The sequence below is a fragment of the Drosophila navojoa genome, chromosome X (genome assembly GCF_054131105.1).
Source record: "Drosophila navojoa isolate 15081-1374.11 chromosome X, UAZ_NAV_1.0, whole genome shotgun sequence".
NCBI classification, from domain to species: Eukaryota; Metazoa; Arthropoda; class Insecta; order Diptera; family Drosophilidae; genus Drosophila; species Drosophila navojoa.
The window spans coordinates 20,087,344-20,211,226 of record NC_142895.1 but is presented as its reverse complement, the minus strand read 5'-3'; the positions used below and the strand labels follow the sequence as shown (position 1 = coordinate 20,211,226).

General features: G+C 39.4%; 12 protein-coding genes across 20 annotated transcripts in view; 5 read left to right on the top strand and 7 right to left on the bottom strand.

Moving 5' to 3' along the window:
• Positions 1 to 6,526: 6,526 nt before the first annotated feature.
• Positions 6,527 to 7,538, bottom strand: LOC115564347 (uncharacterized). The gene is made up of 3 exons (XM_030388558.2): positions 7,097 to 7,538; positions 6,874 to 7,021; positions 6,527 to 6,822 (listed from the first exon to the last, which is right to left on the bottom strand). The coding sequence occupies exons 1-3, from the start codon at positions 7,485 to 7,487 to the stop codon at positions 6,705 to 6,707; spliced, it is 657 nt and encodes a 218-aa protein (XP_030244418.1). The 5' UTR covers positions 7,488 to 7,538; the 3' UTR covers positions 6,527 to 6,704.
• Positions 7,539 to 17,981: 10,443 nt separating this feature from the next.
• On the bottom strand, positions 17,982 to 91,837 carry RhoU (ras homolog family member U). The gene is made up of 8 exons (XM_089262953.1): positions 91,037 to 91,837; positions 76,269 to 76,319; positions 51,337 to 52,704; positions 30,224 to 30,362; positions 29,683 to 29,820; positions 20,526 to 20,785; positions 20,174 to 20,266; positions 17,982 to 18,779 (listed from the first exon to the last, which is right to left on the bottom strand). The coding sequence occupies exons 3-8, from the start codon at positions 52,522 to 52,524 to the stop codon at positions 18,675 to 18,677; spliced, it is 1,923 nt and encodes a 640-aa protein (XP_089119079.1). The 5' UTR covers positions 52,525 to 52,704; positions 76,269 to 76,319; positions 91,037 to 91,837; the 3' UTR covers positions 17,982 to 18,674.
• Positions 91,838 to 92,778: 941 nt separating this feature from the next.
• On the bottom strand, positions 92,779 to 94,260 carry LOC108656092 (uncharacterized). Its single transcript, XM_018108009.3, has 2 exons — positions 93,931 to 94,260; positions 92,779 to 93,846 (listed from the first exon to the last, which is right to left on the bottom strand). Exons 1-2 carry the CDS (start codon positions 93,973 to 93,975, stop codon positions 93,505 to 93,507), a joined length of 387 nt encoding a protein of 128 aa, XP_017963498.1. The 5' UTR covers positions 93,976 to 94,260; the 3' UTR covers positions 92,779 to 93,504.
• A 1,124-nt stretch (positions 94,261 to 95,384) lies between these two features.
• On the top strand, positions 95,385 to 96,418 carry LOC108656078 (uncharacterized). Its single transcript, XM_018107991.3, has one exon. It carries the CDS (start codon positions 95,501 to 95,503, stop codon positions 96,317 to 96,319), a length of 819 nt encoding a protein of 272 aa, XP_017963480.1. The 5' UTR covers positions 95,385 to 95,500; the 3' UTR covers positions 96,320 to 96,418.
• Positions 96,419 to 96,484: 66 nt separating this feature from the next.
• LOC108656059 (uncharacterized) lies at positions 96,485 to 99,339 on the top strand. The gene is made up of 4 exons (XM_018107965.3): positions 96,485 to 96,758; positions 96,851 to 98,061; positions 98,128 to 98,485; positions 98,567 to 99,339. Exons 1-4 carry the CDS (start codon positions 96,609 to 96,611, stop codon positions 98,792 to 98,794), a joined length of 1,947 nt encoding a protein of 648 aa, XP_017963454.1. The 5' UTR covers positions 96,485 to 96,608; the 3' UTR covers positions 98,795 to 99,339.
• Positions 99,340 to 99,361: 22 nt separating this feature from the next.
• On the bottom strand, positions 99,362 to 103,422 carry LOC108656055 (PHD finger protein 12). Its single transcript, XM_018107960.3, has 5 exons — positions 103,260 to 103,422; positions 102,918 to 103,108; positions 102,177 to 102,852; positions 100,555 to 102,113; positions 99,362 to 100,201 (listed from the first exon to the last, which is right to left on the bottom strand). Exons 1-5 carry the CDS (start codon positions 103,380 to 103,382, stop codon positions 100,015 to 100,017), a joined length of 2,736 nt encoding a protein of 911 aa, XP_017963449.3. The 5' UTR covers positions 103,383 to 103,422; the 3' UTR covers positions 99,362 to 100,014.
• A 543-nt stretch (positions 103,423 to 103,965) lies between these two features.
• On the top strand, positions 103,966 to 104,684 carry LOC108656089 (uncharacterized). Its single transcript, XM_018108003.3, has one exon. The coding sequence runs from the start codon at positions 104,081 to 104,083 to the stop codon at positions 104,519 to 104,521; it is 441 nt and encodes a 146-aa protein (XP_017963492.1). The 5' UTR covers positions 103,966 to 104,080; the 3' UTR covers positions 104,522 to 104,684.
• A 249-nt stretch (positions 104,685 to 104,933) lies between these two features.
• Positions 104,934 to 106,238, top strand: LOC108656077 (uncharacterized). Its single transcript, XM_018107990.3, has 2 exons — positions 104,934 to 105,386; positions 105,461 to 106,238. The coding sequence occupies exons 1-2, from the start codon at positions 105,058 to 105,060 to the stop codon at positions 106,026 to 106,028; spliced, it is 897 nt and encodes a 298-aa protein (XP_017963479.1). The 5' UTR covers positions 104,934 to 105,057; the 3' UTR covers positions 106,029 to 106,238.
• mldr (mitochondrial ribonuclease P catalytic subunit) lies at positions 106,139 to 108,023 on the bottom strand. The gene is made up of 2 exons (XM_018107976.3): positions 106,663 to 108,023; positions 106,139 to 106,598 (listed from the first exon to the last, which is right to left on the bottom strand). Exons 1-2 carry the CDS (start codon positions 107,943 to 107,945, stop codon positions 106,268 to 106,270), a joined length of 1,614 nt encoding a protein of 537 aa, XP_017963465.1. The 5' UTR covers positions 107,946 to 108,023; the 3' UTR covers positions 106,139 to 106,267.
• A 223-nt stretch (positions 108,024 to 108,246) lies between these two features.
• Positions 108,247 to 112,364, top strand: PPP4R2r (Protein phosphatase 4 regulatory subunit 2-related protein). 4 transcript variants are annotated; one of them, XM_018107973.2, is made up of 5 exons: positions 108,247 to 108,397; positions 109,560 to 109,817; positions 109,889 to 110,077; positions 110,146 to 111,569; positions 112,186 to 112,364. In XM_018107973.2, the coding sequence occupies exons 2-5, from the start codon at positions 109,601 to 109,603 to the stop codon at positions 112,291 to 112,293; spliced, it is 1,938 nt and encodes a 645-aa protein (XP_017963462.2). In that variant the 5' UTR covers positions 108,247 to 108,397; positions 109,560 to 109,600; the 3' UTR covers positions 112,294 to 112,364. The 4 variants fall into 4 exon arrangements, with proteins under 4 accessions (XP_017963462.2, XP_089119443.1, XP_017963461.1 ...); XM_089263317.1 differs by having other exon boundaries at positions 108,272 to 108,397; positions 109,504 to 109,817; XM_089263318.1 differs by lacking the exon at positions 108,247 to 108,397 and adding an exon at positions 109,369 to 109,490.
• On the bottom strand, positions 112,214 to 116,559 carry LOC108656071 (leucine-rich repeat-containing protein 58). Its single transcript, XM_018107983.3, has 3 exons — positions 115,715 to 116,559; positions 113,199 to 113,415; positions 112,214 to 113,107 (listed from the first exon to the last, which is right to left on the bottom strand). The coding sequence occupies exons 1-3, from the start codon at positions 116,230 to 116,232 to the stop codon at positions 112,730 to 112,732; spliced, it is 1,113 nt and encodes a 370-aa protein (XP_017963472.1). The 5' UTR covers positions 116,233 to 116,559; the 3' UTR covers positions 112,214 to 112,729.
• A 4,691-nt stretch (positions 116,560 to 121,250) lies between these two features.
• spri (Src homology 2 domain-containing protein sprint) overlaps positions 121,251 to 123,883 on the bottom strand; it is a 141,716-nt gene continuing 139,083 nt past the window's right edge. For all 6 annotated transcript variants that reach the window (XM_089263395.1, XM_089263397.1, XM_089263398.1 and 3 more), the window contains 2 exons: positions 122,095 to 122,921; positions 121,251 to 122,022 (listed from right to left, as the gene is read on the bottom strand). In XM_089263395.1, the coding sequence (XP_089119521.1) occupies positions 121,690 to 122,022; positions 122,095 to 122,921 (1,160 nt within the window). In that variant the 3' untranslated portion in view covers positions 121,251 to 121,689. The remainder of the gene's footprint in view (positions 122,023 to 122,094; positions 122,922 to 123,883) is intronic.

Sequence of the window (123,883 nt, the reverse complement as noted above, 5' to 3'; positions counted from 1 at the left end):
CTGCGACTCCAACTGCACAGCTCTCATCGGCTATGGGCCGTTAGCGTTTTAGCCAATTATCGGCCAACAGCCTCGGCTGGCAATTAAAACATTTGCAATTGCTTTGCGCTGCTAATTTGATTAGTCATTCCTGGCTTCCCAAGTTACTCCGTGGGTGTGCAGCTATGTGCGCGTTTACGCTCCAATTGGATGTCTCCTGGCAGCGAGAGCGCGCGCTCGCGCTTTCTCTGTTCACGCATCGTCGCACATAATCAACAAATCAACACGCCGCAAATATCCGTAAATATGTTGAGCAAACATTTGCCGCCAAAAATTGACAATTTTCGAGCAAAAGAGACGCCCACACACACACACACACAGCGGCGCCCAATGTCAATATAGTCAGCCACACACACACACACATCCATAAGTACATATATATATATATTTATATGTATATATGCCTATTTACTGCAGCTGACGCTGACGCTGAGTAGTTCAATACATGGAGAGCCGCGCGTACGTGAAGATGGCTCAGTTAGATGGCATAGATACAAAAGTATCTATCTATCTATATAAGAGCACGAAACAGCTTATGATGCGGCGGCCATTGGAGCCAGCAGCACTCGGACTCCAAACCAGGCCAATTCAATAAGTGATGAGCTGCAAAATTGAAATCAGCGAAAATCAACATCTGTTTGTGTTTAATAGAGCCCGAGCGAATGCTCAGCTAATCATTTAACTGCCTCGAGAAACTCGGTGCGAAAACTCGCTGCGAAAATGCAATTAGCGATTAGCCAAACTTACTGTTTAGTTAGTTGCAGCAAGTGACGGCGTCTGACTAAGTTGGAGAGCTTAAAAAACTTGAAGGAAATCATTTTAATAAGTAATCATATATATATGTATGGTGGCTCACAGCTTATTTGACCCAACGTAAAATAAAAATTTCATTTGCTCATTACTTTATTATATATAAATATATTTATTTTATATTATTGTTTATTATATATATTTATTTAATTTTTAATATCTGTTATTTTTTATTTTATTTATTTTTTATATATTTATATTTTTTTACTTATTTTTTATTTATATATTTATTTATTTATTTTTATTTATTTATAATATTTATAAAATTAAAATATAATTTATTTATTGGCGGATAGGATTCATTTATAATTACGACTAATTTCTGAATTAATTATTATTTATTAGTAATCCTGGTAAGGGGATCTGGCATTAACAATGAGAATTCACCTAACATTGTGACTGACTTCATAATTGATAATTATTTATTTAAACTTTAATTTAAAATGAAGATAAACTTAAGAATTAAGCACTGGCAACAGAAGCCTAGGGCTTCATAATAATGTATATTTTATGCTCTTCAAAGTAATACCCATTGGCTAATGGAAATTCCAATCCGCCTTCAGCTACAGCTTCAAGAAAGTTTTGCCAATCCTCAATCCACGTTAAAGAAAACAAAAGAAAAAAAAAAAACTTCCTTATGATCTTCATGCCGACTTTACCTGCTCAATCAAAGTGTAGCTCTATGCTTCCATGGACCTCTTCAGTTTCAGGCACAAGATATTGTATAAGGATAATTATCTTCACTTTGTATTTTTATTTATTCTTTCTTTATTTTTATTTTTTTAATGGAAGCCCAGACCGAACAAGTCTAAGCCAAAAGGCCCTGACATATTGACATTCAAAATAGTCCATCCTGACTCACCATTAATCTGAAATACATAATCAAAATATCTAACTTACGTGATGCTCAATGTTAAATAAACAGCCCTCGCTACTGCTTGAACAGACCTCGCAAATGTGACTATACATCTATGCAAGAATTCGACTTATCATAGACATATGATATGTCTATATATCATATCACATCATAACAGATTCCTGTGATGAGTGGAACCCTTCTATATATCCCAATTCAAATAGCTCAAACAAATCATAAATATTTGCATTATATTGCTGCTGTCTGATGAAGTCTACCAATTTGCATGTCTAATTTCATTTCAGCCATTAGACATTCTTCTTCTCTTATAGGGTATTCTTGGTTGTTAAAGAAAAGATTGGGGTTGCTCTATGAGGGAAATTTAAATAAATGTACTATTATAGAATACTCCATCTAGTCATTCTATTGTTCTCTAAATTTCACTCCGTGAACTACATATTAAATTTCATTGTTCTATTTATACTTTTCATTTGCAGTGTATTTCGAATAGTTTTAATTAATGGCGCAACTAATTGAATTAAATGGAATCCAATTATGCGCGAACTTTTCGTTTTTTATAAAGCACGCCTCCATGATTACAGGGTATACCGTTTAGGTAACATAATATTCGTATTCGTGCTGACTACCAGGACTACAGGGTATTCCATATGGTTAACATAATACTCTTTATATTCATGCTGACTCCAATGGGCTTTTCAATTCAGCTTCGCTTAGGATCTTTGGTCTCAATGCGAAATTCCTAGAAATTACATATGTGCCAACATATTATCTTTAGGTCTCTTTGGTTCTATATAGCTCTTAATCAGAGCTAAGGTTTATAATCTACATGCATTCAGCTCTATCTACATATATTTCGCTCAGTTTCCATATATCGTGTCTTTACAGGGTATTCAGGGCATGCACTGTCAGTTGCTTGGGCAAAAACAATTCACAACAGTTATTCAATATGTGTCATGCCTATTTATGTGGCCCGCAGTGTAGGCAGCTTGTTAGCGACAACAGCAGCAACAACAACAACAACAACGAGAACAACAGCGAAAATGAAGTGCTATTGATATTTATGTGAGCCCAGCAAGTTAATCTAATTAAAGTTGGCAACTTATTTGCGGCACGTTGTTGCGAATCGCCTAAGTTTTTGTTGCAGTCGATTGTTATTGTTGCCATTGTTGTTGTTGTTGCTGCTGTCTGTGTTTTGTTTTTATTGTTATTTGGTAATATTTTGTTCGCTGTGCTGCGTTGTGTGGTGTTGATGGCAGGTCGTCGTATTCATTATCGCATTACACATTATTATTATTATTATTATTATTATGAAGTCCTCCTGCTCCTGCTGGTGCTCCTGCTGGTGCTCCCGTTGGTGCTCCCGCTGTATTGCTCTTACATTCCAGCTTTGATTGCCTTCATTGGCATCTCATGATATAATCATGACGCCAATGCCAGCGTGAGGTCAGCCGTAATGCGCTTAGAGCAGTAATTATTCCTACGGCACTCGGTCAGCTAATTGACTGCTGTTGTCTTACTCATTCCATTTCACTTTTTTTTTTGCTCCCTTTGTTGTTGTTCTTTTCTGTATGTATGTATGTATGTGTGTGTGTGTGTGTGTGTGAGTGCGGCTCTTTCTTGTTCATCTGGCGCATTTTGTTTTTGCGCATTATGGCAGTGCAGCGGCAGCCGGATGCAATTCTGAATCCGGATATGAATTGTTGCCCAATAACGGACTGTCGCTGATTGAGCCAGCTGTAAGTGGAGCCGGAGCTAATTGGACGTGCAAGAGAGCGTTCATTTTGAATGCGAAAAGGCTCGGCGGGTGAGTCCCATTGAGTCCCCGTTCACTTTGCGCGAAGGCCTTGTCCAGCTGTCCGCTAATTAGGCAATCATTGTTCGATTTAACAGCGACTGAGGCAGGGCGGGAGAGTGGGAGAGAGCGAGAGAGAGAACGTAGCGCACTTCACTTGCGGGCAAACTTAATTTGCGGCCACATACGAACACCGATTTACAAGTACAACAACAACTCGAGCCATTATTAGTTCAATAGGCGATTGGCAACATCCTTGGGGCACTCTCTTTGTGAGGCAGCAGGAGCAGCAGGAGCAGCAGTCAGAGCATTGCATTGTGCCAATGGAGACCGAGAGAGAGAGAGAGAGAGAGTGAGAGAGAGAGAGGGAGAGCAAAAGGTAACAAATGAACAATCAATGCAATTTCATTTCTCTTCAGTTTTTGATTATTTTCATTTTTCTTTTTATAACTGTCTTACAACTGGGGAATAAACGTGGCCGGAACGGAATCGCTTTGGCCAGTAAGACAATACATATTTAAGTATAGAAAAATACAATTATACTCTGCTTGCTATTGATGGGCAGCAAAAGGGAGTGAGAGATAGAGAGGGAGAGAGAGAGAGAGAGAGGGAGGGAGACATTTATAATCTTCTTATTGCGTAAGAAGTAAGTGCTAGGCAAATTCATAATTGAAGGAGCGGAGCAATGAGAGAGAGAGTAAGAGCAGGAGTGAGCGAGACAAGGCGAGAGTGGGGAGAGACAGAGAGAGAGAGAGAGAGAAAGAGTGAGAACAAGGGAAAGTGTGCAATTGGTAGCTTATCTCAGTCTGAACTTGAGCCAGCTGCCCAAAGACAACAACAATATGTTGTTTTAGGGGTCACAGGGGCCGCACCTGCTGCATAGATAAGAATAGAATTATGTATGGAGTAAGTTCACAAAAGCTCAGGGCAGCCGTTTAATTATTAATTAGGTATTAGGTTAGTAAATCTGCTTATTGTTTAGTTTAAGACAGTTGCAATGTGAAATATAAAAGTTTATAAGTAAAATATGTATGTGTATATGTGTGTACTCATGTTATTTGCAGAAAATTCAACTGAAAAAAATAAAAATATATTATAATAATAATAATACTAATAATAAGAATAATGTATTATTATTTGTTATTTTAAGCGTATTTTGCTAAAGTCTATTCGACAAAGCCTCTCAGCATATGTCTCATGTATATATTCATATATATCTATATATATGTAAAGGGAATTTTTTAAATGCTGCCCCAGTTAATAGCTGAAAGTTTCTTTTTATTCAGACCAGTTGGGCATTTCCTGCATGCGCCAGAATAAAGTTTGCGAATTGTTGAAAATTTCCATCAACATTTTATCACTTTGGCAGTTTTGCTCAGCTTAAGCAGACACACAAACACACACACCTACAGACACACAAGCAAACGTACTTAGTTGCAAAGCACAATTATACATACATGCACACACATTTGCATACCTATTTATATATAATCCAAATGTCTACTCACTTGAATATGCATACATACATTAAAATAAAAGATGGATTAAAATAAACACACACACACAAACACACACTCACACTCAGGCTGTGCTTGAGCTGATCATCAATCGATATGGATTTGATTTTTATTTTTGCTCTATACAATGTCTGCTTTTGTTGTTCGCCGCTCTTGCTCGAGCTGCCTGTCCAACTGCAACCGAGTGTTATCCAGCACTAATCCTCCAGCTGTGCTCCCCCATTGTGCCCATTGTTCCAGCGTTTGCAGCAAAGTCACAGCCACTTTTCCGAGCAGCTTTGTCTCAGCACTTTCATTCCATTATGGTCTCTGACTTTGACTGGACCAACAGTTAGTTTCTGCCAGGTCGCTTCCTTTTCTTCTGTCCATCTCTTGCCATGACGCAAAGCCCCTACGACTAGCTCTGCTAACACTAAGTGCAACTGTACACACGGCGTCTTATGTGGGTACTATGCAGATAGTCCTTAAGAGAACTGTAGAACAGAAGAAACGGTCGTCCATGAGTTATATAGGTTGGAATATCAACAAACATATCAATTCTTGAGTAGAGCAATGAAATAATCCTGATTTAATATGCGTGTTTGTGTGTCTATATGTCTGACTGACTCACTCTCTCTCTCTCTCTCTCTCTCTCTCTCTCTCTCTCTCTCTCTCTCTCTGCCTCTGCCTCTGACTTCGTGCCCATCTCACAGTCTGTCTCTCCATCTTTTCGGCGACGAACAACTAGAGAAGATCATTTTGATTGTCCGTATGTGTGCAGCAGTATTCATTCGGTGTTTAGATTTGAGTAAAACGAAGCTGGAATGCTTGCAGCAGCAGAGGGTGCTCCCATTGGTCACTTTAGGCTCTGCTGCGACGAGCCCTACCTGACGTCGGGCTCTACAGTTGAGCCCTTTATAAAGGGCAGCTGCTGCCGGTTCATTTCTTCAGTCGCCCAGGCCTCCCGGAGGTCAATTTTGCAGTGTGGTGAAGTGAAGTAAAGTCAAGTGAATTGTATTGAAGTGTGTGTAAATATATTTAAAAAACATTCAGCTTAGCATTTAAGAATTGGAAGATCTACTTTGAGGAAATTCTTGGAGGAAATTCGTTGAAGAAATATTCGGAGCAAATAGTTAGACAAAATGCTTAAAAGGAATACGTAGAGGAAATACTCTGAATATATACTTGGAGGAATTACTTGGATTTTCGGATTAAATACGTAAAGGAAATGTTCTGAAGAAATACTTGTAAGAAAAGGTTATTAATATTTATATAATAATATAAAAAAATATTCTTTTCTATTCATTCCACAATATCACGACCTAATATTATTGTGACCCGAGAAACGGCTGTAAAATAAGTGAATAGAAAAATAGAAATTTAGTTTAGTTTTACCACACCATGGAGTACTCTTTGCTGTAAAAAGAAACTATTATATAATTAAATAAATAATAAATTTAGTCATCAGTCGCCACTGAATGTATTTTTATTTTATTTTTAAATGTATAATATATAAAATTATATTGTTCTTATAATTTGAATATTATGTTTATGCATTATTTGTATTGGTATTGTATTCACTCTGGGAAAGAAACACAGCTTTACTCCAATAAACTGTCCAAAACTTGAGGCAAGCCAGTCAAGGAGCTGTTGTTAGAGTCAATCAGCAGTGGATGCATCGAGCGATGGATCAGCAGCAATCCTTGGGTCTATAGGAGCCGAGATATGCTTTGCATACGGTGCAGTAGTGGTTCGTGTTGTGGCAGCTGTCCACCAAGTAGGGATAGAGACAGGCGCAGCAGCACCACCTGATTGAGAGGCATGAATGAGATGCACAAAGTTCGGATTCAGGCACATACCCAATGGAGCACAGCCAGAGCGCCCAGCAGTGGGTGCGTGTGCTTGGCGTGCTGCGCAGTAGAGTGCGCCCCTGTCGGCCGCAGGCGGGGCACACAATCGCGCAGGAGCTGGCACCCAGTCGGGGCTGTGTCGCCAAAGCAAAGACGCCTGGACAAGGAACAGCAGATCAGATCAGCTATAGCTCATCTGGAACTGGAGCTCCAGCTCCATGCTAGTACTTACTGTGCGCCTGCTGCAGGCGAGCGCGATCCCTGCGCGGCTCCTGCTGCCGCGGCATGACCTCCACCTCGCCCCCACCCACGACCGGCTCCAGCGGCGGCCGCTGGGAGCAGTGGGCGACAATCTCATCCAGCCGCTGACTGCGCAGCACGGCGGGTGCGGAGAGGCTGCAGCGACGATCGGCGCTGCTGCTCTGGCAGGAGGCGCCGGTCGGATCGGGAGTGCCAGCCGAGAGCCGCAGAGTGGTCATATTGGCCATGGCGTCGTCGTAGGTGGGCGGCTGCTGCGGCTCCATGCAGCTCTCCCTGGGCTGCTCCATCGGCGTCTGGGCGCGCCACACCGGCTGGCTGGGATCCTGGCCCTGGTAGAGCATGCGGTGCTTCTCCTCGGCCATGCTCGGCTGACGGCTGCTGCCGGCCGTTTAGCTGGGCCCAAGTGGATCGCGCTGCTTTTATCGCCAGCGTTGGCTGCTCGCGGCCGTTAGCAGAACAGCTGTCGATGAGTGGAGCGACGCGGCCAGCATGTGGAAGGGATTCCATTGTTGTTGCAATTGCAGCGACGCCAGCTAATCGGGACTGAGGCTGGCTCACCTGGCCTTACCTGCCTCTACCTGCCGCTGCTTGGCACGTCCGCATCCGTTCGTCATCACACGTTCACGTTCACGTTCCCGTTACGTTACGTTACGTTACGTTACGTATGCGCCCCATCGACCGGAGCAGTGCATATTGTCAGCATCCGTTTAATTTCCGGCTCATAACTTTTGCAATATGTTGCTCGACTGCTGCTGGCCGCACGGCATTCCTATTTGCTTGACCCTTGACATACGTCTGTCTGCCATGATGACATGCCGCGCCCCGCCCCGCCCCGCCCCGCTCCGCTCCGTCTCGCTTACAGCGATGGCTCTAGGGCTGCAGTCTCAACATTCAAATCAATTTCAAATACATTATTCAGCTAAAACTAATTGTGCAACAGCGAGCTCTGATCGCAATCAGCGGCAATTAATTAGGGCCAATCGAGTGGACAATGCTCGCGCTAGTTCACAAACGCAATTAGCATGATGTCGAAGGTATTTAATTATATGACATTTTACGGCCAATTAAGTGATTGATTTCAATTTGATTATGAACAACAAACATCGAGAGATTTGATTTTAATCCTACGCCTATATAGGAACTAGGGGCGAAAACCTCAGTAGATCCAGTCAACACCACACTCAAGACCTAAAGGGCATTTTTCTATATATAATATATATATATACAGTTCTTGAAGTCAATAATCACATAATAAAATTGAATTTGAACTGTGATAGTCACGGACTCCAACTCTATTTTCTCCCAAGTTATATTTAGTATTTATAAATCCATATATTTATGTATTTCTACGAAGATTAAGCTGCCCAAAAAGTAGCAGAAATTAATTGTATAAAAAAAAAAAAAAAAAATAGTAAAAATAATGATAAATAATAATAATAAAAAATATATATTTAGTATTGATTTCTACTAAGATTACGCTACCCAAAATAAATAGTAAAAATAATGATAAATAATAATAATAAAAAATATATTTAGTATTGATTTCTGCTAAGATTACGCTACCTAAAAAGTATCAGAAATTTGTTATCAAGTGCAAATAAATAAAAATAAAAAATTAATATATATTCAGTATTTATGTATGTATATATTTCCACTAATATTTTATCAAATATAAACTAAATAAAAATAAACATATAAATAACAATTAAAATAAAAAATTTAAGAAATATATTATAAAATTCAAAGTAAATTTAAAAAAAAATTATTATGGGTAAAGAAAAAATAAATGAAAAGTATGAATAGCAGCTAAAATATTCAAAGGTAAACCTTGACTGTCAAAATTTTATACAAAAAAATCAATTGAAAAAATGTTTGTTCTCTGTTCGGCTGTTGCTATGCCGCGACTTGCTCCAGAGAGGATGGGATAATAGGCTGCAAGAGCTAGACATGTTTGTTCATGTAGACGAGGCATAAGACGAAGCATTATTTCAATATTGAGCTGAAAATTAAGTGAGGAGCTCTACGCGAGAGTGTGATGGGTATGGGAGGTATATGAGTTTGAGTCTACTTCTGTGGCGCAGTCTGCAGGCAAGTCAATTAGATTGGGAGCAGAGATTATTTGTTGGTATATACTCTTGATTGCTGATTTATTATGTCTTCGCTCAAAACGTAGACATATCGGACACATCTGAGCAATGTAAAGTATATGTGGTATATAAAATGTTGTCAATCTTTGACGGACTTTACCGGCAGCCTTATATCTTTTGAAAGAGACGAACACAGTACGCCGTACAGGCTCAAGGCAGCAAGAGAGACATGGCAACAAATCTACTTGAATGATTATTATCGTCAACGTGAGAAATATTGTGTATTTCTTTGATTTAATCGTCGAATATAGAGGCAGACTTGTAGGACTGCCAAATGAGTCCATGGAATAAGGAATACAGGGCTATATGTACATATATTAAAACTATCTTAATGGCCAACGCAATACTAATTGGCTAAAAAAAAAAAAAATAAATAAATAAAGAAATAAATATAAAAAATAAAAATATGTATAAATACAAAAAATTGAAATAAAAATACAAAAATATAAACATAAGAATAAAAATATAAAAATATATAAAAATAAAAATATACATAATATAATATAAATACATAAAAAATATATATATAAAAAAATATATATATATAAATATAAAAAAAAATTAAAATATAAAAGCATATAAAATAATAAAAATATATACAGTTTTTTCCAGTTTTATATCTATTTGATATAACCTATTCGTCACATGATCAGCTAGTGATATGCTTGCCTCTTCAAGTCCTGCCTCTAAGTCTGAAATTGTTGCTGCCAACCCTGGCAACGCTGCCGTAGCCTCAACTGTCTCTGCGGCAGTTGCAGTCAGTCCGGGCATGTGGCACGGTTTGCTTTTTGGCTTTCGTGTTTATGTTTCGGTAAAGTTTTTCAATCTGTTTTGCGGGTCTCGGCACATGAACACTTCTAAGTGCCGGCGAGACTGGGCGGAGATGCAGTTTCAAAAAAGTCAAAATAAAGCGAGACAGAGAGAGAGAGAGGGAGAGAGCATAACTTAGTGCTCCAAGTTGCCAACTGATTGAAGTTTCGTAGCCAGATTGCATTTAATCAACTTTAGCAACTCGTTTGCTGATTACTTTTGACGCATTTATGGAAATTTATGCATTTGGAAATTAAATAGGTAGAAACAACAAGAGACACAGACACAAATGCACAGAGAAATATCTAATTTGCATGCGTATTTCGTATGACGACGCCTCGATCCCATCACATCTATAGGCCACTTATCATTGTGTATGTGTGTGGATGTTTTATTTTATTTTGTATTTTTTTTCTGTTTTTCATATATTTTCATATTTTCATATGCCCCCCGATGGCAATTGGGACATGCCTTTTTATTTCTCACTCGGCTTTGCATAAATTTCAAGTCCATTTGAAATTCATTTCTCGCTTTGATGTTTGCTTTATTGCATTCCGTTCGTCCCCCCTCCCATTCTCTTCCTTGCTGACTGCGAAAACTACAAATATATATGTATGTATGTATGTTTGTATATACATGCATAAAACTAAAGTCTTATCGATAAACCAGGTCCAAGGCGAGGGGCAAGGGCTGCGGCCGGCTTGTGCAAACAACAGCTGAGCCGTCGAGTATCGAAGAGTCGCCACTTGGGAACATATTCCGATATCTGCAGACCATTTGTCACAGATGTTTTCACGTCACGGCTGTCACGCCACACTAATGCGATGGAAATGTGTTTTCACTTTCCACGGCACCTTGAGCCGAGCCGAGTAGAGTCAACAATCTCTGGCATATTCCGTACGAAAAGCTGATTTGCTATCAATGTCAATATTAGACTTAACTATCAAAATGATTCAAGTGCTGGCCGTTGAGTGTCGGCAAAGTAAAGGTATTTCCACTACTTTCACAAGTTTTCAATTAGTCTAGACTCTAGAGTGAGGCTGGGTGAGCGTTACTGACTGCAGAATGCTCGCTCACAGCCAAATGAAGTTGCCAGAGGGAAATTGGCAAATATTGTAGAGTCAATTGAGAATCCGTTTTGATTATAAAATGTTGAACGCTATCTAAAGAGTCGTTCGACTCGGTGATCTACCAGCACCGTAAGCTCTAGCTATAGAAGCTGCTGTAAAGGCAAGCAAGATGATCTACGAACACCGTAAGCTCATTGACTCTGTGTAAGCATTTGATCTCTGTTTAGAGATTTGATCGGAAGAGTAGTTCGACTGTGATCTACATACACCGTAAACTCATTGACTCCGCTGTATAAGGATAATCTGTAGGGATGATCTGTTATTGTCGCAGATTCAATTATAAAATCATATTGATTCTTTGATCTAAAACACTATCTGATTTTGGACTTGATCTGAGCAGTCGATCGACTCGGTGATCTAGAAACACCATAGCTAAAAAGCTGCTATAAAAGCAATGCGGAAATTCGATTCGCTGTAAACTCATTGACCTATCTTTAATCTGAAGGGATAATCTGCAATCGCTGTTGAAATAATTAGATAATAAAATCGAATTGATTGTGGTTCTTTTGGCATTGATATAAATTCTGGATATACACATGTTATACAAAGCTATATATCTAATTCAAGTCTCATTTTCAATTATCTCTTTCATATTGTGGAGTACATTAAACAAAGCATATATTATCATTAATATAAATCCAACTGTAAATTAAACTGCTTTATTCTTTATTTATATTTTTAATAAATTTTCAATGGACGAGTATTCCACAGTCTGCTACGCCCACTTTTAGCATTGTAAATTTCAAATTTCTGCAGTCTTTTCTTTCAGTCCACGCTGTCTTATTTATTGATCATTGCGGTTTGGGAGAAGTGTGTAAACAATAATTTGTTTAAGTGCAATTAGCGCAAAATGGATTTCGCTTGCGGAAGTGGATGAGACGAGGCAAAAGCAAGGAATAGAAGCAGACACACTTATACACACACACACAGAGTGAGAGAGAGGGAGAGCAACAAAACTGTTGAAGTATTTGCGGCCTGTTGAAATTCAACTAAATTTGTTTTCAGGAATGCGCCGCAGAAGAAGAAGAGAAGGAAGAAGAATAAGACTAACAGCAACAGTAAAAACAACTGCGGAATTGAAACCAAAACACGTGGTTTTATCAAATACTTGGAATATACAAAATTTAATTGATATTGATTTCCAAAGCTATTCAATTAGTACTCATAGAAATTCGTATAGAAATATTTACAAATATATTCAGAGCAAATTTTTGTATCTTGTATGTCTATAAAAATGTGCTAAAAATCGTACAGTGAATTTTCCATCTTACATATTTTTATTTATTTTATGAATTCTTTGCAGTTTTACATATTGATTTATTAGAGTTGGTAAATTTTTACAATGCTGTAGCATTTTTGAGTTGTGGGTAAACAATAAAATCGTGCTGCTCTGTTCAAGAGTGCACGACTAGAAAATACCCTGTACAGCGCTCTAGTTACAGAGAAGTATTTCATCTGGATTAATTAGCACAAAAATGATGCCAAAATTTGATCAGCTCTGAAGACACCATATACTTATATATATATTACTCATTCACTCCCTCTCTCTCTCTCTCTCTCTCTCTCTCTCTCTCTCTCTCTCTCTCTCTTTCTTTATGTTGTAATGTTAACAAACATATGTTAAAGTACTGCTAAATCATTTGTTTAATTATGCCCAGATTTGAATTTGAAAGTAGCTAAACAGATTTTCAAATCACACAGCTGCGCCAACAGGCTGGCTGGCTTGTTAATTTGCTACAAAAATGTGCATGTGTATGAGTTTGTGTGTGTGTGTGTGTGAGTGAGCTGGCTGTGTACGTGAACGGAAGTAAGCACTAAAATAAGTAAATAAAAGTAAAGCGTGGCTGGGGCGAAAAAAGTAAAGTAAATGTTCGTTCGTTCGCTCGTGTAAAATAGTTAAAGTTATGAGTCAAAGTAGCGAAGGAGCAAAAAGCGACTTAGACACACACACACACGCACACACAGACCCAGACACTTGAAGTGCACAAAGTACAACAGTGTGTGTGTGTGTGTAAGTGTGAGTAATTCACATTTCAAGCACGTTTCGCTTTTATGCTCTTAAATGGCGAGTGTATCTGTGCGATGCCTTCTCCGTCTCAGCATCTCTCCTCCTCTCTCGGTCGCTCCTCTCAGCGCCCCTTCGTGCCGTGCTGTGGCAAAACGATAATTTTGTTGATGATGCTATGATTATAAGTTTTAGTCCAAGACCCAAGTCGAACAATGGGCGACCGTCACCACCGCAATCAAGGGTTCAACTAGCGACGTTTACATGTGCGTCAGATTCCGCTGCTGCCGCGGATGCTGCTGCCGCTGCTGCTGCTGCTCCTTCAGCTTCTCGCATGTCTCTTGCTTGCAATAGTATCTGTATCTATTTCTAAGTAAATTACACTCTCTACACACACACACACACAGCCATCAGAGAGACGGTCGAGACATAGAGCCATGTTATGTGTAGCCAGAGCCGGAGCAGGAGCTGGAGCCGGGGTCGCATCCTTTTCGCGTGAATGACCCACATAAATAGCCGCGTGCTGAAATCGGTCGTTTTGCTCGCTCCAACTGTTGGTTTTATGGACACGTAGCAAACAAAGAGTTGCTCCATAACCAAAAAAGAAAATAAGAAAAAAAAAAATGAAGGAAGAAAGCTGAAAACATTTTGTGAAAGGAAAAGAAAACTCTATTCAACTGGATTCCACGGCTGCCACTGATCACACTGCTGGGCGTGTAGTATTTTTCATTATAAATTCGAATTGATTTCGCCATCCCTCTCCTTCCGCTTCGCTCTGTTTTTTATACATTTCTTTTTTTTCTTTTCAATTTACTTTCATTTAACGTTACATTTCCGTATTTTCATTGTCTGGCTTCCACTGGTTTTGTGCTGTGTCAGTGAAATGCGCTGAATACGCTCTGCTATTACGAGTACAGCCAGCACTCAATCACAGTGGGCGAGAATACAATTAAACATATGTACATCTAGCAAAACAGTTCTTACAAATGCTCTCTCTGTGAGTGTGTGTGACAATAGTTTACAAACGTTATTGAGTGGCTTAAAATATGTCATTTTATTCATATTATGAATCCTTATGTATTTTTGGTAGAAACTTTATGTCCTTGTCACCTATTTTTCTAGTCCATCATATTGTTGGCTGACTGAAACTGATGAAAGACTTATCAGCAAAGACTGGAAGATCGAGTACAGCAGCCAGGACTTAGTCTAACATTGTATTAGCGCTTTGTTAGTGATTTATATTTGTAAAACAATTTAGATCATTCGTCTCGAGATTTTTTTTAGGAAAAGTATTGTTAAAGCATAAACTAAAATAAATAAAATATAAAAGTGAAGTATAAAGTCTTTTATATAAAAATAAAATATAAAAATAAAAGTTTTTTATATACAAATAAAATACAAATATTAAGTTTGTTTTATTTATTTTATTTGTATATTTTATTTAATTTCTATTTATTTTAATATTTAATTTTAATATTTTATTTTCATTTTGATTTATTTATAAATGTACTTATGCTTTAACAAAGCTCTTCCTCAAAGAAAAAAAATCGAAGCCCATGACTGAAATTGTTTCACAAATATAAATCTCTGAAATAAATACAAAATTTGTGCAAATAAAAATAGTAGAAAAGTAATGAAAAATTATTATTATTGCTATTAATATTAGTGTTATAAATATTTATTAATTATATATTTATAAAATTGTTATAATTTTTTCCTAAAGCAAAACCCAAGCCAAAATATATTATTTTAACAGTTTGATAGAGAAAAGATAATTTATAAAAATAAAGAAAAATCAATTCATTTGTTAGATTTTAAATTACCTGAAACATCTCCTCTGCAGGCCCTGCAATCATTTCTCTGCCCAGTGCCAATTCATTACTAATGCATCAGTAAAGATGCGTATATTATAATGCAATGCGAGAATGCTAACCCCTCTCTCTCTCTCTCTCTCTCTCCCTCTGACTCCCTCTCTGTCTCCCTCTCTGTCTCACTCCTTGCCGTATTTGGTACATCTTCGATTTAGGCCAACGCTGCGTATACGTAATTTTTTGCAATACTCAAAAAACCAAAAGAAAACAAAAAAAAAATTGTTTATTTATTGCACACATACGCATCGTCAGCGTCTGGCTGGGCTGCTGCTGGCCGCACTATAAATTTCCAACATGACACGAGCATGTTCTCTATTTGGGTTGCTGATTTATTTTTGAACTAATAAAGAGACGACGGCTGTGACTCGCCTCTGCAATGTCTCTGCAATATCGTTAAGTGGGTGGCCTGGACGGGCCCGGTCCGATTGGCCGGGGCACAAATTATGGCCAGGCTATGCATTGAACATGCTCGTAGGCCTAATCATTTGACATGCGGCACAAGTCAACTCGCACATATGTATGTTTGGCCAGCACGATTTGCAGACGACATCGAATCGCTCTCAAAATTAATTCACTGCTGTGCAGACTGTGGAGAGTGCTAGGAACTGAAGTGTAGTACCGTGTAGTCAGCCACAAGGTATTTGAAAATATCCTATATTTGTAATACTATATCACTATCAGGGGGCTAGAAGAAATCTTAAGTGGCTCGACTTGTAAATACGCAGATTGATTAAACTATATCAGGCTTGGCTCTGTCACTTCTCTCACTGCCCAATATTACTTTGCTGCCTTTACTTTAAACTATGCATATACTTTAAAATAATACACCCTCAAATTCCATTTCCATGTGTGTATATGTATGTATGTATCCTGATGATTTCACAGTTGGAACAAGTCAATTCGTACACGTTTGCCTGCACAATTTGCCGAAGAAATAAAGTAGCTCTTTATATAGGTTCTCTCACATATTAAGCCCATACATATCTACATACTTATACTTCAATACAATATCATAATAGGAACTCTACATGCATAAAGTACAGAATTCTTTTCAGTGGAAATGCTCTGCCCCCAAAGATTCTGAGCCCTGCGCTACTCTCTTATTGCTTCTTCGATATTAGACTGGGCTTGTCACGCCCCTTTCTAAAGAAACCAGAAAAATATAACGTTGTACTTAGATTAATAATTATAATAATAATAAGTTCTCTCACAAATTGCACTAGCCTAAAGAGAGGATCTACTCTACATAGACAACATACATAGATGTATATACAGTGAGGCCCCTTAAAATTCTTTTTTTTTCCGGTCTATGTATAATGTTAATGTTATGTTAAATACACTATATTAATATATGTATATCTCATCGTAAAGGTTATTTTTCAATCTACAATTTAGCATTACGACTTGTTTTAATTTCAAATACGAATATTAATGTTACTCACTGTATGTACATTACAATATGACGAATCAAGCCTGTTAAATATTAAGCATAAAATCTCGAGCTCAAAGTAACCTGAATGAGTCAATTATTCAACTTGATTAAGCCTGACTCTGCCACGCCCACTTTAGTCCGCTGCATTTGCCTAAAACTATTATAGCTTCAATGAGCATTTTCAGGGTTTTCCCCCAAATATGCTGCTATTATTCATACATTTATTGTATACTCCTGACAGCGTGCTCCAATTCGAATAATGATTTAGTAATTTAAAATTATTTCGTACTCGACTCAAGCTGCAGTTGTTGTTGTTGTTGTTGCTTCTACCCTGCTCTATTGTGTTGCTGTTGCTGCTCTATGTTGGCTTTGACTGTTGCTGCTGCTGGCAGTTGTATTAACTGTTTGCTGTTAGGATTTGGCATACTCATGACCCGTGTCACCCATCCATGCCACCCATGCCATCTATGCCATCTATGCCATCCATGCCACACCTCTGGCACGTTCAGCCCGTGTCGAGACAATGTGCAAAATGTTTACACTGCACTTGGACGGCAGCTTGTTGTGCTGTCACCGAAGTTGTTAACTGTCAGCCCGGCATTAATATTTCAATTTCGTAGCCCTTTACATGTAGCCAAACAACAAGAGTGGGGGACTGGGGGAGTGAGAGAGAGAGAGCTGCTCGGTTGTTGATGCAACGTCCGCAATGACTGCCAACGTTTGTTGCAATCAAGGCATCAATGTCAACAGAACACTTGATGCCAAAAATGAAGATGCTTGCTACATGCCGCATGCTGCATGCTGCATGCTGCTTGCTACATGCTGCATGCAGACTGACGTTGCTGCCACGACAAAATTAATTTTACGTTTTCGGTGAAAGCTAAAAAACTTGACAAGCTCCGCTTAACTTTTCGCTCAAGTTTCATTGCAGCGGCTGGCTTGCGTGTGTGTGTGTGTGTGAGTGGGTGTATAAATACATAGATGTGTGGGTGTCTGGCTGCGAGTGCGTGTGTTTAGGTTTCTGTTAAGCACCACGCTCTTGTTTGTTTGTTTGTTCTTTTTTTTTTTGTATTTTTTATTCCAAAAGTCTACGCTAATGTTGTTTTTGTTGATTTTGCTCTTCCATTACACTGTTTAACAAAATTAAATAGAACTCAAAAAAAAAATGCTACGTGACTGTGTCTGGCTGGGTTAAAGGTCAAAGTCAAACTACCAAAATTTTTAATATTTTCATTCACACTCATAATCCATATTTCGCTTGTCTTCAATTCCTTGTTGCCCACTTTTATGCTGCGCTTTGTATTTATAGTCGGAGCCTTGCATGCGGCAGACATTTCCATCAGCCAAATGGAACTCGAGACACTGGCTTAACTTTTGATTAAGATAAGTTTAAGCATATGATATGATCTCGCAGAATAATTACTGCAATTTAAAACGAAATAAAACAAGTTTGTCTCTCTCTTTGTTTTTAAGTGTATATATTTTGTTGCTTTTGCTTTCGACATACGCTATAGGGTTTTAAAACTTAATGCTTATATGGATGGAATGACGTTGGGTTTTTTCTTCGTTTGCTAAGCCTTTCATGAACATGATTCAGCCGAGCATAAAAACTTCCAAAAATGTACTTAAGCTACAACATTTAAGAACTATCATCAAAACGCGAGCAATAATCGCGAGAACTTGATAGCCTAAATAATTAATAATTATAAAAAAATAATATTAATAATAAAAAAAAAAAATGTTTTTGTTTGCTATCAGATACAATTGTGTCTTAAGTGTACGAAATTTTGGAATAATAATATTTATTTTAATGTATTTTGTTTCATTATTATAATCGTTATCGGTATCGTAATCGTTATCGCTATCAATAGTTCAGTCAATGAGTGCGCGTGCCATAGTCTAATAGCACTGCCAAACAAGAGTATAAATAAATATGTATATACTATATATGTAGATCGTGTATAATTAGTCGAGCAATAATTCTTAAGATGTAGAACTACATATGCATATATATATAAATTTAAGAAAATTATCATTATAGCTAGTTTTTTTTTGCTATCATTTTTATATTTTGAGTTTTTCTTTTTCGAGTTGCAAAGGAAATATAAGTTTGCGTAGCTCTTTCTCCCTCCCTCTCTCTCTCACTCTCTCCCATTAGGCTAGGCAAAAGAGCTTCTTCCAGAAAGGCGGCGTGGGCGGCAATGTTGTGGGCACCAAGCCCTCCCAGATGGCTGTATCAAACACGTCTTTGACTTTATCCTGCAGCAGCAAAGAAAAGAACAGATTTGTAGATTTAGATAAGATTGTTGAACACAAATAATAAATGTATGTATTGTAGAAAGTCCTATCTTATTGCAAAATAGTCTTTGATTTTTCAGTTTTTCAATTAATTTTCTTCCTCTACTCTTTCTCTTCTCTCGCTGACATTCGCTTTGAGCATAGCTGGCATTTTAGTGAAATATCGATAACATTATGGTTAATTATCGATAGTTAGCTATGGTGCTGTGCACTCGAATTGATATAAAACTCTATAGAAACTCAATTGCAACTTTAAAATGCTTGCATAGTTCTGTATTTTATTGGATTTGATAATATTTCCTATATACATATGTATTAGTAAAGAGATATCCGCACGATAATCAGTGTTGACACGAGTCTGAATGAGTCTGTCATGGCCTAAAGATTCAGTTGCACTGCAGCCTAAAGATTTAATGCACATACCAAATGCAATTTTCTAGCCCAACATGACGAATGCGTGTTCTAATTACGTATACGTAATGTAGAAAATAAAAATAATTACATATATAATATGTATATATGTATATACAAATGTATGTCCAATTAAAATCATATTTTTTTCTTGCGCTTATTTAAAAATGTTAAAAGAATTCCGCATTCGGCGACAGCGCAATTGTTGTATCTTTTTTTCCCCATTTTTTTTCTCCTGTGCAGCAATGCGAGTAAATTTCCCTTGCGTGCTCGCAGCCAGCATTGGCGGCTTCTTGGGTAGCACATAAAGGTGCGAGTGCAATGCACGGCCAATACAAAAAAAAAAAAAAAACCCCGGCTGCCATCCACTCGAAGGAAGTGGTGTGTCGGCAGTGGCAACGCAAGCAACAGAGCCACCAGAGTCAGCAGAGCCAGCAGAGCCAGGCAGTTGTTACTTTTGCAGTAACCAGCACGAATACCGCACAATTATGATTATTGTATGTGTGTGTGTGTGTGAGTGTCTCTGTGTGCCTGTCTCTGCCTCTGCTTGTGGCTATGGGAAGCAAAGTGTGGCACATTACCTCAAAGGCAAATGTCAGCATTCAGCAGAGTTTTCCGTTTTTAAGTGTTTGCATACAGACAGCGACAGCCCAAAGGATTTGTTGAATGTAAGTTGTTGTTGTTGTTGTTGTTGTTGTTGTTGTTGTTGCTGCTGTTGCGACTGTTGCTAGTGTGTTAGTGTTTTTTAGCCATTGCTGGTGCAATGACTTCGCAGACTTCGCCTGCTGCTGCTACTGCTGCTACTGCTGCTGTTGCTTTAATTAATATGATGGCGGTTGAAATGCTTGGCCCAACGGCAGCAGCAATGGCCACAGCAATAACAACGTCAACAGCAACAGCGACAGCAACAACAACAACAATCCAAACATTTCATGTGAACTCACCTGTGTGGCTGAGGATGTCTCGATGTATTTGGCACCAATTGTTGTTGCCAAATCCCAGGCGTCTGCATATGAAATTGGTTTCTCGCCATTTGTCTGCTCATCCATGGGAAAGCGGCACGCCCGAAGCACATATGAAATCAAATAAGAATATCATAAATATTTCAACAATTCACACACACGCGCCTCACGCTGACAAATGAGAATGAAGTCAAGCATGAGCTGAGGCGCATAAATAAGCAAAATCAACACGCAGCAGCAGAAAAATATAAGAATAAATAAAAAACAGAGAGCACAACAACTAAGGGAAAAGGCGAGAGGCGAAAGGTGTAGGGGGGATGGGGAGAAAACTCACCTGCGATTTATTCAACACATTCAAATCGCTCCTCAGATCGGCCTGGGTGCCAACCAAAATGAGCGCCGCCTTTGTTTTGGCAAATTTGGGAGCCCATTTCGATTTGATGGCCCCAAACGTTTCGGGCTTGACCACCGAGAAGCAGAGCAAAAAGACATCGCTGTCGGGATAGCTCAGCTCGCGCAACGGATCCAGCGTGTCCTGGCCGGCGGTATCACAGAGTGTCAAGTGCACTGGACTCTCGTTCACATTGACTTCAACTGAAATTGCAACAAAAAAGAGACGAACATATATTCAAACTATCGTTAAGAGAAAAAATATAACTATCATAAAGAAATAACTCTAGAATGACGTTTAAGAGTCTCAAAGATGTCCCATCTAAAGTCCTGCTGATCTCAAAGACATAAGAACTATGATTCGATTACTTAAGATCGTAGCTCGCAAATAATCTTTAACCGTTTTATTCGTTATACAAAATCAGGCGACTCTCAGGCGACTTTGAGTTCGATTCGTTTCTCTATTCCGTTGAGCGCCTTAGGCGGAACTATTCGTGTGACGCTCTCTTAACGAACATCGTTTAGGCAGCGATGTGAGTGACGTTCGCATAATGCGACTTCATATGTAATAAGTGATGCATACGTTATCAATACTAACACAACATAAGACTTTCTGCTTCATTTAAGTGTTTAGGAAAAAAGCACTAGAAAAATTCTAAACATTCCGCGGGTGAGCTCGTTAAGGAACCGAAGTAATCGATTGAGTGTATGCTGAGATAAAGAGAGAGAGAGAGAGAGAGAGAGAGAGAGAGAGAGCGAGATGATGCGAGTGAGTGACTTGAGAGAGAGAGAGAGAGAGGAGATGAGAGAGAGAGACGAGCGAGAGAGAGAGAGAGGAGAGAGGAGAGAGAGGAGAGGGAGGAGAGAGGAGAGACGAGGAGAGAGAGAGAGAGAGAGAGAGAGAGAGAGAGAATATTTTGTTTTTCTTTGATTTAAAAAGGAAAACATGGATCCATCGAACATGGGCAATCTTGTAGGGTTGCCAGATGTGTCCGTTGAATATGGACAGCCCCGTATTGTAATTGATAATTCAGAATCGATAATCAATAAAAATATTCGATATTTTTTGTTTATAAATATATTAGAGATCAAGAGTATATAGGAATTTCTCTGATGCAATTTAACAGTTTGTTTAGGATGCTGACTTTAATTTTTAAAAATTATCATAAATAGAGAATCAATTGACTTTGCCTACGATAAGACTCCCCTTTGCTTTGACTTTACTATTTAATATAAACAAAAAAAATCCCTTACGAGCAAATGCTTAAATCGACTCATTTCATTTCAAGTCTCAATACTAGCTTAAGCATTTCCATTTCAAGAAGCAGCAACTAGTGTTTGTTAAGACTTTCGCACTCTCATCATACATATCCATGTATGTGCACATGTTTGCGTGTTTGTCACTCAAAGTCAAAGTCAAAGCCAGTAACGGCATTTTAATTACGCTTCATACATGAGGGCGCCGATTGCATAGCATTTAAATGCCGTCTGTCCGCTGAGGGCAGATTTTTCAGGTGCATTTACTTTTGATTGATTCTCAGTTGGAATTTAATTTCAAATGCTTCTCAATCCATGACTTGCCGCAAATTTTCGGCATCGCAAAAATTCAAATACACACACACACACATACCTATTTACGAACATATCTTTATATATATCTATTGACTAATCCGCCCTTTGACCCAGACACCCAGACATTGGCCCATTGAGAGCCAACTATGCCAGGCATTCACCTAAGCCATTGTGCTGCACTTAACTTCGGACAGACCTGATGGCAGAACCTCCGGCTAACATATTCGGACCGCATCCCAGACATCGCAACGAAGAATGCTGATAAACTATTGAAGACCCCAAAATGCTTTTAGCCCTTGCACGCACACACACGCACACGCATGTAATCTCAAACGGTATGCAATGCATGACATTCTCAAAAGTATTTCTCAAATTACTTAACAGCCGAGCAGAAGAACCATCTGCGAAATGCAGAACATTAAATTCTCTTGCAGAAATTCAAGACGATTCAGGTAAAAGATATATGAAAATGTACGCAAAATATGATAAGAATATTCCCACATGAGCCTTTGACAAATTCATGCTTTCCTTGTTCTACACTCCGGTCTGGCATTTTTGTTAATATTGAATGGGAGTCAAGAAGGCTTAAAGGTCTATTCAGTTGATGACCCTTACAAAGGGTGGGTAAGCATTGCCATGCCTCTCTGAACATGGAAACATTGTATAAGAGCAGGGTTTGGGGGTAAGCATGTTAGATATCTAAAAGGCTCGAAAAATTGTACAATTAAATTAAATACAATTAAATTACAATAAAAATAAAATATACATATTTAAAAAATATAAAAAAATCTAATCATAATAAAATTAAAATAAAAAATCTAATAATCATAATAAAATATATAATAAAATAAAAAATTATACCAATCAAAAAATCATGCAAATAAATTAAATATTAAATAAATAATAATAAAATATTAAATAATAAAATATTAAATAATAAAATAAAATATTAAATAATAAAATAAAATATTAAATAATAAAAAAAATTAAATAATAAAATAAAATATTAAATAATAAAATAAAATATTTTAAAAATATATAAAATATAAAAAACAAAAGCTACAAAAAATCTAAAGTTTAAAAAAAAACAGAAAAATTATAAACTTAATATTACAAGGATAATTTAATTTATATTTAAAATATAAGAAATAAAATGATATCAAAATAAAAATTCTTTGTAAATAATGAAATCGTGCATCGTACAAATAGAAAACTCATATAATAATTTAAAAAAATGAGAAAATCAAGGAAATATAACACAAAAAAATAGAGACAAATTTCAAAAGAAAGCGAAAATTATTTACAAATACATATATATTTTATATAAAAACAAAACAAATCAGACAGCTCTACACAAGACTGCCTTCGAGGATCTAATATTCCCATTTTCGTATGTACACACACACACACACACACACACACATACACGCACGCGTAAGCGGACGCTTTGCTAACTGCGCAGTTGACGCCAAACCTGGCTCTGCCTGTTATATGCAATCCCATAAAATCATAATACCACGATTTCACATTTTTAATGGATGCAGGATATAGAGGAATTCAAAATATATACATATATATATGTATGTATATGTGTATGTATATCTATATGAGCCCCTTCCACCCGCTTTAAGCCCATTTTCAATTTGGTGGCAGCAAAGCAAACGCCACATCAAATCAATCAAAAGCACTTAAAAAATGCAAATTACAATTGAATTGATGTAAAACATTCTCCGACCACAGCATGAGTGTGTCTGTGTGTGTATCTGTGCATTTTGTGAGCATGTTTTTGGTCATTCCTCTACTCTTTTGTGGGCGTGTGTGTGTGTGTGTGTGTGTGTGCTTCTTGTATGACTCAGCAATGCAGCTGTGTAGCTGCGGTTGCTGCAACTACAATCCACAATTGTGTAGCATGTTGCAAGTTATTTGTTTGACACCAGCAATGTTGTTGGCAATCGAAATGCATGCAACTTGAATGTGTTTGCCATGTGAGTTGAAAATCAGCATGGCCTAAGGCCATGCGGCCCAATATGTCCGGCGAGTGCAGAGCTGCCACCTAAAAGTATGCAACATATTTAGCAGGTCGCCAGCATCTATTTAATTGCTTTCACTGCACGTGCGGCTGTGTGTGTGTGTGTCTGTCTGTGTGTGTGTGTGTGTGTGTGTTTGCACACTGCTTGCAGTTGCAACAATTATGATGAGCCAGTGGCAAGTGGAATTAGCAGCGCAGGGTAACCATGCCCACATCCAACTGCTGCTCTGTGTCGCCATCGCTCTCTCTCTCTCTCTCTCTGTGTGTGTGTGCTCAACATGAATGCAGTTCATTCATATTTTAAGCGCGTGCAATATGATTTCAATTGCTGCCTTCAACCAGAGACCAGAGCGAGAGAGAAAGAGAGAGAGAGAGAGATTCGAGTGAGTTTTAGCTTATTTCTCATGCGCCGTCGAGCACATCTGACCTCACGTCTTTACCTAAGCCAGGATCCCAAGCCACCCAGCCATTGTGTGTGTGTGTGTGTGCGTGTGTGTGTGTGGACCCTATCTAAAAGTTAATCATGACTGCCTTTCAATGCAGCTGCTGCCGCTGCCACTGCCGCTGCCGCTGCTGTTGCCACTGCTGATGTTTACGCTGCGTAAATAAAGTTGCTGCTAGCAGTTTTTAATCAGCAGGTCGCCGAAGGTCGCCCACATGGCTCATGTAAAATAAATTGTGTTCTTCGGGCGCATAAATTTCATGAATGCATTTGCAAAGATGCCAGCCACAACGAACGACAGCCCAGCTCCAGTTGAGGCCCCAAGTCCCAGCTCCAATCCCCGCACACAGTCCCAGCCGAGCTGACGCTTCAGCTTCAGCTTCAGCATCAGCATCGGGATGAGGCACTGTTTGTTAAGCTAAAGAAAAAGCGCACTCTTATGCCACACTACAGCTGCTTGCCACCAGGCGTGTCTGTTGTAATCGCCGTATACCCTGTAATGCTATGGCCATAATCCATCGATCGCTGGCATGCCAAACATCGTCAAGCTCCTCTCCTTCACCATTCGCAGCAAGCTTACGCTGCAGTCTAGCAACACGTCTCTTCGCTGCCCGACTACAGGGTATTTATTTGCTGAACAATGCCGCATAAAAGAATCATGGCCAAACGGTTTTCTTTGCGAACGCCTTTGACTGCTCGAACGGACTTGGAGCTTGACTTGAAGGCGCTCTGCATTGCTATCTCCTCCAGCAGGCAGCCAGCAATTGTTCTCGCACTCGACCTTTGCCAGGTGGGCGGTGGGTGTGGTAGCTGCAAGCACATGTGCAGCCCGATTGGCACTCGATCGAAAATCGAATGAATTTTTATATTTGTTTCGCATCACCTCTGGCCATGTCTTCAGCTAAGCACTCGCTGTTGCCATACTTAGATATACCCTGTAAATTATATATATACACACACACACATCTCGGCATGCTGGCATATTCTGGGGCGCATAATTCAGAGCTTTTTTATGCCTCGGCTGCGCTGGCTTATTAATCGATTATCGATTTCGGCTTGCACATAAAAACGAAATACGACCAAATAAAACTTGACTTCACGCATTTAACGGCGCGTCGAACAAAAGCGCCACCCAGCGGCCAAATGGCGCATAACAAAGGAAGACAAAGCGTTGTTGGCGGTTGCAGTCAAAGACGTATGTGTGTGCGTGGGTGTGTGTGTGTGTGTGTAGCCATGTCATTGTGTGTGAAATCGTTTCTTGTCGACGCTGCCTATTGAAAGCTAGCCAAGCGCTTGGCTGGCTTATTGAAACCTAATTGAGTCAGTCGTTGTCATTCACTCATTCGCGCAGTTTATCAATGGCGCAATAAAATGCTGAGAAATTGGTACAGCTCTCAATTAGCTTTCGGTTTTGCACACTGACGCCAAATGGACGACGACGACAACGACGACAACGTGTGGAGCAGACGCTCCAATGGAGACTCATCTGGCAATTGGCAGAGAAATGAGTGAAAATGTTTGCAGCATTTTGAGATGAACATGTCGAAATGGTATAGACATATACGTATATACATACATATATACATAGTATATTTAGTATATGAGTTGGTCTCTTTATCATTCGTCCCATTCGGAAAACTATTTTATTAGCTCCCAAAGCCATATTCGTTTGATATTCTATGTTCCAGTAGGAGTGATTCTGCACGACTAGCAAATACCTGGTATATTGCATTCACCTACTGCTTGAAGTATTCCGGCTTATCCCGCTGAATACGTACAAGAATCGAATAATTTCGAGATTCTAGCACTGAAGATGAACGATATATTCGATTTTTATGAGGCTTATCATCGATAACATTTAAACTTCAACCGTTATCCATTTTTCTTTAAAATATCACGATTTATAAGTGCTATACCCATGCTTCTAAAAAAATATCAAGCTTCTAGTTCTTATAAATGCTGAGATCGACGCGTTCAACCATATGGAACGGAAAAACAGATAGACGGACAGAGCTATATCGAACCCTCTGATAGGATGTGCCACGCCTCCACCTGCCTGTTACCTATATTTACTAAAACCACTGAGTTTATAGTACTGTTTCTCAAATTTCCAATAAAGATTAAAAAAGTATAGATAAAACCCATTTTCAATGTGTTCAGGATATAGGAAATCTAGTTCTTGAAAAGTTATTTGCATTACATATGAATCGCAAAATCTATCAAACTGCATCAATGATTGCTCTAGGAGTAGCACTTCATTCTCTCAAAGAAAAAGCAGATAAATAGATGACTCAATTAACTTCACGTACATTCGATAGTTCTTAAGTAAACCATACATATCTAAATGCATAATTTTCAGCTGCTATCCATCGCCACTCTACGTGGAACAGGATATCTTTTCGTCATTCACTGTCGACACTCGGAGTACTCTTGCGCATTATACTTAATTCTAGTAGCTGCAGTTAATTAAACTAATGAGTTTTGATGGATGATGCTGGCTGCCTCAGCTGCGGCTCGGTGACAAGTTGGCTGCTCGCTACGCTCCACATACACACTCGCATCCAAAGCCAAATCCATATCTGTATCCGTATCTCTCTTCTTCTTCTGTTAGGCTGGCATTTGATAATTAGTTGAACTATGCACAAAAGTTGGATATATGGAATGCAACTGGATGCGAAAGCCCTTTGCAAGTATGCAAATCACAGCGATACACATGCACATGTATGCATGTATGGCACACACACACACACACACTCACATAGATTATGCAAACTTTTGTGCACTCTTGCTGCTCGAATTAGAAGCCCGTCGTGAATTTGTGAGAGTGTTTGCGTAGCATGAGTGCGCGGATTCGGCGAATGACAAATGGCGAATGGCGCACACGGCGAATGCGTAATAAGTGGAGAATCAACATGGAAACAAAAGCGGCGCATCATCAAGTGCCATGCCGCCTTGAAGTATGCGGCAAGAGCAGTGCGGATTAATCAAACCATCAAAAACCCATTCTGCTCAGAGTGCTCCTTATGTATTCAAATTAGAATTTTCCCTTCTGGGAATCTAATTCCCAAAATTAAAATATGATTTGATCAGCAAACTGCTTTTCCATCCACTTATCGTCAGGTGCGCATATAAAAATACATTTTTATGCTCGTTTACAACGTGAAATGAGTTTACTGGCCTTATGTAATCCGTTTGGCAATCTATCATTCCGTCCGTCCATTCGTTAAGCCCTACTTCAAACTGCCCTGCTTTTGTCATTCACTATGAACTTATTCGATAAGCCGATAAATAATGTGTATAATCGATCACGCTTTGATTGCTCAACAATTATATCTGATCTAAAGATGTGAAATCAGGGTAAAATGGGTTAATTTAATATACATATGTAATATGTGGAAGGAGACCCCATATGCATATATTCTTAAGCAGGGCGACAAGCTGAGTCGATTTAGCCCTGTCCGTCCATCTGAACGCATCGATCTCAGAAGCTTTAAGAGCTAGAGACTTGAAATTTCGTTTCCTAGGTCCATGCATATCACCCGCATATTGAGTTTTTCTCAAAAAATCGATAATTACTTTCCATTATATTCTTATCGATTAAAGCATAAATGAAAAGAAGTTGTTATTATATTGTCAACATCTTTAGAACTAGAGTCGCCAAATTTTAGATGCTAATTCATATGATTTTTATAGAATTACGATTTTTGCATTTCTTGTGCAAACAGAAAGACGTTAAGAATTACTAAAATAACAGTTGCTTGTAGTTTTCAGAGGCTTTCGTAGTCGAGCAGACCCGACAGGAGCTTTCTTACTTGTTACCAAATACAAGAATCACTTAAAGCTCAGCTGAGTCTCGCCTTAAAGCCTCTAGTCTCGCTCTTGATCCACGTCTGAAGGCAGAGCCAGTCTCTTTGGAATCGGAGCATTGCGGCACAAAATAAATGCACGCTCATGCAAAATTTATTAGAGTCCGACGTCAAGTGGCTGCTTGCTGTGGCGCATTGGCTCTGCCGCAACATGAGTGTGCCTGTGTATGTGTGTGTGTGTGTGTGTGCTAGTGTTAGTGTGATGCACAACATAATTCAATCACTTGCAAGTGCAAGTGCCTGCTAGTTGAGGCCTCGAATGCTAGAAAAGATGGCGGCCACAAAAGGCAAAGGCGCTTGCCATTTTGATATGATCCCAAATGCGATTCGCTTGGCTCATCATCAAGTTGTTGTTGTTGTTGTTGTTGTTGTTGCTACTCCTGCGGTTGTTGCTGCTGCTGCTGCTGTTCTGAATAACCGCAAATTTCAATTTTCCGTTCATTAAAATTCGTGAATAGCACACATGCACAGCTCAATACACACACGCGCCCCATCACATGACACACACCCGCACACACACACACACACATATACTCATATGGCATGTGAGCGCGCAAATGCGGAAGCAGTGAAAGTCAAATGAAGCTGCCTTCCTGCGCCTGGCTTGTGCACGGCTAGAGGTGGGCTGCGCCTGGGCCTGGAATGGGGTGTGTGTGGGCGTAGGGGAGTGGCTCTGGCCCTGGCTCTGGCTGTGGCTTGGGCTCTGCCTGCAGGCAGTTGAACATCATTTTCGCCTACTTCCGTCAGCTGAGTCTGAGGCCCACAGTCGAATGCCGAGCACGCCGCATCCTTCACACGGAAACTCAGTAAAGATTTCCCAAATTGGTTTTCAACAAAATGAAAAATTCATATACGCGGCAGCAGCGCAGTCAGCGAGAAGGCAGCAGAAAAAAAATATTAAAAAAATAAAAGAGAGAAGAAAAACCCCAGCCGAAGGTCGTGTTTGGGTTGAAGGTATTTGTTGTTGGTGCGTAGCTCGAGTGTGTGTGTGGCAGTGTGCATGTGTGTGTGTGTGTGTGTGTACATTGAAAAAATGCCGTTAAGTAAACCTGTTGAAAAGCGCAGTCCACAGGCGGCTGTGCTGCCAGGTAGGCGAGGTAAGACAAGGTAAGGTAAGGCAAAGGCAAGGCAAAGGCATTCAGCCCCAGCCAGGCAATCAATATTTTCACAATTTTCACGGGTCTCAACTTACCGTTATAAATATCTGATGCCGTCGGCACATGCTCCGGATTGAAACGATTCTCCAGATATGACAAGATCAAATTGGTTTTGCCAACAGCCCCATCGCCGACCAGCACGCATTTGACTGACGGCTGTGTGCCACGTTTAGCTAGACATGGAGATGCAGAGGAGGAGACACGGAGAGAGAGAGAGAGAGAGAGAGAGAGAGAGAGAGAGAGAGAGAGAGAGAGAGAGAGAGAGAGAGAGAATGAGCATGAGATTATTTGTTTGCAAATTGCAATTAATTAAAAACAAAGTGCAACAGCCAACAGAAGGAGAGAGAGAAGGAGCGAGAGGGAGGCAGACCAACAGCAAACAGATAAAAAAAAAAGTCGAGCAACAAAATGATGGCAATTTGAAAAGTTTGCATCACTTTGCACTTGCTGCATTGTTGCATTGTTATTGTTGTTGTTGGTCAGCCATTGTTTCGATTTAATGCATTGGCCATCGCCTCTCTTTCCCCTACCCTCCCCACACCCACCATTCACCATTCAGCATTGCCACCATCTTACCTTTGTGCTCGCCATTCGCAGCCGCTGCCGCTGCCAGCGCCACGCTCGGACTTTCCGTTGTCTTCTTCGATTTGCGTTTCCGCAATAAAAACTTTGCACCTTTGCCGCTGTCCGCACTCGTATCGCTCAGCGATTGTTGCTGCAATGAGAGAAAACAAATTTCGCATTTTATTGAATGGGGCAGCTCGGCAGGGGATAAACTCGATAAACAGCTAATGCAGGAGGCCCAACTGGGCCAACGCCTTGCAGCTGCCAAACAAGGCAACGCAGCGCAAACAGCAGATTGATGAATCCTGCTACAGAGTTGGCATTCGCTGCAGCGCTTCTTTGGCCCCTCTACTTTAGCCCTATTCTCTCTACAGACTATGTAATATGTGTAGGATAGGCGAGAGTGACAGTTGAAAGGATATTCTACTGGTGAAATATGTAGTACGTAGGATAGAGGTTAACTTATCGAGAATGACCCAATAAGACCTTAAGATTTTGAGTATAGACTCATAAGCAATAAGTAGCACTCAAGAGGAAAAATAACATCTTATCATCAAAGTCTAAGCTCCATTAAGCTATAAATCTATTGGCTATAAAGGCAGGACCTACACTTGGCATGGACAGCCCAGTATAATATAATAGTTTGTGGATTTATCATTACAGCCGAGTGCCGATAATTCGAAATGGCGAGTGGATCAGTTATTATTTATATATTTATTTATTTGTTTTATTTTATTTTTTGTTATTTATTTATATATATTTTTTTTGTTATTTATTTATTTAAATATATTTTGTTATTTATTTATTTATATATTTTTTGTTATTTATTTATTTATTTCTGTATTTATATTTTATTTTTATTATCTGTTTATTCATAAATATTTTTTTCATTTTTGTTATTTATTTTTTATTTTATTTATTTATAAATAAATATATATGTTTATATATGTTAGTTAGGCATCAGTTTTTATATATATATATTCATTTATTTATATATATATATTTTTTTTGTGTGTTATTTTTATATATATATATATTTTTGGTTATTTATATATTTTTTGTTATTTATTTATTTATTTCTGTATTTATATTTTATTTTATTTTTTATTATCTGTTTATTTATAAATATTTTTTACATTTTTGTTATTTATTTATATTTTATTTTTATTTTATTTATTTATAAATAATTATATATGTTTATATATATGTTAGCTATCGACAATTTTGATTTTGATTTTGATTAAGCAGGGTACAAATTATAAAGACTCGACTGTATAACAAATAATATGTAATCGTAAAACTTTTCAAATATTCCTACATATAAATAAATATTAAATGATATTTTTAATATTTTTGTTATTTTTATTTGTATTTTGTATTTGTATTATTATCACTATTGTATTATATTTTTTCGAAAAGATTTTGTTATGAAAAATGTGGGACATTCATATAAAAGCAGTGGAATAACTGCTAGTTCGAATGGGAGAAGCAACTAAAGAAAGGGGAGTCTTTTTAGTCTGTATGAAGTCTGGATCAACTCTCAGAGTCAATAAAAAAAGTATTATAGTTATTAAAATTTTAATTGAATATAAGAATTAATATAATGTGATTATTATCATTGCTATAAAAATTTGTATTCTCTTGCTTGCAAATCTATATAGTCCATAAATTCTTTTCCCTATCACATTTCCTATTTGCATACTTCATCTTCACTCGATCGATAAAGCTTTAAGGTCTCTACTTCTTCTTCTTCCCTGTCATCATCCAAAAATTGCATACATTCTATGAGAGCTGAGTTAATTATCAAATTGCGTACAGATTTGCGCTGGTGTTGGCCGACGCTAATTCAATTCCGCTTCGAAGCGTGCCAAATGGCATTGCGGCTGAGAAACAGGCGGAAACAAGCGCACGAGACTGTCAATTAAATAATAAAAGCCATCAGATTGAAACGTTTTCTGCATATGTATGGGTGTGCCAATGTGTGTGTGTGCTTGTGTGTATATATTTTTCTGTCTTTGGGTGTGAACTAATTCCAAGCGCAACACTTTGTGCGCCGCTCGGGCTAATTTAATATGCACATATAAATTAGTCAAGACAGACGACAGACGACAGACGGCAAGAGCCAGCCGCAAGGCAATGCAATCTTGACGACAATAGCAACAAGTGCCACAACAACAACAACAACAATGGCTATTAGAGCGACGTGAACATGGTGAAACAATTGACGCATTGCGTATACGACAGCGAGACCGAGAATCGTCAGTCGTCAGTTCACATAGAACTCGTACGAAAATCTAACTCCTCAGACAAAATTGCTAAACTTTTGTCTCATCTGGACTGCTAATTGGTTTAGCAGCAACAGAAGCAACAACAAACCCTCAAAACAGCAGCTGAAAAGCCAAATTAATTAAAATTCAGATTAAAACTTTAAAAATTCGCTTTGGAACTGCTGAAAGCGCGTATTCAAAAAAACACTTGTTAAAACTAGCGAATTTCATGAAATTACAAAATTAACAGCTGCTCGCTGATTAACAATTGCAGCCCGTTTTAATAATTGAAATCGAATTGTGGATGAACAAAAAAAAAAAAAAAATAGAGACGAAAAAAAGTCTATTGGCAACTTTATTCAATTAAATTTGATTTAATTAAATTTAGTCGCTTCATTGGTATCCAGATGATTTTAATTCAAGTGCCACAAATAGATCAATAAATGTTGTTAAAAAATCGGGGGCAAAAAACAGGCAAAGGCAAGTGAGAACGTTGCAGTCGGGCATTACTGACTGCCGTATACTCGTTCACAGCCTAAAAGCTCGATTTGTCACGCCTCCAATTCGTATATATGTATATATGCATATATTATACAGCAATGGAGTTTATAGTTTTAGCCTCCAAGAATTTATAAGTCAAGGCTATTCCACGATTATTTCAAGTCTCTAGTTTAAAGAGCATTCAGAAGGATAAACAGGCGCAAGTACGAATATACTCATTTCACTTTAAATGAGTATTAAGTGAAAAAAAAGTAAAATATATTGATTTATTTAAAAAAAAAAAATCCGCTGTTTTTATCTGCTTTTATATAAATAGTAGCTTTGTCAGCCGCAAAAGTAAAGAATTTACGGAATTTGTTAATCAAATACCTGTTCATGCAGCATTAAAGGTTAAGGACAGTTAAGTAGCTTCATTTATTTTTGAAAGCGAGAACTCTACGCATCTATTTTTGGCAACGTCGGATGTTGGATATCTCGGCTGTCGGATGTTTAGCATTTAATTACGTTCAAGTTTGACTAAATCGTATCCAAGCTCATTTCCGCATTGCTTAAAAGTTAGTTAAAGAGTAAATATTTTCTCACTGTTGGCAAAGTTAAAGCCGCATGGATTTTGTTTCCCACAAATATCAAAATAAAAAATAAAAATCGAAATAAATTTCAATTTAAATCAAAGTCAAAGATGATTTAATTGCTTGCTAGAAAATATTCTGTATTATTTTTGAAAAATACTCTCCCAACTCGAGGATAGGCATGCTTCGAAGCAAGCAGTTGCTGTTGCTGTCGGGTATAGAAAGATTCATCAAAGGATTTAGTTTACAATAAAAAAATTTTGTTATGTCGAGTCTCCATAATTTGTACCCCGCTAAAACCAAAATTGCGATTAATCGAAAAAAATTATATCCCCTTAAAAAATCGTTCTCGATAATTCTCGATAGTTTGAACTTCTATGTAAATCGAAAAAGAAACGTATCTCTTTGCCATTTTGTATTATCAGAAGTAGACTGTAAGTCCCTCAAGCCACATACAAAAACCAAACACACGATATACTTTTATGTGCTAATATTTAATTAGAAAAGGTTCCCTAATTAACCTTTACTACTAATCCCAGTAAATAGTAATATTAGTAGCATCACATGCCGTAATTTGAGTTCGTTTCTCAAATCAACACCCAAATGCCAAATTAAATTTGGTTTCTGTTGCATTTGATTTTCTCAGATTATTTGCTCGTTGCTTTGCATTTGCTTGTTTAAATGCAGACGTTTAGTTACGATTTCTTGAGCTGAAATTAATTGCACATATTGTTCAGATAATTAATGGTAAATGAATGCCAATGATTAAACGAAAATCTCAAATCAGTCATCTGACGATTGGCAATTACAACAAGAGTTCGGTGTGCCGCCGGTGGTCGGTGGTCAGGCACTGACGTTGGCATTCACAGCATCCAACCTCAACTGTTTACCCACCCCGTCAGCCCGCCAGTCCGCCACATAGGCAGCCACGTAGCCGTCGTGTATGCTCGTTTCCTGCTGTAAATACACTCGTTACTACACAAGTATTTACAGCGCTATCTAAATCAATATCTAAATTGCTGTGCGTCTGCGAGTCTTATTTTGGGTGGCATCATCCCCCGCCATCATCCGCCATTCGGCCATCCGTGCCCGCTTCCTGCTACGTTGAAAGGTTGCTGCCGCTCACTCGCTTCAAAGTTGACGGCATTTTCCGCTTGTTAGGCGATAATATCACAAGCCACTGCCGAACGAAATGGCTAAGAAAGTTGGCCCTTACGTGAACAGAAGTGGCCATTAAGCTTTAAGATGTCCCACCAGATATACCAAATACATACACACATACACACGTCTATTGAAAAATTTAAGATTACAAAATGATTTGGCGCCTGGAGTTCGAGTGAAATTTGTTAAATTAACCCAAGCCCATGGCTGCACAAATATCACAGAGCTCTGATAATATACTATACTATACATATGTATGTATATGCATGTATGTGAGTTGTCTGCCTAATAAGATAATTGAGCCAAATTAATGAGGCCCTCAGTCTATGTCCATGCGTCAATTGCTATGAGAAACTCGAAGCTGCAGGCTATAAATTAAATGCTCCTGCTGCTGCTCCTGCTCCTGCTCCTGCTCCTGCTTCTTCGTATTTCACTGTCATACAGGCTGTCATTTACACTTCAACTTAACTGGAATTGTTTGCTAATGTCTTGAGGCCTGAATTATATAGGTTTTCTTGTTTTCATTTGTATTTTATTCTTCATTTTCATATTCATTCATTTACAATCAAAAGACATCTAAATTTGAGCTAGTCTCGTAATTATTTACCATCAAAGCGCACAGACTTTATTCATTAACAATTTCTAGATGGATGTACATATAGAAAGAGAGAGAGAGAGAGATAGCGAGAGGGACAGAGAGTTGATGTCTCTATCCTTTTTTATACATTCATAAAAAGTTTCAATTAAAAATTTTGAAATCAAAACTGTTGCTTAAATGGCTTGATAAAAAGAGTGAAATTATCGATGATTGAGCTGTATTGATGAACAATTTTTTATAAGCCTTTTTTGACATATTTTAGAATTATATATATATATATATATATATATATTTTTTTTTTTTTTTTTTGCGGCTGTCAATTTAGGTTTATTTCAAGTGTAATGAAACAGAATATAATTGAAAAATAAATAATAAAAAAATAAAAAATTAACAATAAACGATTGCAACAGGCAACAAAAAGAGTCAGGAAGGGAGTTTTTACTGTCGGACAGACGGACAGATGAGCGAGCGAACAGGTGACAGACGAACGATGGACATTGCACTCATATTGCAAACAGTTTTTATTAAGAGGATAGAATGTATCAAGAATATAAAAAAGTGTCGAAAATAGTATAAAGAGTATGTCAAATATTGAGAGTATAAAAAAGTATATATAATATCAAGAGTATAAAGATTATCGATAGTATCGAGAATATAAATTCTATAGGCAATATATAAAAGGTATAGAGAATATCAAGAGTATAGGCAGTATCAAGAGTATCGAAAGTATCAAGAGTATCGAGAGTATCTAGAGTATATAAAGTGCGACAGTATAAAGAAGTTCGAGAGTATGGAAAGTATCGAAAGTATATGAAATATCAAGAGTACCAAAACTGTTATAATACAGTTAAGTCTCGATAAGTTGTACCTGATTAAATAAAAAATCACGATAAATTGAATAAATTCCAGCATCTTGAAAAAAAATAATTGATAATTCTCGATAATTAAAATTTCAGTATTAATCGAAAAAAAAACGATCAATTTCGAATAATCAGGACTAGTCTGTAATTCAAGAATTTTATATGTAATATTTAAAAGGCGCGAGCCAAGTGGAATTTAGCTCCTTTAGCTCGACTTAGTATAGGAAAAGCCTCACAGGTTTTGGTTCTTTTGATTAATTTGTATTGATTCTCAAAGGTATTTGAAGCTAGAAACAGAAGCTAAATGCATAAGCTTCAATAGTTATAAACAACACTGAGACGAGCAGCATCGAATGCGATTTATTTTCAATGATTTTTGGCAGCTTTTCACATTTTAGCAACACACAAAAATTGACTAGAAAATAGAACAAAACTTGATATATCGTTATATCAGAAGTGCCAGTGTGTCTATGTATGAGTATGTATATATATATTTATATATATATATATGTATATATATTGTGTATTTTCTGTGGTTTTTAAGTAAAGTTTTTCTTTTTGGGTCACGTTGCTGAACAATGCCAATTAGAAGGCTTAGGTTTCGACAAATTCTGTTATTTAACAGGCTGTAATCATATTTGCTGCTACCTCAATATTGAACATGTTGTTGCTGTTGCTGTTGCTGTTGCTGTTGCAGTGGCCGTTGCGTGTTTTGCAACATTGTCGGTAACCTCGTTCCCAACAACAGAAACGAAACAAAATTGTAGTCTATTAAATGGCATGCCACTTATTGCATCACAGAGTTTGCACTAAGTATGCCATGGAAGGCGGGAAGGCGCGATGGCGGGAGCGGGTTGGAGGGAGCGTGTGGCAAGGAGACCGCAACACTAAATAGTTGCAGGCAGCAACGACAATAAATGTTGAACAAAAACAACAAACTATAAAAAACGATATACATATATACATAAATATATATATATGGTATATAGACCACAAAATGAGTTTCCTTTTGGCACATGGCAGACAAACTGACGTACGAACAGGTGGACGGCTGGACGGCTGGACGGCTGGACGGGTGGACGGTAGTGCCAATGATGGCTGCCATCGGCTGAAATATTATTGCCGACTAATGTTATTATTGTACAAGAGTCGACTTTAGCTAACCGTACTATGTGAAAGCTGAAATTGTTTCATAAGCAGAGCTGAAAAACATAGCCAAAGCCACAGCACACACACGCACACACACACACACACTGACACCGCACACACAGCCACCACATGACAAATACCCACACATATACATACATACACACATATATGTAGATATCTCTTTCTCTCTGACATATAAAACAAATACATACGTATTTTTGTTGTGCTCGATAATAATTTGTGTATTCCTAGCTGCTATTGTTATTGTGGTCAAGTGCGTCACACACACACACACACACACACACACACGCACGCAAACATAAGCTGTCTGCATAGATGCTGACAGCGAAATACCCTAGAAATTTCACTAGGGAATCGTCAAAGTCAGCAGGAAAAGGTCAAAGCTGAAGACAGAAGAAATTAGCAGAGAGCAGGCTCTATTGCAGGTTTCTGATATAAGCCAAACGAGATATTTTTATATACGGCATTTTGATATCCAGAAATGAAAAGGAAAATGAGAAATCAAGCAACAAGCAGCAGGAGACGTAGCAGAAGCTTTAAATTTTATACATTCCCAGTCAGCCCAAAGAGCGAACTCTACCTAACGCAGTTCTTGCCTTCTTCCCCCCGTTCATCCCTTCGATCTCGACACCCATAAGAGCTATAGACTTGCATTTTCTTGTCTAGGTCCATACAGCTCTACAAAACACGTGTACAAAAGAAAATTGCTTCGATCGCTGCCTCTGCTCCTCCATCTCCGCCACCTCCAGCACGTTCTCATTATTTAACAATTGTATAAAAACCATTCGTAAGCACAATGGCGTGCACATTTAGCTAATGCATCTCTACTCATTGCACTTTCGACCATTTTCATGCGAACATGTTGCGACAGGTGGCAGCTGACAGGTGAGACGCATTCAAATACAGCATAATCAGCACGATTTGCTGCTGGCAAAATATCCACAGAGTTTGATTTGGGATTGCACAATGATATCGGGAATGCATTTATTATTTTATCAAAATGCTGCACACAGTTGTTGTTTTTATGCCAATGCAAACTATAAATATTAATCAAATAATTTTCACAAGTTTTCATCATTTTCCACTGACCGCAATAACGATTATCATAAATATTATAATTATTATGGTCATTTGCTTACGGTTGAAATGCCAATTTAGTTCACACAACTAACTAATTACTTATTTTCGCTCTCAGTCTGTCGATGGGTTCCCTCTGTGTCTCTCTTTCCCATCTCCCTCTCTCTCTCTCTATGTGGCCATGTCAAGCCATCTGCACATTTCCTGTGTGCTCATTCAATTTCGACATTAATTTTTCCATCACCTACTGAACGACGGCTGTGTCAACTGAAAATGGCTTTTGAAAATGAACAAATTGAAAAACAGGGAATAAATGCATCAAACTGTTGCTATGCAAAAGCAATGAACGACGCAGAGAATCATCATTATATATCATAGAAAATAATATGGGTAATAATAATCAGTTGAATAACTTAAGTTCCTTAATATCTTTTCCTATTTATGTACATAAATTATAGAATAGGGCACTAAAAAGAGGGGGTAGCGGTTCGTGTGGCTAGATCTGTGACATATATTTTCGTGAGTGACATATTTCTTTATATCGTATCGTATCGATATTTTGACTTTGCCTTGTAAACACATCATTTTAACAGCTGATTCCTATTGCTAGAGCAACTTTTATAGATATCGCATATAATATTCCCCAATTATGTCACAATTTTATGCAAATATAAATAAGATATTCTAATAGCTATAGATTCTATATGTATTCTAGAGACTGTAAAGACTTTGATATTGATTAACCTCAGTCTGATCATACCTACTCGCTGCTAAGTTCAATAATACATTAATGAATCATTGATACACAGATATACAGAGTTATAACGGGGGTCCCTTGAATAAGACGCTATAACCATATATGTTAGTCTGTGAACCAGAATTTTCAACTCAATAGCCGTACAGACGCTATAACCGGACTCTACTGTATTACACAATGTAAGAAATCAAATTGAAAGCATATTTTTACTATACTTATATATGCTAACACTTTTGATATAGGGTATTTCCTAGTCGCCTACTGCCTAGCCTGACATATTTTTTCATTTTTTTTTATTTGCTTAAACTTGGTCACATTTCTCTAGTGCTTCGTGTCGCAAATTTTGACCCATTTTTTTTTTACTTGCCAGAAATTCTCTATGCGCCTCTCCGTCTGTCTGTGTCTGTGTGGGTGATTCACGCACACACATACGCATACATATATACATTTGTATGTACGTCTCTTAAGTATGATTTACATGCCAAACTTTTAATGGCGAAAATTCGTGCACAAAGGAACAAAAAAAAAAGTGTCTCAATGGGGTTTTAGCCGTGAAGGTGTTTCAACAGTTGCCAGAAGTGGGCTATAGCTGCATTTAAATGTATGTATATGTATGCATGTACATATATATCTTTAATATCAGCTGAATTTTATAGTTTCCGCAATAGATAACCAGAAATGGAAACTTCGGGAACTTTTCTAGCACATTTCACATTGAGAAATGTCGAACAAAAATGTGCGAAAAACTACGTTCGTCGTAGCAGCTGATAGCTGGAGCAATAAAATGTTTTAAACATATTTTATATATAAATAATTTGCAAATATTTTATAAATAAATGCTCTAAATGGAAATTCACTTTGATATGCTTACTCACTCGGCTGTTATTCGCTCTCTCTCTCTCCTCTCTCTCTCTCTCTCTCTCTCTCTCTCTCTCTCTCTCCTTCTCTCTCTCTCCTCATCTCTCTCTTCTTCTCTCTCCTCTCTCTCTCTCTCTCTCTCTCTCTCTCTCTCTCTCTCTCTCTCTCTCTCTCTCTCTCTTCTCTGTCTCGTCTCTCTCTGTCTCGTCTCTCTCTTCTGTATCGTTCTTCTCTGTATCGTTCTCTCTCTGTATCGTTCCTCTCTTCGTTATCGTTTCTCTCTCTGTATCGTTCTCTCTCTGTATCGTTCTCTCTCTGTATCGTTCTCTCTCTGTATCGTTCTCTCTCTGTATCGTTCTCTCTCTGTATCGTTCTCTCTCTATCTCTTTTCAGCCTCTCTCTATCTCTCCTCTTATTCAATATCTTTCTCTCTCTGTTTACTCTCTTTCCATCGATTTATTCATCTCTTGTCTGTCTCTGTCTATTTGTGTCCATATCTCGCTCTTTTCTCTGTCTCTGTCTCTTTTTCTCTGTATGTCTTTCTGTCTTTTCGTCTCTCTGGCTTTCTGTCAATTTGCTTCACTGTCTGGCCGTCTCTCTGTCTCTTTCTTTCTTTGTCTTCCTACCTCTATTCGTCTCCTTCTCTCTTGATCTCTGCCTCTCCCTTTCGTTCTCTGGACCATCTACAATAGTATGAATCTCTGTATATTTGTTTCTCTGTCTCTCTCTCTCTCTCTCTCTCTCTCTCTCTCTCTCTGTCAATCTACCTTTCTCTCTGTCTCTCTCTCTTTCTCTCTGCTAATCTACCACTCTCTCTCTCTCTGTCTCTTGGCTCTAGTTAAGTGCGGCACACTTGATATAAAAATTCCTCATTCACGACACAAATATAAATTTTCAAAGTTAATTACGATTTCCAGATGGGCCTGGTAATACTGTGCACTGTGATGCAATCTATTTTCACTTTGATTTGTCGCCGTTTCAACTTTTCTTATTTTAAATAGTTTTTAAATTAAACATGAAAAGGAAGTTATTACGCCTGTCGTCACTCTGCGCCCGATGTGTTCTGACAAAGTCGGCGCTGCTTTTATTACTTTTTGATTTATGGCGTGCTTTGCGCGCTCTTAGAAAACTGAAAAGCAATGAGTTGTTTTTTTTCTCTTCTATTTTTTCAAGTGTTTGCATTGGTCGTGGCAATAGTTTATACATAAACACACTTATATAACAGCAACGACAACGACAACAACAACAACAAGAACTACAACAACCCATTCATCTAACAATTATTTTAGTCAGCTTTCGTTTCGAGCTTACGAAAAACTTTTGCGCCCAGCAAAAAGAAGGAAGAATAAAAAACCGCCAAGTATTTTAATGGCCACCACCTCAGGGCACGCGCTCTGTGGCAAAGGGCTGAGCGAGTGGGCGTGCCTCCTTGACTTGAACGAAATTATTAAAAAGTTGCACATTTACGAGCAGCCAACTGGACGGCGACTTAAAGTTGCAGAAGGACTCGAGTATTGTTTGACACTGCCTGGCAGCCCGTCAATGGCTTATTTAGTTTAAGACCTACTCTCGCACACACACTCACACACACAGACGCACACGCACACGCACAGAGAAAGTTTGTTACGCAAAAAGTTAATGCCAAAAACTTCAACTTACTTTGACTTTCGTTATATACGCGCGGCAATGGAAAATATTTTTTAGCCGCTTGAAAACGTTTCAGACGAGTTTCCTTTTTTTTTCAAATTTAATTTCAGCGAGCAGCGCCAGAGAGATCAATGGCAAAAGAGAGAAGAGAAGCACGAGCTGCTCGACTATCAGATATCCTAGGTCCATAGACTTTCAAGAATTTTTTTGAAGGTGTTTCAAGACTTGAATTCTATTGCAGATTTATGTTTATCAAGCGAGAAAAGGGAGATGCCTGACTAAGAGATATCTTAGGTTTGTAAATAAAGTTCAGTTTCGAGACTTATGTTAAATTTGTTGTTCTATAGAACTCCATTTCCTATAGTTATGTGTTATATGTAATTGAAAAGTATGTTAATGTTTAATATGATTGCATGAAAGAGAGCTGCTCGACTAGGAGATATCTTAAGTTTATAAATTAAGTTCAGTCTCTAGACTTTTGTTAAATGTATGCTCTAGGAAAAGTATTTTAAGACTTGAATGTGATTGCAAATTTATATTTATCAAAAGAGGAAACAGAGCTGCTCAACTAAGAGATATCTTAAGCTTAGAGTTAGGTAATTGTAGGGATTTAAACTGAGTAAAAGGACAGAAAAATTACTAGTTATATAGCTATAATTTATCATATTATTTTCTATATTGTAAATTCGGCTATAAATAACATTAATTTAAATTAGACATAGCTATATAATATAGCTAGATAGAAGTCTGTATAATTTATGCATCATAATGATTCCTAAATACCTTTCCTCAGATCTAACTCCCAGGGTATCAAAGGTCCTCGCTTTAGACAACCTTTTCTTTTCATTTTGCATTTGATATTATTTTTCTTTTAAATTTTAGAGTACATAAAGCTTTTATTGGTGCATTGACAAGCCGTTGCATAAGTAAACCAGCAATCAGTACAAGATTTGAACGCCTGGAATTCTGGAGCTGAAACTTATATTCCTGAGTCCTTTGCTGCTCGGCCTAGTAGCTCACGCATTTGTCTAGTCGATGCCAATGAGAATGTCACGAAATAATTAAAAGTCACTCGATGTGCGATAAGCTCGTCGGATGTTGATTGGCAGACACCGCAGACTGTTCGATATACAAATCAAATGCGATTGTTGTCGTCTCCGGGCTTGGGTTGTTTACTTGTTTGTTTGTCTGTCTGTTTGTCTGTTTGTTAGTTTGTTTGTCGCTGTGCTTTTCAGCTGAATGCATACAATACGAGAATGAATTGCATGCGCGAGGCATTGGGACACGCAACACGTAGCTGCCTTGCCACAATAACAACAGCCATCTGATATCTGTCGCCGAGCTGTTGTGCGTTAGCTATGTGACTATTACGACAATTGCATTATATATCGGGCCGATGCTGTTGCCAGCCCTCACTAAGAGCCAGCAACAATGTCAACGACGCCCACGCCCACGCCCACGCACAGCCGCACACCGGGCATTGGCAACAAAGAAAGGTTCTGCTGATTGTTGCTGTTGTTGTTGTTGTTGTTTTTATGGCATGTTGTTCTCCTGCTTTATTTAATTTTTTTTTTTTTTTGCAGCTATCAGTTGATTGGGCTCATGCAAAGCCACTGATCAACAAAAGGCCAACAAAATAAACAATGCGCCGGCGACAGTAAGCAGAGCTCTCGCATGTTTGTCAATATATGTATGTATGTATGCAACAGGGTTACTCAAAAAACGAGATTGCTGACAAAAAATGCCTTAAATGCAATAATGAAATTTTTTAGCTAGCTGGCACAAAAAAGAAAATGTTGAACATTTCTTTGAGTTATGAATGCGTTATAAAAGCAGAGCATGTAGAAATATATTTATATTAAAAATTCTCAGAGTTGAAACAACAGTTGAAACACCCTAATGCATATAAGACTGTCGATATGGGCATATATACATACATACATACATGTGAGCAGGCGTCACAGAACTATTGCACAATACAGACTAACAACTGGAGCTGCCCGACTAAGAGATACCCCTTTAAGTTGAGAAATAAATAGATATATGTTGCATCTATATAAATAACATATGAAATATCTCAAATTCCTAATCTTTAATTTCACATACCTAATTTTACTTTTAGACCAAGGCAAGATCAAAGCCAATATACCCAACTTGGCTTATTTTTCAAGGGTTCAGAGTCTAAAAGAGCTGGCAATTAAATCGGACTATGTCGCATGCAATTGGAGCACAGAAATAAATAGTTCTTTATTTATTTATTTTTACTATTTTGTATTTTTTTTCGCACAATAAACAACAAATAAACAACAATAAGTAACACAAACAAAAATATTAATTTTCAGCACAAAAAGTGAGCGGCTGAAGGGATCAGGAGAAACCGTTTTGCGCATTGTCTCGATTATCGACTGGATGAGGTGAGGCGGATCACAGTAAAGCCTCTTATATAAATAGCTACATATACTACATATACATATGTATATATTTATATATGTACTGTATGAGCTTTACGCGAGTTTTTACTCTGAGCTTTCACTTTGCCAGCTTGTATGAAGGGGATTTACCTTTTTTATTATAGCATACTTTTGGGCGAAATTAAAACGAAAAGAATGAAGATGAAGCAAACTGGGCAAAGGGAGTGCGGATGCTATAAAAGAAAAACGAGGAGCCGGGAGACAGGGAGAAACATTGTGGAAGAGAGAGGGGTATAGAGAAGGGGAGAACGAGAGAAGGGGAGAACGAGAGAAAGGGAGAGCGAGTGAGAGAGAGAGAGGGAGAGAGAGAGAGAGAGTGAGTGAGAGAATGGAAAAAGAAGGGGAGATAGCTAAGGAACAAAAATAGAAAAACTAAATGAAAAAGAGAGGTAACTAAAAGAGAGAAAGGCAGAGACAGAGATATAGAAAAATGGGAAGGAGATAAGAAAAGGTAGAAATACAGAAGAAAAGAAGAGTGAGGGCGAGAAAAAGGTGAGAGTGAGAAGTAGAGATATATTCAAATCAAAAGAGAGAGAAAAGGAAGTAGGAAGCTGGGGAGGTAGCGAGAGAGAGAGAGAGAGAGAGAGAGAGAGAGAGAGATAGAGATAGAGAGAGATAGAGATAGAGATAAATAGCGCGATAGAGATAGAGATAGAGATAGAGATAGAGAAAGAGAAAGAGAGAGAGCGCGATAGAGAAAAATGATTAAGACAAATAAGGAAAGAGAATGATGACAAGATCAAGAAAAAGAATTGAGAACCTTACCGAAAAAAGAGCGAAGAAATTATGGAAAAATATGACAAGAAAAAGATAGATATATCAAGAAAAAAGAAACTAATAGAGATAAAGAGAAAAAAATTGGAGAAGAGGTAAGCAAAAGGAAACACATACACAAAGAAAGAGAAGGAGATAAAACAATTTATGTATATACATTCATAAATAAGTGTTTATATAAATATATATATGCATAGATATATTTATAGCTAGACTTCTGAAAAATCGATTGAATATGTGAAACAGCAGAAGAAGCAAACACTTGCGCAACTAGAGACGGCATCGTGTAATCAAATATCTATCAAATGCGAATTCGAATCGGTTAGCAGCTGTACAAGAACTTCACGCTGTAGCTGGCTGCGAACTTTTGCAATCTAAATACGTTTCAATGCGAGTCAAATTGATTTACTGTGAGCCTTTAAGCGGCTTTCGTGGATGCCAACTGCGAGTGGCAAATCAACATTGCAAAATGGCAGATTAACTATTCACTGATTACTAACTGACAGCACAACATGCTGCCAGTGCTGCCTAGTGTGTGTGTATGTATATCAGAGCCAGAGGCAGTTGTCGCCGTCACAGTCTGATCTCTCGGCCCGGTTGAGCCGTCATAATTAAAAATTCAGCAAATTACACATGCAACAGTGACAGTGAGCTGGCTCACCCATGCCCAAAAGCTCTACGTCTAGCCGCCCAACCACCCAACCAACCATTCATCTATCTAGTTGCATCGTCAGCGCCGTCGACATCCTTCAAAACTCCGTCCGTTCGTCCGTCCGTCCGGCAGGCAGGCAGGCGGCTGTTGGCTTTGACTGCTCTCGACTGGCATGGATGATGACGTTGCTGATGACGACGACCCCAATTTCGCACTTAACGCCACAGTCAACCGCATCACAAGCCAAAATAACTGTGGGACATTCCGGTTTTCCCTTTTTTAGACTTTTTTGTAAGGCTTTAGATAAGCCGTGCCTAAGCCGAAATAATTATTTAGTTAAATGTTTAGGTGAATTGTATTTGCAGTTATGCAACTGCCTTCAGCTGTTGGGCCCACTGTGCATAATTTGTAAACACTTTTAATGGCCATAAAGTTAATTAAACTTGCATTTAGGCATCGTTAATTCGGTGACTGCTTTGATATGCAATTTCTACAATTTCCGTCAATTAATTTCAAGCTCTGACCGCTACGAATGGGCCGACCCTCGCTTCGTTAACTGAAACCCGGCTCACAGTAGCCACGCAAAAAAAAACAAAAACAGAATCAAACAACTCAAAAACTTTGACAACGTTGACAACTTTGCCAACGATGACACCTCAAACAGCAGTTAACTGTGCTTGCCCCTTGCCTCGCCCTGCTCCGGCTCAAGCTAAGCGACTCCAGTGACAGTTAAAGCATTCGCTCAGCTCAAGAAGTCTGCAGTCTGAATTCGAGTGCCTGGCGCACTTTAAAAACTAAAAGTGAGCGCCGGCTCTCGTCTGCCAAAAAATACAACTTTTTAATCAAATAATGCACACACCGACAGGGGGCGGGGCAGCTGGCCGGTCGGGCTTGACAGCTGTTTAGCGGCTGTCCAGCGTCCGACATAGAGAGATGATATTAACAATTACAGCATGAAATGGAGCCTGGCACAGTCACGCCTCCCCACGCCTCACCACGCCTCACCTCGCCTCATGGTCATGTGGCCTATTGGCCGCCTCATCTCAGGCACCTGCCCAGAGATCTGGTCAAGCTGCAATGCTTCGCTGAGCCTCGCACAGACCCAGACAACAACGGCTGCGTTTCTGACTTTTATGTCTGGCACTGGCTTCGTTGCCAGACAGAGCGACGCGCGCTCCAACAACAGCAACAACAACAACAGCAACAACAACATTGACCATGTGGCAATACCAGACATAAACATAAACAGCAACAGCAACAATAACAGCAACAGCAACTCATACAAACGCATTTCAATTCAATTCAATTTCAATTGCAAAAGTTTTCAAAGCAAAGGCAAAAACAACATTCGCAGGTGCAGCAACAATTTACACAATTTATTTATTTATATATTTATTATTTATTTCTTTGCTGCGATTTGCTTAAAGTTAAGCTCGCAAAAGTTATGTAATTATTAATTATATATAATTATTATTTATATATATAAAAATAATTGCCAATCAAATTGACAATTTAAGCATTAAATGTTCTACCATTGCTCATATAATTAATTAGCAATTTAGACTAATGCCATTTAAGCCAGATTATCCAACTGTAATTGCATTAAGTAAAAGTCACTTTTCGGGTATATATTCTAATCGAAATTTATATCCATACAAATTTGTAGATTGTTTGAAATAATAAATTAAATTAAAGTAATTAAAAATCAAATATTATTGAATATATATATTTCCATCCCTAAGGTATTTCTGATATACTTTATTTATTATATACCCTCTCTTTTATAGATTTGACTTTTAATGCAGAGACTAAATCTCAGTAGAAGAATTCAATAAATATCTATCACAAGTCTTCAGGCAATAGATTCATTCGCAATATCAGTAATATTAGCTATATACTACTCCTCTATGACAATGTTCCCTATAAATCCCCCCCTTCAACCGAACAGAGATTAAATCTCTCTTAAAAGATTTCTCTAAATCCCTCAGCTCTCAATTTCAGCTCTAACTGATACAAGTCTTCTGCTAATAGACCCATTCACAATATTACCAATATTTCTATTATTATTAATTCTCTATGATATCCTGTACTTCATTAAATATCCTTCCCCTTGATGACCTGTAGTACATTCTATAGAGTAGAGATATGTAAGTTTCATTAAAAAGAGCTCAATATATTAAAAAAAAAAAAATTAAAGGTCTATTAATCCAATACAGTCCAGTCTCGATAATTTGTAACCCGCTAAATCAAAAATCGCGATAAATCGAAACAAAATATCGTTCCCGATAGTTCCCGATAGTTTCATTTTCTATATATATAAAAAAAAACTTTTCCCTTTGCCGTTTCAAATTATCGGCGCTCGGCTAAACTTATAAAGATAGCTCTTGACTAATAAATGATAAAGGCCTGGCCTTCGATGCATTCAAGCATAAATCTCATCACTTAAGAGAATTCTGAATATTTTCAGCTCTCAAATTCAATCCATAGGTCTCATTAATAACGTAAATATTTCACATAAGCAGAGAGTGCTCTTCTAGCGAGTAAAGTCAAGCTCTCTCTAATTGTTGCATTTCCATTTCGCATGTAATTTCCATAGATATAAATTGGATATGTCTTGATCATTTCAACTTGAATTTCATATAATTTACCCCATTGAACTGTTCTCATTGCTGATTTCGCGATTTTTCTCACATTCTCGACTATTCTCGGCGCTCTGCGTGCTCAGTTTGACGTTTGGGTGTTTCAGTGGGCTCGCCTCATGCATTCATTTCATTATTAATTTACAAAATGTGTTTTAATTTTGCTCAGTGCTCGGGACTCAGCGCGTTCAGCTGCTTTCGCGTTTTGCAATCCACTTTTTCTCGTTTCATTTCCCTTAACAGTTTTTAACGTTTTTCTTCTCTGCTTCTTTATTCTTTATTTTTTTTTTCTTCTTCGTATTTTTGGTCTTATTTATTTTTGTACTTTTATTGTTGTTGCTGTCGCTGCTGTTGTTGTTGCCTTTCACCAAAGAAGAAAACGTGAAAATTTCTTACATTTTATTTGCACAACATTTTAATTTGCTTGGCATTATTGTCGAACGGTAAGAGGACCGAGGCGCATGCAGCTTCTGCAGCAAAAAGTTGCTGCTGTTGCTATTGCTGTTGCTGCTGTTGCTGCAGTCAAGTCGTCATCGGCGCACAGTGGATTCACTACCTAGTGCTCTTGGCAAAAGTTAAAGCCCTTTCGAAAGTTTTTAAAAATAGATTTTGCTTAGACATAAACAACAAATACTTTTTCAAAGACAGCAAATAATATTCCAATAAAGCTTAGAATACCAAAGTGAAAATGAAGTGAAATAATAACATAAATAAAGTAATTGCATAGATTGTAATAGTTGATAAAATCTATAAATGCATACACAATCGAGTCTCCGATAAATCTAAAATATCAATAAATCGGAAAACATTCTATCCCTTTGAAAAAAATTCCTTCTCGATAATTTTAATTTCTGCGTAACTAATGTAAATCAGATTCTCTGCCAGTTCGAATTATCGGCACTATTTACCATTCCAGGCTGATTCCTTGTATATTCTTGGTATTAAAAAATCTATGAATTTACTGCAGAAATCTATCATTTATATTCATACTTTATCCATTCCAAAAGTCTCTGAATAACTCTAGATCTTTTAGCTCTGCATTTATGTACTTGCACACCTGTTTCTACAGCTTTGCTCCACTGTGCATAGTGGGCTCTGAGGTTCTGTAGCAACTATGAAAGGCTCCACAGCAAAGTTTGGCTCTGCGAGACATTGACATGGCTTTTCTCTCTCTCTGTGTGTGTGTGTGTTTGTATGTGTTGGGCTCTGCCTCATTCGTTTATTTCCATTCTTACACCCATTTGCCATTACTTTTCTTATATTCTCCTATCTATTTTTTTAATTCTGAGCTTACGTTCTATGGTGTCCATCAGTTTTATGTTTGCCCTGTCTGCCCATTGGTGGCTCGAGTGCCGTAGGTGCGCAGCTCGCTCCTTTATCAGTAGAAACAGTCGTGCAGCAGCAGCAGCAGCACTACCAGCACTACCAACAGCAGCAACCGCATCATCGGAAAATTCTCAAGACTTGGCCCTCGCCATTCAAATGCTTTCGAATTGTTTGCCACCTCTCACAGATGCGCGCAAAGGCTTTTTGCTCACTGTAAAACTCTCAGCTCTTTGCAGCTGCTTCACCCAGTAAATTGTTGTTGTGGTCACGACCGTTTTTTTTTTCTCTCTCTCTCTCTTTTCACGCTTCATTTCCTCTTTGCTTTGTGCATTTAACGATCTTCTTCTTTTCTTTTTGGCATCAGCAATAATATCTTATAATAGTCTAACCACAATCTTCTATATATATTTTTAAGTGATTTCATTGAACAAATTTGCCTAATTGCATCTAAATTTTATTCCCATTACAAACCAAAAGTTTGGACTAAATACTAAAAAAACAAAGAGAGATCATTAGACCAGACGGGCATAACCCTTGGGGGTTAAACAAATATGCGCTTTATAATGCCGAGTTTTGTCTAGACATCTTGCGAAAACAGAGACATTCTTATGCAAACATCAACCAGCTTAGATGGAGGGCAGCGCGCTGCTGATAAGATTCTGCTAATATGATAAAGCTCGACCTGGCCAAATTTTATCAGACCTACATAAAATAAGTGAGAGTGCTGCAATCGGGCACTAACAGCTGCATAATACTCGTTCAGGGTATAAATAGAACTGAAAGCAGGAGTCTGTAGTAGTGCTATAATTTGGAGTTTTATATAGCTTACTTTATCAAAAGTTAGAATATATTTCATATTTTCAGCTCTAAATAGAGATCACAGAAAGATTAACACACGGACGGATGGACAAATATTTGAATTGACAGACACAAACTCGATATACTCCCATACTCCTTGAATAAGCCTTCAAAAGTGAAGGAACAACAAATGAAAATGATTTAAGATCAGCCTGATTAAAAGTTCTCTGGATAAACATATAGAATCAGAAAGATGACTTAATCCATATTAAATTTATAGATGCATACACTCGATAAATTAAAATTAAAGGCAATATTTCAAATTCTACAGTTGATTATTTAGGGATCTATAGCAGTATTCTTGGCTATTTGTTGACTGTCGATCATTGTTGCCCCGCTAAATCGAAAATCGGGATAAATCGATCAAATATGTTCTCGATAATTCTCGATAACTTGAATTTCTGTGTAAATCGAAAAAAACAAAACTGATTCTCTTGCCATTTCGAATTATCGGCACTCGCATGCACTGTATATGCCCTCAACCAAATTGTGAACAGCGAGAGCAGTGTGAATGCTTCACAGCAAATGTAACTTTATCCATTGTACTCTGTGATAACTAACAATTTGCAGCAATTGCCGTTAAAGAGGACATTTGCGAAATTCCGATGTTAATTAGATAGCGCGTTGTTGGCTGGCAGGAAAGTTTGTTGCTCTGGCTTTTGGCTCATTAAAAATAAAACATGAATACAATAATTGCATAGAACGCACTAATTAATTTTATCTGCAATGGCGTCGTTTTGGCCAACTTTTTGTGCAGCCCCAGCCCCAGCCCCAGCGCCAGTTCTGGCGCGCCATTTGGCCAAAACGCTAATTATCGCAAAAAGGCAGCAGAAGTTTTTTTTTTTTCTTTTTTTTTGTAATTTTTTGGGCCACGTTTTGCGCTGCTGTGAGAATGAGTGAAAGACCTGGTCTAGCTAGCTACCTAGTGATATCTACTCACCAGTGCATTGTGTTCCTTAATGGGCGTGGCATTTATCACAGGCTGATAGAGATTGTTGTTGTTGCTGCTGGTCCTGTTGCTGCTGCTGTTGCTGTTGGTGTTAGTTTTGGTGATGCTGTCGATGCTGCAACTGCTGCGGTGGCCATAATCCGTTTGCTGTTGCTCATGCGAGATGCCGAATATGAAGGGACCCGTGGTTGGGCACCCCACTGGCTGTGGCTGGGGATGGGGATTCAGATTCGTATTCGAATTCAGGCCCGACCGCTCGGTGTCGGTCAAAAAATCAACATTGCGCCGCGTACAGAAATCATCCTCGAAACGTGACGAGTGCAGCATCAGCTGGGCGTTCGCCGTGTGCTGTGCGTCCAGATAATTGCCAGAGTCGGACGGATGATAGCAGGCATTGGTCGGCGGTGAGCCATTGGCAGCCGAGCTGGAGCTACAATTCGATTTGGTTGTGGCCGTCGAGCTGCCGGTGGATGAGACGGGCTTAAAGGATTTCTCGCGCTCCCCATCGAAGCAGAAGTCACTCGACTGAGCCGTCGGCGAGGGCGGACTGCCATACGGATAGCCAATGTGCGGACTCTGCAGATGCTGATTGTACTGCTGGGAGAGGGCATCAAAGTCGTTAAAGCCGTGCAATCCCTTGGCGCTATCGCGCTTCTGTTGCTGCACATACGGCGAGACGTAGGCGTCGCTGCCATTGCAGTGGCGCTGCGGCGGCAGCGGGGGCGCCGGCAGCGGTATACCGGCCATGGGCGAGCCCGTCGCCGTCTTCTTCTTGCCAGCGGCCTTGGTCACCTGCAGCTGGGGACGCCGCTCGCCCAGCAGCGGACGCTGCGAGTTGTTGTAGGGATGATTGCGCTGCATGTAGGCCGAGCTCAGTGACATGTTGTCATCGTAGTCGTTCTCCAGCTCCACCTCCATCTGGTTGCATTCATAGGCATGCCCGTAAATGGTCATTGCCGCCGGCCGCTGGCGGTCATGTTGATGATCGCAGTATTTAATCAGCTTCACATTTCCATTGGCTGGCATTGGCAGTGACGGCGCCGGTAGCTGCATATTTTGGCCATGGCCATTTAGGGGCATGGACGCATTGGACGCATTGCTGCCGCTGCCGCTGCCGCTGTTCGCCTTGGATTTATTGCTGCTGCCGCTGCCAAAGAGTTTGGCCAATTTGACAGTCATATTTGTGTGACGTTTCGCCTCAGACCAGACTAAAACTTTTTCAATTAAAATGTTGCCCAATGCCACACACAATGATAGTTGGCCAAGCTCGAGCCACCAACACACACAGACTGCTGCTGCTGCTGCTGCTGCTCCTGCTGCTGCTGCTGCTGCAGTTTATAGTTTCAGCTGGCGTTCGTCCTGCAAAGAGACAGACAAGAAAATGCGTATATTAAAGCTAGAGTTGAAGGCATTTGGAGAGCTCAAGGCTGCACTACACTGACCAAAATTGGGTCATATTATAATATAATAATATATTTAATTTCGGCCGTATTTAAATTTTGAATTAGCTTTCATTTTATTTTTTTATTTTTTAATTAAATTTTTGATTGTTGAAATAAGAGCTAATATAATTATCTATTTTTTTTTTTTTTTATATATATAATCAAAGTTATGATTTATATAATTTTTATTAAATAATATTATATTTGACTAATATTTCAATTACTAATGAGTAGTTAATATTCAGGTAAATTATAAATATTAATAAATAAAAATAAAATAATATATAAAAATAGTTGTTAATTACACTTTAATTATAAGTTTGTATGTTTATTTATTAATATATCAATAAAATAAAATATAAAAATAAAAATAATTGTTAACTACACTTTAATTATAAGTTTGTATGTTTATTTATTACTATATTTTAAATATAGAATGCAGAATGTTTCTATATTGGTAAATTAATATAATAGTAATTAACTCAATTATTCGTATACTCAATAAAATTTTACTTTATTTTATACATACTTATATTTATGTATTATTTTATTTTGTATTGTATATTATTATATCAAAATAGAAAATCATATTATAATATATCTCTATAAATAATATAAATCTATAGACCCGCCAAATATATCTATAAATTTCTATTATAATCTGCAACATCCCAGATCTTGGCTCAATTTAATTATCAATGCCCAGTTAGCTCTAGCTAACCCAGCTGGCAATGAGCCTGGCCAATAGAGGGACGGACGGACGGACGGACGTACAGCGCCTCATCTTGAGACTCTTTGTCGCATTCACTCCGAGTGGCTGCAACTCTGGGTGCACCGCAACGGAAACTGTAATAGGATATGCATCGGCAAGAACATCAACTAGCTAGTTAGTACGTTCGTTAGTTAGTTAGTCAGCTAGTTAGTTAGTTGGTTGGCTACACTGACAGCCCGTTAAATTGCACATTGAACGGTTCGACAGTGATTTAAAAAATCGCATTTTTTTTTGCTCCCTCTCTCTCTCTCTCTTACACTCACTCTCTGTATCTACCTCTTTCTTTCTGATTATTACATTTATGCATTCCGTATTATTTACCAATGGCAGCGTAAACCGCAATTGAGCATTTGTTAAACCAAAAACAAAAACTATTCAAAAAAAATTTAGATTAATTTGTATTACAAATTAAACACGAAAAAACAAGAGAAAAAAAATATATTCGAGCAACTTAAATACATACACATATATACATATATTTTAATATTAGCTCAATGAATATATTACTGATATTTATTTTTTATTTTATTTGTATTTTTTTTTTTTTTTTTTTTAATAAATTTAATTTGTAATTCATATACAGCAAATATAATTGAGCCTTGCTCAACTATCATAGCAGCTATACGGAAAAAATGTTTAATAAAAAATTAAAGGTTGCCGCTCAACATATTTTGACAGGCAAAAACATATGGATGACAATTCGCGTAAAGCCCTGTTTTTTTTTTTTGGGCGGGATTATCGATTCAACTGATGAACATATTGGGTTCGAGGTGAGTCAATGCCATTGCTGTGCGGCAAAACATATCGAATTCTCGATGCAGAGACCAATGAGAGTACGAAATAGCTGAATTACATATATCCGCATGACATGCACTCGGCTTGGTATTTTTTAAATATTTTATCAGACGACTTTGCATCTCAGCATGGATTAAAATAAAGAATGCGTTTTAATCTCTGCCAACAGCTTTGTTTGAGCTATTTCGTAGTACTTCTATCTTCTGTGAGTCAATATTTCCATATACTCCATACTCCATCATCCACTAGTCCATCATTTTAGTATGATTTTTTAATACTTTGTATAGTATTTAAATTATTTATTCATAATTCTTCCACAAAACATGTTCTGGGGCTAGGGTATATCATAGTTGGGCATTTGATTTTTGCTTCTTCTGTAAGCCATTACCAGCAGTATATGCTATTAAAAGATTTGTGTCCATGAAATGAAACAAATACACACACACTCACACACATACACAAAATCAGCTTTATGCACCTATCGCTGTATGTTACGCTGCTGCTGCTGCTGTTGTTGCTGTTGCTGTTGTGCTCTATAAGCCGTCATTTCCCACTGATGCTGACATGGTCCAGCAACTCTTTTAGTAACTTTCGTGTGTGTGTGTGTGTGTGTGTGTATCTCGCTGGTCTGTTGATTTCATATCATTTTTAATATTGCAGCTAGGCGCCGGTCCGGCAAACGCCCTCAATGCCGGCCACGCCTCCATCCGCGAGCGAATCACTGACAAAACGAGATTTTCCCATATGTGTATGTGCATGTGTATGTGTATGTGTGAAGAGCCCGGCCAACAACAAGCGCAGCACGAACACGAGCCACGACAAAAGGCAATGCTGCACAAATATTAAAACGAGAAAATGCACAGAAACAAGGAACAACACACACACACGCATACACACACACACGCACACACATACATTAACAAGTTGAGTCGCTCAACTTTGATTTACTCTCTGCCCAGTTCTTGGCAGCGCTCTGACACAGATTTGAGCAAACGCGGCTGGAAAATCGTTTTAGAGAAAAGCTTTTCTTCGAGCTAAATCAGGATATAGAATCAGAGAGCTAACGCTACGATCCAAAACTCGGTGGCAGCGCCTTTAAATGCTGCCAGTATATGCATAAATTGCAATATAAAGAAAAGGCATTCCGTCAGCAGTTTGAAAGCGAACGAAGAAAATGCTTTGAATGAGGGGGGGGGATGCACGGAATGCAACAGTTTGTAATTTACGTCGAGAACTGAGGCAGTGGCAAGCGAGAAGTTGGCAGCGCAAAAAGAAATTAAGTGTAGAACAACGAGAGAGAACGCCAACGGGGAGTGCCTGACCAAGACATACCCAGGGCTTACTGACTTGAAGATTATTGCGTGAATAGAGAGGGAGGCGGAAGAATAGCTAGATGGCATACAGAAGTAGATCGACTAGACTCTTGATCCTGCTCAAGAATCAAGTGAGTGGAACACAACAAATGGTGCGTCAGCTGGGAATACCTGACTAAGAGATACCCAACACCCTAGCCAAAGATAGCCCATTGTGAGAGATAGAGATAGAGACAAACGGGGGTAGATCGACAAGACTGTTGATCCAGCTCAATAAATGAACCTCTAGACAGATAGAGGCTAGATCGATTGATCCAGCTCAAGAATCCGCTAAAGGCAAAACAACTCAAAGAGCGACAACTGGGAATGCTTGACTAGCAGATACCTTAACACCCTAGGCCAATCATAGTTTAAAGTGCTTTAGTATAAAGAAATAGGAAGAGACAGAGGCATACCTAAAGAACTGGATCGACTAGACTGTTGATTAGCTAAGCCTCCCTTTACTTATATCTGACTGGATATAGGGCTGTCGATGTACCCATCTGGAAACACTACAGAGAGAGAGGGAGAAAGTGAGAGATGGTGAGAGAGAGAGAGAGAGGAAGAGAGGAAGAGAGAGAGATTTACCATATTCAAAAAGTGATGTCCAAAAGTTTACTTGAACCAAATGAAGTTATTATTATTGTCAACATGCCAACAATAGTGTTTTCTCGTAGTGCTGCCATCTGGAATTTGAACAGCCCCACACCCCTTAAGCAACTTCAATGGGTATAGAGCTTCGGCGTTAAAAAATTACCACTGCCTTTGACAAAGTCACTGTGACGTCGATGTGTGCGTATGGGTGTGACTTGGCTTCAAGTGGCGGTTGGTAGAGTCGACCGTCGACCGTCGACAGCTGCCGGCTGGCCCACAATAGCAAAGTTCACAGTGTTGTCCTTGACACCAAGCTCACGTCCACTGGGCCCAGTGAGTGCGTCATGCTAATGAGAAAGCAGGCGATAAAGATATGGCAAATGCTTTGACGACACGCAGGCAGCGACTAACGAGCCAAAGCCAAACTAAATGGATTAACTATAAAGTTATATGCGGATATAGCAGCACAACAGTTATACATATATCATATATACATATATGTAGATTATGATCTTTCATAATATGTGTACATGTCATTGCAAGCGAAAGTTACTTCTCATGTAATATACGATCAGAATTTTTTGCTGCCGCTGCTGACAGCCGAGCTACAGAGCTCAGTGCGCTGCTGCTGGCGACTTCCTGTCACGTCTGCCACATAAAAAACGCTGCGGGCCTTCCATTACAGCCACTGACGACGACTGACAAACAATTTGCAACAAGCCCAACGAAACTTTCGGCAGCTGCATTCAAAAGCAACAACAACAACATAAGGCAAACTTTATCAAAAGCGACAACAAAGACCGAGAAAGTATGCCGAGCAGCCAGACGGACAGCCGAGTGGCTTACAAATGACCACAAAGAAACAGCCAACTGAATCAGCCGTAGACCTGGGGCTGCACTGGCCCGGGCTACCAGGGAAAGGGTTTGCAGGTTTGCGGGTTTGCAGGTTTGCGGGTTTGCTGCATGCATCAGCCGACGGCAACAATTTGTGAACACAAAAATATGCGCCCAACATGAGATGAAGTTATGCGCCGGACGGACAGACTGGGGGGGAGGGGGAAGGGCGACTGCAGCGTAAGACAACAAATGCAAATTATTGTTATTTATCACACACTTCAACAGCATTCGACCAGGCCCCGAAATAAGTAGCTGGAAATTCAGTTCAGCTGAGTTGTTGGAAAGTGCAGAGTTATGCAATGTGATCTTCGCTTCAAGAAAGCATAGAGATGCCGACTAGATACATATGTATGTATAAATATACATATGTATATAAGTATACATATTACGTCGGTAACGATTCGACTCGAAATGCATTTAATCTATGTAGATCTTGACTAGAAATATATAGAATCCGATTGTAAAGACTCCGCTTATAGTGTCCGTACGGTTATTCTTCGCAAATGATATGGCTATAACGTCTACCGGGTGTCATGATAGTTCCTTGAGCGTCGTTATAATCGAATCCTACTGTATATTATATTTATATACATTTTTATTTACTCATGCAACAAAGCGATATGAGTACAATCGTTGGTTTATTTATATCAATGCAAGCCCATTCGATTCTATTGAAGCTACCAATTGGGGGCGTGGCAAATCGGAAATTGTATCTGAGCGCATTAAGTGCGCGAATGAGTATTTTGCAGTCGGTAGAGGCAGGCAACGTTTTTACTATTTATAGCTACATTTACAATATTTCCTTTTATTATACTAACCCAATATCTAAGAGGTAGTCTTTCAATCTAAATAAATGCCATAATATCGATATATATTTGTATGCTTCATTCCACAGTAAATTTTATGATATGCAACACTTTTTTTTTTTTCTTTTTTTATGGATATTTATGAAAAAAAAAAAAATAAATAAATATTGCTCTTTATTTTGATAAATAATTAAATTCAATATTTTCTTTTTTTTTTTTGCTTATGTAAGCATTTTAAAGTGAGTTTAATAATTATGCAAGCTTTAAGCATTTGCACAAAGCAAACACAGATAAGTGCACTGCACAGCATATAAATATTTGTCGAATATATTTTACATAAATAATTTACGCTCATTATTAACACTTTTCAATTAATAATTAAAATGAGAGTGTTATAAGTGGTATGCAATAAATAAACAAAAATGAACTTTGGCCTTCAGGGCAAACCCGAATGCAATTAGAGGCGGTCTCTCTGTGTGTATGTGTGTGTGTGTGTGCAGCAGGTGTAAAGTTTAACAAAAACTAAAACCGGACTCACTTTAAAATCTCAGCTAAGCAACAAGCAGAGCAAGAAGAAGAGGACGAGACGGAAAAACTGAATTTGATGAAGCCTTTGTAGTGCCTGAAACCGGTTTCCAAAACGATCCTGCCAGACAACAATGCGATGCGAAACTTCCAGATTCAGCAGCAAATGCAGCCCTTGTCGCATCCCGCCAGCAGGTAGACGGCAAACGAAAATCAAATCAAAGCAAACATCTGCCCGACCCAAAGATACCCAATGCCATTTGAAATTGTAATGCTTATCCTCTGGATTGCGCTTAATATGAGCACAGGTATACGAACAAGTGCGTTTACTTATGTGAGGCAGTGTGGACTAGGAAATGCCCTAATCACAGCTGTTACTTGATATAGAGGGGATAGGAATTGCAGGAGATGATACTATAGCTGACTATCGATACTTAACTAACATATTATCGATACCTTATCATATTTTTTTCTGTATATATATAATATCCTCAGGAAAATGAATTTAATAATAGTTAAATAAATAATTAATAATAATTAAATCATTTTTGGACTATTTTAATTGAAATAAAACTTTCACGATGCATTCCAGATATATTACATATATAAATAATATATTTATATTGTTAACTTTTGCAAATATAACTCTAATATTGGCGACAAGGAATAATTACATAAATAAAAGTCAAATCATCTCCTGTTTACTATATCTTTAAGAACTTGACAACTATTCCAATTTATCAATTTAAAGCTAAACACTCGACTGTCTGCAATAATCATGAAATGCAACGTCTAGGGGGCGTGTCAGATTATAGAATTTCTAAATTCTAATGATAATTTGCAGTCGATTGGATCAGCATGTGGCTGAAATGAATGCAGTGCGAACCGGATATGTTTTAGCCGTAATGATACGGGACTCCCAATGCTGCTCACCGTTGTGCACATATGTCTGGGAGACCCATTTCATGTGAAAACCTAGTTGAACAATGCCAAACAGAGTCACAGCTGCAGGCATTAGGTATATTATGTTTCTTTATTTCGTAATTCTTTTTTTTTTTTTTTTCTTAAACCCATTTGCCGTGAAGATGCTGACCAGCTTGAGCTGTGCGGGCTTGATTAAGGAACGCATTGCTGGCAGTTACAGATTGGTAGGCACTGTTCTTTTAATTTGTATTTAATCGTTCGCCGCCCCGGGCCAACTAACTGGGCCAAGCTGCTGCTGTCAGCCAGAGCAGAGTCTCTGACAGATACAAAACAATAAAGTCACAGCCAGCTGTCGTTGCAGGCGGTTCCGTCCGCATCATCTCTCTATTGTGCCAGCAAATTGATTAGATACAAAAATAAAATCAAAGGGAAAAGAAAAAACAAAAAGCCAAAGGAGAAAAACAGAGCAGAAAACAAGTAACTGAGAATACGAAGAAGAAGAATCAGTTTCGAACACCGGGCCAGCTGTTGCCGAACACAAAGGCCAAAGCGAAACAAAACAAAACAGCGCTAAACAATAAACAACAGACAGAGAAAGAGACGGAGAGACAGCCGCAGAGAGAGAGAGAGAGACGACTAAATGTATCTCGAGCGTGTGAATTTCGTGTTAAAGTCTGTGCAGGTGAGCCAAAGGCTAAGCCAACTACATCAGTATTGACTGCTAACCCTCGCCTCGCATGTCATAATAAAAACCCAGACCGCCAGCAATGCTCAAGAAACAACAACAACAACAACAACAACAACTACGACAACTACTGCACACATCCGTATAAAGTTGCCTTAGTTGAGAAACTTTACATTTTCGTGCAGTTTGCGCGTCCGCCGGGAACATCTTCTCTACTAGGGGTGTTGAAATTTTATCGCTCACGCGCATCAACAGAATGATTTTACGACAGCCACAGCAACTATTGCTATTTCATTATCGGCACATCATTACGCGTGAGCGGACCACATATATACATATGTATATGCATGGGTATATGTGTATAGTATACCCTGTAAAAGGTATGGGCGAAGCACCTCTGAGAGCCCATCGCAGTGCACTATGAAACATCTACATCATCAAGTGCTTCAGAGTCGACTACTCGTTGGGCTCGTTGGGCAGCACAGTGAAGCCTCCCATGGGCGCACCGCGCCGTAGTAGCTCATATCTGCATGTCCGCCCGTCCACACATTCTATCATGATAACAAACGCAAAGTGTAGAACATGTATTTCAAAACCGATTGAAAACAACAAAAGGTGCTCGAGTCGGGCTTGCACGACTAGCAGATACCCTGACTGCAAAGTAGTGCTGGACTTGAACAGATGATGAATACCTATGCATATGCACTCTATGCTGTATTTAACAAGTATATATTCCCTATGTTTATGCACTATATGCTTTATGTACCCAGTATGTGTGCTAAATTAAGGCCTACATGACTAGCAAATACCCTGACTGCCTACTGGCTGTGAGCTGATTCTGAACACCTCTGTATGTGATTTATATTCTATATATACCCTGTATATATTCTTGAGCTTGCGCAGGCTTACACGACAAGCAAATACCCTGGCCGCTTTTATATGCACAATATGCTATATATACCCTTCATATATTCCTCATATATATGCACTATATGCTCTATATACCCTGTAAAGATTCGCGAGTCGGGCTGACTCTACTTGCAAATACCCTGACCGCCAAATAGTACCGGATATCTGCTTTATATACCCTGTCTATATCTCATAGTTCCATATATCAATAATTGCTTACAATATTTCTACAGCTTTTAGCATAACTCCAAGTCGTTCATAGTCATTCATTTGCTTAATGTGGTAGCTGCTGACGGCGACGCTGACGCCGACGCCAACGTCAACGTCGCGTCGTCACATTAGTAAATGTTTATTTAGTTTGCCCTTTAACTATTTGGGCAGCGCTGTTGTTCGCTTGCGGCCTTTTCTTTGGAGATGCACCTTGATTAAATTCCTGGAATGGAAAAAACGAAGAAGAAGAAGACGACAACAACAACAACAACAACAACAATGACGACGACAACGATGAAGCACAAGATCCAAGCAGACCCAACAAACGTCCAGGCCCACAAACAGACGGACAACAACAACTACCAATAAACATTGTCGGCAGTCTGTTGCCGATGCTGTTGCCTCTGTTATGGCCCGAACAACGTCGCACTGAATGAAGCTCCAAAGACCAGCATCAAAAGCCAAAAAAAAAAAAAAAAAAAAAAAAAGATGGTAAAAAAAACCTCTGCTTATTGTAGACACTGGCCATTAATGATGTAGCAGAAAATGTTTTCCAGCCTGCAGCTGCAGCACTCGATAGCAACAAGAAAATGCAATGTGCAACCTGTGCCCGGGCAACTGTTGCAGCTGCGGCGACTGCAAATGCTTTTCAGTTTAATAAAAATTCTTAAAGACTTTAACAATAAAACCCATTCGATTGGACTTAAGCTAAACAACTTATTTTGAAAATCAAATGCCTTTGTATAAGCGCCACTTATGTTGAGCATATGGCCGACATTTGTTAGGGTATTTAAAGTGCTTAAAGCCAAGCCCAGGCAAGCCAAGCCAAGCCAAGCCAAGCCATGCAAGTTAACTAGCAAAGAGAAGAGGCAGAGCTCACGATATTCACAATCTCCTTAGCTTGGTTATTTCATGCAACAGCGTCTGCAGCAGCCATGGCTGAGTAACCCAACAGCAACATTAACAACGGCAGCAACAACAGCAACAACAGCAACAACAACGTCTCTTCTTATCGCATATATTGAAAACTGCTTTAAACTAAAAGCCAAGCGCTGTAATCATATTTCACTCTGCCTGCCGCGCTTTCTTTGCTGTTGCTGCTGCTGTTTTTGTTGTTGTTGCCACGTTTTACTGTGGCCGTTGTTGCTGCTGCTGCTGCTGCTGCTGATGTTGCTCTTGCTGTTCTTATACCCGAAAAAAAAAAACCTCAGCTAACCCGCAACAGGTAATTGATGCCGTTTTGAGCTCTGCAAGAACTTTTAATCAATTTTTCAGATTCGCTTTTGCTGCTGATATTCTTTGGCAACAAAATCTTGTTGTTTTTGTGGTTGTTGCTGCTGCTGCTGCTGCTGCTGCTGCTGGTGCTGCTGCTGGTGCTGCTGCTGCAAGGTGTTGCATGTGACCGCTAACAGCCAAAAGCGGCAAGCCAAGCAACCTGCCGTCGGTTGGGCTCAGATTTATGGCACAACCACCGTGGTTAGTGGCCAGAGCTGTAACTGTCTGCCAGAATGAAATTGCACGTTGCTGAATCACAAAAATATTGTTAAAATACTTTATGCAACAACCAAAGGGGCAAGCCAAGCAGCCCAGCAGCGAAGCAGCCAAGCAACCGCGCAGTCGAGCAGTCGAGCAGCCAGCCAAGTTGCCAAGTTTGAAACTGTTTCGCTTTGTGTCGAATCACGTAATTGCATAAAGCTATTAGTGAGACCGCAGACCAAACGAAATCTAATGCAAACGTTTTCCTCCATAGCACTACCGCTCTGAGGCAACTCAAAGTGGCAGACGATATAATGACTATCGTCAAGCAAGCTGGGCTTATCGATAAGCATCTCGAGATCAGCATCTAAATTAATTTATTTAATTTATTTTTTATATATTTGTAATTAATGATTACATCAAATTTCAACAGTCAAGCAGAGTTTATAGTTAATCGATAAGTATCTCGAAATTTTTATTGTTTCATATTTATTTTATATAATTATTTACTTGACTTACTAATGATTACATAATTATCGTCAAACAAATGGAGCTTATCTCAAGATCAACATAATAATATTACTACAAATATTATTATTTGCGCTCGTTTTACTATCTCAAGATCAACATATTAATGTTGATATAAATATTACAATTTTTATTCTTTTTTTATTTTTAAAATATAGTATTCATTAAGATTTTATCTAAGTAAAATTGTGATGTCATAAAATATGTTAAAGTTACTTAATTAAGATAATAGACAATAACTATACGCAGTTCTTTTTATGTCTGAAAACAATCAGTTTTGTTATAACCATATTTAAAAAGTCATTTAAAATTTTGTTTACAAATTTTTTATTTTTAAAAAGTTGAAATGACCAAAATTTTTCGTTGAAAATATTTTTAAAATGTGTTTTCATATATGCATATATATGTTTTCGTTCAGCTTTTATATATAAAAATAAAAATAGTGATACTCATATAAATATTTTTAATATAGAGACAATATAAATTATTGATATATGTACATGTTTTTCTTTTTACATAATTTTACTTCATTTACATGTTAAGAAATTCATTAGAAGAATTTGCATATAGCCTGCCACTAGAGTTGAGTTATATGATATATCACATATATCGATTCCGATACTTTGAATATATTTAGTAAATTCCACAAGCTCCAATTCAAGATCAATTGAACATTACACAACCATCACTCCAATAAATAATGCCTACTTTGAGCTCAAGTCTTCTGTGAAATACGATCAGTTACCTAAAGTTCGATATTCGATTGCGATTCGACGTCAGTTCAATGAAGGCCACATTCACTGCTGAGTGCCCCAATTCAGTTGGCCATTCAATTCCAGGGTATATAGCGTAATTTCCACTTTGTGGTAAGCTACTCTGGCGGAATTATTATTTTAAAGTATAAAGCCGCGGCTTAGAGCTCGTTACCTTCGCCAAGCCATTCGTACATAATTATAGAAATTACAGAAAATTGTGTGAAGGGCAGCACGAAAAGCCATAAGGTACTAAGAACTTTGGCAAGCGAGAGCTTTGCCAGCGCTATGGGTTAGACTGAAAGATATGCTGTACAGAGGCGGGAAACTCAATACATAAAGAGAGAACGAAAGAGGGAGAGAGAGGTGGGAGATGGAAGATGGGAGATGAAAGATGGTAGATGGTATTTGGAATAAAAGGAAATATTGCTTTGCTTGAGCATATTTATTTTTAATGAACTGTACGCAGGCAAGAAATATAATATAGAAACAGAGAGATAAAGAGAGGTAGAGAGAGAGAGAGAGGGAGAGATGGAATGCAGCGAGATTGTATTTAGAATAAGAGGGAATAGAGTATGGCCTTATTATAATTATAGTTGTTGGCGATTGACGGTAAATCTCTGTCTTCTGTCTTATAGATCAATGGGATATATGTGTATGCAGAATGAGAGGGAAGATAATATGACTGGATCGTATTTTCTTTTCTTTATATGACTCGATGGCAGACTTAGGTAAGTCTCTCTCTCTCTTCTCTCTTCTACAGTCAATATACCTGCTTGAGCGTTTATGATTTCAAGAGGTAATCTCAAGCATTATATTAGCATTAGAGCAGACTTTAATACAAGCATACCAACTCTTGGCCAACATATAATCAAGTTGGGTTCCCACTCCAGCGGCTCTTATGTAATGCATTTGGTTGCTTTAAATCACATTTAATTTGCCATCGCAATGGACAGCAGTAGCTGTTGTAAGTGTCTAATCGTTGTTGTTGTTGTTGTTGTTGTTGTTGTTGTTGTTGTTGTTGTTGTTGTTGTTGTCTGACAGCGTGAGCAATTAAGTGCATGCAAAGTTCATTGAGAAGAGCAGCAGCTGTTTGGCCTTTGTTATTGTTGTTGCTGTTGCTGTTGTTGTTGTTGTTGTTGTAGCTGACTGATGGCATTTTCATTGCTCATTTTCTGCTGAGCTCTGAGAAATGCATACTTTCTTATAGACACACTCCAGTGCGGCCCATAGCATAGCATAAATATTTTATGCATGCATACATGCATGCATTTATGCATGTATGTATGCATGTACATATGTGGGTTAGAGTTAGCTGGACCACAGATCGATGGGGTTGGCTGGGGGTAGGTACATAAGTGCTGCTGCAACTGGCCAGCAACACACATGTGCATTTAATTGCCAGTTATGGCAGCCATTTGACTTTTTTCCTTTTGCCAATTTTCCCTGCAGTTATTGTTACTGCCATTGTGTTGCTTGTTGCTGTTATAAATTTTGTGCTCGACGTTATAAATTGTTTCTACTGTAAGCATTTAAAAGGCCTATGCAGCAAAGTTTGCCAAAGCGCCAGACCGGCAGACCGGCAGCGTGGCAGTCATTGAGGCAAGCAGACAGCAACAGCAGCAGCAGCAGCAACAGCAGCAGCAACAGCAACATAAGCTATAACAATGCTATAAAAATTGTTGTTGCTTCTTTAGCTGGCGTTCGTTATACCCAATGCAGCCTGTAACTATTTTTTTTCTTTTTTTTTAAATATTTATGTATACAAAAATTTTCATTTAATTAAAAACTTTACTTAACTTTTATTTACTTTCGAATTGTGCTCTTCATATAAATATTTTCCTATACATATTTATATTTTGCATATAGCAGCAACTCCCTTATTTAAAGGGTATCCCATAGTCGATGTATGCGCTTTCACATCGTTAGCTTTTCATAGGTCGTTAACATTTTCTCAGTGCTTATCCAAAAGGCAATATGCAAAGCACCGTTAAGTGTATTTTAATTACGGCAAGTGAACAGCAACAGCAACAGCAGCAACAACAACAACAACAACAACTACAGCAACGACAACAACAACACTGTGGGAAAGCAGCCATAAAATAAAAGGGAAAAAAAAAAAGAAAAAAAACATTGTTTTTGATAAATTCGTGTAAAATACAACGCTCAGCTAAAAAGCTAACATAATAAAGCAAATAGCAATTAAAGAATTATAATTATACAAACAGTTAATATTAAAGGCTTGCCAAGTGCAAATAAATCAAGAGCTGAAGCCAGCTGAGAGTGCTCTCCACGCAATTCTACTCTGGCCACGCCTTGCGACCTTGCGACCTGCCTGTTGCCCCTGTCACATCAATGCGAATAGGTAAATTAATTAAGCAAAGATTCTACAATTGCACAACTAGCCTAAGAACTGTAATTAAAAGTGCTCTTGTTTGCTGTCGCAAGAGACCACGGAATAATCAAGTTGTCGCGCCACTTTCATATGCGCACAAATACCAATTAAACACGTTGAAAAGAACACACACAACAACAACAACAACGAACTATCTACATGTGTTTAAAATCGTTTCAGTTCAGTTCTTGTTCGTATTGAGTCATAGTCTGCAATTAAAACTGGGTCACACGACAGACACAGAGAGAGAGAGAGAGAGAGAGAGAGAGAGAGAGGAGAGAGAGGAGAGAGAGAGGAGAGAGGAGAGAGAGAGATGAGAGAGAGAGAGAGAGAGAGAGAGAGAGAGAGAGAGAGGGAGAGACTGAGAGAGGTTGAGACCACTCAGCTCAAGTGAGAAAAAGATTGCTGCTCTGGCAGCCTCAGCCTCTGACCTTATAAGAGAGAAGATCTTGAGATCAGCAAATACCTGAACCTAGACTCGATTCGGAGCAGTTCCAGTTCACGTTTCTAACTCATTGATATCAATTTACTGCAGTTGTAATTGCCGATTCAGAATATATAACAATTATATATATATATATATATATCGATATAAGCACAGTATTATATGTATGTTCCCAGCAGACTATTATTATTATTATGTTAAATAATATTATTATATTGAATAAGTCAAATATGATATTTGTTAACATAGTAGTACGGTTAACAAAATGATGTCAACCAATTTACTTGAACCAAATAAAAAAATTATTATTACTGCCAGCATCAAACAAATAATAAATAAATTTTAAAAAATAAGATAAAAATAAAACAAATAAAAATAAAATAAATAAAAATAAATTAAATATAAAAATAAATTAAATAAAAATAAATTAAATATAAAAAAATATATATTTGATACAATTTAAAAAAATATATAATATAAAAAATAATAATATAAAATAAAAATATATCAATTGTTTTTATTTAAAAACAAAATAAATCAAAATAAAATTAAAAATAAATAAATAAATTAAATATAAAAATAAATTAAATAAAAATAAATTAAATATAAAAATAAATAAAATGAAAATGAATCAAATATAAAAATAAATACAATAAAAATAAATTAAATATAAAAATAATAAAATAATGTATATTAATAAAAAACATCACCCCTTTCAATATAGACCACCTTGTACATATTATATACAAAGTTAAGCTAATGTTAAATATATTATTTTTCCATTCAAGTAACCATTTCTATTGTTATCTAACAGGCGAACATTGCACAAACCCAAGTACTCATTACATTTTTAATTTCCACTTCGAAATATATTAACTTATATTGTATTTATCTATTTTGCAGCTCCAACTGCATATCATAAAAAACTTACTAAATAAATAAATAAATAATTTATTATACCAAATAAAATCGCAGAAATCTCAGGACAAACAAAAACTTGTTTATAATTGAAAGTGAATACAATAAATTAACTGCTTTATCACTACATATTATTGCTCAACATTTTAGGGCTCCCTTGCACTATTATTTTCAAGAACACATCTGGCTTGAGTTCCCGTCTCTCTCGCTCTTTCTCTCTCTCTCTCTCTCTCTCTCTCTCTCATAAGAACTATCACACGACCCCGACAAGAATGAAGAAACAAATGTTTTATATGAGTGTTACTTTACCCGACTCTTTTATCTCTGGGATAATTTATGTTTTTAGATATTAGAAGAGTTTCTCTCTGTCCATTGTATTCGCTGCCGCCTATAAACGACAAAGAATTTCGAGTTGAGCTTTGTTTGTGTTTGCTTAATTACGACAGAGCGTTGAGAGCATCTCTTAGCTAGCGCCAGCCCGCATCATGGAATGTTTTCTGAGCTTTGTGTTATCAGTTGAGGATTTGACTCTTGTTTATACTCTGTTTAAATAACAAAACAAGATACAATCTCAGGTACAACTATAGCCGCAATTGCAACAGCAAAACGTATTTCAACTGGATTGCCTAATTCTGGCCTGGCCTTGCCTTCATTTGGGCATAAAACAAAGCTCGGGCAATTAAATTAATGAGATTATAACTTTTTATAAATTGAAAAAAAAAAAGTGTCTGGAATGTTTTTTCTGTTTTTAGCAAACATTAGCAAAAAAATAGTATGAATAAGCTTTTAATTTCAATAAAACGCCTGAGTGCACATAGCCGACAAGCTAACTCTAAAAACAAGTAGGAGTGCTCTAGTCGGGATTGCTCGACTAGGAGATACCCTGAGCGTTTAAATATTACAAAATATTTTGTCTTCATTGCATGAACCTACATAATAAATCGAATATCTAGCCTTAACAGTATTCAAAATACGCTTAAAAGGCAAAGTCACATTATCGATTATTATCGATCAAAAAGAAATGAGATGAATTATCGATAAACATACTCGTACTGTGTATGACACGGCTAGATCAACTTAGCTAGACATCCCAATATTTTATATGGGCGTCTATCAGGACTCCTTCTGCCTATTACATCCATTTCCACAGGCATTCCATTTTCAATGGATTGAGGGTATAAGCAGCCTCCCACTACCTTAAGCATTGCAGCTTCTTTCGAAACTTCTTTTCACGACATTACAAACAGATTCATTAGCAAATCCAACACAATTAATTTCAGTGTTGGCATTTGCTTTCAACGACTTTGCTTTGATTTCGAATTTGATTTTTGGGGCCGTAAAGCTGGCTGCTTTGACTAACAAACAATTACAAAGCAAACAGCGCACAAGTTGTGCATAATTCATCCTCAATTCCCAAATACAAATCGAGTTATCTGTCCTTCATACCTTGTCGAAAATCTACCTTTTTTCCAACAGCGCTCCGGCCCTTTTTTTTCGTTTTTCGTATTTCTTTTTTTTTTTTTTTTTTTTTTTTGATTAATGAACTTGTTTGTTTAAAGGCTTTGTAGCTGGCTTTAAGGTCGGTCGGCGGCATGGTCAAGTCTGCCCTGGACGGGTAAATAGCTTTCAATTGAGCTTACAGCACATACATATATACATATATTTATATATAGAAACCCATAGCCATCGGTTTCAATCAGCGGTACCCAATGGTACCCATGGCCATATCTCGTTACACCAAGGTTATTGCGATCAAAGGGCGAAATTACAACGAATCTTCATTGCTTGCATAAATCAAGTTCGCCAATCAGCCGCACTCGGAGAGTCCAAGTCAAATTGGATATCGAGACTCATATGAAATTGAACTTAATTTTCTCCCGCTCGCATCGTCGTTCGTATCGCTCTATCCCTCACATATTCCGGCTTGTCGAACTGTTGTATGCTCGCAACCTCTCAACAGCAAGCAAACAAACGAAAAATTGCCCATAAAAGGAGCCAAGCGGGGGCAACAGCTACCAGCCCGAAGGTTGTCCAGTTGTCCACTTGAAATTGTTGCCGTTGTTGGCAACAACAACACGACTCCTGCTCCTGCTGCTCCTGCTGCTACTGCTGCTTGTTGCATGTGCATTTCCAATTCGAATGGTTTTTTCCATAATCATTTTGGACTTGTTTGTCGCACAGGTGAAAAACCCAAAAAACACGCAAAAGCACACACACACACACACACAGAGCAATTGTATATGAAAATGAAACAATAAGAAAAACTGTTGCATAACTGTTGCCAATTGTATAAGGGATTGAATATTTTGCAGTCTTTACTGTCACAGCGTAATTGCATTTCGTTTTTCATTTCACATTTCTGAAGTTGACAAACAATTGTGCTTAACTTTACCGTTATACATGATGTTCGCCATATTTTGACAAGTCGCAATGTCGGCATTCCTCTCCGAATGAGTTTTACTGCACACAATATTATTGATATTAAATTTTATACGAATTTTTCAGTTAGTTTGGTTTCTTGCTTAAACAATTTTGGTATTATTTTTATTCGTAATTCTAATTAGGTATATTTTAAGTAAAGTTTTTGATTATTATTTATAATTAAGTATAATATAATCTTTCTTATTTAAGTACAATTTAAGCTTTTGCGGTTAGATATATAGATATATCCCACATATTTTATATATATAGTCGGGTCTTGATAATTCGAACCCCGCTGAATCGAAAATCGCGATAAACCGAAAGAAAATAAATCCTGTCCCCTGGAAAGAAATTTCTTTTCAATAATTCTCTATATTTTGAATTCCTAAGTAAAGCGAAAAAAAAACGGATTCCCTCGCCATTTCGAATTATCGGGACTTTACTGTATTCCAAATGTCAACTGTTTGCCTTGAAATACCATGCATATTCATTTTTCGATTTGCCACGCCTCTATACCGTCTCTATATCACTTCCCAGTTCACTTATGGCAACTTCCAGAAATTCTGTTTATTTTCAACTCGAAATAATGTATATACATATAATCTAAGTCTATGTAATCTTTGCACGTATGCTTCCCCATCTACCCAAGCACGCAATCAATTTACCGATTGATAAGAAATAAAAGGCTAAAACTTTCAATTCACCTGCATTTGCCACACGCCATCGATTCGCAATCGAAGTTCGAACTTTCTTGTGCAAGTTGTTGCTTTCTTTCTTGTTTTTTTTTCCCTGTTTTATCATTTTTGATGACGCATTAATTGCCATCGTTAGAGATAGCATTCGAATAGCTCGGCTTTTACAGCGCCCATCGCTTTTCATATTTTGAACAACACTCATGGGCAAATCTTGCGCCACTCAACTGCAGTTTGACTTTTGAGTACACCCACTCTCGCCGCGGCGCCTCTACCGGCTCTGCCGACTCTGCCGCCTCCTGCTCAGCTCAGGCTCGTCGGCACCTGCCACTTGATATGTCTGCAGTTTGCGCACATCTTGGAATTTATTTACTTTTCAGCTGCATGGCACACTCCATGTGTCATTTTTATCGCACCGTTGCCTTTCCGAGTGTGCCAGCATTAAATTGCCAACTGCAACCACTGCACCCCCTCGCTCACCATCGACGTCATTTTCGCTATTGACGACGACGCCGCGTCGCTGCTTTTATATGAGTCAGAACTACATTGCCAAGTGATTCGAGTTGATTGTGTGGACTCATTACTACAGAGTCTATAGCTATTACATGATGGGCACACATGTGCATCCATGTGTATGTATGTATGTATGTGTGTGCGTGTGTGTGAGTATTTGGTATACTTATTTTAGTATTTATGACCCACAATAGCCACAAAGTCATCGCACAGCCATCAGCAATCATATAATCAATTGCAGCAAATCATTTACGAATTTCTTGTAAAAGAATCAATGGGAAATAATATCTATTTTTTTTAATATTTCTCTTGCTATATCTGAAAGGAAAAACTGGGCTTGTATTTATATAAAAGAGCATGTATTTATATAAAGGAGGAGCCCTGGCATAGCCCATAAAGTCTATACACATATATTCCTTAACAGATGGTTGAGCTGAGTCGATCTAGACATGGCCGCGAGCTCGTCGATCCATCTCTCTCTCTATGCTTGAATGCGTCGATCTCAGCCCCTATAAAAGCTAGAGCCTTGAAATTTGTTTTGGTGCCTCTTTTTAAATCAAACCGTATTCAACAACAACATTTTTTCCCGAAACGCAGTCCAAGAGCCGTCCAAGCACATCCCAAGCGCAGTCACTGCACCAATTACGCAGTTAGCAGGGCGCGTGCTGATGCGTGGGTATGTATGTGTATGAGTATGTGTGTATTTGTGTGTGTGTTTGCGAGCATCTCGTTTCTATGTATGCATAGAAGAAGCGTAGAGTAATTGGAATATCAAGTCTTTCAAGGGTTCAGAGGATCTCTTAGTCGAGCAGTCTCGTCTCTAGCATTCTTGGTTGTTAAACTTCTTCTATATATTATGAATTAACTTTCATTTAACTTCAAATTAATGTTTATTTATTAATATTATTATTATTATTTCAGCTAAGTATAATGTGATTAAAATTCAAATGTTATTTCACGCCCATTTGCAGCCCGTCACATTAGCCGCAACAATTTGATTTCTTGCGCCATTTTTTTGAATATGAAAAAAGATTTCCATAGTTTTTATATAACTAGCTGTTAGTTAGGCTAGCTAGCAGAGCTAAGCCTAACCTACTTAGAGATGTTGTTTATTGTTGTTGTTGTTGCATTTAAAAACCACAAAAAGAAAACTTTAAAATATGCAAATGCGTTTCCCAGCACAGATTCGAGTTGGGAAATACAAAATAAAAAAAAAAATAAAACGAAAAAAAAAATGGAAATTAAGAAACTCATAAAAACTGAAGAAGAGTTTGGACCCAGTTGCCAACACGTTTCTGACATAAATTTCAGGAAATTTCTTAACGTTTATGAATTAAACATACATCAAAGATGCTGCTAATTATCCAATTATATATAACACTCTCTCAGCAGAGTCCGTGTCTTTCGTTTGTTTGGGGAAATTGTGTGAAAAGCTTTAAAAATTCAAAATTAAATTTTCAAATCCATTTCTACGTTTTGCATTTCATTCAGATGCAATGCAATGCAGAACTTGTTGCGAGCAAAGCCGGTTAAAAACTATTTGCAACAATATTTAAGCACTGATAGCTCTCGGCCTCGCACTGCCAGCACACCTGTGCAGCACACCTTCGCAGCCAAAGCGGCGCTATGTGAAAAAGCATAAATAGTTTTTGTTTCTCTCTCTCTCTCTGTCTGTTGCGCTCTTTCTCTAGCCTTCCTCTTTCAAATGTAACTGCTCTCTTCTTTGTTGTAGCAACATGTTGGCCGCTTGTTGCTGTTGCTGTTGCTGTTGTAATTTTTCGCATAAATTTACATTAATTTATGCAATTGCATTGCTTTTGTTGTTGTTGTTGTTGCTGCTGCTGCTGCTGCTGCTGCACTGCGGTTGCTGCCTGATAGCCTTTTTTTATCGCATTTTTATTGTCATTTGTGTTTTTATTGAACACTTTGTGACATTTTACGATTTTCAAAGTGAAAGGTACATATTTGTTAAATTCGCCATGGAAAAGAAATGAAGTTCCCCTTTAAAAAGAGAAGCAAACATCCCAAAGAAAAACCTGAAACTCTCAGCGAGTCTGCTTGACTGCCAGATACCACGTAAAAACACTGTTCATTAATTTTTAATTCCCATTCTCTGTGAACTAACTTTCACTAATATTTAACAGCAGAATATTTTTAAACAAGTCGAAGCGCATAAGAAAATGTTATACAATTCTATAATCTATTGTAAGGTCAATCAGCTCCCATAGGCAATACGAACTGGATTCACTCGACATTGTTTATTGTAGGAAAAAAAAATATATAAAATAATAATAATAATAATAATAATAATAATAATAATAATAATAATAATAATAATAATAATAATAATAATAATAATAATAAAAGTAATAATAATAATAATAATATTTCAAAATGTTCTTCAAATAATAAAAAAAAAATATATATATATATATATATATATATATATATATATATATATATATATATATATATATATATATATAGAGTTTCAGAATGAAGATGAATTTATATATATATATATATATATATATATATATATAAAAATTCATCTTCTTCATTCTGAAACTCTCATCGAGTCTGCTTGACTGCCAAATACCACGCACTTGCAACAACTGAAAATTTACACCTTAAGCCCCAAGCACCGACTCATCATCATATACCAATCCACATTTACTCCAACAACTGCTTCACATATGTATATGTAAATACTTTTAAAATACTTCACCTTAGAGCCACTCTAAAGTAAAGTCAATCAACTCCAAAGACTTGCCCATAGGCAACACGTACGAACTTGGCTCGCTCGTTCCCCTGACTTTGGCCAATGCATTTGTTTAGGCCAGTTTAGCTGATTTTGGTTATATTTATGCGGCCATTTTGAACTGGTTTCTCGATTTGGCTTTACATTGGACGCTATAGCCAGCTCGTTGCGAATGGGAGGGAAAAACGTCTCGCGGCATTTTCATGCTTGGCCAAAAATAAAAAACTATAAAAATTAATGAAAACAAACTCAACTCAACTAAAACTGAACTCAACTGAAAGCATTTTCAGCGCATCAACTGTCAGTCAGCGAAGGGCAGCAACTATTTGCAATTTACTTCCGTCAGTGTGTAAAAACATAAATAGATATGCATGTACATATGTATGTATATATGTCCTTTGAGAAAATCTAGGCAAGTAGAGAAGGCGCTACCCTAAAGCCTTACCAGGGCTGTATGTCTACGGGCACTCGAAGCTTTTGTTTTCAAGCATTTAAGCCATAAAATATTCAAAGTTGTTTGCGCTTTTTATAGCTTCAAGACGAGCAGCTCACTTAAAAATTAAGAATTTATGAAACAATTTGCATGGCTCGGGCAATATTCCGACACAGTTTATCGTCACCTGTTAGCGTTTGATTTATTTCCCATTAAATGCTTTAAAGCCTTCAGTGCTTTCACAAGTCTTTAACAAGACTTTTTTGGTAATTCCTAATAAAAATTGCAATTTTTCAATCAATATAAACATATAATTAAATAGCCAACTATAATTTCATGGGCTCCAAGCAAGTTTCTCAACGACTCCGCTTCACTTCACGCTTCACACTTTGCCCTCTCATCTCGCATCTTCAAAGCGAATATTGCACATATTTTAAAATTCAATTATATATATAGATATGTATGTATGCATATGTATATCACTGGGCGTTTGTCAACACAATTAAATGCGTACAGCCACAGCTGGAGTCCGAATCTAACTTGCAAAAGGTAAACGCAAAATTACGCGAAAAGAAAAGAAAACACAAAAAATTGGCGCTATGCCAACGAAATGAAAAGAAGTAAGAGTGCCCTAGTCGAGTTTGCTCGACTGGCAGATACCCTAAGCTAAGCAAAAAGTCTCTAGTACTTAAAGTACATTTTGTTTCAAATTTGCGGCGAAGGGGGCGTGGTATCCGAAACCTACAAATTGCAACATCTTTATAGTTCTTAAGTGGACCTACACAATAAACCCTATATTTCCAGCTTTGCCAATATTCAACTTAACTTAAAATCGAATTTAAAGTATCGATTATTATCGATCATAGGAAAATGATACATGTTATCGATAAATTATAAACTCTTATTGGGTCTCGTATAGCTATATATACAAATGTATGTGGAACGTTTACAAATTCTAGGTTTAGCGGCTTACGAGATCTATGCGTTCAGACGAGCGAAGAGGTGAACGGGCGGATATGCAGACGGACGTGATTGGTTCAACTCAGCTCAATATCCTAATCAAGAATATATTTACAGTCGAGTTTCGATAATTTCTGAAGAAACTATCCCATTAAAAAGATATCGTTCACGATAAATCTCGATAATTAGATAGTAATTAGCTTTGTGTCAATCGATAAATTAATGACCACATTTCGAATTATCGCAACTTGTCTGTACATTATGTGATCTGCCACGCCTCCTGGCAGTTACATACATTTTCCCAAAAACATTATACCCTGATTCCCCGTTTTCAATAGATTCAGGGTATAAAAAGAGCACGAAGACAAGACATTTTTAAAATAGATGCGCTACACAGGAGGAGACGGTGCGAGGAGGCGACACGAAAGGTGGTACAGCTACAGCTACAGCTACAGCTGCGGCTGCTGCTGCTGCTCCTGTTGCATTCAATTTGCATCTAAAATGTCATGAAGCAAATAAATATTTTTGTTCATAAAGCCAAACGGAAATTGATTTTTAGCACAAATTGCGATTTCAATTTGCAATTTGATTCCTTTGAGCGAGAGCTCGATAAAGTTCTACAAATGGCGCTTCTTATGATGGCCATAAACAAAATAAATGAACTACTTGGAAGTGCATGCATATACAATATGTATAACTAAATATATATATCGCTTACCTCACTCTACAGTTGCGTTAGCTGCCTTTGTGGGCGTGTCCAACATAATAACTGCAAAGAAATGATTAAAGACGAAGCATAAATAAAGTGTATATTTGATGGAGAGTACAAGAGCTTCTTGAATTTCTATAAGCTTAGCGAATTGAATATAGTCTACAGTTGACGCTGCCATCTGGTAATTAGTATTCTCTGTTATTTGAGCGTCGAGGAAATGCTTTCAGCGCGCAGTACTCAACCTTGGCTCATCAATCAATAAAGAATGAATGAAAAAAATAAAAAATAAAAATGGATAAGTTATTTTTAGTCCAGACCGCAATTAACTCGGCGGCAACCTTTGCACCTGGGGGCTGCACCCCCCGACACGACGCCCCTGGCGCATGGAATGCAAATAACGCGGCGCTGGCGGGCACTCGAACCGCAACATAATGTTGCAAGTGTTGAATGTGTGTGCACTAAGACGGATAGATCCGGCGTGCATTTGTGCTGCCAAAAAAGGAACTAACCATAAAAATCTGCACATAAATTTAACCGAGCGGAGGCAGCCAATAGCCAGAGCAGCTAGAGCAGCTAGAGCAGCCAGAGCAGCTAGCAGCTGGCAGCTGCGACGATGCCAAACATACGCAAATGCAGTGCTCAAATTTATGGCCAAGCATTTCCAGGCAAGCGGCGAGCACAGACGGCGCTTGCCGACTCCTTGTGAGCACCGTCCCCCCACCCCCACCCCAACCACTGCCACGCCTCAGCGCCTGCGAGTACGAGCCAAATGGATTGCGGGAGCTACCGAAAAGCTAAGACAATCTATCAGCATGAAAGCTCATAAATGAACAAATCATAATTATTATTATAAATTAAATAAAAGGAATATATATTTAGAACTATGTATATAAAGAGAGAGAGAGAGTGCTTCTCTAGTCTTTTGCAATTATGTTATAATCTCCTGCTTTATTCCTTATTATTAGATATATTCACTTGCAAGCATTAAAATAGTAGATATTAGATAGTAGTAGATAGTAAATAGTAGTACTACTAGTAGTAGATAGTAGTAGATAGTAAATAGTAGTAGGTAGTAAATAGCAGTAGATATTATATAGTAGATAGCAGTATACATTAAATAGCAGTAGATAGTAAATAGTAGTAGAAAGTGATAGATAGTAAATAGCTGTAGGTAGTAAATAGTAGTAGATAGTATATAGCAGTATTCAGTAAATAGCAGTAGATAGTAAATAGTAATAGATATTCAATAATAGTTGATAGTAATTAGCTTTATATAGTAAATAGCAGTAGATAATAAATAGTAGTAGGTAGTAAATAGTAGTAGATAGGAGATTGCAGTAGATAGTAAGTAGTAATAGATAGTAAATAGTAGTAGGTAGTAAAGAGTAGTAGATAGTAAATAGTAGTAGGTAGTAAAGAGTAGTAGATAGTACATAGTAGTAGCTCTTCTCTAGTTTTTCTTCTATCTGCGACTCTTTCGACTTAAAAGTCTCATGCATTATTGTTTTATTAATCAACTCTCGCTTGGTTTAGATTTTTCTTTCCATTTCACTTTCACTCACATTCACACATTATTCAAATGATTTTTCTAATTTTCTTGCAACTATTTGCAATTATATTTAGCTAGATATCTACATGTCGTTTGTTTGTTTGTTTGTTTGTTGCTCAGCGTATTCGCTGATAAATGCGCGCTGCGCTCTGTGCCCTGTGAAAATGTGGAAATTTCTTTTGTTAACACTCAAATGACTCACATCGCTGACCACGAGCAATGTGGGATTCACTGCAAGTGCAACAATAGAGCCATGATTCACAACACAACAGCTCAATCCTCGGTTAAGCCATGCGTCTGTTTATGTTTCTGTCTGTTTGCTTAACTGTTTTCATGCTCATGCTAGCGTTGTGAAGAGGGTATATTCGTTTGAGCTGTGCTTAAGGGCCTTGAAATTTTCAAGCACTCAACAAAATGCTAATAAATTTTATATTTTACTTGGGTTTACTCATATGATGATGATAAGAATAAATCCCAAATGAGGCATCCTCATATGCTCCACAGTTTCACAGCAGAGATCCTCCTCCTCTGCAGCTTGATATTACTTTAGATCTCCTTTCATTATCATCTCCCCCTCACAATCTCCTCAGCATCTCATCTTGATCTATTCATCATCATCTGTTCAAGATTATCATGGTTATACTGATGAAATGCTTTTGATTTGCGGCTTCGACTGTGAATGAGTATTATGCAGTCGCTTACGCCCGTTTGCAGCATTTTTTGCTTGTTTATTTTGTGCTCACTTCAACCATAACAATTTCAACTGAAAAACAAAAGCTTTCATATATATTAAATATATATATATAGATATAGATATATAGATATATATATATATATATATATAGATATATATATATATATATATATATATAGTATATATATATATATATATATATATATATATATATATATATATATATATATATATATATATATATATATATATATATATATAGACAGAGTTAGTTACAATAGTTGCTAAAGCGATCATTGGACTTTGTAGTATATATGTATATATATTTATATACAATCGAGTCTGGTGCTGGACTAATAATTAATTTAGGTATTTCTTGTTGCCTTTGTTGTCTTTGTTGTTATTGTTGCTGTTGCTGTTGTTGGTGTTGGTGTTTTGCAGCTTGTTGATTATTTACTTATGATTTTTGCAACGTTGCGCATACGCCGCATTGTACACTTCGCTTCGCTGCAATTGCAATTGCAATTGCAATCAATATGCTTTTGCTATTGCTTTTGCTGCCATTTTAATTGTTCACAATTTCTTGCTACACATGTAGCAGAGCATGTGAACATGCTGCCTCAGTTGCTGGCATAGCAGATCCCAGATGCTTGCAGCTAGTTCAATTTATTGTTATTGCTGTCGCTCGTTCTCAGCTCTGTTCGCTCCCACACATGGCTTATTTAATAGCTTCAAGTCTGCACATTTCACAGTCAATTTAGTCAATTTATAATTTTGACATATTAAAGCACACACACACACACACACACACACAGACACATGTGTGTGTAGCATTTTCCAAGAACATTGGTTATTTGCTTGACTTAAGCTGTTTTAGCAGCTAATTTATCAAAATAAAATCGACACAGCTGAGTGAACAGATAAAGGTAGACTAGACTGCATATACCCCATTTTATCAGAGCTACACACACACACACACATATTTCGTAGATAAAAGTAACTAATAATAGCTGATATATTTACAAATGTGATTTAAATATAAACAAAAGACTTTACGCAATGCTCATTTATAAATTAAAAAAAAAATAATAATAATAATAACTGTCTAAATTAATTATAACTAAGACTCGCACAGTATATTTATCAATATATCTATCAAATTTTAGCCCGTACTGAAAATGAGCAAAGTATATTGGCTTTATGCAATGCCTAAAGCTTCTGTTTCTGATTAATTAATAAATTCTTTTCTCACTCCTTACATTTTACAGGATATCACACAAGTCTGTTCCCTTTATTTTGTCGAACTTGTTTATAGACAGCCATCAATTAGTCAGTTATTAATTAGATTTGCATGCAGGCTAACATGCGCCAATATCAAATTTCTCAAATAATGCAAACTCAATTTGTAAACAAAAACTAATTAGGAACTGCATCAATTTATTGTCCATCATTGTCTGTCTGCAATTACATGAATTTAATGGAAGTTTGTAGCTTCATTAGTTGCTAAATTATTAAATTTTATAGACATTTGATTACAATTGCTCAAGCACACGTTTCCACAGGCTGGCTGCTGTTCGTTCATCTTGGTCGAGCGCTCATCATGATAATTGGTAAACACTCAAGAGGTTTATGAACCTCACAAGCTATAGACAAGCAACAATAAAAAAATATATATATATGTATGTATTAAACAAAAAATAAAAAACAAAAGCGCCAAGAGAAGAAGAAAAACTCTTCAAGCGCTGTAAAAAAAAAAATTGTATAATTAGTTTTGTGTACGTTTTGCTTTGTTGTTTTCTATATAATTACTATTTTTTAAAGCAACAAAAGTAAAATGTAAAAAGAGTAAAAGCAAATGTTCAAAAAGTCATTTACTCCACTGCCCGGGCATATGCATGACAAATCTGCCGAGCATCGAGAGAATCGTTATGAAAAATCATCGAATTTGACAAGTTCAAATCGATTTTCGTTCACATCCAAATAGGGTTAATCACCCCCAATCAGCCGATTCTACATAATCATAATATACATATATGTACGTACAATGGCTCACACACATATGGGGCAGTCTGGGCACACATACACCCATACGTACATCTCTGGTCTGCCTCACAGGTATTCTTTTCGCTCGGATACTCACTGGCCATAGCAAATTGCTTTTCAAATGCAATAAAGCGTGATTTACCTCGAAACTGAAGCGTGGCGAGCATTGAAGAGAGACGACCAGCTAGCAGATACCCTGTATATACGAATATATTCGAACTTTCATTTCCCTTCATTACAAATAAACTTGAACAATTTGTAGAAATATTTTGTCTAACAAATTTTTAAGCTATTAAGAAAATTTTTAAACTAAAATATTTTTTTTAAATTATATATAAAATTGCTAAATATGTTATAAATTGTTTATTATTATTTTTTACTTTGTGGCATAAATATAAAATATTATTTGGAAGTATTATAGCCACACTTTAGCTAAATCAATAATAATAATAAAATAAAATATATTATCAAACCAATTCGAGTTTTATTCATTTACAGGGTATCAATTGTTACAGAATGCATTATAGACTTGCAGTAAGATCATATTATTCGTTCATTGGGTCTATTCGATGAGGTCAACCAGACGTTGCGACAATACACAATTTCATAATTCCGTAATAATAATCAATGTGTAAAGCTATTTTAAACTGAGTCTTGAATCTCGAATCGATTCAGATACGCTCCAGTTGAATGGACTGAGAGCAATGTGTGTGTGTGTGTGTGTGTGTGTGTGTGTGTGTGTGTGAGTGCGCAAATACTATATGCGGCTGAAGCTCATTGATGCGATGACAAGATGCAGCTTGTACCTACAACAGCTGCAGATACAGATACTATTTACCGCACTCTACCTCCGCCCACCTCCCCTCTCTCTCTCTCTCTCTCTCCTTATCGACTGGCTACTTATCACAATAAGGAAAACACAAAACAAAAACAAACAAATAAATAAAGAAAAAAAATTGAGAATCTCGAAATGAAACAGAAACAGCCCACGAAAGAGAAGAAGTTGTAGAAGAAGACAGAAGACAGGGCCAAGCGGTACATGCACAAAGTACGCCGCTTATCAGGCTTATCATGCCTACATGATAAATGGAATTGAACACATTTTGGTTGTCATTTGGTTTGTGATTGCTTGTTTTGCTCTGAGCTCCGTAGGCATACCCTATACCCATTAAAAGTGATTAGAACTGGGTATGCTGCATTACCATTAACATTTGTATCGTACTTCGACTGATGTTATTATGTATAAAGTTCTTATTATGTTAACATTTTTTATGTTAAGTCAAGAATATTTCTATATTTATTATCTTTATATATTGACAGCCAAGAATCTTCAAAATATACTACATATATACCTATTAATTTAATATATATGCTGCTGGCTCGGTTTTATTTCTATAAATGTTAATGCTGTTAACATTTCTAGTGCTGTTAGGTTAAGAGAATGTCTATCTTAATTGCTTTTACATATTCTTGTGCCAGATTGGTGTTCCAGCGTCAATTCTAATCTAAAGACTACAGTATATGTGTGTTTATACATGTATAGTCTTGATCAAAATCAATAGTCCTCTATCTCTCTCACTCTCTCGTCTCTCTGTCAAGGCCAGTTCAAGTCAACTTTTAATCTACATATATCTATATCCATTGGGGTATTTAGTCTTCGTTGCTAAGCATCATTAGCTTTGTTGCTCTGTGTGATATCTGCCCTTTCTGTAGTATGTATATTTTATAAGCAGGCAAACAAGAGACAATTGCAACAGCCGCAGCGTCAGCAAATCTGAAATTAGCTAGATAAGATCGCGTGGCATCAGCCGCAGCCGCAGCCAGAGCCACAGACACAGCACCCAACTAGGCCATTGAGGGTTAGAGTAGGAAATATGCTAACCTTTATTCAAAAGCACGCACTCATAACTTTAGAAAACAAAAGAAATATTGCTTGAAAGTTAGGTAAGGCTGTGGCAGTCGGTAAAAGTAGACGACAATGAGATACTCTATACAGAGATACATTATATTAAATATAATAATATAATATACAAAATATATTAATTATATTTTGGAGAGTGTGAAGAAAAGTATGTTCTATAAATTTATGTTCCCTGTATGTTCTCTACAAGTATGTTTCATAAGGTATATTATATTATTTATCATTTATAAAATTATGAATATATAAAGGGTATTATATAATTTATCATATGATTAATAAAATGTATTCACTAAAGTCGTGAATAAAACTCTCTCTCATATTAAAGATCAACAAAAAATAAGAAAACGATATTTTTCGACATGTTCTTGAACAAATAAATATAAATTATATTTAATGAAAATATATAGACCTTAAACTTTTCATGAGCAGAATTTGTTCATTATTTTATATAAACAAATTTGTTAATTTTATATCGGAGTATTCGTTAAAAAGATACGGCTTTTTCAAGCTATCTAAAATATAAATCGGCATTTTATATAGGCTCATAAGTACCACATTTTATATTAAAATCGTCATATAATTAGCATTGTGTCATATATATGGACAGTAATGGGACAGCACGCGGACATTAATTGATATGAATAAGTGAGATAAGAGAGGATTTATCCGTTGACATCTGATTTGATGTTTTACGAATCGATTTGACGTGTTGTAACTGGAATCCAATCAGAATCGCATTTGCCAGTGGAGGAGATGCACAATCCGAGCTGAGATTTACAATGAGCTGTGGACTTATTTATGGTTGGTGAATTGCATAACACGTTGAACTATTTTTAAATGAGATGGCAATTTGAAATGCAATTAAATGCGGGCACAGTTGAAAATTGCATTTAAATCCGCAACTGCAGCGGGGCATAATTCAATCAAATGGAAAACAAATTGTTAAGAGTAAAAAAAAAACAAGCAAGCCAAACGAAACGAATCGAAACGAGCATGAATATGGCAGATAATATGATATAGTGTGCATATCAATTAAGCACGTGCGTATGTGTATGAGTGTGTGTGTGTGTGTGCTGTTGCAGTGTTGCATAAGGCGCGCTGAGAAAGCTGAAAATTAATGAATCAACAGCGGAGATCGGAAAAGGCGAATCAGAGTCAGCGCCAAAGGCAGGTGAAAGTGTTATTCACCCTGAAGGATAATTAGCCATGAAGCTGCGATAAGTAAATACACTACATATAGTCTACAAACATATTTTATAACATAATATAATTGAGTAATTATTAAAACATATTTTTTATATTATATTATATTTTCAACAATTATTGAATTGAGAGTTCAATTTATTGAGAAGTTATTGAAAGTTAAATGTAAAAGAATATTTATGAAAAAAATAAAAAATATTTATAAAAAAATATATTTGTGTTTATATTTTTTTTATATATATAAAATATTTGTGTTTATATTTTTTTTATATATTTTCTTTTTTTTCATAATTATATTCTCTTGAACTTACAAATCTTGTAGTGAGGATTCTAAAGCATGTACACTAGAGTCCCGATAATTAAAAACGGCAAGGATTCATTTTTTTTTTCGATTTATACAGAAGAGTCTATAGATTTTTTCGATTTATCGCGATTTTTGATTTAGCAGGGCAACAATAGTCAGGACTCGACTGTAGGAACAAGCAGTATAAGAGCTTATTCACATAAATTTTACATCAATATTAACCTATCCCGAATACATGTATTTATGCTATACAATAACTGATAGATCCAATGAGTCAATGCCATTCTTCAGTATCTCTTAACATTACGATATTTATTCAGATTGTTAGACTGACGATTGTTATTCCCAAAGAGGCAAATTTTACAACTTTAAATCATTTCCCAACTTGCATTTCAATTACAATTTGTGTATAAGTGCATCTACATAGATTATAAGAGTCCATCAAGATATATGCATATATTCTGACCTATATCTATCCTAAATGTAACTCTGTTCGAGTCTAATAAGTTAATGTGTCGCTTCACTGTCTCCTCCAACCGCCAACCGGTCAATGCCAATTAACCCTTCTATTAATTCCATTATGCGTGTGTGTGTGTGTGTGTGTGTGCATGACTGTGTACGTGTATATTTCTCTGATTGGTAGGCATCTGAAGTGGCTTATTTTCACACAATGGTGTTCTCAATGCCAATCGAGTACGCACTATACGAATGCCAGTCAAAGGCTTCGAGCTCTGAGCTCCGACGAGAAGTCATGTATACAAAATGGCCAGAAAGGTCGTGCAGGAGGCAGGCGGCAGGTGGCAGGTGGCAGGTGGCAGGTGAGCTACAGACATGTGTCATAGGTGGCAGACACATGCAGCACGCAGATTGACAGACGCACCCCGCCCAGGGGGTGGCTGGGAGTCGAGTGGAGCAGCCAGATGCGACAACAAACAAACTGTTTGTCAAAATGAAATGAAACAAGACCATAGCGAGGCAGCAGCAGGCGGCGAGCGCATGTAGCATGGTGCAATGGGTGTGTGTGTGTGTGTGTGTGTGTGTGTGTGTGTGGAGGGGGAGGAGATGACAAAGCAAAGGAACCACACAACAGCTCTACACAGCCAAGTCAGTGGCCAAAACAGATGTTGTGTGTCTGTGAGCCGCTTACCCCATGACCATGCCCACACCCATGCCCACGCCCACGCCCATGCCCTTGCCCTTGCCGCAGCAACTTGGCATCATCCTACCAACTGTGTCTCTGGCTCAACTCAAATGTAATTGAAGATGAAACAGTTGAGCCAGTAAATTGTGTGCTAGTAACAACAACAACAACAACAACAACAATAACCGTAAAGGCAAAACCATGGGGGGTCCTAGACGATGAACAATACACGGTACAGCATATGCCCTGTCATTTCATTAAAAATGATCATGAAAATAAATTTCAGAAAATTATTATAAAATTTAAAAAATAAATAAATAAATAAATAAAGAATAAATATACATATATGAGAAATTTTAGCAAATATAGAAAATAAATGGTTACATATACATATATGTACATATATAGGATCTGATATATGGAATATATACAGTCCAGTCTCGATAGTTTGTAAGCTAAATCGAAAATCGCGATAAATCGAACAAAAATATTCTAACCCCTTGAAAGAAATTCGTTCTCAATAATTCTCGATAGTTTGAATTTCTGTGTAGATCGAATCTACTGTATAAGCAAGAATTCATGTAACCCATTTAAATCTCTAAAAAGTATTCACATTTAACCATGTTATAATATCATATAATATTATATAATATAATATAATATAATATAATATAATATAATATAATATAATATAATATAATATAATATAATATAATATAATATAATATAATATAATATATTATATAATATCAATAATCTCAAGATATGCACGTATTTGTGCATATATTAAGCTAGTAATCGATTTACATAGAAGAGTTTTCTTTCATTTGGATCTAAAGAGAAATTGTACCTAACATAATATCTCTCTGAATTATATAGTACAAATATAGTTAATCTATTATGTTAATAATTATAATAGTTGTTGCTGAATTATACAGTACAAACTTAACTAATCATCGACTCTAATCGTTAGTATATTTATCTATATGTATACCCGAACAGCATGACTAGCCAGAGACCCATTGGGCTCTGCAATCAGTTTAGTTATAGAAAACTTTCCGTATTAAAAAGTTGTTTTACTTGCTCTATGGCTAAAGTCCATTCTTGACTCATGCTGCAAGTTTTGATAGTGCCTTTGATTGCAATGGATATGTTTCCATATATCATCCACTATGAGGTTATTCCTTTCATTTGCCATTACTCATTCATTTGTTGTCCATTTGGAATCGAAAGGCAGCTTTAATTACACATTTCCAGCTGTGCCACCTGCCCGACTCTGCAGCTTGTCTTATGCAGCGAGCCACGTTGATGTAGATGTGGCATAAGAACTGCGAATGCAACTGCAGCAGAAATCGTTGGGGTTGACGTCTACGACTACAACTCGACTTCAGTCTGGCCACAAAAGGTTGCATGCGACATGCGGCATGCGGCATAGGAAGTGCGTTCTGCAAGTGACGCACTTTCTCCCACTCCATTGCTGTCCAAAAATATACAAATACATCATTTTGGCTCACCTGACTAAGCAACTAAGAGATCAAGCATGATGCGTATATATAAAATATCAAAAATAATGATATAAATATACAGATTTCATTTCATTTTGGACATGTTTATGTCTTTCATAAGCTCATTCATTTCTAAATTATGTAAATATAAACTATGTTAATTTATGTATAAATATTTTCATTTTCCGCAGAGTTGTCTACAGACTTTGCTTAAATATTTAAAGTGAAGACAGATTTCCTGTAATTTTAAAATATATAAGTATAAAATATAATTATGTAAATGTAGTTAATTTAGATATAAATATTTCCGTTTGCTAAAATATTTTTTAAAAATATAAAATATACATAATTATGGAAATATAAACAAAGTTAATTTATACATAAATATTTTAATTTTCCGAAAATTTGTCTAAATTGTCTAAGCTAATACAGATTTCCTTTAATTTCAGTCTCAATAAAGAAGGTCACTCATATGTGAAAAGTGAGCTAGAAAGAGACAGACATATATTATGATATTAAACTTCGCACAGTGGGTCCCTTACACTTTTTACGTGACAAAAATCATTATGCTTTAAATCAAGCAAGTTGTATAACATAAATTTCAACTCAAAATGAGAAATTAGCTTTAAGATTGTATTTGATGAATCCAAGCACAGAGCGATCCTTTAACAGGGTGCATCACAATTGACATGCCGGACATGAAATAGCAAATTTTGGTCAAATACTACGTGCTTCAATAGCAAAACATATGTAAATGAATTAATTTTTGTCTCTTGTTTAATGTCACAAAAAAATATAAATAAAAATATAAGTTTTGTTCCCCCCTGGAATGGGCACTGTTCTGTTTTCTGTCCGGTTTTGCCCCACTGTGCGCCGGCCGGGGTTAGACGTCAAGCCAGCTGCTGGAGAAAATGTCAATTGTCCAGGCGACATTTGGGTCGATGCGAATTATGAAAATTGATTGATGCTAATTGGCCAATGGGAGAGGAGAGCTGTCTGTATGCTGGAAATCTGTGTGAGATTTCGCAATCAAAATCAAGAGCAAGCGCACAGTTAGCAGTAGTTGGCCATGTTAAAGTCGCATCAAGCGATAATCTGCTGCGTCAAGCAGTCTCCAGCATGTGCAGTGCTCACTTTATTACTGATGCAACAATCACAACAAGCAGAGCTAAACATAACTCATATCTCGTGATACTTTATGCTGTTGTGTTATGTCTGCCCTGGCTCAACCACTTGCACTCTCTCCCGTTCTCTCTCTCTCTCTGTCTCTCTCTCTGTCTCTGTTTACAGTGGTTTTAGCCAGTGTTTGCAGCAGGCTTTCCGGGGGCAAGCTGTGGCCCAACTTTGCATGCTGCAACAAAATGTGCGGAAAGCGCCGTCCAATTTGCTGACTAACATAAAAAGTGCATACGCTGGCATCACAAACAAACCGCCTACCCCCACACGTCTGACCCCCTGCTCCCCTGGCATAGCACACGCCTCCTCTGTGGCATCTGTACCCACTTGACCATGCCCCTGGTGCGGTTGCAAATGCTGTAAATCTCAGAATGAGAGCTAGAAAGTTGCAGCTCCACACACACACACACACACACACAGACACACACACACGCATACATTCTTGTTTGGGGGACTAAACATGTGTGTGTGTGCGTGTGTGTGTGTGTCTATGTGTAAGTCACAGTTATCCTGCCATTTTTACTGGCTGCGCCTCCTGGGAATTACCTTGGTTACTGTTTCAACATTTTTATCTGCCCCGAAAAATGAGACAGCGCCGGAGAAATGTAAAAACTGTGAACCTGCCCAAGGGTAGGTGCGCGAGGCAAAGGTAAAGCTAGAAGGCGAGCATTACACATACACACATACATATATATGTGTATATATTTATCTATATATGTATGTGTGTGTGTGTATGTGTGTTGCTAGGTTCACGAGTGCGTTTGTGCATAAATCCCAATTTAATCCATCCGGCTTTTAGTTTGTACATACATATACATATACATATATTTTTCGTCTCGAATCGTCTGGATTTCCCATCTTTATTTTTCTTGTTCTTGTTTGTCAGATTCCTAAACACAATCGAAATACCTTTTTATGCTGATTCACAAAAGTGAAATGAGTATATTGGTTTTGTGCACATGTCCGTACGACTAGAGAATTTGAAATATATATACCCGCATATACCCTTGAATTATTTTTCCAGCAGCTCAAAATTTACTATTGATATCCTCCATTGATTTGCAGCAGTAATATATGTATATACGAATTGGGGGCGTGGCAAATCGAAAAATATATCCAAAAGAGTTTTGGTCTTGCATGAGTATTATGCAGTTACTTGGTGTATATTGAATATATATGCAGAGATAGAGAGATCTACATATATACACATATAAAATATATAGGGAAGGACTGAAAGGCCTTTTTAAACAGTGTATCACAATGTAAGTTCTGTTCTATTTTGTTCTCCTGCAACTCAATTCAATTCAATTCAATGGCCCAACTGACCGAACAATTGTTTAGTTTTTTGTTCAAGCGTTTTTTTGTGATTCTTTTTCTTGTTTCTCTGTTTTTTTTTTTCGACTTTATGTTTGTGAAAACTGTTGTAAAATTAATTCTTCTTTTGTAAAATAATTGATCATACATATATGGTCAATCGATCTAAATTTGTTTTTGTTTTCATTCAATCAATAGAGCTCAATGCACTGGTCATATACCTTATATGATCGCGGATCCTTCATTTTGGCCTGTTACAAACGATGCCACGATACCCATTATAAATAATGTATTCAATACCCTTCTGCTAGAATTTATTGCAAATCGAATGTCGGCGAGTGATGCAACTGGAGGCAGCGAAACCCAGATTACAATTTGTAGAAGGTAGCGGATATACGGGTGGATATCCATAGCGATGTGTGGCAAACTAGGCAATAAAGGTGCAAGAGGAACCGAACAAACGATGCGAACGAACAAAGAAAGCGACAGAATCCGTGCCCAGGTACGAAACAATTTAACACATGCGGCAGCTCATTCTGTTGCCACCTCGTCTCGTGGCACAATTACCGTTTCTACCTGGCAGACGGACGAGCGAGCAAGTAGTAGTAGTAGTAGTGCTCTACCTGCATACACTATTACGGGAGAGAGAGAGAGGGAGATCGCGAGCGAGGTGTGGCAGAGCAGGATGAAGGGAGAAAGTGGGAGAGCGTGTGTGGTAGAGGCAGAGATAAAACTGAAATATTTAATTATATATTTCTCATATTTTTATATGATTTGGTTTTTACTAAGATCCCGTTATTCCATCATCTGGACAGAGCCAGGTATAATCGGCAAAGTGTGTATGAGTGTGTGTGTGTGTGGCAGAGAAATTGCAGCAAAACACTTCAGGAGAAGAAGAAGCAATGAAAACATTGATGACAGTAATATATACTTTTGCAATTGTATACAAATGTTTCACAGTGTGTGTGTGTGTGTGTGTATGTTACATAATATACAAGAAATAGAACTACAGATCAATAACTACAGAACTTGAATGCATTGTTTGTTTTGTTAAGTAAAGCTTGAAACAATAATATTAGCATTGCCAAGCCGTATGGGGGATATAATTACAAGAAATATTTTTCTTTATATAAATATGTATATATGTATATACATATATATATTATATAAATATGTATATATGTATATACATATATATATGCATTAAAGAGTATTTTTAATAAATGTTGTTTTATTTTGTAATTATTTCCATTTCTTCTAGATTTTAAGAATTGATTCATGTGGTGTAATTAATAAATTATTTAATTTTCATTATTATATTAAAAAATATAGTGCGATTTCATTTGTTTATACAATACTTAAAATTATTACCAATTTTCTATTATATAATTTAGCTTATTTATTGCTCTATTCAAAAAATTAAAAACATAATTAGCTCCAACTAGATGTAATTATTAAATTTTTATACTATTTTATATTAACATAAAAGGTACTAATTTACTAATAATTATTGTAACCAAGATTGTTTTTTAATTTTCTCTATAAAATGTGCTGCTCCATGAATACATAATTGATGCACTGTAAGTACTTGTCTATAAACTAATTCATGTTTGTATATGTAAGTAAAAGTGTAATTTATTTCAACTATGTATAGAGCACTCCCTTAAAAAAAAGTTAAAATTGAAAATAATCGCACTGAAGCTTTCCATGCACGCTTCAACAAGTCTTTATTGGGGTGCCCATAGTGAAAGTTCTTTTTTTTTTTTGTCTGTTTAGTTATGTTTTTTTTTTTTTTTTTTGTTTTGTTTTTATGCTGCGACATGTAACGACGCACGACGACGTTGAACATGTCCGTTCATGTCCGTACATGTCTATGCGTGCATTGCACAAGCCTCCACCCCCTTTTGCAGCAAATCAAACTTACCGAGCAACAATTTCTCGTTAGTCCAGTTGTCGTTAATGCTTTTGTTGTTGTTTTTGTATGTCGGTGTTCAACTTTTAATTAGTTCTAGATATTTTGTTTGGTGCAACACTTGAAACAACACAAAACAAAAAATCAAATGATATTCGTATACGTATTTGCAGAGCTTGCGAATTTTTTAACGGCCATGCACTTATTTATCTCTTTCTTTCTCTTTTTTCTGTGTTGAGTTAACGACGATGATTATGATGAAAGCGTGGCCGGTTTCCGTTAAATTTCCGAACTGGAAAACTCACTCGCGACTCGCCACGCACAAAACTCGCGCACTCGTCAAGGGATCGCAGCGAACTGGCGGCACGACAAAAAAGAAATAATGAATATAACCGAACCATACGAAAAGAAACAGAAGAAACACCTGCACTCATGCACAAACTTGTAAATGCTGCAGCGCATGCGTCGCTGTATGTGTGCGTGAGTGGTTGCGCATGTGTGTGAGTGTTTGTGCGGCGACTGCTGGCTGTGACGGCATGCAAAGACTTGCAACAAATTGTAGGTGTATTTGTGTGTGATGTTGCAACGGCGCAACCGTTTAATTAAACAACGTGCCAATGTATATCTTTTTCATTTGCTTTCAGATACTGCTCACAAAACAACAGAATATTCACTCAATAGATGCAAAAAAAAAGTATAAACAAAAATTTAACGAAGTTTAAACAAAAACACAGGTCAACGAGCGACAACGCGAAGCACTGACTCTTGTAGAAAACCCAAACTGACGATCGTGTGGCCCTCACTGAGAAGCCGTAGAATCCCAACAAAAATACTAGATACGTGCGATGTTCAAATATTTATCGATCCTGTGCAGTCGGTTAAAATACACCAAGTATATTTCACAGAAATACTAAGACACGAAGCTTAACACATCTTTAATAAGTTAATATGCCCTACCAAATCATATTAGCGTTGGTAAATTCAACAATTGCATGTACAAGTGCAATTAACAGAATTAGAATTTACATTTTATTAACTAGTGTGGGCACACTGCGCTGAATACCATACGATAATTATTTTAATTTTGAGTCGCCTGTTAGTTCATTTCTCTCTGAATTCTTATCTAGCGTTATAAGTGCAGTGAAAATTATTTATTCACGTGCGCCAGCTATGAAACTTAATTGTTTAATGTTCAAATCAATATAGCCTAAATAAACTTGAGCTTTGGCGCAAAATTGCGCAAAGCAGCGCGCCATTTATTTCGTATTTTGGCGCAAGAATCCGAAGTGCGTAAATCAGCTGTTCTAATAAAGATATATATCGATAAGAACCGATGTGCCAGATGCGTGAGCTATCGAATACATAAATTTCGTTACGGTATGAAATTAAAAAAAAAAATAGACAAATGTTTTTTCCTGTTCAATTTAAACGAATACTACAAAAAATAACGAGCCCACTGCCAAAAAAGATCCGACCTAATGTGCCTTTTCTCTTTATAATTATTGTATATCGATAGCGGCGTTGCCTGCAGTTGCACTAGCGCAAACGTGCTTGGCGCGCATTCAAAATATATTTTCGTCGTTTTTGGGTTTGTTTATTTTTATGTGCTTCTTACTTGGATTTCTTATACAATTTAACAACAACAAATATATATAAACAAAAAAAAATAAAACAAATGATAAAAAAAATTGCGCTAATGCCTATCATTGTAATAGAAATGATAAGCTTAAGTTTAATTATAAAATACGTATATATCAAAAATTAGTATAATATGGTTATTATGTTAAGGCAAATTTGTTTTGTTTTGAAAAAGTGCATGCTTTTCAAATGGTATCAGACATTTTGGATTTGCATCATAAAGTATTTAGAGTTTTCGAGTAAATTGCTTACATTGTATATATATAAATGTATACATATATATAGTTGTGTATATAAGTGTGCGTTTTTTCAAGGAGTTAAGATTTGTATTGTGTATATATAAAAAAAAAAGCTTAGCTGTTGCTTCTTGATATATTGTTGTGTGTTAATTTGATTGCTTAGACATATGACAGTAAAAAATGTTCTCAGTTAGTTATCAGGAATACATCCACAATTTGACACGATTTCCATAGGTGCTTTTTTGTAGGCCATTAGATTTGTATTGCAACAGGTTAAACCCCACCCATCCCGCGCCCTTCCGCTCCACAGGATATTTGCTCCTAATTCTAAGTATACATATGTGTTAATATAGGGCTGTTATTTTCTTTTGTTCCATTTTGATTTCCGTTGAACTAACCCAAGCAAAATCAATAATCAACAAATCATATAAAATTCATAAATCGTCCGCAAAGGTCAAAAGCTACGGTCCCCACAGCTACACAGCACTACACGGCACAACACTACACTACACCACACACTACATCCATACTATACCACACCCACTAACACACATACAGACACGACACGCACGCATATGCACATTGCACACCGTTTGCTTTGCCTCAGTGGGGATGGGCCGCAACTGTCGCTGGGCCCGGCAGCTGATCCCGTGGATGGCCACGCCTCTGCTGTGTGCTGGCTATGCGTTTCTTTAGCATTTGGAATGTTTGCTGCATGTTGGTCATTTGGTAGCGTATGGACGTGCTGACGTCACGCTGCAGTTGCTGCACCTCCTGTATGTCCTTGCGCAGGTTCTGGTACTCGTTCTTCACCTCGGTCATCGACTCGAGCAGCTCCATTACCTCCATTTCGTCCATCTGCTCCATGGCCGTCTGGTCCAGGCTGCGCTCCACGGCGTGCAGCTTGTGGGCCATCGTGTACAGCTGGCTGCCAGCATTGGCCACCTACAAATTATTCATTTTGCACGTTTATATGTACTATATAAAAATATATAATTTTTTCTGTGATATTTTTCCTTTTTATTTTACCGATTTTTCGAGTGCGCTTATATCCTGATAGCCCGACATCTCCATATTGCAGTGCTATTGTTCTTCTCGCATGCTTTCTTCACCAAATAAAGGCAACAACAACAACAGTGAAACAGTGAAACGAAAATAAATAAACTAATTGTCAATTCGGCTGCAAAGCAGCTCAAATTATAATCCCAAATTATGCGTTGCCTATTTACGGGCGCCGACTGCGCGCGACTGCCCTGCGAACGAGCTTTGGCGGCGTTTCTCTGAAGCGAAGCAGCCAATCTTAGTGAATCCAGCGGCTCGCTCGGCTATTTATACACACGAGCATGCACACTCTCCCGCACACACACACACACACACACACGCACAAGCACTCAAAAGGGCAGGCAGCAAACGAGCACACACACACGCACACACATGAACAGACAGCCATGCTGTTTCGCTTCCGCATCCCTACCAAACGAGGGAAGACAACCAACGAAACAAGCAGCGATGTAGTCGAAGCGTGCATACCCTAAGTGCAGCAAAAAATGAGAGTAATATAAAGAAATGTGTCAATGAAAGATATATCTGTGCTGATCCATCAATAAAAACTCTTCTCTCTTTAATTATTTAAGCTTTTTAAAGCATAAAGCATAAAAGCATATTATATATTATGCGCGGTAATATTTATATACTAAATAATAAATTCCCGAAAAAACACTAAAAAAAATAAATATCAACTAAACACAACTACACACATAAATTTTTTTTGTAGTATACATATAAACGTTATAAAATTTCCCTTTAAAAATAATGAAATAAGTATACTACATTGATATCCCTAATAACACATATCAAATATGTCATCTTTTATGTATAGGGTATACATCCAAGCTTATTCTATGACAAACATACATTACGTTACATAAACTTCCCTAAACACGTAAATTGGATATTTCTAATTCGTTTTCGTATAGGCCGACGTTTAGATATACCCTACAAAAATGAAGTATAAATATCATATTTATGTGTTCAGGGAAGCTAATCTATTATACACGTACGTTGATATACCACTTTATATCTTAATGAATGTATCACAAAAATATCATAAAAAACAAAGATATTTCCCCTAAGATTTTTATACGCCCTACACAATATATACAAACTAAAATTTCCCCATCTATGTTTGATGAATCACCTATAGAATCGAGCTCGATCATACCCCATACGCCCTGTCATGAGCAATGCAAATTCACCACCAGCAGCAATCTGTCTGTCTGTCCATCTGTCCGCCTCTCTGCTCGCTTGTGTGAATGTGCGTTTTTCCGGTGAATGGCAACTTTGACCAGCGAAAGTATTTTAATTATGAGGCCATGTGTGCACATGCGGACCAGGAAGCGGAAGCTTGCTGAGACTTGCCTTTGAGCCGATAGAAATTATGTATTAGGCTAAGCTGTGTGCTTAACGTCAACGTTTTCATTTTTAATTTTCCATTTCATTTTCACTCAATTTCTCTAGCGTTTTTATAACTTTTATGTATACACTTATAGCTGATTTTATTTGGTTCTTTTTTTTTTTTGAGCAGATTAGAAGATAAAAAATGGGTGATCACGGGGGCGGTGCGGATAAGGAGGTGGATGAGGATTCCGACATCTTGCCGCGCTTCAAAGGCTTGCCGAATATCGTCGAGGGTGTAGAGGATATCTTCTCGCATTTGCAGAAGCGACACGTCTATCTATATCCAGAAAATGGCACCCACAAGAAATGGGTGCAGCCGCAAATTATGGTTCTGTTCGCGACCGGAAATCTGAGTCAAGTTGTTGATACGGTCATAAGGGATCTGAAGCATCCGATTGGCATCGGGCTGGTGACCAGCGTACTGGTGCAGGAGCCACTGCGTCAGGCAATTGTTCGAAGACTCCGTAATCGCATGGAATTAATGGACGAGCGCATAGAAAATCATCCAAATTTTCAGAATACCCTCAAGGTGATAGACCGACTCAATTGCAGAACTCTTTTTATGGAAGAATATGATCCAGCTGACAAGCAGAGGCTAAGTGGTGTTAGACAGCCGAATTCGCCAATTATCGTTCTAGATTTCCCCCAAATCTATTTTGGCGATAAGCCCACGGCCATTGTAACGCTAAATACCTTTCGGACTCTCAGCGAAGCGATCAAACTGTGCAATCGCGAGGGCCTTCAGTTCGATACGGTTTCGATTTGGACCAACAAGCTATCGGAGGGCTATGATATGGTCCCGGCGCTATCAAGGTTCCCAAATTTTCGATTCAATTGTATCAATGTACCGTTCGACTCCAAGGTTATGGTAGCGGTACGAAGGAATTACCATTACGAAGTTCTGGCAAATGGCGGAGACTTAACGACCATAGTATTTCCCATACGTCACTACTCCCACTAGTCCCAAGTCGAATATATAATTATATATTCTTTGTTTGTTCATTTGCTTAGGGCTAATGTTAAATTCAAAAATATATCAAAGAGGTTAAAAAAAATAGAATATTTTGGTATTTTTTGTAGCTCACAGTCGATACGTGCTATCGATAGCTGTGTGGTGTGGAAGTGTGAGGAATCGATATATTGTGGGCAGCAGTATTGCCAGCTCTAGATCCATCCGCAACTTGGAAATAAATAAAATAAATGTTAATGAAGTGCAAATGTTGTTAAAATTTGATTAGTTTACTAACGAAATGATTTGTCGCTTGTGCTTGAACCCATTGAACGAGCAGAACACCGTGCTGCTCTTCACTGGCGGCGACAACGAGGCATCTAACAGCGACAACAAGACAATACCGGAAAACTATTTGGTTCAATTGATATCAACGCATTTATATCTATGCGTAAGTCGATCTCAGTGTGTCGAGCACACGATTGCCCGCGCCTTGAGCTGAGTCCTGCTCTGACACTGTTTTCCTATTGTTTTCTCATTCAGCTGTCTCGCGACGATGCCATTTCCACATCCATTTGCACGGATTGCCGTGCGCAACTGGAGAGTTTTCACAACTTCTGGAAGCTGGTGGAGCATAAGCAAACGACGCTTTGCAGCCAGTTCTTGGAGATTGACTGCGACGTCAATTGGTCCGAGGAGGGAGATGCTGACCAGCAGCAGATGCAGCACCCGTTATCCATAGTCGATTACGAGCAGGACGCCGACCCAGACATTGAGCAGGAGGCGGGCGGCGATGACACGCCAGCAGTTTACGATGTCAAAGATGAAACCGAATTTCACGAATCTTACCTTAAGGTCGACCCCAAGGCAGCAGCTGCGGCCCACAAGTTTCCCTGCATGTTTTGTGACAAGTCCTTCAAGATGCGCCGTTATCTCGAGGAGCACGTGGCCACGCATACGGGCGATCGTCCCATTGCATGCGCCTACTGCAACATGGCGTTTCGCTGTCGATCCAACATGTACACGCATGTGAAGACCAAACACAACACCCAGTGGCAAAAAGCGCGCGCCGACCGCGAATCGGCCAAGATCAACAGCAACAACAATATTCAAATCCAGCGAACCACCAATGGGGAAAACAGCGAAAAGTTAATGGACGCGCTCAACGTGCCGCCCACTGAGCTCAAGCCGACAGTCAAATTAGAAACTCAGGATGCCACTGCAGCCCCAGCTCCAACTCCAACCCCAGCTCCAGCTCCAGCTGCCATAGCAGCACCACAGCCACAGCAGCCACCGTCAGCGCCGCTGGTGCCACCCAGCGTTGCTGCCATCAAGTGCGAGCCAATGGAAGCAATCAATTTGACGATGGCCAAGGCGCCGACGTGTCCATTGCCAGCCGCCAAACGGGTGACCCGCTCCAGCCGCCGCAAGACGCATCTGCCCAAGAAGGTGGAGCATACGACGCGCACCGGTAGCGTCAGCGAGGACAGCAGCAACGAGGAAGTGCCGCCCGATCTTCGTGAGAAGCGCTTGAAGACGACCGAACTGCAGACGTGCAAGGAGAACGAACTGCTGCTGGCCAACTACAATGCAGTGGCCGCTGTGGTGGCGGCTGCCACGCAGCAACAGCAGCAGCTGTGCGCCACAATTATTCAGCAGCATCATCAGGAGCAACTGCTGACGGCGATGGCAGCGGTCACCAGCACTAGCTCTGCAGCAGCAGCATCAACAGCAACGTTAAATAGTCAAAGCAGGTGGGTAATCCTTTGCTAATCCAACAACAAAGCAACAAAATTGAACTGTTCTTCATTCACTTGCAGCACGTCAGTTGCTGTGGCGCCCGCTTCCTGCTCCCTGCCAGCCGCTGAGCCCTACACCTGTAGCATCTGTGGCCAGCAGCTGCGCAATCAGCGCGCGCTCAAAAATCACCTGCACAACAAGCACAATGCGATGCCAGCACCGATAGCAACAGCAACAGCAATAACAACAGGAACAGGAACTCCGACGCAGACACAGACCCAGTCAACCACTTCGACATCGCCCGGTCCTAGCCAGGCGGCGCCGAGCATCTGTGCCAATTGCGGCGAGCTGCCTGGCCAGAATCATCGCTGCCTGAGCAAAGCCAAATACGCCTGCAACGTGTGCGGCAAGTCATTCAAAATGAAGCGCTATCTGGAGGTGGGCAGCATTTACAAAATCTTCATTATAATTATTTCGATTTCAACTGTATTTGTATTTGCATTTGTATTGCCGTTGCAGGAACACTTTGCCACACACACGGGCGTCAAGCTGCACACCTGCGCCTTCTGCCCCACAGAGTTTCGCTCCAAGTCGAATATGTATCATCACACCAAGCGCAAGCACAAAACCGAATGGGAGCGTTCGCGTGCCACACGCAATGCAGCCAAGTCGACGGCGAGCAGTGAGCAGCAGCAACAGCAGGAGCCGGAGCAACAGGATGAGACAGTCACAACGGCGAATTCCTAGTGTGAGCAGCGCGCGGGATTATGTTAAGCAAGCCAGCGCTGTCTCTCTCTATATATATCTCTCTCTACACACGTATATATATAGATCATATATATATATATTCAATAGTTACTTATATTAGCATGTCTTGACATACGTACGAACTCAATGTATTTTGGGCTGGCATCGAGTGTTTGCCATTGTATATATCTCCTTATATAGGATTACTTTAAAAGCGCCCCTCCGTTTATGCCTTACCAACTGCTTAATACCTCCCTATTGAGTTTTCCCAAAAGCCACACGCATATATATATATATGTATATATTTATGCATATATATATGCGACGTACAATTCAAGAAACATTTATGTTAATATGTTTTCACATTGTATAAATTCAATTCTCATTTATAAATTTTAGAGGTGTGTGTGTGTATGTATGCGATTGTGTGTGTGTGTATAAACCCTTTCTTGCACTTAAATGTTATTTAATTTATTATGATTATATTTTAATGTAATTATTTTTGTTTTGCACAAATTGTAAACTAAATTTACACGATACTCAAATATTGTTTTTGTTTTTATTTAATTTTTCACTTTTATGCGTTTATTTTAAACCCAGTTTGGATGAAATAAGTATGAACTTCAATTGGAAATTCATTTCTTTACAATTTTTCTCGCTATCTCTATCTCTGTCTCTCTAGTTTATTTGTTATACTCTTTATACAACTACTACAGAAGGAAGAGGAAGATGTTGATGATAATGATTTAATGATGAATGAGAAAGAACCACGACGATTTAGAGTAAACCTCTAGTATTAAAAAACATGTAATAAAAAATGTTCTATAACGCAATCTACCTTAATGTATATATTGTATGTAGCTCCCGCTCTCTTTCTCACTCACACTTGTAATTGCAATGCGCTCGCGCGCTTTCTCTCTCTATCCTCATTCTCTCTCTCTCTCTCTCTCTGTCTTTATCGTACGTTTTACTCACACTGCGCCCAAACTTAAGCTAAATTCTAGGTATAGAATAGTTTGTAAATTTCTCTCTGGTTATTGTTGTTGTTTTGAGGGGAAAATGGAATATTCCCGGCAATCAGGACTTCGGCCTGTGTGTGATTTCTCAATCACTGAGATTGAATTGGATGTAAATATGTATGTGCTAGCTGCTGCTTGGAGTATATAAATATAGTTTGAACTTCTCTGCGGTACTGGCAATTGGCGGATTCATTGCGTCCTTCACTTGGCACTGATCAGTCGCCCGCATGACATGTCCGTGGAGGGCACCGAGAAGACGAAGGAGAGACAGCCGAAACGCAGGAGACTGCCGTGGGCCAGCACAGCGGAGCCCTCCCAGGCGCCAGGAACCATGGGCACCGGTGGGGCGGTTTGGCAGCGGCAGGCGTGTTTCATGATAGGAGCCAGCCTTAAATTGGAGAATAGATAAATGTAATAAAATATAATTGGCACCGACACTATAAATATATTCTGACTTCTTACAAGCTTTTTCCTACATTTATCGATAACTTGCAGCGATTTGAATATTCAAAATCAAACGGCATCATTGATTATGTGCTAATGACACTTATCGTCGGTTCTTTGTAATCGATATCACGCCAAAAGTACTTGCAAAAATTGTATTGTATAACTGTTAAGCTATCGATCATTTTTCAAAGGAATTGCGAATCGAGTGCGGCAGATCAATTTTAATTGGAATTTCTATTGCGCAGATTAAGTTAGAGTTTAAACGTTTTGGAATATCAAGGACAGACCACTTACCTCTCGTGCGTCTCCCGTTTGGGTTCGCTGTACTGACGCTGAATGTGCCGCCGTTTGTCAAGCAGATCGTCGACGCGACGCTTCAGCTCCGCATCATCCGGGCGCATCCGTTTGCCAGCATGCGTCGGCGCGTATTCGGTTAAATCGCACGTGTACAGCTGACCATTGACCTCGGTGCCGAACTCGGAGTAGTTGATCAGCTCGTATGACTTGGTGAACTCATCGTAGAAGATGATTGCGTGCTGCGGCGAGATGCGCGAGCAATAGCCAATCGCGGATAGATCCACTGTCTCCGTATGAGCCAGCGTCGTCGAGGGCGTGTAGTGGCCGCCATAGCCGATATACAGGGTGCGGTAACGCATGAAAATTGACTGCTCCAGGCCGAGAGTGTTGAACCAGCGACTATCCTCGAGCATGTCGCCCAGTGGCGTGAGGACCGCCCGCGCCCGCACCTTGCACTGCAACAGCTTCAGTTCCAGCCGCGTGGCCAGCTCGTATGCCTTCTCGGTGTCACTGCGCTCGCGCGGCACATAGCTCTCAGCTGCCGTATCTGCCGCAGCGATGGCAGCGGCTGTTGCCAGCGCCGGATGCAGCGCCATCATCGGATCCTCGTCGGCGGCATTGCCGTTCTTCTGGGCGAGAATCGAGGAGGTTTCGCTGGTGAATAGCAATGAGAAGCGACGCATATCCTCGGGTGCCAGATCGCCCTGAAGCGCTATGCTCTGGTCCGCCGGCTGCACGACCGCCGAGAGCTGTCGCAAACGTCGTGCTGCCGTCCGATTCTTATACTGTGTCACGATCTCTGGATGCTCCTGGACCAGTTGCTGCAGGCGCTGATGGGCCAGCTTCTTGATTAGATCCACATCCAGATGGCACAGATCCGCATCGATGACGACATTCGCCTTGCACTCCTCCTCGTCCTCCTCATAACTGAGCTCCATGCTCTCGCCGTGGCCCTGACCATGGCAACTATTGGATAGCTTCGGCTCATCTCCGGTTGTCTCCTTCTGCACATTGTTTGCTTTTAGACTATCTGCAGCTCGCTCATCCGTGACTTCCATCTTGGGCGTTTCCACCAGCCCGTTACTCTCCTGCTGTTGCGGTTGTTGCTGCTGCTGCTCGGTGACGCTCTCCATGTCGCTGTCGCTGAGGCTGCCATCGAGTGGAGTGCGGCCCAGTTCCTTCTGGATTTCCCGGAACTTGGCACGCGCACAGCGCAAGGCCTCCAGATCCTTGAGCAGCGACTCGGTCACACTCTCTCGGGAGATTTCCTCCACGGCAGTGGGCAACTGTTTGCGCCGCTTCACGCGATCGTAGCGCAGCGTTTGCCTCATCGACGGCAGCAGAGCCGGCGGATGCTCGTAGTGGTAACGCACGATGGCCGGCACATCGATGTGGGCGCGGCCGCGCATCGCCAGCTTCAGACGGAATGGCGGATTGCGCGTGTTCACGCGCCTGAAGAACTCCATCTTAACGTTTTCGTGATCGAGCGGCTGATGAAAGCGATTCCACAGGCGGACGCGCTCCGTGGCCGAAATGCTGTTCGTCATGTTGGCGTCCTGATGGGAGAGAGCAATCGAAGTAAAAACTCTGATCTAAACAACTGAAAAAAAAGCACTTACAATGAAATTCTCTACATGATTAGGGCACATCCAGAGGCCGGCGGGCAGTGCGGTCAGTGGCGGATCCAGGCAATCCTGATGATAATACAGCGGGCAATAGTCGCACGAGATGAGCGGCGCTCGCTTGCAGCTGCGCGTGCAATAAAAGCACGTCTTGGCCGGCAGTGGCACCAGACCCTGTGCATCCAGTTCGAATGGCTTGGAATTGCGTCGCTGATTGCTGGGCTTGCGATGCCCGTTGCCTGTGCCGGTGTGTGGCTGCTGCACCGGCTGCACTTTGCCATTGCCCGGGAACTGGGTGTGCAGCTCCAGCTCAGGTGGCAGCGAGAATTGCTGCGGATTCAGCATGCTGGCGGCGCGAATTACATCGTCCAGTGGCGTCGGCTTTCGGTTTGGATCCAGCGCACGCTGTATGGCCAGCGGCATTTTCGAGAGCAACTTCTCGGTACTATTTCGTTCACTATTGCTGCGCTTGCGTAAATTACGAATTTTCAGCGGAATGGACTCCAACTCTCCCGAGGATGGGGTATTCGCGCGGGATCCGCTGCCTCCCGAGGGCACACGTTCCACGGAGCTGGCCTTTGACGAGGACGTTGGCTGTGAAACTTTGGCCATACGACAGCTATGGCACAGCCACTGTCCACTGGGTATGTCCTCCTCGTTCAGTGGAGGATCACTGAATGGTGCACAGCACAATATATTACACATATTGAAAGTCACTTTGAATTTCAGGATACTCACTGGCATTGCAAATGGAAGCTGGATGGACAACGGTCGCAGCAGAGCAAATTGCCGCCCTCCTCGCAGGCGTCGCACAAGTCGTGGTTATGTCCGCGTCCTGGTCGTCTATAATATGGATGCTTCGTGTTCGTGGTGCGCTGTATCATTTTCTCTTCCTCATTGGGCGGCGGTTTGATCAAAATCTTAATTTGCTATAGAAAAACATATTTTCACCAAGAATCAATTAATTTTAATTAGTTTTCTCCGATATTGAATGTAATCTGTCCAATCTGCAATCCGTTCGACAGGAGTGACGGCACGACTGTCATCCATTTTGAAGACTTTTGACAGTTGGGTACCCACCTCCATTATGCTTAGCGAACCATTTGGGTCCTGGTCGGCTTTTGACATCTTTATTAAATTTTTCGTTACCAAGATTTTGTTAGCTTGGAAGAGCTGAAACCAAAACCAATCACAGCGTTGCATTCATGGCTTGTTGGGCCGTTCCCATCCTATCGATATATATCGCCACACGTTTCGCGTGTGCGCCCTGTCCTTGCAGCGGTAGACAATGCGTCTCAATATCCGATTCACCATGGACGAACAGTCGCTAGTCCTTATTGGCCAACTCTGCGCTTGTTTATGGTTAGCGCTGTTAAAATAATTTATGACAATTCAATTAAAATTCTTTGCTTTTTCCAACAGTTGAAAAAATAAATAGAGTCCTATAAAATTAAATAAATATATGACAATTTGTTTTTTTAATTATACATATAAATTATATATGTATACATATATGTATATTTGTATATGTTAATATATTTACAAATAAATAATTTAACAATATATGTATGTATTTTCATTTTGATAAATGTCTTTTAATCAACTTCTAGTAGACAAGCCCATTGTCAATGAATGTTATTAATATGTATCTATATTCGCTTGAACGTTATTTGCATATTAAACACAAATGTTAATTAAAGTTGCATTCTGCATTTAGGCGCGAGATTACCGTTGCATAAACATTTTCGATAAGCACTATATCGCTCCGTGCAGCGACTGGAGATTGTAATCGATAACGATATTCACCTTTGTCAACACAATAACAAAACGCAGCTGCTGTGGTCATAACTGCGTAAATATTGGAATTTGTAATACAGCTGCTGGTAAAAACAAAGCGGAAAATGTTTTCACTGTTCGGCAAGCGTAAGCCAGCCGAAACTCCTACCGAGGAGGCGATTCAGGGTCCAGCGGATGGACCCAAGCAGAACAACGGCGATGATTTCATATTTGTGGAGCGCAAACCTGAGTCAGATCCGAGCACCGCGCCTGGCGCTGGCATGATGTACCCACCCATACCGCAGTCAGCGTACGGCCCGATGCCCTATCCTCCGCCGCTGGCGCCGCGAAGTGCTGTTGGACCCAATCTCAGTGCGCCCATTAGTTATCTGCAGGACATTCCCTTTGAGCTGTCGCCGCAATTGGCCACCAAGGATCGATTCAACTACACACAGACGCAAGTGGATGGTATTCTGGCATTGATGACGCGTCAACTATCCGTCGATGCCATGGCCGAGGAGTACACATTCGCCCTGGAGCGTTCAGTGCAAAATGAACCCTACTAAAAGGGCGACCATGGGAACCTAATGCTAATTAGATGTATATATCTAAATATAAATATAAATATATACATACATATATTTATTTGTAAAGTAATTTTTAGATTCGTGGCATTAGAAATTGTATTTTTAAGTAACAGAAGGCATAAACAACTAACTAAAACCTAAACTCGTTATTTGTATTATTTTTGGGTTTCCCCCACTCCATTTTAGAGCTTTCGTGCGCTCTCCAACAGATGGCGACACCTGTGACAGCTCCAAATTTGATTTACTTCCTTTCGCAGTTGGCTTTGACTTTCTGGCTGGATGTGGGACTACAATGCTCAGTTCAGTCAATAGTCATTCCATGTTCAACAGTGTAACAGTAAATTGCCAGTTCCACCTACATATATTGTAAAACAAAATATTTTTTTTCTTCGAATTCAATAGTTTTTGCTCACATTTTTTTTCTCGCGTTTTTTTTTTTTCGACAAAATTCTGCGTATATTTAAATTAAACGGAAGTATTCAATAAAAAAGAAGAGGAAAAGGAGGACATAAATTATGGCCAGCTCAAATGTATCTGATTGGGATGAGGCGCTGCCTTCATCGACACCGGAGGAGGCCGAGGAGGAGGATACAGACTACTGCAGCCCGGAGAATCGCAAGAAACGGCAGGAGGAGAATGTCTCCAAGCTGCAGTCGTATGTGCGCCGCATGGCCTACCAGCCAGCGTTGCCGCCCAAGGCTCGAGCTTACGACGTGGCCCTATCGAAGCCCAAAAAGTTAACGCTCATGGACAACTATGAGCAATTCAAGGAAGTCTACGATCCCAAATTGAGGGCCAAGCGCATCAAGCGCATGCTGGGCAAATATAATGCCATTACCACAGAGTAAGTTGAGCTCCAGCTGCTGATCTCTCCGTTCCCATTCGTTCCATCGATGCTAAACTATCCATCGATTGCAGGCAGCTCGAGGATGTGCTAAAGAGTACCAAGAACAAGGAGCGCCGCAAGGAGGACTTCCTCAAGCGCAAACAGGAACTGTACTACAATATGCTAACCAAAATGGAGCGCCAGTGTCGCTCACAATATCTGAATGTGCTGATCAAGAAGTTTGCGAAATTCATTGCCCATTTGGCGACAACAATGCGCATACCGCCGCAGCTGGTCGATCCGTACGCTCGGATGCAACGCGGCATATTCTGCAACATATTGCTGGCGATTGGCGTGCAGCCCACATCGCAGTCGGCGATCTACTACACCAGCCAAGACGCCATTGAGTACGATGTGTGCCATCGTTTGGCCCATGCGCTGCTCAGCTTGATTATCAAGGCGCTGGATACGGCGGCCACACGCGAGCCCAATGAGGCACCGAAACCGTCCGTGGAACTTGACTTCAAGATGGACAACTATATCAAGGAGCGTCTCATGTGCGCCGCCAAGAAGAAGATCAGAAACGAGCAGCGTCGCAAGCGGCCAACGACGTTGAATTTGAATGCGTTCCAGAAATGCTCTCGCCTCGACTGCGAATAGCTCCGGACTGCGGACACGACGCGGACACGACTCGGACTCAGCAGCATCGGGATCTTTATTCCGTCCACCATCTGCTGTAATTCATATTCCGCATTCGAAGCGCAGCGAGCTTCTCAATTCTTTAATGCATTTCATACATCGATTCTCTCATATATTTTGTTAGTACTGATTCGGGATCATTTATCCCCTCAAATATAATTATATTTGTAATTGCATGTGGCTTATTGTCCTGGTAATAGTCATGGGGCAATTGTGATGCACAGCCACTTCTCTGGCACCTCGAAGCTGTCTGGGGGATTGGCGCTGTATGCTTCGCAGCACGGCACATGCCAGACGTTGCCCACCTTGTGTGCGCTCAGCCGATAGCGAATGGGCTCCTTGACAATTATCTGGCCCGTCTGCGTCTGCGTGACCAGTGAATATTGGTGTTCCTGCTGCCAGCGCCGGAAGATGGCCTTCAGCTCGGTGCCCAGCAGATGAGCGTGGGCACGCATCAAGTCGCGCGAGAAGAAGTCCGTGTCCTGGCCGCTGCGCAATGTGGCGTACAACAGGAATGGATCATCGTGGGTGCTGCAAGAGAATGAATATATCAATACATAAATATATATGAGGAGACCATTAGCTGCCCACTCACAGATTGCTGGTAAAGAAGACGCTTGCATTGCTCTGTATGTACTGCATGGCGGGTTTGGACCAGTTGCGCATGTGCTGGCGACCCAGCACCAGGACGCGCTTGCGCCGCTCCTTAAAGTAGCGCACCACGGTGGCCAGCAGCTTGGCCAGCTGCGCGGGCGGTTTCTTGGTACCGGTGGAGTAAGCGACGTTGAGGCCATCGATGACACAGTCATAGGGCGCCGTCTTCTCCACATACTGCTTGAAGCGCTGCAGCTCCTCCGGCGTCGTCTTCTGGAACACATCGTTACGAATCAGCACCTTCTGTAGAAAAGATTCACGGAGCTCCGTAAACTGTGCATCGCTTATGGCCACATGCTGCAGGTTCTGCTGGCAGTTTGAGCACTTGCCAAACCGTTCCAGCCGCGTTGTAGAAACCTGCAGCCGCTGCGGCAACCGCTGGGCCAGTGCCAAGAGCTGCTGCGCCACCAGCTCGCTGATCAGGATGTCGTGAAGCTCGAGAAAGCAGAACAGCCGCTCCAATTGGACACTCAGTGTCCGCTCATCCTTAGCACTGTGGGCCAAAAGCGACAGAAAGATCTCACATTTGGGCATCTTGCGCGCTTGGACCATCTCGTCGAGCAGACGCCAGCCTAGCTCTAGCTGATCCGCGCTAAAGGCCTTGGCTATCAGCGCGCTGTAGGCGGACACACTCGGCGTACTGGTCAGGCGCATCATGTCCAGCAAGGGCAGAGCGCGATCCCAGTGATGGGTGGTGGCCACTAGACCTAGGATTAAGTTCTCACAACTGCTGGCATCCAAGACATCGTGGGCGTTTTGCAGCGTATCACAGATTTCCACAATTTCCGACTGCTCCGCCTCGCTGAGCTCGCGTGTGTGGTAGGCGGCATTGTAGACTCGCAGCAGACGTCCCATTGTCGCCGCATTCGGCTTGATGCCCTGCGTTTTCAAATGCTCGACAAAGCTCTTGGCCACCGGCAGCTGCTCGGCTTTGCTGCAGAGGCCCAGTATGATGGCATCGACGTTGGTGCCATTCACGTGCCTGTAGCTCTCAGTTAGTGTACTCCGCACGTGCTGCCAGTCCTCATTGCTCAGCGCGCATTGCCGTTCAAAATATTCGCTCTTGAGGCGGTCCAGCTGATCCGAAGGTAGCGCGCCGAGCTGCGGCCGTCGCTTGTGTTGGCCAGCTAAGAGGCGGCATGGCGGTAGAGGGGCTAATGATGTTCCAGAGTTCTGTAGGACTAGACTATAGCGCAATTGACGCAACAAACGTAAATTGTACATAATTCAGTTTGTTATCAGTTTGCACCTGTTGCCGGTACGGCAATCGAGAAAGCTTATCGATACGCATTATCGGATCATTCATCGCGATTCTGATTTCTTTAAACTTTTATTAATTTCACAATAAAATTTGTTTTTTTTTTTTTTTTTTTTTTGTTTTGTTTTTGCAGTCTCTTAAATATGAGCCTAGCGTGGATCACATCTATTTAATATTACATACATATATTCGATACACAATGCTGACTCATATATCGAAAAATATTGCTATTAAGTTAGTGGTGACACAAATTTGCTTCATGCCAGTCGATAAGCCTTGGTATGTTTGTCTACAATATCAATGGTAGATTCACAGCTCACTTAGTGGGAAGCGGAGCAAAATAAATAAATATATTTTATAATAATAACAATATCAAATTAGTGTGAAAGTGCTCCAGTGGTCGCATAAGCAATTGCAGGTAAAATCATAATAACCATACTTCTATTACTAATAAGGTGTAAATAAGATACCGCAGTACATTGCACTACTACCGGAATCAACAATTGCGAATACCGAAAACTAACATTAGGCCTAGTTTTATTTTTACGCATTCGGTCGGCTTACCGGCCAATTCAAGTAAGTATGTTTGTATAAAGTGTAAACCTTCAGCAACTGCAATAACCAAATCGCTATTTGCTAGAGAGCCGCACTTAGTTACATACATACATACAAACGCACAAGCAACTCACGCTTAAACATATGTGCTCAAGTACGTATGTTTCTTGCTGTGTGCATGTGTGTGTGTGTGTGCAGGCTGGCGAAATAACTAGTTTTCTGTGTAAATTTGCAAAGAATCCTCCACCATTCACCAGATGAACTTGCAGACATCTCTCGTCTCTCATTTGACTTGCTCTCGATTGTAGTTGCTTTAAGCGCGCCCGGTCTCTATGCGTGTATCTGTGTTCATAGTGTATGTGCATCGTGCATCTACCCCCTCGCTCTCTCTTTCTCTCCCGCCCTCTTTATTTTTGTGCCCGCGCCTGGCTGGAACAACGAACCAATGCAGATTTACAGCTTCTCAGCAACGACGAGCTGCATTCCCGAAGCTCTGCCGCTTGCTAAAAACGATTCACACCCAGAGTACCTACATTGCAGTTTTGGTATATACCAATACATATATATAATTGATTTGTTTAAGTTTATTAGCGTCCTCAAGTGAAACACCTGTTGAGCTACTAAATAGACACACACACACACATAGTCAAGTCATTTACATCGTTCGTGAATAAATTATGCTATTGTACCAATTTATCAAAGGAGAGCCTATGTACTGCTCGGCTTTGGTACATTCGTAGCCGATAGCCGATAGCCGAGAGCCGTGAGCAATCGTGTTTGATAGTGTCGTTGATTCGGCGCATACCTGCTGCACTCACACACACGCGTGTGCACTAAGACCCACTTACTCACACACACACACAATCATTGGGAGGGCGGCCGGCAATAGTTGCAGTTTTCCTTTCGGTTTTTGTGTGTCTACCACGGCTGCGGAGAAAATTTTTCATCCACATAAAGTTTCTTTTAAAGAGATTTTTTTGACCGGCCGGTTTATGCACACAAATTGAATCCGTACTCCGTTGCAGAGTTTCTCTAACGCTAACGCTAACACTTCAAACGAGCATCAATGGTTACCATGGAAAACAGCGATGAGATTCTTCAAATATTAGAGCGTTTCACACAGCTCAAGCAGAAGGAAATACCCAAAGAGCTGGATGACTATTTGCAGTATGTGGCCAAGACCGGCGACACCGTCTTCAAGTGGTCCAGCCTCAAGTATTTGTTCCGCGAAAAGCTGCTAAGTGTGATCAAGCATTTTAACGAGGACCCACCGCGTCTGGAGGGTAAGCGAATCCCATGAATCCCATCAGTAGTCCATTTCGAAAATGTAAACTTTGAATTTTTGCCCACACAGAGATACCCAATTACCCAAACGTCGATCCCTTCAACTTTGAGACAATGAAGGCCTCGCTGCTGGAGCGTCTCGATTTGTTCAATGCTGCTCCCTTCACAGTGCAGCGCCTCTGTGAGCTACTGATTGAGCCTCGCAAGCAATACTCGCGCATCGACAAATACATGCGAGCGCTCGAGAAAAATATACTGGGTGAGTGGGAGTTGACCGTAAGCGGATCAGGACATGAACTCTAATCTTGTGTGTGTCTTCATATTTAGTTGTTAGCACTATTGATCCGGGTCGCAAGCGCACCGACAGCGACAATGGCGATTCGCTAGACTCTGTGGGCAATGGAGATATTTCGCTAGAGGTCAACATCGACATCGAAATGGAGAACGAGAACATCTTCAATAACGGAGATGACCGCAACGTTCCTATCGAGGAGACCAATTGCCTTGCTATGAAGGCCAGCTGCCCGCGCAGCGACGACAGCGCCACTGCTCCGCCAAAGGCCAAGAAGGCAAAGCTCGACTTTGACGAGAATGAGCAGCGCGACGAGGAGGATGCTGAAGAAGCCGATGAGGAGGCCGCCACCATGAACACTAAGTCCAAAGCCGACAAGGCCAAGGCAGAGGCTGCTGATGAAGACCGTGATCTGAAGACGGATGGGACTGAAGCTGTTCGCGAGATACCCGAAATTGAGGAACCCGATGAAGAGGAGGAAGCGCCAGTCAAGAAATCATTCAGCGCAGACAAGGAAGCGAAGAGCCTAAGCACAGAGCCCAACGCAGATATTCCAGAATTGGCCGAGCCCGATGAGGTTGACAGTGGTGTCGCAGAAACTGTTAAGGATGCAGCCATCGACAGTCAGGTCAAGGATCCATTGACCAATGCGGATGAGGAAGATGCTGCCGACGGGCAGATCAAAATTGTTGAAAAGCAGGAAGTGGAGAGAGCTGAAAAGAAGGTGGACACGCCAGCGAAAGATGCTGAGAAATCATCGAAGCAGAGCGAAGATGCCGCTGTCGGCGATTCTGATGAGAAGAAATTATCCACGGACGGCAAGCCAGCGGAGGTGGCTGAGAAGGCGGAGCAACCAGCAAAGGCCTCGCCAGAAAAGGCCAGTGAACCAGCAGCTGCTGCCGGTAAGTCTGTAGCTGACAAGGAGGCAGATTCTGTGGCCGCAAAGGCACCTGATGCCGAGGCCAAGACAGAGACCCAGCTGGAGCTCAAGGCAGACACTGTTGACGAGAGCAATACCGAAAAGACTGAGACCAGAGCAGCAACTGCAGCTGATGCTGAGTCGGCTGCGATTGCTGCAGCAGCTCCAGCTGCCGACGATCCAGAGAAGGCGCTGCAGATCGCTGATCCCACCGCCGATGCAGATGCAGCTGCAGCTACAGCTGTTCCCATTGAGACCGATGAGCTGGCCACGCCCCAGTCTCCGCCTGCAGTAGATGCTGAATTAGCGCCGGCAGCCGATGCAGTTGCTTTTACAGCCTGTGCCACGCCCACACTGGCACTGAACGATCAGCCCATGGAAGACACACCGGTCGAGGAGGACGACGAACAGAACTCGATCACAGCTGTCGTCGAGGAGGTTGTCATGGCCGAGAGCAGTTTGCTTATTGGCGAAATGGCCACCGATGACGGGCCCAAGGATGAGCCAGATGCCATGGAGGTGGATGACACCAGTCAGGAGGTAATGGTCCAATAAATTATGCATTGTCTCCATGCGGTAACTCAAAATGAAAGCGACTATTATTAATACTTACACCTACTCCGGATAAATAGCATATAACGAGTAGAAAATAAAAGGATATGAATACACACACACCAATACACACATGTAGCAGACCAAAACCAGGAGCTGTGGCATATGCAACTTGATTATCTAGGTTTTTACCCTTAGGCCATAGCTGATACAATACTATGATATATGTATGTCTCCAATGTATTTCAGTTTGCAGTCTAGAGCTGCACTCACACACACACACACACACACACACACACACACACGGACAGACAGATACATCGTGAATTATTATTACTTTTTTTTTATATGTAAGTTTGAGAAGTAAGTACATGCGGAGTTGTATTCCATATATATGATAGTTTTCGACATTGTTGAACGTACACGAGTCGATCGAACACATCATGGTTTATTTTATATATTTATGTAGCGACTATTATCTCTTATCTATTATCTACAATCTATAATCGATTATCTTTAAGCGCGAAAGTTATTCATTTACTCTCGTTTACCATTCGATGCATAATTTAATAATCATTTTTAATTCCTCCATTTTCCAACATAGAAGCAAGTGAAAGCAGCTTTATGCCTAATTATTAGTGAAATATTGGAAAACGTTTATTATCAAGCAGAGAGTATGATCTTTGTACAAGGGATTACATATGTTTGTTAAGCACATCAGAATTGTCATCTAATCAATGTCATGTCTCAATAAAAATTTCTGCGTTTATGTGTGTATAGATATATGTGTGGAGATATATATATATATATTTTGTGTTCTTGCGGGCGGGGTAGGGTAGGTGTGGTGGGGGTAGGGATAGCATTATATAACACAACAATGAGCAAACAATTCATATGGCAAATTTGGTAAGCAATTTGGTAATGCAGTGTAGCCAATGGATATCCGAGTGCGCAACATCAAGGACAACAGCAGCATCAGCAGCAGCAGCAACAACAACAACAACAAGAAGAAGCACAGCCAACGGACGAGCGATACCGTTCCGTTCCGTTGTTGGCCTAGCCGACTGGCTAACGGACTCGTCGACTTGTCGGTTGGGCACACTTCACGGATCCGGTCCGGAACCTGGGTGCGGATCAACTGGGCGCGCCTAGCCCAGGAGCACCTTGCGCATCATGAAGCCGCTGCTGGCGCTGCTCGCATTGCTGCTGGATGCGCGCGACAGCTCCTCGGGCTCGATGCACTTCGATGAGCAGAGGTACTGCAGCAGCGGGACGCGATATTTGCCACAGAAGTCCACGAACTTGATGTGCTCCACCCGATTGTCGAAGAAGACGCCCTTGCAGTTGGGATTCACACAGCAATTGGCGCTGTTCAGATAGTCGACCAGGGTGCGCGGCACATCCTCCGGCCCGGGGCGCTGCCCGCTGGCCTTGACAATGCGCCCGGCCAGCTCCAGCAGCGTCGGCGGCTTCAGTGCCATGTCCTGCACAAAGCGCACCACCAGCGGATTGTCGCGCAAGCTCAGCTAAGGACAGACGAGAAGAAGATCGATTCAGTTCAGATTGAGACAGAGCTTATATGAGCTGATCCTATACGAGCTTAGCCCAGCGACTCACCTCGGTCAGGTTCTTCAGGGCGACAATGTCCTTGGGCAAGTGCTTCAGTCTGTTCTTGTGCAGCAGCAGCGACTTCAGGTTCTTCAAGCGGGCAATGCTCATCGGCAGATTCTCGATGAGATTGTCGCAGAGCACCAGCGCCTGCAGCTGGCTGAGGGAGCCAACCGCCTCGGGCACCTCGTTGACCAGATTACCGCCCAGCGAAAGCACATGAAGGCTGTGAAAGACAGAGACAGAGAGTTAATGGGAATCGATTAAAGAGGGATGGCTAAACGAGTAATGAATACACTTAAAGATTATGAATAAATTAAGTGAGGATACTCGGGGCTTTGGGCTGGGATCATTCCTAGAATCGTATGTTTCCTTAAGGCTCAAGTTTGGAATACCTTATCCATAGGTTCACGGACTTATATGAAGAATGGAGTCCGGAGATTAGAGCTCAGAGAGGAGACATACTACCAGAGGTATATAATATACATATATTCTATATATACTGTGCTACATATCCTATGCTATATATCCTACGATATATATATCCTACGAGAATTGGATATATATATCGTAGGATATATAGCATAGGATATGTAGCACAGTATATATAGAATATATGTATATTATATACCTCTGGTAGTAGACCGTATTGAGATAAACTAAACTAATCCGAACTCTTCCAAAAATACCAATCCCTAACATTAACTTTACCTTTAGGTTATCTCTTACCACTACTTCTAAGGGGTATTCACTGTCAATTAAAGACCGTTATCAGATGGCTTATGTCTGTTTCAGTCCAGGGCCGATTTCACGTCTGTTGAGGCTCTCAGTGCAAAAACAAAACATTTCGTAGGTAAGCACGTCTATCTAACAGTTTATATAAGGTGCTTGGGCAAAAGACTTCTATTCAGAGGGGGGACCGCTGTATCCGAGGCAACTTTCTACGATAAAAGTCACCCGGCTCTGTGTCTATAGATAAACATTATGCTAGTATTATAATAAATAATCATGGCTTTTTTAGCTATGAATAATTTTCTAAATAGGACAAAAGCTTTTGATAAGGAGAGCTTGATATAGTGCAGGTCCAAATGTTCATTTCTCGATAGTTGGTATCATTAGATAATGAGACTTGATTTAGTGTTTTTTTTTTTTTCCTTTTTCTTTTATAGGTAAGTCCCACGACAATAAAAAAACCTCTTTGTTATTTATATGTTATGTTTATAGCCTTAAATTGATATGGGAATAGATTGTTCGATCTATCGTAAGTCTTATCTAATTGTCTAACGATATTAATCAGACTGATAAATAGAAACCGTTCCTCGCTACACTTTGCCGCTCGTCTGGAATCGGTTTTTCCAAACTCCGTAATCGGCTGTTGCTGGTCAGGAAGCTCGGCGTTTGAGATAAGTGTTTCCATTTCGAATTGGCTCACATATTCTTTTGTTTCTTATTTATTATTGTGTTTACTTATAAAAATGCCCCATTGATACCTACATCTCTCTGTGCCCCCCCTCTCTCTCACAATATTATATATGTATATATTTATTTTTATGAGTGTGTCGAGTGTGCGTGTTTCATTTATTTTCGCAATAGATTTGGCTTTTACAATGCGCGCCCGAAGCCACTCGAAAGTCCGCTTATCAGACCATCAAATAGACTTGAACCCCCAACCGCCGTTGTTGACTCCCCACCAAAGTGTTACGCTTGACAACAACTGAGGCTGAGCAGGCGAGCCACTGCGAAAATGCAAATGCAAAGCAACACAAAACAGCTGACGAGCTGACGGAATGTGAATGGAAGGAAGGCGGGAAGAAAGGAAGGAAGAGGGGAAGCTGCTTAAGCCAGTAACGTATACTTAATATTAGCAGGGAACTAGATTATTGCAAATAGAAGCACAGCTGCGCAGCTATAATGATCAGAGGTAGACAGAGAGAATCAGAAAGAGAGAGAGAGAGAGAAAGAGATTGGGGGAGAGAGACTGAGAGATTGTGGGTAAGAGATAGGCAATGCGATAGATCTTCTTTCTTTTGATTCCTTCAGATGTTCATGGATAAGCTTAAGCCCCTTTCTGCGTCTCAAACATTGAGAGAGTATGAGGGAAAGAGAGAGGAGAGTCTGGAAGTAAAAAGTGGGAGATCTGTCTGGTCTGCATAGGAATTCGATAGCCTGCTGTCTAGCTTGTGTTCATGGGGAGATTTGGAAAAGAGATAAGCAATGCGATAGATCTTCTTTCTTTTGATTCCTTCAGATGTTCATGGATAAGCTTAAGCTTTAACATTAAAAGAGTGAGAGGGAAAGAGAGAGGAGAGTCTGGGGGTTAAAGATAGGCAATGCGATCTGCTGTTCATGGACAAGCTTAAGCTCTAGCAGCTGCTTAAGACCTTAAAGTATAACTTAAACTTAGGGATAGATAGATAGAATGGATGACAGGAAAAGAGGGAGATAGGGAGATAGAGAGGTAGGGAGAGAGAGCCGGGATTAAGAGTTTGAGAAAACTCGGTGGGATTTGTTTACATTTCCGATACCTTTGCATCTTCCAGATATCCTTGGATATGCTCGAGATCTTGTTGCCGCCCAGATACAGATACTTGAGCTGTCGCAGCTCGGTGACCTGTTCGGGAAAGTGGATCAGCTGATTGCCGCTCAGATTGAGCTCCTTCAGCGTGGAGGTGCCGCCATGCACATTGCCCATCTGCTTGGTGAGCAGAGATTTGGGCAGCGACGAGTTGGTCAACAGATTATTCTTGGCTATCAGCGTGACCAGCGGCAGCTGGCAAATGGCATCCGGCAGCTGGGTGAGCGCATTTGAGCTCAGATCGAGTATCTTGAGATTGTGGAACTGCTGCAGGACGCGCGGCAGCGCCACCAGACGATTGTGATTGAGCAGCATGGTCTCGATGTCGCCGCTGGTCTTCAGCAGCGCCTTGTGGGGCGAGCTGAGGTGATCCTCCAGTGTGACCACATCCAGATTCATGCGACCAAAGTCTATGGTCTTCTGCTCGCGCGAATCGGTGTCCGAGCTATCCGACGTATACAGCTCCATTGCTCCGATCAACTTCACTACTGGCCTATACGGCTGCCTCTATCGATGCAATGCCAATGCGAGTCTCTCTATATGTATTTCTTTATATGTACGTGTGTATGTGTGTGTGTGTGTGTGTATCTGTGTGTGTGTTTGTTGTTTGTTATTCAAGAGTGTGTTGTTGCTTTTCTTTATTTTCTATAAGCTCTTTATGGCTGTCTCTGCTTCTCCTCTGTGTGCGCGCGATCGCATCGCTTCTTCTGTTTGGCCAGCCGGGACTGCGACGCAAATCGGAATAACAACGGTAATCGTAGCACAGAAAAAAAAAAAAATTGGTTTTCGTATGTATGTATGTATGTGTATATATACAACTGTGTGTATGTATGTATATTGATGTATATTCACTAACTATATCAATTGGGCAGAGTCGAACGACGCGCACCAGACCCAAGCATTGACTGAACTACGATCTGCCGAACGGCTCGGCGCCTCCGCTGCTGTATAACGCGACTGATCCAGCCGCGTCGATGTCGATGCCGATGCCGACGGCGATGCCGATGCCGATAGTCGTCTTCGTTGCGCACGAGGCACAGCAGGCGTATGCGTAATATATGCATGCTCGCACACACACACACACGCGCACACACACACGGATACAGGTCCACCAAGCACGGACTCTGCCGTGCTCGTTGTTTTCGGGATAAACACGCGCGGCCAATGCTGAGCGCTGGCTGACGTGGGTCAATCGAACAGTTGTTCGCTTCACTGGGCCAAGCCGAACTTTGACACTGGCTGCTCGGCAGCTGAGATCGACGGGTTTTAGGTTTTATTTATTTTGAAGGCGATGGCGATGGATGATGCAGAGGCTGAATTATTTCCCTATAAAACAAATAAATATATATTTATATACATAACATACAGAATAAATAATAGTAATATATACTAGAAATACATCTCTAATGAATAAAAATTCATTAAAATAAATATAAATTAATTTCAACTGATTCTACTTATTATTGTGAGAGTTTGTATGTTTTATTATTAGAAATAAATGATATATACATAAAATATATATATTATTATATTTAAATAAAAAAATATATATATAAAAAAATATATATTTTTATATTTAATGAAAAATAATGCAAATAATTACAAATAAATTTTCATTAATAATAATAATAATAATAATCATAATAAATAAAAATAGTTTCTATTTCCAATAAATTTATGTTAATTTTTATATATTATTACTATTTTAAATTTATGTTTGATTTCTATGATTTAAAAATATTTACATATTTATAAATAATTTATTATTTCGTATTTTCTCACTATGCTAACATTTTTAAGAGTTCCTAATATTAATATTTATTTACTTAGTCTTTCAAATTCATCCCCAAATAATAAAATGAAACATATTTATTGCACAAAATAAATTGTAATTTATTAAGTATAAAAAATAACTAACTATAACAAAAAAATTAAAAAACTACATATTTATTATACAAAATAAATCGTGATTTATTAAGCATGAAAAATGTCTATAAAAAAATAAACAAAAATTGTATAATAAAAACTTTGGAATTCAAATTAATTATTACTTAATTTGAGTGTCAATTATTATTTAGATTGTTAAAAAATCAAAATATAAATTTATGAACAACAATCGAGAGTTAGCCCAATATAAATATATGAGACTATTAAATGGCCCTAATAAAACACTTGTTTAAAATACATTTTTATAAATATATTCGTAGGTCAGTTCGCCGTGAATGGCAGTGCAAAGCCGTGCTGCAGCAAATGACATCATGCCGAAGATGTTAAGGACTCTGACTCATGGAGGGCATATTCGTATGAGGTCAGTTCGACGCGACTACGTTTACGATCGCTACTTATCAAGCCAACTTTGGAGCACTCTTAATGCCCGCGACGAATTTACTAAACAGCCCACTTGAGTCGCACACACACACACACACATACATACACACACATGCACACACTCTCACTCAGTCACTGAAAGTAATATTTATTAGCAGTTGACATGGTTGTTGTTGCTTTGTACTTAAGTACGTCTAATCAAAGAATCCGCAGCCCCCCTCCTGCCCGGCCTCCTTGCAGTCTGGTGTGTACCCCCTGACTTCAACTTCGGCGTCTGGCTCGAGCAGCTGGGCACATCTGGGGTGCAAAAATGTTTTATTATCGCGCCAGTGGACCTTTCCATACCCTCAACCCACTCGAAGTGCTCCAACGGACGGAGTATATCATTTGCATGCCAGTGTTTGTGACAGATCACGCCGTAGTTCAAGAAGAATGCAGAATGATAGATCTTAATCGGAGTGCCCATAGAACTGTATCAATTTTGAACCTTAAACGGGCTTTGCACTCACGCTTCAAGGAGTGGAAAAATTGCCGGCTTTACAAGTTCAAAATTCTGTTACCTTTGGGTTGAAGTCCAACAAGCATATTTATAATACTTTGTATGCCAATTTCGACAACCGCAGCTGATAAGTTGGGGGAATAGACAAGAGAATCGAAATTAATTAAGAACAAGTTCAGAAATACAAAAATACAATTAATTAAAAATCAAAATGATTTGGAAAACTGTCAAAATTATTGAGCTGCCTCTTTTATTTAATATTAAATAATAACTAGCAATAGAAAAAAATATATATAAGAAATCGAATAATTTTGGAAATCCCATTCTAGTCGATCAGTCCCAACTTATGATTATTCTTAGCTCATGTTTTATTATTCTTATATTATTATTTGTTGCTGCTGTCGTTGTTGTTGCTCTGGATTTGTTGTTGTCTCTGACGGCAGCGCTGCTGATAAGCCGCAAGCCAAAAATACAGAAATATGAGCAAGAGCGTTTAACACGACTTTGGCAGCGATCAGTTTGCGATTTCTACACACACACATACATACATACATACACATAGAGACTAGAGTGACATTTGAGCCATATATACATATGTATGTATATGTACATGATTATCAATTTGAATTGTTGCAATTTATGAGCAGCTGGCATTCTAAGCACCAATAACGGGGGACAGTGGCGGCCGTTTGTCTCAACACTTGGGGTTATAATTGGCACTGGGGCTACGGCTATTCGGCGCGTTTAAAGTCGCGTGCGCGATTTGTGCGCGCTTTTGTGCACGTACTTATTTCACTTTGATTTGTGGGTTGAGCGACCGTCGTTAGTGTGCGTGTGCGTGTGCGTGTGTGTGTGTGGGTGTGTGTGTATGGTCCTTATCACACCGAAATTAATGTGCCATCAAAATAAAATATTCCATATAAAACAGCTGCAACAACAGCAATAGTTGTGCTAACGATTCATATTGCGACGGGCCAATAAAATCGTTTTCTTTCTTTCTTGCATAGGGCGAAAAAATACAAAATATATAAATAAATCAAATAAAACAAACAAACAAAATATATGGACACACATGTGCACATTGACACTGGCACAGCCACAATAGGTCGAGGCGCACAAGTTGATAATTAATTTTCCAATAATCAAAATGCCGATGTATGTGTGTGTGTTCGAGCTAAGTTGATTCTCGAAACCTGGCTCCCTAATCAATTTGGCAAATCAATTATCAATTATCTGTCGCGTCGTCTTCCATTTATTGTTGAACCCGCAGTGTTGAAAGCTGAGACACGTCTTTAGACAGGCGCCAAGTATGCGATAGCCCCCGATCTGGGCTCTATATGTGTGCTGTATGGGTAACAAAAGTCGAGATCTTAGGCAACAGGTGAAGATTTTCGCAGCTCTTAATTTAACAATTTAACAGTAGCTTATCTTGGTTCATTTAATGATTCACTTAAAGTTTAACACTTGCTAAATTCAAGTATTCTTTCATTAAATTCATTTGAAGTACCTCATATTGATACGCTAAACTAATTAAAATTTGCACATTTCCTTAGAGTCTAATCGAAAATATAATTTGCTAAAATTTAATCAAAATTTGCCCATTCTACTAGAATCTAATCGTAAATATTTTTCGAATAGTTCATGGCGTGATTCGTAGTTCAGTTAAGCTCCAAAGAGTACCATAATTATTAGAAAATCCAAAAATATATTCGCGCGCTCCAAGGTATGCTACAAAAGTATGAATTCGCATATAAATCAATTTAAAAAACTGTTGCCTACTCTGCGGCTGCATGGGAATTTAATACCATAATTAGAAAATCCAAAAATATATTCGCGCGCTCCAAAGTATGCTACAAAAGTATGAATTCGCATATAAATCAATTTAAAAAACTGTTGCCTACTCTGCGGCTGCATGGGAATTTAATACCATAATTAGAAAATCAAAATATATTCGCGCGCTCCAAGGTATGCTACAAAAGTATGAATTCGCATATAAATCAATTTAAGAAACTGTTGCCTACTTTGCGGCTGCACGGGAATTCAATTGAAATGAAAGTCCAGTTGTAAAATTTTCCATTATTATTGTTTATTATTAATTAAATAATTGCCTTGTGGTTTGCCATATTTTACAAAGTATACATAAAAAAAAACAAAAAAAAAAACACATTTTCCGATAGCAGTTGTTGGTTTTAGTTGTACATAAATATTAAAGTTAACCGTTAATAATCATACGTTATATATATATATGTATATACATATTTATGTATATGTATATGTAAATGTGTTAGATGTTGTGATTAATTGTTTTCATAACCCTCCCAAGTAGAAAAAGATAGCTATAAATGCTTTGCTTTGTATATATGTGTGTGTATGTATGCGTGTGTGTGTGTGTTGCATTAAAATTGTGATTGTTTTCTTGTTGCTGCAATTGGTCGTCGATTATCATAGAGTTTATAGATCATATATGTATGTACTTTAGATAAATTGCCTATAAGGAGTGCAATATAGATGTGTGAGTGTGGGTCTATGAGAGTGTCTGTGTCTGTCTAGGGTAACTTCTAGAATAAACGGCATTGTGCTATACCTTTGGCCCACTACGAACTACGCATATATATGTAATATATATTATATATGTATATATATATATCTATGTAGTATATATAGTTGTATACATAGTTTTTATTTTGTTTTTGTTTATATGTTTATATTCGTATATTTATTAGCAAAAAAATGTTTGCGAACAGGCAGTTCGTTCTTTTCTTCTGGATGTTTCTGATGAAATTTTGATGATTTGAATGTTGTTGGCGAGAGATGAGATACAAAAAAAAAAAAAAAAAAACCGCTCTTAATTCAATACTGTTGTTGTTTAGTACACATTAGATGTATTAGCGTTAATTAGCTTTACTTACAGGCTACTAAGTATATTTTAATGTAATAATAATAAATTATTAATCAAATATGCTTGTTAGTGAGCAAGATGGGGCCGTTGGGCACGGACAGGGACAGGGAGAGGGAAAGGGGCGCGGGCGCAGTTGAGGCCGGCTGGCATGGCTGGTATGGGTATAGTAGGCAGTAGGTTGGGGGCGTGGCCTGTGGCATCAATGACTGCCCGGCTGAGCAGCCGTGGGCCAGGCAATCTTGGCATCGATGCGCTTGTAGGCGAGCATGCAATGCTTGCCCTTGGCAGCGAGCCGCGCATCCTGCGGGCACTCGGCATCGGTGAGCAGCGTCTCCTCGCCGTCGACCAGCTTGAAGAGCGCATAGTCCTGCGGATTGGTGATGCGCGCCTTATGCGCTATGATCCGGCACACTTCGCGCGTCGTCGTGTGCGGCCGCACGGGCAGCGTCCGGGTCTGGAGCGAGCCGTTGCACTCGTCCGGTATGATGACGCGCAACACGCTCGAGCAGGCCGGCAAGCAGCTGGAGCGCCACTACAACAGCAGAGAGAGAGAGAGGGAGAGATAAGTGTGCATTCAGTTGGTGTTGTGGCTTGGTGTACTTACGTCCAGTGAACCGCTGCCGCTCTCCCCCTCGGATGCCATGAACGTCTTGAGCACCTGTACGGCGCTGCAGAGGGCGGTGAGGTAGTAGCCGGGCTCGCCATTCAGCAGCGTCGGCTGGAGCAGACCCCACATGAACTCCGCCTCGATCTCGGCGCCAACGAATCCACACTTGGCCACCACATAGACCAGCACCGGCAGAAAGTCATCGGCGCCCAGCTGCTGGCCCCGCGGACAGCCCGTCGCATCGAACACTGTGGATATGACGCACAGGAAGAGCTCCAGTTTTTCCAGCGGCAGCTCGGCCTCCTGCAGACGCCACAGCAGATTCGAGATGAGCCGCAGCGCCGACTGCGAGGGCGGCGTCACTGTGGGGCGTATGCCAAAGTCGGAAGCATCCCGCTCGTAGGCGTAGCGCACATTCTGGGCGAGCAGCTGAATGTCCTCGCTGCGCTTGTAGTAGTCCACGAAGATGCCGTAGAGATGCTCGCGCAGTGGCAACACCACCAGCTGGTGCATCACCGTCTCCAGCATGGCGTCCAAGTTGAGAAACTCATCGGACTTGAGGCGAGCGCGCGCCGACTCCAGCTCGGCATGGAACTTGCCCTCGCCGTGCTTCACCAAATAGTTCTTCATGCCGCTCATGAACTGGCGCATGTTGCGCATGACCACCTGGGGCGCCGCCTCCCTCGACTCCTTGGTGCAGCTGATGAAGTTCTCAATGTTGCGGGCGAACGTGGAGTTGGGATCTTGGGCCAGCTGCAGCGTGTACGCTCGCAGCGAGTCGCCCGGCCCGACGCTCTGAATGTTCATCTTATTCCGGGGATGGCCTGCAAGCACGAGAGACATCAGTATGGGTAAGAGAGACACATATGGTATGTTCATAAAGAGAGAGAGAGAGAGAGGGTGTAGGGGAGAGAGTGAGCGAGAGCGAGAGCGCGATTGCCTATGAGTCAATGTGTGAGCAATCCTCGCCAGCTTCTTACCGAATAGCAGTCGACAGAGCAGCCGCAGCAATAAGATGAAAGGCGTGCAACAGCCGGGCTTATCGCACGGCTTCTCGTCGGCGCACTCGCAGCCGCGCCGATAGCGCCGATAGAGGCGACGGCTCTGGGCCTGGAGGGCCAGGCCCAGGGCGCGGCACTCGACAATGTGCGCCATGTTGAGCAGTATGTTGCCCTGGTCGTCCAGGTGAAAGAATTGCTTGATATCGTAGTGATCACAGGTGTTGCGCTCGCCGGGATGGCAGACGTCCGGGCAGACGGTGCCGCCGATGGGCTTCAGTTCGGGATTGGGGCACTTGCCAATGGCGCCCATGATGGACCCGGCGAGTGCTTCAGTCTTCAGTTGCTTGCGATTGATGCGACAGTCTTTGAGCACCTGTTGCGGACAGGTGGCCGTCGTCGTCGTCGTCGTCGTCGTTGAGGTTGTGGTGGTTGTTGCCGTTGCCGTTGTGCCGTTGGTCGATATGGAACCAATGCTGGACAGGCTGCTGCTGGCGTACTTGGATTTCTTGCAGAGCACCGTCGATTGCTGCTGCTGCTGCTGCTCCTGCTGCAGGCGCTGCTCGAGCCCGTTTCCGTCGCTGGGCAGCGCAATGCCCGTTCGTATATTGTCGACGAACAGCAGCTCGAGGAATTTGCGTTTGCGCCTCGACGGCTGCATCGGCTGTGAGCCATCCGAGGAGCACGCGGCCAGCTTGTCCTCCTCCAGGCTGTGGTTGTGTCGGCGTGGCAGCGTCTGTGTGCGCTGCTGCAGGAGCTCCTCCTCGAAGTCAGCCGAAAAGTAATTC

Bases quoted from the DNA above. Each gene is read 5' to 3' on its own strand.
- LOC115564347 (XM_030388558.2), bottom strand. From the start codon at position 7,487: ATGGCCGAGGAGAAGCACCGCATGCTCTACCAGGGCCAGGATCCCAGC. The intron at 7,022-7,096 runs GTAAGTACTAGC...TTCCTTGTCCAG, and splicing joins TCGCCTGCAGCAGGCGCACA to GCGTCTTTGCTTTGGCGACA. The intron at 6,823-6,873 runs GTATGTGCCTGA...CCTCTCAATCAG, and splicing joins CTCTGGCTGTGCTCCATTGG to GTGGTGCTGCTGCGCCTGTC.
- RhoU (XM_089262953.1), bottom strand. From the start codon at position 52,524: ATGACTGTCAAATTGGCCAAACTCTTTGGCAGCGGCAGCAGCAATAAA. The intron at 29,821-30,223 runs GTAAGATGGTGG...CTCCATGTCTAG, and splicing joins TGCGAATGGCGAGCACAAAG to CTAAACGTGGCACACAGCCG. The intron at 20,786-29,682 runs GTAAGTTGAGAC...TTGCAATTTCAG, and splicing joins GGCATCAGATATTTATAACG to TTGAAGTCAATGTGAACGAG.
- LOC108656092 (XM_018108009.3), bottom strand. From the start codon at position 93,975: ATGGAGATGTCGGGCTATCAGGATATAAGCGCACTCGAAAAATCG. The intron at 93,847-93,930 runs GTAAAATAAAAA...AATAATTTGTAG, and splicing joins TAAGCGCACTCGAAAAATCG to GTGGCCAATGCTGGCAGCCA.
- LOC108656078 (XM_018107991.3), top strand. From the start codon at position 95,501: ATGGGTGATCACGGGGGCGGTGCGGATAAGGAGGTGGATGAGGATTCC.
- LOC108656059 (XM_018107965.3), top strand. From the start codon at position 96,609: ATGATTTGTCGCTTGTGCTTGAACCCATTGAACGAGCAGAACACCGTG. The intron at 96,759-96,850 runs GTAAGTCGATCT...TTTCTCATTCAG, and splicing joins CAACGCATTTATATCTATGC to CTGTCTCGCGACGATGCCAT. The intron at 98,062-98,127 runs GTGGGTAATCCT...ATTCACTTGCAG, and splicing joins ACGTTAAATAGTCAAAGCAG to CACGTCAGTTGCTGTGGCGC.
- LOC108656055 (XM_018107960.3), bottom strand. From the start codon at position 103,382: ATGCAACGCTGTGATTGGTTTTGGTTTCAGCTCTTCCAAGCTAACAAA. The intron at 103,109-103,259 runs GTGGGTACCCAA...GTTTTTCTATAG, and splicing joins GTTCGCTAAGCATAATGGAG to CAAATTAAGATTTTGATCAA. The intron at 102,114-102,176 runs GTAAGTGCTTTT...CTCTCCCATCAG, and splicing joins ATCATGTAGAGAATTTCATT to GACGCCAACATGACGAACAG.
- LOC108656089 (XM_018108003.3), top strand. From the start codon at position 104,081: ATGTTTTCACTGTTCGGCAAGCGTAAGCCAGCCGAAACTCCTACCGAG.
- LOC108656077 (XM_018107990.3), top strand. From the start codon at position 105,058: ATGGCCAGCTCAAATGTATCTGATTGGGATGAGGCGCTGCCTTCATCG. The intron at 105,387-105,460 runs GTAAGTTGAGCT...CATCGATTGCAG, and splicing joins TATAATGCCATTACCACAGA to GCAGCTCGAGGATGTGCTAA.
- mldr (XM_018107976.3), bottom strand. From the start codon at position 107,945: ATGTACAATTTACGTTTGTTGCGTCAATTGCGCTATAGTCTAGTCCTA. The intron at 106,599-106,662 runs GTGAGTGGGCAG...ATTCTCTTGCAG, and splicing joins GTCTTCTTTACCAGCAATCT to CACCCACGATGATCCATTCC.
- PPP4R2r (XM_018107973.2), top strand. From the start codon at position 109,601: ATGGTTACCATGGAAAACAGCGATGAGATTCTTCAAATATTAGAGCGT. The intron at 110,078-110,145 runs GTGAGTGGGAGT...CTTCATATTTAG, and splicing joins GCTCGAGAAAAATATACTGG to TTGTTAGCACTATTGATCCG. The intron at 111,570-112,185 runs GTAATGGTCCAA...TTTCCAACATAG, and splicing joins TGGATGACACCAGTCAGGAG to AAGCAAGTGAAAGCAGCTTT.
- LOC108656071 (XM_018107983.3), bottom strand. From the start codon at position 116,232: ATGGAGCTGTATACGTCGGATAGCTCGGACACCGATTCGCGCGAGCAG. The intron at 113,416-115,714 runs GTATCGGAAATG...TGTCTTTCACAG, and splicing joins GATATCTGGAAGATGCAAAG to CCTTCATGTGCTTTCGCTGG. The intron at 113,108-113,198 runs GTGAGTCGCTGG...GTCTGTCCTTAG, and splicing joins CCCTGAAGAACCTGACCGAG to CTGAGCTTGCGCGACAATCC.